The 119,290-nt window shown below is 45.2% G+C and overlaps 25 protein-coding genes and 1 pseudogene across 32 annotated transcripts; 14 read left to right on the top strand and 12 right to left on the bottom strand.

Moving 5' to 3' along the window:
• The first annotated feature begins 7,529 nt into the window (after nucleotides 1-7,529).
• LOC133627704 (histone H4) lies at nucleotides 7,530-8,926 on the top strand. The gene has a single exon (XM_062014480.1). The coding sequence runs from the start codon at nucleotides 7,545-7,547 to the stop codon at nucleotides 7,854-7,856; it is 312 nt and encodes a 103-aa protein (XP_061870464.1). The 5' UTR covers nucleotides 7,530-7,544; the 3' UTR covers nucleotides 7,857-8,926.
• A 257-nt stretch (nucleotides 8,927-9,183) lies between these two features.
• Nucleotides 9,184-13,138, top strand: LOC133627646 (histone H3). Of its 3 annotated transcripts, none has more exons than XR_009820331.1 (2): nucleotides 9,184-11,135; nucleotides 11,616-13,138. XR_009820331.1 is itself a non-coding variant. In XM_062014187.1 (2 exons), exon 1 carries the CDS (start codon nucleotides 9,299-9,301, stop codon nucleotides 9,707-9,709), a length of 411 nt encoding a protein of 136 aa, XP_061870171.1. In that variant the 5' UTR covers nucleotides 9,184-9,298; the 3' UTR covers nucleotides 9,710-9,723; nucleotides 10,231-11,341. The 3 variants fall into 3 exon arrangements, 1 of the variants encoding a protein (XP_061870171.1); XR_009820332.1 differs by lacking the exon at nucleotides 11,616-13,138 and having other exon boundaries at nucleotides 9,184-10,312; nucleotides 10,954-11,341; XM_062014187.1 differs by lacking the exon at nucleotides 11,616-13,138 and having other exon boundaries at nucleotides 9,184-9,723; nucleotides 10,231-11,341.
• A 1,814-nt stretch (nucleotides 13,139-14,952) lies between these two features.
• Nucleotides 14,953-15,527, bottom strand: LOC133627652 (histone H3). The gene has a single exon (XM_062014215.1). The coding sequence runs from the start codon at nucleotides 15,525-15,527 to the stop codon at nucleotides 15,117-15,119; it is 411 nt and encodes a 136-aa protein (XP_061870199.1). The 3' UTR covers nucleotides 14,953-15,116.
• A 1,318-nt stretch (nucleotides 15,528-16,845) lies between these two features.
• On the bottom strand, nucleotides 16,846-17,476 carry LOC133627706 (histone H4). The gene has a single exon (XM_062014492.1). It carries the CDS (start codon nucleotides 17,435-17,437, stop codon nucleotides 17,126-17,128), a length of 312 nt encoding a protein of 103 aa, XP_061870476.1. The 5' UTR covers nucleotides 17,438-17,476; the 3' UTR covers nucleotides 16,846-17,125.
• Nucleotides 17,477-23,532: 6,056 nt separating this feature from the next.
• LOC133627637 (histone H1.03) lies at nucleotides 23,533-24,284 on the bottom strand. Its single transcript, XM_062014125.1, has one exon. It carries the CDS (start codon nucleotides 24,271-24,273, stop codon nucleotides 23,599-23,601), a length of 675 nt encoding a protein of 224 aa, XP_061870109.1. The 5' UTR covers nucleotides 24,274-24,284; the 3' UTR covers nucleotides 23,533-23,598.
• A 6,338-nt stretch (nucleotides 24,285-30,622) lies between these two features.
• Nucleotides 30,623-31,075, top strand: LOC133627700 (histone H4). The gene has a single exon (XM_062014460.1). The coding sequence runs from the start codon at nucleotides 30,637-30,639 to the stop codon at nucleotides 30,946-30,948; it is 312 nt and encodes a 103-aa protein (XP_061870444.1). The 5' UTR covers nucleotides 30,623-30,636; the 3' UTR covers nucleotides 30,949-31,075.
• Nucleotides 31,076-31,723: 648 nt separating this feature from the next.
• Nucleotides 31,724-32,386, bottom strand: LOC133627682 (histone H2A). The gene has a single exon (XM_062014338.1). It carries the CDS (start codon nucleotides 32,337-32,339, stop codon nucleotides 31,950-31,952), a length of 390 nt encoding a protein of 129 aa, XP_061870322.1. The 5' UTR covers nucleotides 32,340-32,386; the 3' UTR covers nucleotides 31,724-31,949.
• Nucleotides 32,387-33,653: 1,267 nt separating this feature from the next.
• On the top strand, nucleotides 33,654-34,301 carry LOC133627649 (histone H3). Its single transcript, XM_062014204.1, has one exon. It carries the CDS (start codon nucleotides 33,673-33,675, stop codon nucleotides 34,081-34,083), a length of 411 nt encoding a protein of 136 aa, XP_061870188.1. The 5' UTR covers nucleotides 33,654-33,672; the 3' UTR covers nucleotides 34,084-34,301.
• An 860-nt stretch (nucleotides 34,302-35,161) lies between these two features.
• Nucleotides 35,162-35,699, top strand: LOC133627684 (histone H2A). Its single transcript, XM_062014361.1, has one exon. It carries the CDS (start codon nucleotides 35,182-35,184, stop codon nucleotides 35,569-35,571), a length of 390 nt encoding a protein of 129 aa, XP_061870345.1. The 5' UTR covers nucleotides 35,162-35,181; the 3' UTR covers nucleotides 35,572-35,699.
• Nucleotides 35,700-36,430: 731 nt separating this feature from the next.
• LOC133627698 (histone H4) lies at nucleotides 36,431-36,921 on the bottom strand. The gene has a single exon (XM_062014446.1). It carries the CDS (start codon nucleotides 36,867-36,869, stop codon nucleotides 36,558-36,560), a length of 312 nt encoding a protein of 103 aa, XP_061870430.1. The 5' UTR covers nucleotides 36,870-36,921; the 3' UTR covers nucleotides 36,431-36,557.
• Nucleotides 36,922-45,494: 8,573 nt separating this feature from the next.
• Nucleotides 45,495-47,088, top strand: LOC104550039 (histone H1.01). The gene has a single exon (XM_062014150.1). It carries the CDS (start codon nucleotides 45,524-45,526, stop codon nucleotides 46,181-46,183), a length of 660 nt encoding a protein of 219 aa, XP_061870134.1. The 5' UTR covers nucleotides 45,495-45,523; the 3' UTR covers nucleotides 46,184-47,088.
• Nucleotides 47,063-47,707, bottom strand: LOC133627679 (histone H2A-IV). The gene has a single exon (XM_062014311.1). The coding sequence runs from the start codon at nucleotides 47,614-47,616 to the stop codon at nucleotides 47,227-47,229; it is 390 nt and encodes a 129-aa protein (XP_061870295.1). The 5' UTR covers nucleotides 47,617-47,707; the 3' UTR covers nucleotides 47,063-47,226.
• LOC104549873 (histone H2B 1/2/3/4/6) lies at nucleotides 47,175-48,463 on the top strand. The gene has a single exon (XM_010197305.2). It carries the CDS (start codon nucleotides 47,962-47,964, stop codon nucleotides 48,340-48,342), a length of 381 nt encoding a protein of 126 aa, XP_010195607.2. The 5' UTR covers nucleotides 47,175-47,961; the 3' UTR covers nucleotides 48,343-48,463.
• A 358-nt stretch (nucleotides 48,464-48,821) lies between these two features.
• On the bottom strand, nucleotides 48,822-57,662 carry LOC133627661 (histone H2A-IV-like). Of its 4 annotated transcripts, XR_009820337.1 has the most exons (4): nucleotides 57,209-57,662; nucleotides 54,564-54,777; nucleotides 54,088-54,473; nucleotides 48,822-49,436 (listed from the first exon to the last, which is right to left on the bottom strand). XR_009820337.1 is itself a non-coding variant. In XM_062014262.1 (2 exons), the coding sequence occupies exons 1-2, from the start codon at nucleotides 57,581-57,583 to the stop codon at nucleotides 54,760-54,762; spliced, it is 393 nt and encodes a 130-aa protein (XP_061870246.1). In that variant the 5' UTR covers nucleotides 57,584-57,662; the 3' UTR covers nucleotides 54,549-54,759. The 4 variants fall into 4 exon arrangements, 1 of the variants encoding a protein (XP_061870246.1); XR_009820335.1 differs by lacking the exon at nucleotides 48,822-49,436 and having other exon boundaries at nucleotides 49,895-54,473; XR_009820341.1 differs by lacking the exon at nucleotides 48,822-49,436 and having other exon boundaries at nucleotides 49,895-54,473; nucleotides 54,564-54,774.
• Nucleotides 57,663-57,782: 120 nt separating this feature from the next.
• On the top strand, nucleotides 57,783-58,338 carry LOC104551761 (histone H2B 1/2/3/4/6). Its single transcript, XM_010206291.2, has one exon. The coding sequence runs from the start codon at nucleotides 57,921-57,923 to the stop codon at nucleotides 58,299-58,301; it is 381 nt and encodes a 126-aa protein (XP_010204593.1). The 5' UTR covers nucleotides 57,783-57,920; the 3' UTR covers nucleotides 58,302-58,338.
• Nucleotides 58,339-59,220: 882 nt separating this feature from the next.
• LOC104549181 (histone H2B type 1-M-like) lies at nucleotides 59,221-59,603 on the bottom strand (annotated as a pseudogene).
• A 9,417-nt stretch (nucleotides 59,604-69,020) lies between these two features.
• On the top strand, nucleotides 69,021-69,780 carry LOC133627633 (histone H1.11L). Its single transcript, XM_062014114.1, has one exon. It carries the CDS (start codon nucleotides 69,037-69,039, stop codon nucleotides 69,718-69,720), a length of 684 nt encoding a protein of 227 aa, XP_061870098.1. The 5' UTR covers nucleotides 69,021-69,036; the 3' UTR covers nucleotides 69,721-69,780.
• A 298-nt stretch (nucleotides 69,781-70,078) lies between these two features.
• On the bottom strand, nucleotides 70,079-70,958 carry LOC133627668 (histone H2A-like). 2 transcript variants are annotated; one of them, XM_062014286.1, is made up of 2 exons: nucleotides 70,853-70,958; nucleotides 70,079-70,616 (listed from the first exon to the last, which is right to left on the bottom strand). In XM_062014286.1, exon 2 carries the CDS (start codon nucleotides 70,599-70,601, stop codon nucleotides 70,212-70,214), a length of 390 nt encoding a protein of 129 aa, XP_061870270.1. In that variant the 5' UTR covers nucleotides 70,602-70,616; nucleotides 70,853-70,958; the 3' UTR covers nucleotides 70,079-70,211. The 2 variants fall into 2 exon arrangements, with proteins under 2 accessions (XP_061870270.1, XP_061870264.1); XM_062014280.1 differs by lacking the exon at nucleotides 70,853-70,958 and adding an exon at nucleotides 70,764-70,779.
• LOC133627693 (histone H2B 1/2/3/4/6) lies at nucleotides 70,881-71,407 on the top strand. Its single transcript, XM_062014424.1, has one exon. It carries the CDS (start codon nucleotides 70,941-70,943, stop codon nucleotides 71,319-71,321), a length of 381 nt encoding a protein of 126 aa, XP_061870408.1. The 5' UTR covers nucleotides 70,881-70,940; the 3' UTR covers nucleotides 71,322-71,407.
• A 1,426-nt stretch (nucleotides 71,408-72,833) lies between these two features.
• Nucleotides 72,834-73,447, top strand: LOC133627657 (histone H3). The gene has a single exon (XM_062014241.1). The coding sequence runs from the start codon at nucleotides 72,834-72,836 to the stop codon at nucleotides 73,242-73,244; it is 411 nt and encodes a 136-aa protein (XP_061870225.1). The 3' UTR covers nucleotides 73,245-73,447.
• A 100-nt stretch (nucleotides 73,448-73,547) lies between these two features.
• LOC104549754 (histone H3) lies at nucleotides 73,548-73,958 on the bottom strand. Its single transcript, XM_010208940.2, has one exon. The coding sequence runs from the start codon at nucleotides 73,956-73,958 to the stop codon at nucleotides 73,548-73,550; it is 411 nt and encodes a 136-aa protein (XP_010207242.2).
• A 1,390-nt stretch (nucleotides 73,959-75,348) lies between these two features.
• LOC133627686 (histone H2B 5) lies at nucleotides 75,349-75,828 on the bottom strand. The gene has a single exon (XM_062014374.1). The coding sequence runs from the start codon at nucleotides 75,808-75,810 to the stop codon at nucleotides 75,430-75,432; it is 381 nt and encodes a 126-aa protein (XP_061870358.1). The 5' UTR covers nucleotides 75,811-75,828; the 3' UTR covers nucleotides 75,349-75,429.
• Nucleotides 75,744-76,749, top strand: LOC104549890 (histone H2A). The gene has a single exon (XM_010208931.2). It carries the CDS (start codon nucleotides 76,148-76,150, stop codon nucleotides 76,535-76,537), a length of 390 nt encoding a protein of 129 aa, XP_010207233.2. The 5' UTR covers nucleotides 75,744-76,147; the 3' UTR covers nucleotides 76,538-76,749.
• Nucleotides 76,750-76,928: 179 nt separating this feature from the next.
• LOC133627631 (histone H1.10-like) lies at nucleotides 76,929-77,791 on the bottom strand. The gene is made up of 2 exons (XM_062014102.1): nucleotides 77,124-77,791; nucleotides 76,929-77,013 (listed from the first exon to the last, which is right to left on the bottom strand). The coding sequence occupies exons 1-2, from the start codon at nucleotides 77,789-77,791 to the stop codon at nucleotides 76,992-76,994; spliced, it is 690 nt and encodes a 229-aa protein (XP_061870086.1). The 3' UTR covers nucleotides 76,929-76,991.
• A 17,547-nt stretch (nucleotides 77,792-95,338) lies between these two features.
• Nucleotides 95,339-100,137, top strand: APOLD1 (apolipoprotein L domain containing 1). The gene is made up of 2 exons (XM_062014092.1): nucleotides 95,339-95,446; nucleotides 97,534-100,137. The coding sequence occupies exon 2, from the start codon at nucleotides 97,539-97,541 to the stop codon at nucleotides 98,277-98,279; it is 741 nt and encodes a 246-aa protein (XP_061870076.1). The 5' UTR covers nucleotides 95,339-95,446; nucleotides 97,534-97,538; the 3' UTR covers nucleotides 98,280-100,137.
• A 4,716-nt stretch (nucleotides 100,138-104,853) lies between these two features.
• On the top strand, nucleotides 104,854-113,501 carry DDX47 (DEAD-box helicase 47). Of its 2 annotated transcripts, XM_062014068.1 has the most exons (12): nucleotides 104,854-104,961; nucleotides 106,391-106,484; nucleotides 107,067-107,255; nucleotides 108,179-108,250; nucleotides 108,687-108,805; nucleotides 109,230-109,301; nucleotides 109,426-109,542; nucleotides 109,714-109,860; nucleotides 110,159-110,296; nucleotides 111,687-111,757; nucleotides 112,700-112,829; nucleotides 112,918-113,501. In XM_062014068.1, the coding sequence occupies exons 1-12, from the start codon at nucleotides 104,863-104,865 to the stop codon at nucleotides 113,035-113,037; spliced, it is 1,368 nt and encodes a 455-aa protein (XP_061870052.1). In that variant the 5' UTR covers nucleotides 104,854-104,862; the 3' UTR covers nucleotides 113,038-113,501. The 2 variants fall into 2 exon arrangements, with proteins under 2 accessions (XP_061870052.1, XP_061870061.1); XM_062014077.1 differs by lacking the exons at nucleotides 112,700-112,829; nucleotides 112,918-113,501 and adding an exon at nucleotides 110,404-110,544 and having other exon boundaries at nucleotides 111,687-111,760.
• The last annotated feature ends 5,789 nt before the right edge of the window (nucleotides 113,502-119,290 follow it).

Here is a 119,290-nt window from a genome sequence, read left to right as displayed (position 1 = left end):
AATGAGTCAGCCTCAAAATCTGCTTATGTCTCCAGAAAATGACAATTTAAACTATCAGTATATTCCCTCCACTTTTCGAAAAGTTTTTGGTCAGAGATTTTCTTGTAACCAAATTTTACCTCTCTCCACTCATTCCTGGAACTGAGAATCACTGTTATTTATAATTATCATTATATTATCATTATTATTGTCATTATTATTGCTTATCAGCAAGATTCGGTTCTGCTTTTTTGATGTAGACTAATTAATTTTGTGTTATTTTCAGTTGAAGCAAAAGAGGAAGAAAATAAACGCAGAAAGGTAAGAAAAATATAGGGATTGACGTATAAAAGTGTGGAAATGTAACCCTATCTGTAACCCTCACTGAGTGCCTAGAAAAAAAGATGATTTTTTGTTATCTGAGCCTATTCTACATGGTGTCTTTTCACCCAGGTGCACAGCACAGTCAGGTAACAATTCTATTTTTATTGTGAGTCAGATGGCAAATACTGATATAGAGTTGGAAATTGAAACTAGGCCATCAATATAGAAAGTCTACATCTTGCTCTATGGTTTACCTGTTCAGCAGCACTCAGGATGCATTTGTTATTAGATGCCACTTACTAAGCTATCAAAGGTTGTTCTGCTGAGTGAAGTGATAGAGGATGCTGAGTGCTTATCTGTGGCAATATACAGTAGACCAAGCTATGTACCCAGCCTATGCAGCCACTTTGTTACTCTTAAGGCATCTGAAGTATACGGGCAAGAACTAAGCACATAATAAGGCATTCTGGCTTATAGATTTATGCATTGCTCAGATTTACATACTCAGTACACCCCAGGGAAGGAACACTTCATTGATATTGAGTAGTGCTAATTACCACATCAGCCGAATTCCAGGAAGATATGAATAAAACCAAGAATTTGAAGTAATTAAAACAGACATCAGTTTGTGAGACATAAGGGAACCATATTTAACTGGCTTGCTCCCAAATTAACTTTAGAAAGCCTCTCAGTAGAGGATGCAGTGTTTCCCTGTAGCTGCCTGATACACTGCAGAGTTTACCTATGTTTCATTTTCTATTGTTATAGAAAAAATATTAACAATGAAAACAATGGTCAGGGAAATTTGATCTAGCACGCAACAATGTGCTGCTGCCCCATCTCCAACCCTCCCCAGGGTTAGAAAGTGATGTTAAAATATTTACAATTGCCAAGTATAACATTGAAATGCGGTGTCAAGCAGAGGTTTGCAAGGATCAGTTCTAGGCTTTATGTACTTGTATCTGAATTATGGTCTACAGGCCATGTACAGGAATCTTATGGGTAACAACAAGAAAAAAAAATACTAGAATTACAGAAGATACTTTGCATATCAAAAAATGCCAGAAAAATGTCAAACTCTATGGACTCTGTCTTCAAAAATACCTAAGATAATTCAAGTGGAAAGAAAGAAATCAGTATTACAAATATTGGACGGTAACAGTTGACTAGCAGCATCTCATTTGGGATTAGAGAGAGTACATGGGCAGGATCATCAGGCCGTAAAGATATTTGAAAATTGACTGTAGAGTCAAAGGGCTGTAATTAAAACCTGTAACTAATAACTCAGTAAAGAAAATAATGTCCCAAGGCTGAAAGAATACTTCATTAGTTGGTGTTTTCAGTAAGGAGCTGGATGATAAGAGAGAATGTATCCTTAGGATACGTGGATGATACGAAGTTAAGGAGGGTAGACAGATTGAAAAGTAAAACATGCAATAAAAAATGTCTTTGAAAAACCTGAGGTATGTAAGGGCCAAAAGAAATATCATGTGGTTTGTCAGAGAAGTGCAAAATTCTGCACATGGAGCTACTTGCATCAGCATGGTCTGGAAAATGACTGGTCTGACCTAGACAGGACTTGGGGGTTGCGGTCACCTTTCTCAGCTGTTGGATCCTTCAAGGGAAGCCTGCTGCTGGGTCTAAAGCCTAAGAAGCAGCAAAATCCTGTAAGCAGCTGGGATTTCCAACAAAAGTATTTAGTTTTCCAACCAAAGTATTACTAAAACAAAGACAAAGCACAGCAGTAGTGTCTGGAGACACTGACACAATGCACGTCACCATTTTCCAGACTTGGCTTCTTTCAGAAACACACATCCCAAGATAAAATTCAATACACTCCTACTGGGGTGCCCACAGTAGATTCATTTCTTGGCAAACTACGCCCCAGAGAGACTGTTTGGACAGTGCAGTACCTCCGCTGCTGTTAAGTACTTACAACTGTGTAAGAGTTGTCAGAATTCAAGAGGAAAACATACTGCCCACTGCAACTCTGCAGGAGTCCAGGCAAGAAGAATGGCTGATCAGTCTCATCTGTGCAGGAAACATTGGGTTTACAAAGTTTTCATTATATGTTTTTTTTTTGTCTAGCTTAATCGGTGGTCAATGTTTCACAAGACCTGGGCCGTTTCAAATGCTAGTTTAGAGAGCAGAGTGAGGATCAAAGAGGAGTCAATTGTCAGTTGCTGTTTGCTGTTACCTGAATGCAGGAACAGATTTGCACGGTGTGCTACAGAGCTCTGAGCTCCGTGGGCCATCCTATTTTGTGAAATCACTTGGAGTATCTGTTGGAGGGGTTTGACTGGGCTTTGTTGTGTTCATAGGAGAAGGCCAGAGCCCAGGGAGCAAAACAGCACGGGCAAAAGGGTGCCCTTCTCCCAGTTGCAGGTTATTGACCCTGTTGCTTCTCTCCCAAACGGTTTCTCACGAGGAGCTGGTGTGTTACTATCTTCCCAACACCTCAAACCTAGTCTAGCAGTTCCTCCCAGCTTTCTTCATAGACCTATTCAACTATATCAGCTTTTCAGCAAAGCTGCAAGGCTGCAACTTGTACGTGACATGGTGGAGGTGAGTCTCATGCAAACCTTCTCCTTCCTGGGTAGAGTGGAACACACCACACTCGGTCTTCCAGTCACACTAGGCTGGTTGTGAACTGCTGTCCTGACAGCTGGCACATTGTTGTGTGAGAGAAACCCCTGAGAAAGTGTGTTTTTTGCAATTCTAGGAGAAACATCACTGCTTTGAAAGGAACCCTGAAATGTCTGGCCCAGTGAGGAGGAGGTGAGAGTGGTGGCAGGGCCATGTGAGCACTTGGGTGTTGGTGCCTGCCAAGTACAACATTCCTTCGGAAGTGCGTGTGCAGTGTCCCTTCCTGCAATCCACTGCTGGAGACTAATCCTGTGATGTCGTTTTCCATGAGGCAATGGCATCCAGCTCCTGCTGCTTTACAGAGCAACACAGCAGTGTCTCAGACAACGTATATTTGCCCTTGGCTGCAGCTGGCATGGCTCAGGAGAAGTGAGACGACTTCTGGAAGATTTTTGCCTCTATGTGAATCATCTTCTGATGTGTAAGATGCCATTCTCTCTGCATGGCAAACTGTGTCAGACCAGGCTGCTGGGATATGACAGAGGTGTTTTCTTGATTTATCAGTTACTGTTTAGTTTTTGGTCTTGGCAGCGAAAATGAAGTTGGAAACAGTCCAGACGAGGGCTGCAACCCAATCTCTTGGCTCTCTGTCTGAGAGAAGCTTTTAAAATAAAAAGATGGATGGGGTCTCTCCAGCTCTGAGTGTCTCAGCTGGAGCTGTCTCAGTTGGGAAAGGGGGAGAGGAGAGAGGAAATTAGTTATCAAAATACCAATCATTAAAGTAATGACCGCAATCTCCTAAAATCTCTTGTCATACCTATTGAATAGATAGATATGATCAAGACACCAGGAAGCCGATAACTGTAACATTCAAACATAAGACAGCATTGTTTGCTAGTTTTACATGAGCAACTTCTGCAACTACACTACTGCCAGGAGATTCCTTCCAAATGGCAAATCCACACAGGGAAATATTGACTTGGGCCTCAGTCTCAAGAGAAAAGCTTTCTGTGCTTAAAATATTTCTTACCAAAATCATGTGGGTTGCTTGATCTCAGCAAGCACAGCTTTGTAATGCAACTTATATGCTATACTGAAGACAGGGTATGTGAGCATGGGGATGCAGAGAATGAGGACAATTGGGGTAGATTTAGAAGCCTGAAGAGTACTGAAGTGGTGAGACTGTGCAGTTTATGGTCCTACACACGTGCAGTGACAGGTCCCAGTCGACCACATCTCTGTGCTGTCAGAGTTGAATGCTCTCTAATCTCAGTTTCTTTTAGATATTATGCATGAGGGGAACTGAATATCAAATTTCCTTATTGAGCATATTTGGCATTATATAGGATTTTGATGTAAGGTATTGAAATCACATCACATGCATAATATAGTGTTTGAAATGTATAGTTGAATCATGGTGCCAACAGAACCCTAATTTCTGGTATCTATGCTCATTGTCACAATGCTGGGCTACACCAGTTGCTGAGAAGGAATATGTTGGTTCAAACTATCTCAAGCCCATTACCCTCTTCAAATGTTATTTATTGTCCAGTTTTTGTACTTTATGTTGGGTTGAGCCACATGTACATGGCTTCACACCCCTCCACCCTGCTGCTCTGGCTGACTCAGGAAGATATTATTCTCTGTTAGTTGTCTGAGGGAACGTGATGATTCACTGGTGCTGCTATCTTTTCTAAAACCATGGTAACTCTCTTGTCTCTCTGGTGTCAAGATGAGTGCAGCTTTCCTTATAGTACATTATTCCTCAAGCTCATTGTCTTTATGCCCTTCTTTTTTGAGCTCTTCTCCACTGTGTGGGTGTGCTGGTCCTGTCAAAAGCACTCAGATTTTCAGTACAAAGGAACAATTTGTTTCTTTCCCCTAGACAATCCAGATGAGATCTATGATGTTTTCAGCATAGCAGATCACAGGAGCATGATGACAGCACAAAGCAGGGGTCTGTACCACCTGTGCCATTCAGAAAGGACAGATTGCAAGTCCGTTTTTTACTTTCAAAGTGACTGAGAATATTTTGAATACAGAATGAAGTACCAGCTGCCAGTGAGAGGAAAGCACAAGAAATATGAAAACCTGTCCAATAGTAATACAAAATTCAGAAGTACTGATCTGAGAAATAGGAATACCTTTCCAGAAGTTTATTGGTATATATTCTTACAATATAATGTCTGATAGTATTTTTTTTTCCAATAGTGATCTAAATGGGAAGACTGGAGTCCTATTAGCATCTCATTAATCATGCCTTTTAAATCAGGACTAAATTAAGAACTGTATATTCTAATCACTCATCCTGAGGTTGTTGATAGAAATACATAGCCATATCTTATCGTTTTAGACTATAAACACATATGAACAAACCATCACCATAATTGCCTAGAGGATGCAAGGCCAGGATATAAGCAAGACATATGAAGACTTTACAGTGGAAATCAAAAGCTGCATGTAAAACTCCTGGGGATAGACAGTAAGTGTTCTCAGTTCACTAGAGACTTAGTAACTTGCCTCTGTCACACATAATTAAATCTAACTTGATTCCATTTTGTTGTGAATCTGTCCTTAGTCTACATATGTGCTAAATGAACAAAATTTTAAGTACTCTGGCTTGAACACTGTCACTAGTAAGTACAGGCAACAAATGGGGGAGCAAAAAAGGAAGAACATTGAAATTTGATGTTCTTCTGATAATGAAGCATTAGTAAGTGAAGAAATTAAACAAACTAAATTATTTTTTAAAGCCACTGAAACTATTCAGGAATCTTTCTTTAGGCTAGTTACCACAGAAGAGGCCTGAATTTGTTTACTGCTTTGTGACCTGTCAGTTCTGTATAAACAAAAACTGTATTAAGCACAATATGTTTTTTTAAGCTGTGGTACCACACTCACCTCGTGTCTTCATTACTTCCAGGAAGAGAGGGGATGTATACATGCTTAGGACTACACCAAAACTAAGGAGACTCTCTACTACATCTACTCACTCCTCTGCACCTCTGCAGCAGGCAGCCCGGTCGCTACAGCCTGGGCAAAAGCTGCCAATGCCCATGCTAGGTGAATTATAGTAATGTATTAGAAGAGCTCAGTGAGCGTTGCTTCATGTTGGAAGAGAGGAAAATCAAAGATAATTTCCATTTCTCTTAACATACTCCTTTTCTCAAGTGATGCAGATTAGCTAGGGAAAAGGAAATTTTTATCTAAGTAGTACTTCTTAAGTTCTTTTGAAAGTACCCTCCCAAAAAAAAAAACACCACAAAACAAACAAACAAAACCAAACAAATCCCAACACTCAAAAACACATAGATTTGATACTGATCATGAAAATACCAAGAGATAGTATTAGAAACAATATTTGAGATGTCAGGATAATGGGCTCCTCTTTTAAGCTTTTAATATGACCACAGAGGACAAAACCCACCTTTTAAAAATTGGTTTATTATAATTTTATTTTATTATTAAATAGACTAAGGGAAGCTACTCCTTCCCAAAAAAGTGCCACAACAGAGATAAACTACTTACCATATGTTCTAGTATGGCACAGTTTAAAAGTGTGTGTAGAAATTATATTTGCATTTCCTACAAAAAAATGAAAGAAGGAAATAAAATCATAACCTTTTCTTTTTCTTTCCAGAGAAAACGGAACCATTTGTTGTGTGTTAGTCTAGTAGTTATTCCACCCCAGAATGTTCTTAGGCTGTGACATTTCTAATGCCCTTAGACAAGGATTGCTGCTTGCTTTCATAAATAATAATAAATACTATCTTGTCTGTTTTCAGCATAAATTTAATAGCAGTAAAAACAACTAGAGATTGAAAAACCTGCTGTGAAGTACAAGAGAAAGGTAATGTTTTTACTAATTAAGGCAGCAGAAAGCTAAATCTAGAGTTATACTAAAGGAATTTCTTTAAGGAAAAAAAAAAAGAAAAACAATCCCCACAAAAGTATCTCCAAATGAGCAAAATTAGGAAAAGCCATAGTGTAATGGAAAGGTTATAAATGTATATATATAATATATATTAAATAAATATTCTATTGCACCTTCTGCTTACAGCCTCAGATTTGCTTATGTTTAAATTGAAGGAGAGTATCAGTTTTCCCATGTAAGAAATGGGAGTTGGAAAGCAAAGTACAAACCAGTTATATTAGAAAACCTGCCAGCACAGATATTATGGAAAATTCCCTAAAGCCAGTAAGATATTTTGAACCATTAAAACTTCAGAAGGAAACTTTACATAATTTTTAATAAAATACACCGAAACGGTTAATGATTAATAGCATGAAAATAATTAGAACTTAATGTAACTCAAACAAATGTGAGTCACAGCATGAAAACAAAATACACACACACACGCATAGGAGATGAGTTTATACAAATCCAAGTAGGGGGAAAAAAAGCTTTCCAATTGTTACGAACATATATAGGTCGTCGGCATTCTTTTGGGGGAAGTGGATATTTTTTCTGTTTGTTTTATAGGTTTCACAGCACCGCCTGTCATCACGCTCTTCATGGAGACAGAAAAAACTGGCGGGAACTCCGCCCCCTCCGCGCCCCGCCGCAGTCCCCAACCAGGTCCGCTCCTTGCAGACAAAAGCCGCCGCGCAGATACAGTCACCCCCACAGTGTCTTGAGCGGGTACAGCAGCATCATGTCTGGCAGAGGCAAGGGCGGGAAGGGGCTCGGCAAGGGCGGCGCCAAGCGCCACCGCAAGGTGCTGCGCGACAACATCCAGGGCATCACCAAGCCGGCCATCCGCCGCCTGGCTCGGCGCGGCGGCGTCAAGCGCATCTCGGGGCTCATCTACGAGGAGACGCGCGGCGTGCTCAAGGTCTTCCTGGAGAACGTGATCCGCGACGCCGTCACCTACACGGAGCACGCCAAGAGGAAGACGGTCACGGCCATGGACGTAGTCTATGCCCTCAAGCGCCAGGGACGCACCCTCTACGGCTTCGGCGGCTAAAACCTTATGTTCCCGCATAGTCTTCAGAACCCAAAGGCTCTTTTAAGAGCCACCCACTTGTGCTTTTGAAAGAGCTGCATCGCTTTAAAGCTGGTAAATAACCTTACACCATTTCCATTAATTGCTGTCTTTTTTTTAGTAAATTACTGTACAAACAAGTTTAAGAGATGGTTTAATATTCAATAACTTAACCTGCTCGTGTCGCCCTAACAAACTGGTTAGGTAGGTTAGGGAACAAATAAAGCTGGTGATTTCAGTTGTGTCAGTATTGCAGGAACTGAGGGGGTTAAGGAACTTCAGAAAACTCGAGCTCATGGTGAAACTGAGCTTTGGCTCCCACTTCAAGCCAGGGAGCTGGCCTGGCTCAAAGGCAAGCTGCCCATGGCCCTGCCAGAGTCTCATGTTTTTTGGTTTTTTTTTTTGGTTGAGCAAACAGCAGAAGTAGATACGTGTTTATATTTACAGTATGTTTGCTGGTATGCTCAATAAATGAAAATTATAGACTGTCTGTCCCCTAAGGCCCTTCTTTTCAAAGCTGTATAAAGCTTTAAAAAACACAAATTAAGCCTGTCCTGACAGTATTTTTTTAAGGGGAGGGGAGTCCATTATTCTATGTGCTTCCTGTGTGTCTAAGCTCCTGTAGATGGTCTGATTCAAATCTGGGCTGCTGAAGCTGGAGCTGTTCACCAGGAGGGAACCGGGGTCGCCTTTTACCCACAGCCCTTCTCGTGGAATGTGAAGTTTGTATTTCAAGCATCCACAATGTGGTACTAGTTCACTTGCTGAGAGAAGTGTTTGGTAAGACTTGAATTAAGGCATTTTCACTTGCAATTCATCTCGATCTAAAAGTATTTATTGTATCAGCTACAGTGTATATTTCTACCGTTTCCAGATTAATCTGTTAAAAAACAACTAGCAACAGAAACACCACCAAAAAAGCAACAGAAACACCACCAAAAAACAATCATCCCCTCCCCAACTAAACATCTCCCTCCCCCTCAAAAACAGATCAAAAAAACACCCCTCATCCCAAATGGTTTTTAGGAAAACATGTACAATGTTTACTTTTTAAAGCTCATGTCTCAGTGAATTAATAAACTAACTCTCCTGTACGTTCAGGGCTCTATATTTTACTGTTACCCTCTGATCACGGATTTAGCAAACCTTTGAAAACTGCAGTAAGAAATACACACTGCGGATAACAGAGCAGCGGGTGGAAAATTGGGGATGGGGGGGGAGATATGCGGATGCGGGCAGGGGGCAGTTGAGAAATGGCGCGTAATCTTAAGGCGGGCTTTTCGAATTTGAAAGCATCCAATAGAAACGGCGTGTTGAATCCGGCCAATCGGAGAGCGGAAAAGGGCTATAAATACCGGCGCCGCAACAGAGCTGCTTCATTCCACGGCGCAGCTTACGAGAGCCTCTTGTTGTGTCTCTGAGCCATGGCCCGCACGAAGCAGACGGCGCGTAAGTCGACGGGCGGGAAGGCGCCCCGCAAGCAGTTGGCCACCAAGGCGGCCCGCAAGAGCGCGCCGGCCACGGGCGGCGTGAAGAAGCCGCACCGCTACCGGCCCGGCACGGTGGCGCTGCGCGAGATCCGGCGCTACCAGAAGTCCACGGAGCTGCTGATCCGCAAGCTGCCCTTCCAGCGCCTGGTGCGCGAGATCGCGCAGGACTTCAAGACCGACCTGCGCTTCCAGAGCTCGGCCGTGATGGCGCTGCAGGAGGCGAGCGAGGCCTACCTGGTGGGGCTCTTCGAGGACACCAACCTCTGTGCCATCCACGCCAAGCGCGTCACCATCATGCCCAAGGACATCCAGCTGGCCCGTCGCATCCGCGGCGAGCGCGCCTGAGCCTCCTGTCTAAGGTCTGTTGTGATCCTTCATCTGCACACCCTAAAGGCTCTTTTAAGAGCCACCACTTAACACAAAAGAGCTGTCACACAGTCTCAATTTCTGAAGTGGGTTTAAGGTAGTGTAGTTTTTCTGTAAGTCATTTTCAAGTACCTATACTCAGTATTTAGCTTGCAGTCACACCCTCCCTAGCTCTGCTCAGCTGTTTTCTTGGGATGCAGACTGTTGCCATCAGATAACTGCAGTTCCAGAGAAAACACATTTATAAACTTAACCTAATTGAGTTGTCTGAAACTGCTTGATAATTTTTAATAGGCTTTTTCAACAACTATGTAGGGAGGGGCAGAGAAAATGTAACTGCATAAATTAGAAAAATAATTGCTCAGAGAACACTAATGAGGAATAGTTTTTATTTAGTACTGCCAAGAGCTACAGTGTTTTAAAAGAATAAACCCAAAATGTATTATGTAGAGTCCTAGAATAATCCTGTACCCTTGACATTTCACCACTGTTTTTTCCAGTTAAAGATTTTTTTTTAATGGAGCAGTCCAGATTTTTCATTTGAAGCCATGTGGAAGGCACAACCTGAGTTGGTATTGGAAGGTAAGCATCAAAGTATACTCAATAAAATCAATTTCTTACTAGGATATAGTCTAAAAATGTACACACTTAAGATGGCTGAGAGCCCTTAAACAAAAAAATGCTGACAAGCATGATGCAAGGGCCAAATGGGAAATAAATTAGTAATAATTAGTATTAGTTACTGGAACCTTGTATTTCATTTTCCTTTGCTTTATGACTTGAAGGAAAGGCTAGAATAGATGACAAAGGAGAACATGGAAAAAGGAAAGATAATCTGCTTGATGTTTCTGGGACATCTCACCTCAAATTTTTAAAAATTGATAGAGAGCAATGCCACAGGGAAATGTTTTGTGGCTTTTTAGGGGGGGAAAGAAGCAGTGGTCAGACCTCAGCAGCTTTGTAAATAATGAGAGGCCTATAGGAAAGGGGCTTAGGTTTGAGAACCAAGGCAACCATTTTGTTTTTGTTGATAAAAAGGTGGAGGGATCAGAAAATTAGCATTTACTGGAATTTAGTTGCTTCAATAAAATTATTTGGTCAGGAAATTACAGTGTTTTGATTAGTTGTGTCAGGTCTTTCAGACTCTATTGGTTGGAATATTTAAGAGAAATCACCTTTCAATTCACTACTAAAAAGACTCAGATTCTTCTGGATTTTTTTAGGTCTTTTGTTATCACAACAGCTTTTCCTCTGCCCTTGATAACAGTGCCTGGCCTGTCTCACACACTTCTGTAAATGTTACCAAATTGTTCTGAAATTAAAAGTCAGGTATTGGAGGATGACACCTGTGGAACCCTACAAGTTAAAACATGGTAGATACAAGTAACAGCCATACCATAATGATGTGAGTATGAATGTATGCACACATATATGTATATATTCTATATGTATATACATATATATATGCTTTTGTTTCATTCAGAAATGATAATTATTCTCAGTATTCATCCACCTCTGTCTCTTTCCTGGTCCCCTCTGTCCCAGCACCACGCAGCTTTCTTTTTGCCAATAACATCATATGATAGATCAAATGAAAAAGTTACTCTCTGATTGGACTAGATGTTCACTGCATGTGAACCTAAACATAAATAATTATATTATATTATATAATATAAATAATTATAATATATATTAAACATGTTATATAACATTATGATAATGCTACATTAATATATTAATAATATTATTATAATGTAATTATATCTCAAACATATATAATATGTATTCTGTATATTATCTTTAGGTATCTAAACTGAGTATTCTATTCTGTTATGTCCTATTCTAATCTATTCATCTCTTTGTACATCATCACTTGGTGCACAAGTCGTGACATTTCTATAAAGTTGGAAGTGCTCCCACTGGAATAGCACCGATACCGTCTATTAGCTGAGTTTGAATGGATTTTTACAATTCTAAAATTAACAATACGGCTGAGTTCAGTAGGCTCCATCCAGTCGTTAATTGTTGTTCCACATCGGCGGTGTATTATTGACTGAAATGTGCCCCCGTGGCCAAGAAGGCCAATGGTATCCTGCGATGCATCATGAAGAGTGTTACCAGCAGGTCAAGGGAGGTTCTTCTCACCCCCTACTCTGCTCTGGTGAGGCCTCATCTGGAGTACTGTGTCCAGTTCTGGGCTCCCCAGCTCAAGAGGGACAGGGAAGTGCTGGAGGGAGTCCAGTGCAGGGCCATCAAGGTGATCAGGGGACTGGAACATCTTTCACACAAGGAAAGGTTTCAGGAACTGGGGCTGTTCAGTCTGTAGAAGAGGAGACTGAGAGGGAATCTTATTAACATTTACAAATATCTAAATGATTGGATGTTAGAAGATTGAGGCATCCTTTTTTTCTACAGTAGCTAGCGACAGGACAAGGGGTAATGCGATGAAGCTGGAGCACAAAAAGTTCCACTTAAATATAAGGAAAAACTATTTCACTGTTCAGGTGAGGGAGCCCTGGCACAGGCTGCCCAGAGGGTTTGTGGAGTCTCCTTCCTTGGAGGTCTTCGAGACCCTCCTGGACATGTTCCTATGCAACCTGATCTAGGTGAACCTGCTTCTGCAGGGAGGCTGGACTAGATAATCTCTAAAGGTCCCTTCTAACCCCTACCATTCTGTGATTCTATTAAATGCCTTAGCTTTGTATCTAGATACCACTTTGAGGTTAGGGAAGGTTGATATGGCTAAAACCTCAGACTTGTTTCACTTGTAAATAAATAGTGAGGTCTAGAGGTGAAAATGACTTCACTGAAACAGAAACTAGTGCCTGCTTAGAGTGCGCTCCCAGGCTCTGTAAGGAGCCCTCACTGACCCTGTACTGGAATCTGCTCCCAAAAGCACATGAGAAAATCATCATGACCAAGAAATTGTTAATATCTTTCCTGTATTCCCAGGTCTTGCATCACTGATGTCTAGTAAAATTTCTAAATACAACTGGGTAGGATCTTACAACTTTAAGAAAGTGATACTCATTTCAAGAGAGTTATCTTTCTTTTGATTATTTTTAATTCTTATTTTTCTAGCTAATATTAAATATACTCTAAGACAAATGAAGCAGTAGTAACAATAACTGAAGTTATGCTTTTGTCATCTGAATCTGAAGAGAACACAAAACTTTTATTCTCTATTGGAAGATTTCCTTCACCCCTCAGGCTCTGAGTGCAAAGGCTCGTCTCACATTATGCTGCCTTTCAATACAATGAGAAATCTCATTTATCTTTGATTCCAAAACTTGACAACCTAACATTTTTATTCTCCTTTGGTTTGCCTTCATTCTGATTCACTAGTAACTTGGAAAAGTTTTTAATTTACATGCAAATAAACAGAGGTATAACCTCTCTCTAAAATAAATGCACATTCTGTTTCATAGACATGCTCTCTGCAGAGTCGTTTCATTCATGGTTTGGTGACATTGCAGCTCTCTGCTTATTGCAACTTTGTTTCAAAATACAATCGTGAAGATCAATGAACTCCTTTGAAGTCCTTATGTGAGAAGAAGAAAATAATAATAATTAAGTGGAAGAGAGTGTGTATGTGTGTGTGTGAAACCACCAAATGAACCTTAATCTTGGCTGCTGGCTGCATTCAGCAAGACTTTCCACCTTGTTTCCCCACCCATCCAAGTGCTGACTCTGTCTATACTGTGGCAAATATCTCTAAGAGAAAGCATGCACATGGTGTAGAGAAGCCTCTAATGACAACAGCAGAACTTTCTGCCTTCTAATAGCTTTCTCCAGTGCCACACAGCACTCAGACTGTTACACCACTGGGTACCATTCAGGAGATGACAAGATATTTCACAAAATTATGAGAGAAACAACTACTTTCTCATGAATCTGAGACTTTAAACTTCCTACTTTAATGCTCAAGTTCTTGTTAGACTGGTCACTCCCTGGTCACTATGTGCAGGTCACATAGTAATGTGCATCCTTATAAGGAGAGTTGAAAGCTGCATACACATACCTATGCACTGCTAGCATCTGCCATGGAAATGCAGGAACCTGACAACTCATTTTAATAAAACTCTTATTAAAAATACCCCCTTCCTTTTACCCCAAAGCCAAATTGAAAAAAAAACAAAACAAAACCCCACAACCCAAACCCTCAGGAAATACATAACCTTTTTTTTTCCCCCCACATTTTTGTGTTGTCAGTGATAACAAATCCATACAAACTTCACAGTCATTCCTACGTGCAATGCTTTTCAATCCTAGTTTCTCAGTCTTTTTGGGCAAGTTTCTGTGCTGTGAGAAAGGAGCCTCACACTCTCTTGTGTCTTCAGCGTGGTGATCCATAATTTTGAAAACTAGTCCTATACAAGCATATATGTTCTTGCACCTGGTGTTACCAAATTCTGAAGCAAGGTTGTGGCACCCTTCAAAATAGATTGCTTTTGCCAGGTTCAACAGTAACAGACTTCCAGTGAGCTGCAGGAAATTTCAGCTCTTTCCTAGTCCCAACTAGACTGGTGTGTTTCAGGTGCCTCAGCTCAGGCCCATCTCACCCAGAGACGAGCTCCCTATACTTTCCTCAAAACCCATTTCTTTCTCAAAGCCATTTCAAGTCTGGTGCAGCTGTGGGAATAAAGAACTGGTAAATGGCAAAAAAAAAAGTAAACCGACCTTCAGAGTATGAGGCTGTTTGCTGGCGAATGAGATGTTACAGAATGCCCAGTTGTGAGTGTGAGAAGCAACAGGTGAGAGTGGAAAACAAAGCCTGAAGGTCAGTAGGATGTAAAAGCAAAACCAGATATTATATAACTTTGACACTAAAAGGAGAGCTTCCATACAGCAGAGCAGCAATTGCTCATAGCAATGCTCCCCATTTAGCAATCCCGGGTGGTTTTAGTGTGTTTCAGCATATCGCCATGATCACAGCTGGCTCAAGACCTGCAGCAGCTATAAAGGTTTTACACCTCCTCTCTGCCTAATGCTTTCTGCTTATCAGCCAAACTAATGTATTGACCTCACACCCCACCCCTCCAATGTTGTCTCTACTCCCCAGCATTGTTTACAATGTGTTTCTTACCCCCATTTAGGGTTTGTAAAACACTCGTGAATTGCAGAGCAAAAAAAAAGAAACCTTGTGAAGTTTATAAGACGATATTTAAACAGACCTTGTAAAATATTGCAAAAGCCTCAAAAAGTTTGGGTTTTAAGTGCTACAGTCCAGGAAAAACAAAATGGAAGGGCTATTTCTAAAACTCATCTGTTTAAATAGTGCTACAGCTCCTTTCACTGTGCATGGAGTGGCTCTTAAAAGAGCCTTTGGGTCTGTGTTGGATGCCTCCGGATGTGCCGAAACCGGGGTAAAGCCGTGGCAGGAGGTTCAGGCGCGCTCGCCGCGGATGCGACGGGCCAGCTGGATGTCCTTGGGCATGATGGTGACGCGCTTGGCGTGGATGGCACAGAGGTTGGTGTCCTCGAAGAGCCCCACCAGGTAGGCCTCGCTCGCCTCCTGCAGCGCCATCACGGCCGAGCTCTGGAAGCGCAGGTCGGTCTTGAAGTCCTGCGCGATCTCGCGCACCAGGCGCTGGAAGGGCAGCTTGCGGATCAGCAGCTCCGTGGACTTCTGGTAGCGCCGGATCTCGCGCAGCGCCACCGTGCCGGGCCGGTAGCGGTGCGGCTTCTTCACGCCGCCCGTGGCCGGCGCGCTCTTGCGGGCCGCCTTGGTGGCCAACTGCTTGCGGGGCGCCTTCCCGCCCGTCGACTTACGCGCCGTCTGCTTCGTGCGGGCCATGGCTCAGAGACACAAGAACAGGCTCTCGTAAGCAGCTGCTGCAGCCCCCCGAAGAACCAGAAGTGAGTACACTTCGCTGCCGAGCGCCGGTATTTATAGAGCCAGCTCGTCTCTGATTGGTCGACAGGATGCGCGACCTCATTGGCTGTTCTGCAAATCCCATCCTGGGCTCAAGGAAGCTCGTTTCGTCCTTCCTCGCTGTCCCCCGGCCACACTCTCTCCCACCCCCCTCGCGACCGGTGCGAGCCCAAAACCCGGAGGGAGGGTTAGGGGACCTAGCCATGGGAAAAGCTTTTGTGTGGTACTACAGACTCAGCGCTCACATCCTTTACACTTTCCCTATCCGACTGATTATGAATTCTATGGAGGCTTAAATTCACGGGGTTTTTGTGTGTATATCCTTATTATAAAAGAACAACAAAGTTCCTTCAGTGACGCAGAGCTTCCTCTTGAAGTAAAAGGCACATTATGCAAAGAAACAGCACATTATCGCAAAGGAAAGTTTGCCTCCTACCACAAAACAGAGGCAGACTCTTGGGGAACCCTAAACGCTTCTAGCTGTAAAGTGCGTAACAAGCTTGTAACAATGAAAATGCATCTTTTAGACTATTTTCCTCATGTTTTAGCTAGGAAATTCAGCATGAGAGATCTTAAGTATCGTCAAGAAAAATAAAGTGACTGTTATAAAAATTGTATTCCTGAAATACGGAGCTTTACAAGGAATAAGAGAATTATTCTATTGTTTAACCTGCACCTGCCCTTTAAGGCTGTGATTAAACCAGAACTATCTGCAAGTGTCGTTGATCAGTTTTTCCTAGTGGTGAGACACTATAGACAATTTTAGATAAACCTGAAAAACTGCCCTTACCCTTTTTTTTTCCCTCTGGTGATAAAGGAAATGGAATAGCAGCATTTCAGCAGCCCACCCAGATAAGAGCATTCTCTGTGTGTGAGGAGAAAGGCCTTCTAATGTTTTGCTCAATGCATTCCCTTGGAATGTGTTGCCCCCCTCCCTCCCTCTGGAAAACACTATTGGATTTACTTCCAAAATAGCTTTTAAATAGAAAAACAAAAAAAAGGAGAGAAGTTATGGCAACAACAACTCAAAACCCAAACAATCCACAACTCAGAAATACCAAAAAGTGACTGTTCACCTCAGAGCAACTTCTATACCCTAGGTGATGAGATTTCCTTTTTTTCCTTATAGTAAGTTACATATTCTGAGTTAAACGAAAAGTTTTAAGTACAGGGCCATTGAACACTACGGGAAACCGTGCTCTAACAAATCTGTATTTCTGAAAAACAAAAACCTACTCAGTTTTGATTACAAAGAAGATTTGAAGTTATTTATTGGGCTACAAAACTGTAAAACAGAAGCTTTTTTTTCCCACACTGCTAAAAACAATGCCAACAGCAAGATTAGAATGCCAGGTCACATATATCTAATAAAGCTTTTGAAAAAGATAGATTATGCTTTACGAGTCACCGAAAAATCTTTCACTGTCCTTTCAAAATAACAATGTTGCAGCTCTTCATAGGAACGAGTGGGTGGCTCTTAAAAGAGCCTTTGGGTTCTGAAACGATGCAGGAATAAGACTTTAACCGCCGAAGCCGTAGAGGGTGCGTCCCTGGCGCTTGAGGGCATAGACCACGTCCATGGCCGTGACCGTCTTCCTCTTGGCGTGCTCCGTGTAGGTGACGGCGTCGCGGATCACGTTCTCCAGGAAGACCTTGAGCACGCCGCGCGTCTCCTCGTAGATGAGCCCTGAGATGCGCTTGACGCCGCCGCGCCGAGCCAGGCGGCGGATGGCCGGCTTGGTGATGCCCTGGATGTTGTCGCGCAGCACCTTGCGGTGGCGCTTGGCGCCGCCCTTGCCGAGCCCCTTCCCGCCCTTGCCTCTGCCAGACATGACGCTGCTATTGTGCCGCTGCCGAGCTGTGAGCCGCAGCAGCGGCGCGGCGGTATTTGTGTGCTGGGATCCGACCTGGTTGGGGACTGCAGCAGCGCGGAGGGGGCGGGGCTCCCGCTCCCGCCGAACCTCCCCGCTTTCCCTGCCGCGCGCACCGCGAGCACAATAGAGACGGATTTCGCGCGCGTTCTCCTTCCCGCAGCACATACCATTAGCTGTTGCCGCCTTTCTCGCCTTATTCTTTTTTTTCCAGATAACAAAGACATTGAGTTTGTGTCTATAATAGTTTATATATATATATATATATATATATATTTTAAATGTTGTTTACATCTCAAGTATTTGGAAATAAATGCTCGATCATGGAAAGGTGTCTCAGTTATGAGAAACTTAAACAAATGTTTGACTTTTTAGTATAGTTACAATTTTAAAATGCAGGTAGGTGTTACTTATCGCAAATTTCACCTGATTGTGTTAATTCTCATGTAATGCTTCCACATTTTAAAAGGCTGCTCCTCGTGTTTTTTTAACAGCACCTCACGCCGCAAAATCCAAGTGTGTTTCTGTGAAACACTCCTTTTCCTTGAATTTATTTTTCATGTCTATTTTCTCCCTTTTCTGAACGTTTTTTCGAGGGGAGTTTAGTGCAAAAGTTATGCTAATAGCGAGTTTAAATCTAACATGCTCCCCTTCAAATTTCCTTGTGGTAATTCTGTTCTTTAGGACAAATATTTTTTTTGTACTTTTCATTCTTCTGGTGACATAGACAAGAACATGGCTGGTTTTTAGACAGATTGAAAAATTTAATACAGAAAAAGAAGAAAGGATTTGTCCTTTGGATGAAGATACTCAAGTATGGTATTGCTTTCATTTGGGAAGGTACATCTTCTGAGGTTTTACTGTTGAAAACAAGAAAAAAGTATTTAACAAAACTTATTTGGTAGCTGCCTTTCGACCTGAAAATGATCAAGAATGACGAAGAAATTTTCCAGTATTGAGCGTCTGCTGCCCTCCCATGGACATTAGTTGGTTGGTCGTTGGGTTTTTATGCTTACGAGCTGAGCAGCTTCATACAATGTATCCTTTCATAAGGATACAACATAAGACAGCTACTGATTGTTGATTGATTTTCTCACTGGCCACAAATGCAGATCTTGCATTTGATATCAGAGAAGTCACTGTTTTAGTGGCCACTCACTAGCAGATGAAAATAATGCAGTTTTCAATGTTGTTCATGCACAACCTTTTCAGCATAGGCCCATTGGAAATTCAAATGAGACAAGACAAACATCAAGAATCCAAAGGAGATGTCCTAAAGGCTCAAACCAGTAACAAAAGTCCTCTTCTAGAATAAATTTCCATGTATCCTGGGTTAGGCTATGGAGATATTTCTGGAGTCCACTGGGGATGCTGTAACTAAGTTAATAGTGTTTTGTTTCCTAAAGCAGGGGGGGGAAGTTCAGCAAAGAGGATTGGACTGCTGTTGGAGACCAGGCCACCATGAGAAACTGGGTGCTCTGTAATTAGGTTCTATGTCATTCCCAGGAGATTTTGAGACTAACGTAAGGACTTACTTCACTGATAAGGAAAGACACTTAGTGCAGCGTCTGCTGCAGGCTTTATCATCTGAGTACACAGACAAGTCCTCAGTGTGTCCCTGAACCCACTCTGCCATGAAAATCAAGCTCTTTAATCTGCTCAGCCCTTGTCAAGCTGGAATGGGCTGCCCAGATGGGTTGTGAAGTCTCCTTCTCTGGAGACATTCAGAACCCACCTGGATGAGTTCCTGTGTGACCTGCTCTAGGTGGCCCTGCTCTGGCAGGGGCAGTGGACTAGATGATCTTTCAAGATCTCTTCCAACCCTTAAGATTCTGTGATTCTGAAATAAAACTCCAGCTTTGATATTTTTCCAAAAGTGAGCCTCTGAGACCTTTTTGTTGTTTTTCAAAGATACACTAAGGCCCTGCACTGTATCTACTCTCACATGACAACTACAGTAAGAGAGAGATACACAAAAAGCAGAGGAGTATCAGAACTTCCTGACAGAGAACAAGGAGATAAAGAAATACATGTACAAAAATCACCAGGGTTTGTGGTAATCTGGCTTTGTGGTGGCTAATGCCAATTGAAAAAATGTGTAACTCCACATTATGAAAGTGTTCATTGATATGAAGTTATTATTCTGTGAGGGAGTAACTTGACTTCAACAGAATTTTTGACAAGTTCTTGAGAATCTATACCGCTATATTGAGAACCTTATCTAACTCATGAATTCTTTTGCCATTTCTACCTCCAGTGTTGGAACATCACAGACTTTTGATATCTTTATTTACTTAGTAAGTAAATCTGTGAAATAAAAAGCTGATTCCATGGAAGAGAAAACAAATAGAAGCAGATGTTCCTTGTAAGAATTTACAATTCTGAACCCAATTTTCTGACATTTCTCCTAATTTTGTAGTACCTTAGCATTTAAAATAAAGAAAAAAAGTGAATACCTGGGTTTTCTATCTCAGTATGGCTGCTCATTAAACACTGGCCTTTTTTTGCTCCTTAAGCCATCTCCTCTTTGGCCACTAGTACCTCGGTTCTCCACATTAAATAGTTGAACAGAACCACTGATCAATCTGATTCCAAAAGATTTCTCAAATGAGAACTATTCACAAGAGACAGAATGTGTTTCGTGCCTGAGTCCCTAAAGCTTTTCTTACCATATCATTTGTGTTTCAGGCAGTGATATTCACATTCCTTAGACTCTGTAGTGTAGGGAAATGTCTGTGCAGTGAAGGCAGTATAGAAATGCAAGAAATCTGATATTTAACCCAGAATATGCAGTAGTTTGAGAGTACTTTGCAAATGTGGAGCAGGACAGTGACACGGCATAGCCTATAAAAAAGATTTGATAAATAGATGCTTCACAGCCACAGAATGTCCGGTTATACAGTAAAAAAATCTTGTTGGAATCTTATTTTGGATATCAATACAACCCATGGATGTAGTGGGAACTATCTGGATAGGTTTCTGCTTGTTGGTTCTTAGAAAAAGACACTCAGCTAACAGAGATGTGAAGATAAAGGCATGATGGACAAGGAAGATGTTTCTTTCAACAGACATACCCAAGGTGTAGAAGCTGAACAGATCCTCTGCATTCCAAGGAGAAAAAACAAAACAATGTTAGGCCCTCTTAGTTGTTTTGTTATTTGACATTTAATTATGAGGACACATCCAAGTTTCTTCAAGCCAACCAGAGAAGTTTCATCTTAGCATATGACATATCTTAATAGATACTGAGCAGACTTCATTCATTTTTCTTCTTTTCCTACTTTTGTGAGGCATCATAACAATTTTGAGATAAGAAGTTAACACCCAGAAAGGATGTCATACAACAAAGTGAGATGTGTTCCCTCACCACTACAATCATAAATCACACACTTTAACCTCAAGTCAGCACGTTTCTTAGAAAATTGAACCACGAGTGCAGAACAGAATCCCCTAGTTTTTTTATTAGGATAACAACTTCTCTTTTAATCAGAATACAAAACTGTAGCCAAGGTGTGACCTATTGATGAGGATATCAGGGCCTGAGAGACACAGTGATCAGACACCATGGCAGCAGCTAAGTCATTTGAGATAACCTATCTCTGAGGGGGATCAGTCTGGAGTTTTGCACACCCACCCTCCTACCTGAGATGAGTGGGAATCCACAGGGCTAGCCGTGTGCAGGCTAAGAGGAAGCAGGGCAAAAGAATCGGGGGTTACCATCTGACAGGCCCGTGGTGCATTGGCATAAACATGACATTTTGCTTGTCCCTGCAACGTCATTCTCCTCAAGCTACTCTTGCTCTTTGTCACTGCATTCTGCTTTTCCAAGACGGAAAAAGGAATCTCCAGTAGGTACCTATGCTCTGCTGCACAGCTCAGCTTTACAAGTTTACAAGGATTTTTTGGTTTGATGTTAATTTTGTCCTTGTACTTGACAGTATATCCACTGGAGCCTATACAGCTTAGTCCCTTCAGTATTCCTACATGCACATACACTTCCTTTCTGCAGTGTGAAACAATCTGTTACATTACTGGCAGCTGAAGCCACAGCTGTATACCCTTTTCCTGTAAAGGTATTTTGGATGAGTAAATGGCTGCACACAGGCCAGTGCTTCTCATCACCACTTGTATTCAGTGTATAGAAATTTTCTAAATCTCAGCTACTGCGGGTAGGTAGGAAGCTGCTTCAATTGAATTTTCTTTAGAAAGAGTTAGTTAGAGAATACTTTGGGTTTCCCCTCTTACTTCTCAGAAAAGGGAAAGAGTCACTCTGGTGCCTTCCTCAAGTGAGCAGGGAGGATAAGTTGCAACAGGCCAAGAATGAACGGTCATTACCTTGACTCATTCCAGAGGCTGAAATGTTTATTCCAGGGCTGTCCCACCAAGGATGTCTGTGGTACAGTTTTCTCCATAGTTCTGTAACTCAGTTTGCCTTTTGGGCTCAGCTGCTAAAGAAATAAACCAAGAATGATATGTATCCATGTACTCTTTGACTACATATAGCCAAAATGGACTCTCCCCAGACTAACTGTAGCAGGACAGAAAACGGCAGTTGACCCACCCTCCTCGGGTCAGTGAAAACCTTTGAGAATTGAGTGTGACTCACCGAGCTCTTAGCTTTTGGTAACTACAAGTCTGATAGGCACATCTCCATCCCAAATAGGGGCACAGGTATGTGAGCTCAGGAATTCAAGCTGTTGGGTTGAAGAAAGATGGTCTTATAATTTCAGTGTGGGAAAAAAAAAAAGGGGTATGTGTGTGCAGATTTATAGGTTGTATAGAGGAAGAGGTCATAAACCCAAGGAAGCACTGAAAAGTCAGATGCACCTCAAGAGACAATGCAGAAGAAGTTTAAGTGTGGTGAATTGGGGTTAAAAAACAGAGGTTCTGTTTTGTATTTCTCTCCCTTTTACTAGTCGGATTTAGGACATGGACAGTCTCTATGAAAGTATAGATATGGGCGAAACCCAATCCCAAACACGATCCTACCACCTTCCCTCCAAACTGCAGAGTCCGTTCCCAAGTCATCCCTTCAGATACACAAGCATAAACAACTTAGGATAAACCATCTTTATTGAGAGCTGGTAGATTTATTCCACAAAACTCCCCGTTCTGCCTGTTAAGGAAGCAGTGGTACCAGCATCCTGAGACAGCCCCCTTGTCCCCGGCTGCTGCTCACTGCGGGAGCCCACGCGGAGTTAAGCGGAGCGAAGGGCGTCGCTTCGACGCGGTGAGGGTGGCGGCGGCGGTCGCAGGGAACCGGGGAGTCACCGGGAATAGGAGACGGCTGCAGGGTTTGGAGGCAGGCATAGCGGGGACGGGCGGGAGGCTTCCAGCTCCGCGGGTTCCTACCGCGCTCAGTGCCGCCTCCGATGCCAAAAGGAGCCCCTGACACTCGGCTAAGAACGGAGGCCGGCACTTCAAGGCGTAAGAGGTTCAGCACCTAAGCCAGGGACCGGCGGTCTGCAGCAAGGACCGCTCAAAAGGCGGTTCGGAACACCCGGGACTCTAACACCCTGGCCCGCCCTACGATTTCCAGGCAAGGGACGAGTTTGCATGTACCCAGGAAGTTCAGAAATGTCTTCCGCCGATGAAAAAAAAAAAAACCCCAACCAAAACAAACCATCAAAAGCTGCCAAACGTTTGTTTAACCTTAAAACTGCTGTGCACCAGAAAAGCCCCAGAATCGTGGCCAATCTCTGAACAGCGCGGGCTTTTCGAAATCAGCGGAGCGCCGGGAGGCGGGCGGGAGCGCTTTCGAGCGTGGCTTTGTGTCCCCTGCCTTGATCTGCGGGGAGCCGCAGCACCCTCCACCCCCAAGATCCGGGGTGCTGTGAGCGCTGACGAATTTCTCTGGGACTATGGGCTCCCACTGCTTTCTTGCGGCTTGTGGGGGTGCTCCGAAATGACCATTGCTGCGGTGCTGCCCGGCATCTTTGGCAAGAGCGTGGAAGCCTGTATTAGACTGACCCTAATTAAGTAAAAGTTTAATAAGAAGTTACAAACTACGTGCGCAAGAAACAGGCGTTAAGTGTTTCAGCCCCTTTCGAGAAAGCTTGGGAGGCTCTTAAAAGAGCCGTTTGATTTTTCTGCAAGGCAGACAGGATGGTTTTATGGCCCACTTATTTCTTTTTGGGCGCCGCCTTCTTTGCCTTGGCCGCTTTAGGCTTGGTCGCCTTGGGCTTGGCAGCTTTGGGCTTCACCGCCTTCGCCTTGGCCGGGCTCTTCGCTGCTGCCGCCACCTTTTTGGGCTTGGCAGCCTTGGTCACCTTCTTGGGGCTCTTGGCCGCTTTCTTGGCCGCGGCAGCCGCCGGCTTCTTGACTTTCTTGGGACTCTTCTTCGCTGTTACTGCCTTCTTGGGCTTCTTGGCGGCGCTGGCAGGCTTCTTGGCCGCCGGCTTCTTGGGCTTGGCCGCGGCCGCCCGCTTCTTGGGGGCTTTCTCCTTCACTTCGCCGGGCTTCTTGCTGAGCCGGAAAGAGCCGGAGGCGCCGGTGCCCTTGGTCTGCACCAGGGTGCCCTTGCTGACGAGGCTCTTGAGCCCCAGCTTGATGCGGCTGTTGCTCTTTTCAACATCATATCCGCCGGCGGCCAGCGCCTTCTTGAGGGCGGCGAGAGAGAGCCCCTTGCGCTCCTTGGAGGCGGACACGGCCTTGGTGATCAGCTCGGTGACGCTGGGGCCCGCTGGCTTGCGGGCTTTGGAGCCGCCCGCCGCCTTCTTCGGCTTCTTGGTGACTGGAGCTTTCGCCGGAGCCGCAGCAGCGACATCGGGCGCGGGCACTGGAGCAGTCTCGGCCATCGCGACTTCTACGAGGTCAAAGCGAACAATAGCGGCGGCGTCGCCGCCACCCCCTTATATAGCGGCGCCGAGCGCGCTGATTGGTGCGGCCGGACCCGCCCCGCCGCCCGCCGCCGCTCCCGGTGTGTTTCTTCCAGGTCCAAAAAGGGCTTTTTCCTCCCGAAATTTACTGGCCATGCACCCCGTTTCTTCCCGGAAGGGGAGAGGGGCGTCTGTCCTTCCATCTAACAGAGTTGCTAGTTGGAAGTAGCAAAAATGAGAGAAAAACAACCCCAGAAACTCCGCGGCGTGGAACCGCAGAGACCTTTGGAGAGAGAAACTTTCCGTTTATCTTTTAAATTAAAATTATCCTATCTACTAAATGAGAACAGACGGCATGATATATTGTGCTTTAGAAAGTCCTCTCTAGAACAGGGCAAAAACCAGATTGATTTGAGCTCTTGATCTCAGAGTAAATTGGTGTTAAAGCCGAAGAAGTAACACAGTTTCGCCCCGTGATGCTGGGCGCTGATGCAGAACTAGCTCCCCTGTCCGAGCCGCTTCCCTCCGAAATCACACAATCTCGCAGGGTTTAACGTCAGCTACCACGATGTCTTTGCTAATGCCTTTCGGAGAGACTCTTGTGCTTTAGCAACATACGTGAAAGGCAATACGACTGACTGTCCGATTAGGTTTTTCAGCAGAACAAAGCACCGATGTCACGCTCCAAAGGCTGATGCTGCTGTCATGACATTTTAAATGTCACCTTAGAGAAGGTCGCTTTCGTTTGTTGCATTCAGGAGCTAGGATAGTTGTAATTGCAATATGTCGAGTTTTACTTTTAAAAGGTAATAGAAGTACTCGTCTTTGTCTAGACAGCTGTTAAAATAGACTGGGAAATAGAAATGCGGTGTTTTGGAATTCGAACTGGACAGGGAGTTAAAAGGAAAAAAAATAGGCCCTTTGAAGGTGTGTTCGGCAAGCAGAATACTTTATTACCCAAAACTATTGTCTTTGTTCTAATGAATGAATGTTGATGCCATGTTTTGTGAATGCCGTGTTTTGATGCCGTGACAGTGTAAAATATACAAATACAAAATTACTTGAATCTACCTGTGATAGCCAAAAAATGTCCTGTTATTTTCTGATTACACATGATTAACTGGACATCTTAAAAATATTACAAGTAGAGTAAGGACTAGATTTATTCTGTTAATTTAACATATCAGATTTTTTTTTCTCTCTGCTTGAAGGTGAAATGTGGAAATAACTACAGCTTGGTGACATCTCCCAGTGAAAGCTTTTCAGCCTGTAAAACGGTGGTAAATTACATGGTTTGGTGATCTGACTGCAATAACGAGTATGACAGAACTGGAAACTGTGAGGCTGTAGGACTGTGTATTGCATATTGATTAATCACAGAGTCTGGAAGCTAATTCTGATGTCCATTTTATCTGATGTTTGTTTTCTGTAACATAGGAGGATCCTTGGGAATGTGACTGATTACAGTATTAAAACTGCTGAGAAAAAGATATTTTTCTAAACTAGCAGTAGTAACACCATACTAATCAACAATAGAGATTTCAGGTCCTACCAGAGGCTGTGGAGCTAATATTTCACAAGTCTCTAGTCTATTGATATCTATAGAAAAGTTTGTTTCAAATTGTTAACATTTAATGGCAGCTTTCTGACAATTCTCAAGACTTACTGCAGTAAGGAATATTGTCATCCTTAACAGTCTTTGAAAGGTTGCTAGTAATCTATGAATTTCTCCCAAGTCTTTTAAGACAGAAATAGACTCACAGATTCCTGGAAATAGGAACAAAATATTTTTTTTTTTGCTTTCATTTTCATGATTGTTTCTGGACTTGCTTGGAAACTAGAAAATGTTTAAAGACTTGATGTTGATCTCTTAAGCTCGTTCATGCAAGACATATCCCTATCTACTGTGCAAGAGATTTGTGACCAAGAGGACAGATTGGTGGTATCAGGCTGCAGGTTCTCATATGGAAAAAAAACCCACAAGCCATTATAATCTCCCCTATAATGTAGGTCAAATTAAAGATGGGCATAAAGAGAAGACAGAAAGTACAGACTTGAGTGTTGAAACAACTCACAGATATTTGCTTCCCACTGGCTCTACTATTCATTCAGTTCTATTTTGCTTTTACATGTTGAAGCATGATATCCTAGAACTATCCAAGTGTTTGGATTGTAATCCAGTAAGTGGATTTGAATTTCTCAGCTACTGCAGACTAATGTTAATATTTTCAGACACTATAGCATATAACCTGAAACAGAGTGCATGTGCACAACACAAGAACTTGGTGCAATTAAAAAGGTAGAGCAAGAAGGCTTCATGGACTTTGATATTCTATCATTTCTTCAGGCAGAAATTGTACCTGGGTATTGACACTCCATCCATCTTTTCTTAATTTTTGGACTCAGTGAGTGTCAATAAAAATACTACAATATTTTACTGAAATGTTACTTTTCTTCTAGGAAAAAAATCCACCTCTATCAACTAGCACATGCCTATGGAGGGAATCTACTATGAATTTCCTTAAGATATTACTAGGAAGAAAAAAATTAATTAGGAGATTGGGAGGTGTTTGGGCTCTGCATCAAAAACCCTACATGTGCTTTGGATCAATTCACCTTTATGCAGACTGCTTCTGGAGCTGGACATCAACCCTTACACCTATTTCAAGGAATAGCAGAGTAGGTAATACTAAATGAATGTTGTCTGGTGATTTAGCGCCCTCTCTCAAAGCTGACACCAAGCCTGGGCATCCTAGTGTTCAGTCAATGCTGAATTTCTGCTTTTTTCTAATTGAGTAAGGCACAGGCTCACATTGTTTTCTTCTGCACCTACTGACATTTATTTCCCTGAATTACTAGGACATTAGAAATGTCGTACAATAAATGTTGGTGCAGTATTTTCATTAACACCATGCACAAGTAAACAGCAGCCAGTTTCTTCACCACAAATTTTGGCTTCCACAATGATGAGGCTTTTAGCTTGGATGTAGGGCAATCTTATTTTATTCTTCTGATGAATTTCTGGATTACAGGCCATAACTCACTGTGACATACACACTGCATAATGTTCAGGAGAATCTGTATTCTACATTTGAAAGATGTTTCAGAATTTTATTTTGTATTTTTCATATGACACAACACGCTTCATTGTTGGGAAATTGAACCATTTTTTTAAACCACAGAAAAAAACATTTTAATACAAATGAAAGCTCCTTTTTTATCTTCCAGCCTTTATCCACTAGCATTCTTTAGATGATAGAAACCCTGATGCTCAGCGAGTAGAAGTTCAAACGGGCTGAAACTTTTCATTTCTCTCTCTCTCAGGTGGACCAAACACAGTATCTGAAAAAGCATAGGCCTAATGACTGCTGCTTGACCTGGCTCAGTGGCAAAAGGATGAGAATGATAAGAAAGAACAATTTCTGCTTAGTTGATAGCGTAGCTATAACACTAATTATGTATTAGAAAGAATAATTTTCTAGGTTGCAGATTCCCAAAGATGACTGAAGAATGATGTGACCTACAGTTTTTCTAAAAATCATATTAGAGCTCCTTCCAGAATTGCAGGGTTAGGATGTGAACGAGGCCTTCTTGTCCACAAGCAACTGACAGTTAATTCCCCTTTGAAAACTCAAATATGGCAAATAATGTTTTGGTGTAGGAGTGAGGAAAGTCGAGGATATTTGTGAAACTACTAAAGCACTTGAATTTTTTTTCCTTTTCCTTTATGTCACAAAATCAGCTCATGCAGTTCCCCAACTCCACTGATAGCAGTTAACCTGGTTCCTGTTACTATGTAACAGCCCATGTTCAGACGGCTACTTTAGACCAGTTTCTACAGTTACAGGAATGTCTCTCTGCCTGTTTCAAAGCCCAGTAAATCAATGCTGTAGTTTTAGCTTTAAAATAAATGAAATAATTTTATAACGTAACAGGCCATTTTTATTCTTTCCCTTTCTATGATGCTTACATAAAACAACGATTGCCCCTACTGCCAAGAGAGAGATACTTACATTTTTCTTTAAATTCTTGAAACTCCTCTTGTGTTTTAGTACCACGTGGATGAACCTTTTAAATGAACATTTATGTAACACAAGTAAATGATTTATCCATAACCTACTGGTTGCAAACTGACAGTGGGAAAAGGCAAAGCTGTCAAGAGTGCTTCCACCTAGTTTTTGCACTTGGAATTTATGATTAAATGTCCAGATTTCAGGGGATAACATGTCGCAGAAACCTAAGCATTGTCACATTGTTGTTTTGTGAAGGTTTTAGCACATATAAGGAGAGTATCAGGTGAAGTACTCATCATGTACTGAATTAGAGCTGGGGAATGTAATCAGAAGCTGTAAGCTGGGGAAGATAATCATGAGCCATAACCGAGTGAAAATGTAATTCAGAAAAGTACCAAATATGATGTACATGAAGTATTACAAAGGCACACATATTTGAAAGCATTTCAGGATGTATACAGGAACAAAGGCCAGGGTATTCCTTTGAAAGGGATTTCTAGTGTTTTCTGCAGTGGGAGTAGTTTTGTAATTCAGATAACAGCTAAAACTTTCATGTTTCACATCTTCAATGCTGGTCCACACTGATGAAATATAAAGAGGTCATCCTTGTGTTTTCAACATATAAATCAGAATTTCATCGTTTATAAAAATATTTTTGTTTCAATTTTCTCAAAAACAAAGACTTATCCTCCCAGAAAACAAACACAGACCACTGTCTCCAGGCTAATGTTTTAGGAAGATAAGAACTTAAGAAGAAAATTATAAGGACAATTAAAGTAGAGATAATCTAAAAGAATGAGGAACAGAATAAAGAAAAACTATAAGAAGTATTTTCATAACTTTCATGCATCCTCAAAACATATTTGCTATATTTGGCCTATTGCTTTATAAATAACTAGCAATTGTTCATTATTATCCATTATATTCTAGGCAATATGTGATTTCTTTTCATAATAAATACTACTTAAAGTAGTTTGGGATATACGTAGGTCCCAAATCCTTATCAAAAAAATACAAATGGGAGACAGAAAAATAAACTCTGCACATTGTTTCTGACACATGTATTCTCTGTAAACTCTGTTTCTGATAGTTTATAAGACAGTTATGTTCCTTCCCTATATGCAGTACTCTGCATTAGAAGATTAAGAGATGGCAGTAAAATTTGTAGTGCTATGCACAAAGGAAAACACCACCAAACCTGTGGAGAAAAAGTGAGGGAGCACGGACATGGATCCCAAGGTACAATGTTAGGCCCATTGGGGAAAGGAAGCCTGGGCTCTAGTTATATGGATTTGGTGCACAATCAAGACCAGAGTCAGAGACATGGTTAAAGCAGTTGCTGTCATGTAGACAGCAGGCCCCTTTCTATTTCCTCAAGGTCAGACTGTTCTTGGCTAAAGTTGGTAAACAACTTTGAGGAAAAACAAGATGTGAAAATATGAGGAAGCTTGTTTATCGCAGAAACCACAAGTAGGATGAGCGTGAAAATGTAACCTACCAGCTGCTGTTGCTGAGCTAGCTTGAAACCTGCTTTGTATATAAGTTAGAGCCTGCTTTCTATAAGGGGAAGATTTCTGCTATCACTCACACTGAGTGGGACTGGATTTCTTCCCACCCAGCTGAGAATCGGACTGTAGGCTGAGAGCTGCATGAAATAGATTTCAAGCTGGTTTTTTAGGCTTCGGGCTGGTTTATAGGCTTCGAGCTGTTTTTTAGGATTCGAGCTGGTTTATAGGCTTCGAGCTGGTTTTCAGGCTTCGAGCTGGTTAATAGGTTACGAGCTGGTTATTAGGTCAAGAGTTGGACTTCGTGGCACAAACCAAGCGATGTGTACCTATTTTTGAAAATAACTAGGTTTCACAAATGATTAGGTAATTTATACACAACTGTTGATATGCAAAATATTGTTGTTCTGGACATATTGCGATACACTAATATTCAAACTGTTAATGATAAAATGGTAGAAAAGAGAATTAAATAGATAATCATAACATGTTATCTTGTCGAATAAGTGGTGAGAAAATGTTTGAAAAAAAAAAAATTCCCAGCAGATGGCAGGAGAGAATATGAGCTGCAAAATCAGGGAAAGTGGCAGCGGGACTGGAAGTCTGCGGGCGGGAAGGAGACAAAGGATGAGGCAGAGAAAGGGCGCAGGGACCGGCGCTGGGAGGGCGGTGGGGGTGCGGGGAGGGGCCCGAGAGCAGCGAGGGACTCCAAACCCCGCCCTCTCCGTGCTGCTGCAGTCCCCAACCAGGTCGGATCCCAGCGCACAAATACCGCCGCGCCGCTGCTGCAGCTCACAGCTCGGCGGCGGCACGACAGTAGCATCATGTCTGGCAGAGGCAAGGGCGGGAAGGGGCTCGGCAAGGGCGGCGCCAAGCGCCACCGCAAGGTGCTGCGCGACAACATCCAGGGCATCACCAAGCCGGCCATCCGCCGCCTGGCTCGGCGCGGCGGCGTCAAGCGCATCTCGGGGCTCATCTACGAGGAGACGCGCGGCGTGCTCAAGGTCTTCCTGGAGAACGTGATCCGCGACGCCGTCACCTACACGGAGCACGCCAAGAGGAAGACGGTCACGGCCATGGACGTGGTCTATGCCCTCAAGCGCCAGGGACGCACCCTCTACGGCTTCGGCGGCTAAGGCTTCTCACTTTGGCACAATCTTCAGAACCCAAAGGCTCTTTTAAGAGCCACCCACTTTTTCCTTAAAAAGAGCTGTATCGTTTTATTATTTGCTAAATTGACTATTTCGATTTTTGTTTTCGTGATACGTGTTTCTCTCATTTCTGTGAAAGGTGCCTTCAAGAGATCTTACCGGGGAGGGGGGAGGGGGGAGGGGGGAGGGGGGGAGGCCCTAGTCAACCCTTGTAAAATAAAGTTGTGTCTGTGGTGCTCGCTGCTGACTCACCTGCTGAAGCCAGGGAGCCCCAAAAGCTACGGTTGCCTGAAGGTCCAGCTTAGTTCGTGGTTTCGGCAGCGTTGTTTGGAAAAATGGGTCATAGCAGCAATCCCCCTTTTCCCAACTTCATAAAAGACAAGGAAATACTAGGCCCAGGTTTTAGTCCCTTAGGTCCCTTCTGCCCTACTCTGTCAGATAGTTCGAATGCAGTGATGGCACAGAGTGCGTTAGTGCCGGCAGGAAATGGAAGGGGCCGTTAAGCCAGTGCGGGGGGTTGGGGTGCAGCTATCGTCGAGGGCCTGTGTCTCCGGCCGCGAACAGGTGAAGCAGCCTCCCTCAGCCGAACTGGGCCGGTGACTTAACGTCTGCTCCGGCCAGTTCCACCCCTGCACAAGCCGGCGCTCTCCCCGGCACAGGACACAGACCCTCTTCGGGCACCACGCGGCCCCGAGAGCACAAGGCTGCAGTCAGGAAAAAGCTGCTTGGCCCCCGACTTGTGATGCAACTTCCCCTCCCCGCATGAGCGCCTGGGCAAAGAAAATGGGACAGGGGGCTGCTGCAGCGAGGAGCAATCTAATCGGTCTCTTCCTTTGACAGAGACACCCTACGCTCCCCAAAACTAAAAAAGCACGGCTCTAGTTTCACAGAACCATAAACTCCAGCTCCTTATCGAGACTGTGGGTGGCTCTGAAAAGAGCCTTTGGGTTTGACTTTTATGCTCGGGACGATTCTCCGAGCCCGCTTTACTTGCTCTTCGCCTTGTGGCTGTCGGTCTTCTTCGGCAGCAGCACGGCCTGGATGTTGGGCAGCACGCCGCCCTGCGCGATCGTCACCTTGCCCAGCAGCTTGTTGAGCTCCTCGTCGTTGCGGATGGCCAGCTGCAGGTGGCGGGGGATGATGCGCGTCTTCTTGTTGTCGCGGGCCGCGTTGCCCGCCAGCTCCAGGATCTCGGCCGTCAGGTACTCCAGCACGGCAGCCAGGTACACCGGGGCGCCGGCGCCCACCCGCTCCGCGTAGTTGCCCTTGCGCAGCAGCCGGTGCACACGGCCCACGGGGAACTGCAGCCCGGCCCGCGACGAGCGCGACTTGGCCTTGGCCCGCGCCTTCCCGCCCTGCTTCCCGCGGCCGGACATCTTCGATCGGTCTCTCGTTCCCTCGCTCTAACGCCTCCCGCGCCACACAACACACAACTCAGCTGCCCGCGCCCTGACCACCGCCCTTATATCGCCGCCCTGCGCGCGGCCTTGCGCGGCCCGCCGCTCCTCATAGGTCGAGGCGCCTGGCGGAGAACGCGCATCCAATGGCGGAGCGAATCTCGCCCTGACCAATCGCGAGGGCGCAGCTCGAAACGGCCTCCGGCCCTGCTGGCGCGGAGCCAATGGGGAGGCGGGAGGGGCGGGCTTCGGCACACGGCTCCGCCCGGCTCTTCGCTGCGGCCGCCGCTGCCTGAGCCTGCGCCCGCCCCCGCCCCCGCTGCCGCCCCACTCTGGTCTCTGTTTTCTCTCCTTGTTTTGTTCGAAAGCAGCGGGGTCGGCAAAGCGAGAGCTGGGGGGATGGAGTAGACGAGCCAGAGAGAGGATTTGTGTCAGTGAGCAGCAAGTCAGGGAAGGGGGAACGGGAGCTCGAGAAGAGTAAGCCAACCTGCCCGCCTTAAGTTCATGCTGGGTCTCTTCCTCCCGGGAAGCGTTCACCCATTGACAACTTCGTGCTACCAGACAGCTTCTTGATCTTCCAAAATTACACCTCTACGTCCTTCTGCTCCTCGCGCCTCCCCCCACCCTAAATAACCATAGTACAATATCAACCAAAACAGACTTTGCAGCCCACTGCTTGTTTAAAAACTAAAACCTTGCTTTCAGCTCTTGGTTGCTATATTTGGCTCCCGTTAACGTAACAGTAACGCAGACACCATGAAGTGAATGTTTTCATTCTTTGATTAAGAATATGTTTTCTCTGATTCTGTCTTTCTTTATTCCACTTGATCTTCTTTTTAAAAAAGTCGATTTTTTCAACTCTCACATTCATATGCATATATATATCCGGTATGTGTCAACAAAGTTTTTAATATATAAAAAAAAAATCTTATGTCTACCAGACAAATACTGTTTATGTCTGCACTAAAATATCCATTTAAAAAAACATCAGTGAAAGTACAAATAAGGCCTAATAATTAGCTGTAACTATGCACAAGTAAATAATGTATAAAGAATCGGGTAATATTGATTAAGATAGTACGTTGAAAGGTTTATTTCTCTTCGGTAGCACTGAATACACAAGAAGAACAAAGAAATCAAGGGGTGGGCGGAACCTGCCAGTGGCGGGATTTTTTAAACTTTGAATCCACCAATGAGACTCGGCATGAGCCCGGTCGCCTATCAGAGGAGGCGCTGGCGCTATATATACAGCTGGCACAGAGTAACTTACTCAGTGCATTCTTGCAGGCACTGGTGGAAGTGTCCTGGGGTCATGGCCCGCACGAAGCAGACGGCGCGTAAGTCGACGGGCGGGAAGGCGCCCCGCAAGCAGTTGGCCACCAAGGCGGCCCGCAAGAGCGCGCCGGCCACGGGCGGCGTGAAGAAGCCGCACCGCTACCGGCCCGGCACGGTGGCGCTGCGCGAGATCCGGCGCTACCAGAAGTCCACGGAGCTGCTGATCCGCAAGCTGCCCTTCCAGCGCCTGGTGCGCGAGATCGCGCAGGACTTCAAGACCGACCTGCGCTTCCAGAGCTCGGCCGTGATGGCGCTGCAGGAGGCGAGCGAGGCCTACCTGGTGGGGCTCTTCGAGGACACCAACCTCTGTGCCATCCACGCCAAGCGCGTCACCATCATGCCCAAGGACATCCAGCTGGCCCGTCGCATCCGCGGCGAGCGTGCATAAAGTGGCTTAGAACACTAACCAATCCTGAGAGAAGCTTTTTATCAACACAAAGGCTCTTTTAAGAGCCACTCCATACACAAAGAAAGAGCTGTAATGCTGTGATATTGTATAAAACTTTAATGTAGAGGTAAATATTGTATCAAACGGGTTGATTAATTGTGGTGAAGCACCTCATTTTGTCCTACTTGATACTTGAACATTAAATATGCTGAGCACGAGGTGGGTGTAGCACTGAAAGTGCACCTCGTTTTGTTCCACTTTACCTAAACGTATGTAAAAGCTGAGTAAGAGGTGGGTATAGCACTGAAAAGGTAAAAGAATTTTAGATTGTAACTATGCACTGAATTGTAAAACCTGTCCCGTTATGCATTTTGTGGGAGGGAATAGAAGGGAGCGAGCTGCGATGGGTTTCCGATGCAAAGAACTTTGTATACTTTTGGACGGTCAGGAAATTCCCGGGTGGTACCGAGCTGTTAAGCGGCGAAATCGACCCGCGAGGAAGCTACCCAGCGTGAACTAACGGGGGGAATATGGCCTTTCCCCTGTCGCTCTACCGTTCACTATCATAGTCTCGAGCTCCTACACTCCGATGGGGACAGGTTGCCTTACTCTTCTGGAGCTCCCGTTCTCCCTCCCCTGCCTTTCCGCTCACTGACACAAAGGCTCTCTCTGGCTCGTCTGCTCCATCCCCCCAGCTCTCGCTTTGCCGACCCCGCTGCTTTCGAACATAATGGGGAAAAAGAAAACAAAGACCGGGAGCGCGGCGGTGGCGGTGCCGGCGGCATGGCGGCAGCGAAGAGCCGGGCGGAGCCGTGTGCCGAAGCCCGCCCCTCCCGCCTCCCCATTGGCTCCGCGCCAGCAGGGCCGGAGGCCGTTTCGAGCTGCGCCCTCGCGATTGGTCAGGGCGAGATTCGCTCCGCCATTGGATGCGCGTTCTCCGCCAGGCGCCTCGACCTATGAGGAGCGGCGGGCCGCGCAAGGCCGCGCGCAGGGCGGCGATATAAGGGCGGTGGTCAGGGCGCGAGCAGCTGAGCTGTGTGTTGTGTGGCGCGGGAGGCGTTAGAGCGAGGGAGCGAGAGATCGATCGACCGATCGAAGATGTCCGGCCGCGGGAAGCAGGGCGGGAAGGCGCGGGCCAAGGCCAAGTCGCGCTCGTCGCGGGCCGGGCTGCAGTTCCCCGTGGGCCGTGTGCACCGGCTGCTGCGCAAGGGCAACTACGCGGAGCGGGTGGGCGCCGGCGCCCCGGTGTACCTGGCTGCCGTGCTGGAGTACCTGACGGCCGAGATCCTGGAGCTGGCGGGTAACGCGGCCCGCGACAACAAGAAGACGCGCATCATCCCCCGCCACCTGCAGCTGGCCATCCGCAACGACGAGGAGCTCAACAAGCTGCTGGGCAAGGTGACGATCGCGCAGGGCGGCGTGCTGCCCAACATCCAGGCCGTGCTGCTGCCCAAGAAGACCGACAGCCACAAGGCGAAGAGCAAGTAAAGCGGGCTCGGAGGATCGTCCCGAGCATAAAAGTCAAACCCAAAGGCTCTTTTCAGAGCCACCCACAGTCTCGATAAGGAGCTGGAGTTTATGGTTCTGTGAAACTAGAGCCATGCTTTTTAGTTTTGGGGAGGGTAGGGTGTCTCTGTCAAAGGGAGAGACCGATTAGATTGCTTCTGGCTGCAGCAGCCCCCTGTCCCATTTTCTTTGCCCAGGCGCTCATGCGGGGAGGGGAAGTTGCATCACAAGTCGGGGGCCAAGCAGCTCCTTCCTGACTGCAGCCTTGTGCTCTCGGGGCCGCGTGGTGCCCGAAGAGGGTCTTGTGTCCTGTGCCGGGGAGAGCGCTGGCTTGTGCAGGGGTGGAACTGGCCGGAGCAGACGTTAAGTCACCAGCCCGGTTCGGCTGAGGGAGGCTGCTTCACCTGTTCGCGGCCGGAGACACAGCCCCTCGACGATAGCTGCACCCCAACCCCCCGCACTGGCTTAACGGCCCCTTCCATTTCCTGCCGGCAGTAACACACTCTGTGCCATCACTGCATTCGAACTATCTGACAGAGTAGGGCAGAAGGGACCTAAGGGACTAAAACCTGGGCCTAGTATTTCCTTGTCTTTTATGAAGTTGGGAAAAGGGGGATTGCTGCTATGACCCATTTTTCCAAACAACGCTGCCGAAACCACGAACTAAGCTGGACCTTCAGGCAACCGTAGCTTTTGGGGCTCCCTGGCTTCAGCAGGTGAGTCAGCAGCGAGCACCACAGACACAACTTTATTTTACAAGGGTTGACTAGGGCCTCCCCCCTCCCCTTTCCCCGGTAAGATCTCTTGAAGGCACCTTTCACAGAGATGAGAGAAACACGTATCACGAAAACAAAAATCGAAATAATCAATTTAGCAAATAATAAAACGATACAGCTCTTTTTAAGGAAAAAGTGGGTGGCTCTGAAAAGAGCCTTTGGGTTCTGAAGATTGTGCCAAAGTGAGAAGCCTTAGCCGCCGAAGCCGTAGAGGGTGCGTCCCTGGCGCTTGAGGGCATAGACCACGTCCATGGCCGTGACCGTCTTCCTCTTGGCGTGCTCCGTGTAGGTGACGGCGTCGCGGATCACGTTCTCCAGGAAGACCTTGAGCACGCCGCGCGTCTCCTCGTAGATGAGCCCCGAGATGCGCTTGACGCCGCCGCGCCGAGCCAGGCGGCGGATGGCCGGCTTGGTGATGCCCTGGATGTTGTCGCGCAGCACCTTGCGGTGGCGCTTGGCGCCGCCCTTGCCGAGCCCCTTCCCGCCCTTGCCTCTGCCAGACATGATGCTGCTGCTGCTGTGCCGCCGCCGAGCTGTGAGCTGCAGCAGCGGCGCGGCAGTATTTGTGCGCTGGGATCCGACCTGGTTGGGGACTGCAGCAGCGCGGAGGGGGCGGGGTTTAGAGTCCCTCGCTGCTCTCGGGCCCCGCCCCTCATCCCCACCGCCCTCCCAGCGCCGGTCCCTGCGCTGTCAGCCCCCGCCTGCCTCTCAGCCGCCTCCGTTTCATCCTCCTCCTGGCTTGCCGACTTCCAGTCTTTTTGTCGCTGAAGCGCCGTTTCCAGGCATCTTCCCCTCCGGGATGGGTGGCGGCGCACAGGCCTTCTTTTTACGAGCTGCTGAGCTCCACTCCTCGCATATATCCAGCGGCCTAGAGGCTCCTGCTCACCGTGTCTAATGTCATAATGTGCATGTCTCATTATTTCTAAGGTTGTAATATCATAAGGACTCAGTGAGATCAAACTGCTTTAAGGATGAACTGACATGTCATCTCTGTTGCCTTTTGCTAACATTCGTCTTATGTGCTGTGAAGCACCAGGAAAAGCACATCTATACTTTAGCTTCAGACCAGAAGGAAACATCATTTTTTTTTTTCTAGACACTGCTATGCCCAACTCGCAAACTACAGCACTGCTCGTGGGTCCACAAATTGGGGTTTTTTTCAGCATAGAACTGGCAGAGAAGCTTTATTTTCTAGTCTGTGTCTGCAATCTTGCTACACATAAAGTTTTAGACATTCTGTCACATTCAAAAAAGCATTTCATTTACATTTAGATCACTGCTACTAACTGGATAAAAATTAGGCATGTATGTCAAATGCTCAGCAAAAATGGCTGTGTCAGCTCTGTGCATGTGTTCCTCCCTGTTTTCAAAGGTCTGACATCATTCTAAGTCGATCCTCTTTCATGTAACATGTTTTTCTTTTTACCAGTGTATGTTGCCAGTAACAACATTTCTCTCTGATATTGTGATATGAGTTCACTCTGACTGTTAAATTCATATCTCATTTTTGCTGGCTATCCTTGCAGTCTGTTTCATAGCTCAGAGCCCACAGGATCTATGAAATTCACATAATTGCAATATGGAGAATTTGCCTGTGCTCATCATGGCTGAACAGGCGTCATTATCTACACAGAGACAGGAGAGCCCTTCAAGATGAAGGACTTGGAGAGACTTTTGTGAAGGCTGACAGTTCTTTATCTTGCTGACATTGGCATTTGGTTCTGCCTCAGTCACAGTGATTCCAAGAGAGAAGGTCTGTGTGGGTGATGGGATCTAAAAATATAATGGTGAGGTAATTCCCAGCATCTCTCATCTCAGATATTTTATATAAGTGTCTCTCTGGCCCTGACGACTCCCGAATTCTTTTTCTGTGTCCTTTCAAATGACTTGTCACTCCCTCTGTTTCAAATGTATTTTCTTCACCTCTCTTCAGCTACAGGAAAGGAGGTTCAATTTACTCCCTTTGCTGATTGCTACTTTGCTCTACTTTACATCATAGAAAGCATGTTTTGCAGAACTACTTTGCCTGTCTCTCTCACACACACAAAGACACTGAGAACACTGAACTGGATACAAATGCGATTCTCCTCTATGAAAAGGATATACTCCAAGGATATGTCTATCATTCACTGTACCTATTTCTCAACCTTTTATAATTTGTCATGCTAAAGCCATGTCCTAAATGACAAGGACAAAGAGGGAAAAAAAAAAAAAAAAGATGAGAGATGTTATGTCCAGACAAAGCAACCAGTAAACAGACAGGAGAAAAATCCAGTCAGAGCTCCTCAGTTAAAACACAATCCTTCTGACCTGGTGAGTCCCCTGCCTAGAAATCACTAGGACCTAAGGGATCATTTTGATGAGGTATACTTATTGTTCTGACACACTATTTTTAGTGGCCTGTGTCACAGATGGGATATTGGCCCATTTGGAAGATTCCTGTGAATTATTCTGTTGTTCCAGTCTTAGGATCACAAGTCTCCATTCAGAAAGCAATTCAAAGGGCAGCACAACCTCAAAGCTATCCCACTTGTATTCTCCATTCTCTTCACTCCACTCTGGACCTATGCTGATATTCCTAACTGCAGAAGCAAGTTCTACTTCCTCTGTCCTCTCCCAGCTTATGGCTTGCATGTCCCTGGTTCTACTGTCTCTTTTAACACTGAATAGAGCATAACTAATTGGCTCTCCTGTCCTAAGGAGAAGAACAAAAAACCCCATAACCCCAGAGCTAAGACCACTCAGCATTTTAGGAGAATAAACACGATGTTTTAATATGAAAAAAAGAGAAAAACTTAAAACCAAAAAGTTTTCAAGCCTAAGAACCTTTCTCTTTCATTGGTGTCAAATGATCTCATTCCTGTCCTCATCCAGTGTTGCAGATCACAGCAGTAACCCTTGAAAGCCTTTCCATGTACTCAAGCATGTCAAGACCTATTTTCTTTTAAAGAATGAACAGAACAAGCACGGAATATACCTTTACCACTGTTTAGGATTTGGTTTTTTTCTTGTTTATCTGTTTTTGGTTTTTTCTTTCTTCTTTTTTTCTTTCTTCTTTTTTTCTTTCTTCTTTTTTTTCCAGTCCCCACAAGCGTTTATATAATGAATGTGCATTAGATCTGTACAGTTATTTTCAGTGTTACTCATATATTTATCTTATTGATCAGCAGGCCCTTTTCTCAACAGCTTTGCGTAATTTTCACTATTGAGTTTTCCTTCTCGTAGGTGTCTCCTGTCACAGTTTTGGTAAACACCCACCTATTTTCTTTTTACTTACTACCACTTTACTTACCACCTTTACACAGCTGGACACAGGCTGATCCCCACTCCTAGCTGTTCAGTGATAGCCTTGTGTTCTGATCACAACTAGACAATTAAATATAAGATGTTACAAACTACTAACATCAAACAGCACATAAAAGTTAAACTTGTTATTCTACTCCTTATTTGATGTACAAATCAACCAAAACCTGATTGCATTTTCAGACCACAAAACAGAACACCCCCCCCCACCCCCACCACTTCATTAGGAAGATTGAGATTTAGACTAACGTGCTACTTACGGAAGGTAATCCTTTTTCTCTGGGACCAGATCATACAATGCAAGTTGCAGGCACAATAGGTGAAATCTATTCTTCTTTACTGTGTCTGCACTGTACTGTGTGCACATACTCTCATGAGCCTGTGAAGCCAGATTCCTCACTTCCTAACTGTCTGAGAGTAAGAAAGGTGAGTGAGAATCATTATGTATATATTGTGGAGATATTCTGGCACCAGCTGGTGCTTCCATTGCCCCTGGCAATCTAGATGACAGCCTAACTAGGGACAGTACCATTGTGGCACCAGCCTATGGACTGCACAGTTGCAAAGAATGTACTGTAAACAATCTAAGGTGCAGTACAGCACTCTAACATGCTCAACAACTCTTCAAAACCTTCTATGGGAAGACAGTCAGTCTATATTGCTGGCACTTAAACAGAATCATAGAATGGTAGGGGTTGGAAGGGACCTTTAGAGATCTAGTCCCACTCCCCCCAAATAGTACCTTACCCATGCTCTAGAAAGATGGCACAGCCAGCCTCATCTAGAGGCCGTATCTGCTGCACCTCCACATCTCTGAAAAAAACTGGCAAGGAAGCATCACTTAACGCAAATACCTTCACATGATGTATGACACAGTGCCTTGTCACTCAGTGATGCAAGAAGTCCAGCCCACGTTGTCTCTAGGTGCCACCATTACTGCCTGTCTGGTAAAAAAATACATTGCTTGCCAACCCAAATTTACCTGGAAGCCTATCACATCAGCACCTGGGGTGTCATCATCCAGGGAGATGGAAGATTGCAGACCAACAGCCTATGTACTATGTGCCCAAGGATGATTTGTCCCTCTATAGGTACCAAACATGGTTCTGGCTGGAGTGCCAGGGGATGAGTAGATTAATCACATTGCTCTCTCCCTTTTACCAGCAGTAACAGGGAGCACTGTCACATAAATAGGAAAGGGCAAAGGGTGAGTTGCTCACTGGTAGTCTGAGCAGCCAGGCCTCAGTGGTGATGAAGAGACTGCTCTAAAAGGACAGTGTGGTGGCAACCTGCCTTGTGGAACATACTATTAAGTATAGGTGAAAGAGAGCCAATTTTGAATCAAGAGAAGATGTATTTGGAGAGTTGATGGAGCTTCTGTTAATGTTGCTTACTTTTCACAGACAGTTTTGTCTCAAGGCCTGAGGTCCTCAGTCACTGGTGACTACATTCAAAGCATGCCAGACTGGTCTGTAAGGCCGTTTGTCAAGTGTCTTAGGTTAGTTTTAGAAGACTAAAGTACTTTAAGACATAAATAATTCTGTTCTTTGATATCTGACTGACACTGAGGACTTTTTCTTTGCCTGTGAGTGAGAAAAGTAAAAATGTGCTAACCTGGTAAACTCACTTAGAGTACAGAACAAACTGTTCTGAGAAGGATTTTGGCCCTCCTGATTTTTTTTTTTTGCTGTTTTGTTGGGATTTTTTTCCACTTTCCCAAGAAGGGCATCTTTCCCAGTAGCTCCTAACTATGAACATATCCAGGTTTCAGACTATAGGTTTTCAAGTACCAAATGACATGCCATGGCAATGATGGCGATTCCTGTTGGGCCACAATAGGTGCCCCAACCCTTAACTAGGAGTTCAGGGAGGAGTGTGCAACATTCCAGTAAACTGAGTCTATGGGGACAGTCATCCATTGCCATACCCTATTTGTCCTTCCCACTATAGATGCTCAGCCATACGCTAGATTTAAAAAGCCTTGTGTGGCCTTAGTGAGCTTAGGAGTCTTAATAACAGCAGTAGCAGTAAAATTAGCATTATGTAGGCAGAGACTTGTTTGTTGAGCTGCAACGAGTTTGTTGTTTGGTAGGTAACACTTTAAAATTGCTTAGCTAAGGGTTAAAAGTTGTTAAACTGTGCTGGCCGGTTTGAGCACAGAAGTTACTCCATTTGTAATGAAGTCACTGAGTGCAAATAAGGCATGGGTGTAACACTATAATAGGAGTATAATCACGGTTTCAGGGAGTATTTACATCTCTCCCTGCTGTGGAACACGTATGTAGGAGGGCATGGAACACGTATGTGAGAGTGCTGCACATAACATAAGGGCCGTCACCAAAATCTCTCTGGAAATCACCACTTGAACAAAGGAGAGGAGCTGTGGTGCTCAGGACTTTCACCTATGCTTCCTCCAGCTGTCTAAGAATGGCAGACCATGGCACCCACAGCAGGTACAGCAGCCCATTAGCTACATTTGTGTGGCCAGCTCTTATGCTAATGTCTCTTAATGAAACTGCTTGAGAAGAACAACTACTGTGCTACCTCTCATTATTACAAACATATCTAAATACAACCCAGAGCTCATTTTCTTAGGAACAAGTACTAGCAGGTCCTAAACTGGATATGGGAATATTTGATAGCTCTCAGGTGCAGTGCCAGCTCTTGGCTATGGTTCATGTACCTTCCTACTTATGCCATGGGGTCTTAATAACTGCAAAAGTTGGAGAGGCCTGAGTATCTGAGGGAAGTGACTTGCAGGGTTCAGACTCCAATCTTGTACAGGTTTGTGATGTAGTGTGGCCTGCTCGGGTGCCCATGAGGTGAGGAGGATTGAAGTCATTCAGATGTAGTAGACATTACAGTGATACTCTCTCAGACCGTATATCTGTAGATCCTGATATCACTGTCCTCGTCTTTCAGTGAATGATGAAGTCTTATCTCCCTCTAGTTTCATAGGAAAAGCCAAACTGCGTGTCACAGTAGCACCTTACTCATGAAGTGATTCTACAATATTCTATACCTAGACCAGGATTATTTCCCATTGCTCATTTGCTCATCTGGGGAAAAAATTGCCACTCCTGCCTTTTATATAATCCTTCACCACAATTTTTTCTTTGCCTGAGTACATCTGCCCATCCCATCTAAACTACTTGCTTTGACTGTGGAGCAAACTCTTTCTAAATATGCCAAATGCACACAAACTTTCAAAAAATGTGGTAGCTGTATGCATTTCTTTTGTGAAAAAAAATATGTGTTGAAAGCAGCAATTCTACATCACTACAATTATTTTGTGCCTTTCCTGCAAAGTCATTGAAAAAGAAAGATCAGAGCTTCTCTTTGTGTCCTGAAATTTCTGAAGTTACTTCCATTTTTTTAAAAAATAATGGAGCATAAATGTTGGATATCTGAAGCTACTACACATATTAATAGCTGCCTCTGTTGAGAACGGGGAGAGAGTAGCAAATGCTGGGAGAAAAGCCAGATGGACAACTGGGATGGTGCACATTTCAGCCACCTCAATTTCGGCCATCAATAAATGTGAATCAATGCTGTGAAGCCACAAGTGAGAGCTGGAGTATTTAAATCTCTTACAGTGATAGTTATTGAAGTAAACGTGTCTGAGCTCAAAATAACAAGAGTGGGCAATGCAAGTTTTCATTTTGTTTACATGTCACACATGGTCCATGCCTTTTCCTCTGCCTATGTGCTATCAACTGTCTTGGTAGCTACTAAATCTCCTTTGAGCATGGCAACTTTTGTTCTCTATGCAGTCAAGTAAACAAAGTCTCAATCACTGATTTACAAACACATATAGGATATAGGCTTCATATTTATTTATTTATTTTACTTCACTTTGATTCATTTGTGAAAGTATATCTACAGTACCCACATCCACTCAATTTTTTGTTCATTCCCATATCCTCCCATATCTTTATTTTATGTTACATAACTTTTACACACAAGACCTTGAAAGTCACAGTCAAAGTTCCCTTCTCTTGATTATCTTCCTGAAACATTACACAGCTCAGGTGCACTTTTCCTGTTTTTTTGGGGTTTTATTTAACTCTAGGGTACAAGTTGCAATTTTTTCCTTCATTGCACTTATTCATAGTTTCATATTCACTGAACCAAACTTTTACAGCAAACTAAAATGGTTTTGTGTTCCATACATATTTACTTCTTACAAAACAGCAATTGTACAAGAAATGATGAGGTTTTCTGGTGGAAATGGGGTTACAAAAATGAGGTGGAAATGGGATTACATTTACTCAAAACCATCTCTTCCTACCATCTGAAATTTTGGATGCTAGTATGTACTTAAACACTATATTCACATTAGAGGTTATATGTGTTAACATCAAAGGAAAGGGATGAAATGATTTTGTGATCCCTAAATAATTACAAAATGCAATGGATAGCACACTAGCTAATAATCAGGCACAAATTAATGAAATATTATTCCGGAGCTCTGATCTGTATATTACATCATCTACAACCAGATATCAGTACTGACTGAATTGAATTGATTGAATTCTTCCTTGTTCTTTAGGAACGACCTATGACCTCCCTCATCCCTTTTTAAAATGCAAAGGATATCACAAAGCGCTCTAGATTTTATCCCAAAAGGATTTCCTCATTTCAGTGATGGCACTAAAATGCATAAAGAAGAATTAGGTGGGTTTTATTTAGACTAGGAAGAGGATCCAGAACTGGTCTGAGATAAACCTTTGTGCAGACACATTGTGTAAGATGTGCAAAACAACCACCCGAACCCAAACCCAGTAAAACCCAGTTTAATCAGTAATAGAGTTTTAAATCATACTACTATTAGACAAAATATATAACAATATAATACTCTCTGGGCAGGAAGAGCATAACTACTATGCTAGTCTTTGCACCCCAAATTACTAGAGACAAAGATAATGTCGGTAAATATCACTAGAAGTTTAGGTGGTTCCTTTCTTTCACAAAGTTGCAGTTTTGTAACATAAGACATCAAACGACTGTCTACTTGAAATTGAAATGCAACGTGGAAAGTAAATGGTTTGATGTACTTAATAATTAGTAGAGAAAAATCATATGGAAAACAAACAAAAGAAAGAAAACACCCAGCACAAGGCAGCAGGTTAAGTTTGCCTCCCTTGTACTGAAATTCCAGGAAGACAAAATAAAACAACTGTACAATCATAAGTCTCCAGATATTAACAAATTGCTTCTGGCTCTATAAAAAGTGCAGTAGTAGGTTGTACGAGACACTATTTCACTAGACTTTAGCGTTTTAGGAGGTAAAACACATGGTCAAAGGAACTGGTTCTTAATCCATATTCAAACCTGAGAGAGGAGTTTGTGTTACTTCCTCCTCTTCAAAATCAATTTAAACTGTCAAAATAGCTTTAAATCGTCAACTTTCAACTTTGGCCCCAAGAAAACCCTCTAAAGAATCAAGCTGTGTCGTTGCCGTAACATTTATGTCAAAAGGAATTTTTTAATTTGCAAGGAAAAACAAAAGTTTCTCTCTTCAGAGCTCTCTCCAGAAGCAGCACACGGGCTTTATCGCCTCTCCTTTAACTCAACCCGCGTCTTTGCAGCTGGAAACTCTCCCGAACGCAAGTACCTGCTCCTCTTCTCCCTCATGGAGGAAATGGGGTGATTTGGTGGCAGAAATTCCGAAGAAAATACACTTTTGTTAGTCCAAAGAAACACAAATCGAGCACACCGAAGGGCTCCCCGGCCGTGCAGCGGGGCGGGCTCTGCAACGCACCAATCACCGCGCGGCTCCTCTCTAAAAATACGGGCATCTGACCCGCGCCAGCCCAATTGTGTTCGCCTGCTCCGCAGAGGACGCTGCTGCGATGTCCGAGACTGCTCCCGCCGCCGCCCCTGATGCGCCAGCCCCTGGTGCCAAGGCCGCCGCCAAGAAGCCGAAGAAGGCAGCGGGCGGCTCCAAAGCCCGCAAGCCGGCGGGCCCCAGCGTCACCGAGCTGATCACCAAGGCCGTGTCCGCCTCCAAGGAGCGCAAAGGACTTTCTCTCGCCGCCCTCAAGAAGGCGCTGGCCGCCGGCGGATACGATGTGGAGAAGAACAACAGCCGCATCAAGCTGGGGCTCAAGAGCCTCGTCAGCAAGGGCACCCTGGTGCAGACCAAGGGCACCGGCGCCTCCGGCTCTTTCCGGCTCAATAAGAAGCCCGGCGAAGTGAAGGAGAAAGCCCCCAAGAAGCGGGCGGCCGCGGCCAAGCCCAAGAAGCCGGCGGCCAAGAAGCCAGCCAGTGCTGCCAAGAAGCCCAAGAAAGCAGCGGCGGTGAAGAAGAGCCCCAAGAAAGCCAAAAAGCCGGCGGCCGCTGCGGCCAAGAAAACGGCCAAGAGCCCCAAGAAGGCAGCAAAGGCGGGTCGCCCCAAGAAAGCAGCGAAGAGCCCGGCCAAGGCAAAGGCGGTGAAGCCCAAAGCCGCCAAGCCCAAGGCGACCAAGCCCAAAGCAGCCAAGGCAAAGAAGGCGGCGCCTAAGAAGAAGTAAATTATTCCACAAGACTTCTGGTCTACATATTTTGTTATCCAACGGCTCTTTTAAGAGCCACCCACACTTTCCCTAAAGGAGCTGAGGCACCAAGATCGTCAGTAACCTGCAGCAAGGATCCAGTAATTCGTAAGTCCTCAGAAGAGAATTGTCTCCCCTCATCACCCTCTACGATTACCGAAAGAGACGTTAAAGAGCACGGTATAATGCAGCGGCTCTAGGGAAGTATAGACTTTTGTATCTTTTTTGCCGAGTAATTGGTTTGACTACCAAGAAGCAATGTTTTATATTTGATATGTCTTATGATTTGATAAAAATCGGGTGTCTGTTTTTTTAAAGTATATATTTTGTAACAAGAGTAATGCAATTGCCAGGCACGCTACTACTGAGCCATGTCTAATATATTGTATTATTTCTCTTAAAGTATCTCCTTAAATGGTTTTCTGTATTTGGGGGAGGGTGAGGGGTGATGTTTCATTTTAATAGCCCTGAGCTCTCCCACTTCTTTTGTTCCCGGGGAGAGGAGGGGAAAAAAGCCCAAGAGTTTTCAAGTGTTGAAAAAGCCCGCCCTGCCCCAGGATTGGCCTGCGGAGAGCCCGGCCCGCGGCCTCTTCCCCCTCCCCCCTCCCCCCTCCCCCCTCTCCGTAGTCGGTTGCGCCTCTTCATCGCTGGCACTGTTTCACTCTCGCGGAAGAAAAGCGCGGAAGAGAGGGATGGGAGCCTTCAGTGAAACACAAGTGTTCCAGTGTTCTCTAGCATAAAAAAAATACATGGAAATTAATATCCCTCACCATTTAGAACTTATTTTGAGAAGACGTTTTGGCACGACTCTGGGTTAACAGAAACATGGGAAGCATTGCTACCAAAAACACGTTGTTAATAAACATGCAGAAAATAAGACAAAACACGGGTTGAGTAATTCATATAACACGGCGTTAACTGTAGCATGGATAACTCAGCTCTTCTGTGATTTTGTGGGTGGCTCTGAAAAGAGCCTTTGGATTATTTTCTCCAAAAGGAGACACGTGCCTTTTTTCCCGTGTTCACTTGGCTTTTGCCTTGTGGCTGTCGGTCTTCTTGGGCAGCAGCACGGCCTGGATGTTGGGCAGCACGCCGCCCTGCGCGATCGTCACCTTGCCCAGCAGCTTGTTGAGCTCCTCGTCGTTGCGGATGGCCAGCTGCAGGTGGCGGGGGATGATGCGCGTCTTCTTGTTGTCGCGGGCCGCGTTGCCCGCCAGCTCCAGGATCTCGGCCGTCAGGTACTCCAGCACGGCAGCCAGGTACACCGGGGCGCCGGCGCCCACCCGCTCCGCGTAGTTGCCCTTGCGCAGCAGCCGGTGCACACGGCCCACGGGGAACTGCAGCCCGGCCCGCGACGAGCGCGACTTGGCCTTGGCCCGCGCCTTCCCGCCCTGCTTCCCGCGGCCGGACATCTTCGCTTGCCTGCTCGCTCCTAAGAATGACCAGCAGCTGAGAGCAGAGCCGACAGAGTCCAGCAGCTATACCCTTGCTTTTCCACCTCGCCCCTGCTCTGATAGGCTGAGAAGTAGGTCTCGTGTGGACAACCAATGAGAAGGTGAATCCAAATCTGACCTATTACAGTGGTCTATACGAGAATGGGACGTACTGTTGCTGTTGCCCAATGAGAGTGCGCAAAGGTAATGCTGCTTATTTGCATACCAGAGCTATAAGTACGAGGTACTCGGCTGTTTTCGTTCAGTTCGTCTATCGCCAGCTGCCTGAGTCGGAGCTGATTTTAGAGACGCGCGTTTGTTACGATGCCTGAGCCGGCCAAGTCCGCCCCAGCGCCCAAGAAGGGCTCCAAGAAAGCCGTCACTAAGACGCAGAAGAAGGGCGACAAGAAGCGCAAGAAGAGCCGCAAGGAGAGCTACTCCATCTACGTGTACAAGGTGCTGAAGCAGGTGCACCCCGACACCGGCATCTCGTCCAAGGCCATGGGCATCATGAACTCCTTCGTCAACGACATCTTCGAGCGCATCGCCGGCGAGGCCTCGCGCCTGGCGCACTACAACAAGCGCTCCACCATCACGTCGCGGGAGATCCAGACGGCCGTGCGGCTGCTGCTGCCCGGCGAGCTGGCCAAGCACGCCGTGTCCGAGGGCACCAAGGCTGTCACCAAGTACACCAGCTCCAAGTAGAATAACTGGCACCGTTAGTTTTAACCCAAAGGCTCTTTTAAGAGCCACTCACATTTTCAATAAAAGAGCTGCGCATTTAAAAATCGGCGGAAGAAAACCACGGGGTGGATTTTCAATGTAAGTTTTTATAGAAGCTTATGTTTAGTTGCAATATAGTTATGTTGTATCATTCTTTGTGGCAGGGAACAAACACTAAGCAAGTTTTGTCACTAGAGGTTGTTTTTCTTGAATTTAATTTCTAGTTGATTTTCTTGGAAGTTGAAAATTTTTACATAGTGTTGAAGGTTTTGATTTTTTTTTCCCTATATGGTACTTTCTGTATGTTCATGTTTTATGTAAATTAAAGGAGAAAAAGCTGTTCTAGTTGGGAATGTATCAAGACAAGTGTTAAAAACCAATACACCAGTGATTTATACAACACAACTAGCTAAACGTTATTTATATTAACCTTTTTTTAATGAAGAAATTTTACTGTGCAGATTAATTTTACAATAACTTGTATAGTCTCAGCCTAGCAACTGCTGTGTGTTTGCTAAAAAGCAAAATGAAGATTTATGCTGTTTTAAGCTTATCCAACCTTTCCTGTATTTACAGATCATTAATTGTATTAATACTATTAAGACCTAAGAAAATAGACTGGGCCCTTTTTTATAAACTTTGATAGTTTACATCTAGCTATTAATCAGCCCAAAAGTCTCAGCTTCAAGCTGATTGCTTTCTGAATCACTCCAACAGATTCTTGTGTCATTAGATACTGCTTTAAACACAGATAAGAGCCGTTGTCACCTTCTTAAACTGGTTCTGAATAAGACTGAATTCCAAGCATATTCTGTGAGTTTCTGAACATACCTAGTTCATATAAAGACCAGAGAATCAGAAAAGTCAATCTTGCTAGTACTGACTGCATTTTGTAGTGCACGTACAGAGATGGGCACCAGGTCTCTTTTAAATCTGTTACTAATTCACCGAAGTTAGTTTCAGCTTGAAGTCTGATGGGGGCTTCTCATATAGGATTTCTGATATTCATAGGCATCCTTCATACTGTCTTCTTCAGCAAGCTTCAAATGCAGTTCAGAGATCAGCTCTGCAAGTACCTTGGTGCAAATAGAAACACGGTTTGCATCCTCTGGGCATCTAGATATATTCCAGCATCTACAAAGATGACTAAACTATGTGGCATTCCAGTCTCCAGGCCATTGTGTAACAGGGGGCCAGAAAGGCACTCCAGAAATTATCACATACTTAAAGTGATCATATATTGACAGTGATGATGATTGTTGGAAGAATTTGTCAGTGGCTATTATTATCTATATATTATTCTCAGTCATGTAAAATTCTAATTCACTGCTGATGTCCTTATTTTGAAAAAGACTATAGGTAGCACATGGCAGCCTTGTTGCCTGAGCTTGTGCCTTTTGGTCTCCTAGTTCAGGAACCTATAAGCATTTTTTTGAACTTTTCTGTCTTCATACGCTCTGTGATCCACACTTTAACACTACTACTTCCACAGAAGTTTCAGGAGGGTTTTTAAAGACTATTTCAGTATGTGATTTTTTTTCCCTAGTCCTGAAACTCTTAATTCAATAGAAAAGAAAATGTTGATTACAATTGCTTCTTCCAATCTCAGTCTGCATGATAAGGCTATAATGTGAACACCCATCATAAGATCTTATTTTTTTGTATCAGTGCTGAGGCCAATGTCCCTAAAATTACAAAAGCCAGCTCTTGTGGAATATTTTCTGTACTTGTTCTTTTCACCAGAGGTAAAAGTTGTAGGATTTAGGCTCAGCAAGAATATGAAGCATGGCAATTGAATCCCACAGCAAGGTAAACAATTGAAATTAATAAAGCAATTTATGTTAATGTAAAATCATATGACAGTATATTTCTCAATCATTTTGTTCTTTAACATTTTTTCCTATTCAGTTAAAAACAGCATCCTTTGTGTTCTTAAAACCACTCTACTTGGATGGCATCACCTAGCAACCATAAGCTGGAATGGTGTTCAAGCACATTACCCTGGTGTAGCAGGAATTATGCAGACCATGGTAAGAATTATGTGGATGTTACCTCAACAAGGCTCAGCCCTAAGTTCCTGCTCAAAGAAAATGTCTCAAATCTGCTGAGTAAGTAGGTTTTTTTCACCTGACATTCAGAGTAGCTCGAGCTGGGTGCCTTCAAAGAGGGACTCTTACAACAGGTCACACTTCCCAGTTATACCCATATCACCCAATCCCCAAGTCCAATCACTTAGTTCTGATGGTTGATTTCTTACCAGGTCACTGGGCTGACCTGAAGTTATCTCATTCTCTTGGAATTATTTCCTAGGTCCTTCATTCTGTTTGCATCTGCCAGTTTCAGCTAGCTTTGTGTTTATGACATGAGTTTTATCAAAAAGTTTACTCTCAGTCAGTTGTTGTGACCTAAGGCTTCGACTATTTTCGCTATTAAGTGTAAAGCAAGGCTATTAATCCTAATAATTCTTGATACTGTGAATGTTAGAATATAGTCTTTAAACAATCACACAATTTTTATCTGCCCTCCATGTCTATCTTCAGAATATCTCTTTATTCCCAGCAACTGAAATACAGAATATATTTATTTTTTGTTATACAAGCATTTTTGTCAAAATACGGTTTTTTTAATATCAGTAACTACTTGCATGTCAAATTATTAGTTATATTACAGTTTAGTCCTGCAGTGAAAATCTATTAATAAAGGATGCTGAAGAACAATCCAAACAGTTACAGAAACCTCCCCTGTCTTATTTTTAATAGAATAATAAAGTTAGTGGCATGCTTAGAAAGATTTACATCTTCTGTAGGTCAGCATTTTACCTATGTAAAATTTGGGGGTTTTAGCCATCTTCTTTTTTTTAAATTGTGCTTTTATTTATGCAAATGTGAAATACATCATCTGGATAATCAAATATCTGTATTCTCTAGTTAATGGACTGAATAGTGACTCAAAAAATGGTAAACAGGTGCCATACACTTGATCAAAAACCTGAACAAATCACCTACTGTCTGTAGCAATTTTATGCTACTTCCTGCTCTTTTTTTTTTTTTTTAAAGGAGTAAATCAGTATCAACTCACCTACTTACAAAATGAAATTGTTTTTCTTAATGACTAGAGATATCCTTACTCAATACTCAGGAGTATTGAGTGTTGTTAGGTTAGTTTCCCAGACACTATCTTTTCCAGCTTTAATAGAAAACAATATATTTCAAAATAATTATCACCTAAGGAGAAAGTATTAACTACAGCAAAGGATTTTGTTTTATATGCCTTGATGTAATGCTTTGGGCCAGTAAAGGAAATATGCCTAGTTCTGATCATAAAGGGAAAAGCTGAGTCCTTGAGCTCTGAAAAACTGGTCATGGTATTATGCTGTATCAAAGCATAACACAGCTCAAGACGTGACACAAAACTCACTGGAGAAGAAGGCTGTAAGTAGAGTAGAATATAGCTGGGAACAGCCCTTCTCCCTTCCCAGCTCCATACCTGCAAAGAAGCAAGGAGTGTTGCAAATCTGCTGGGGAAGAAAAACTTATCTAAACTTAGATAAGCACGGGATTGTTCCCAAAGAATGTCCAATGAAGCATCAAAATTAACAGATATTTATACTCAACATTTTTTGTTCTTTATTGCTATGCATAAAAGACTGCTTATAATTGCTCATCAGATTTACCCTTTACTTTCATTCGTTGTTACTTTTACACATTACATCACTCTTATCTATTGGTCCTTTATTACACAAGTTAGACATATTCATATGTATTTCAAAATCACTTGGCCAACTAGCTGATTTAGGCTATTGGTTATTTGGTGTTCTGAACCAGAATGGTACTGATTATCTAGCACTCAGGACCAGAAAGTTATGGGGGTTCAGGATAGCAAACAGCCTAATGGTTAATACAACAAATTCTTTTCGTCTCTGAAGCAATCATTCCCAACAATGTTCTTAGACATTTTATTGCTTACAGGTGCATGGATTTAAAGAACCCCCCTTGTTACCACTCATTGTCCCTGATTTCTCATGCATGTTCTTCTCTTTGGGAGCAGCTTAGTTTTGCTTAGTTATGCTAACTCACCTATGAATTTTACTTAAAAATAACTATTTGATGAAATTACTTGAATTTTTATACTTTCTATAACAGGAGGGTTGCAATAACCAGGGGTAGCTTTTTCTTCACCGACTGGGATCACAGATCCCGGGTTTGGTTTGTTTGTTTTTCACTTTGGTTAGTTTTTCTTTAGTAGCTGCAAATAACTAAATTTTGTGTCCAAGAACTCAATCTTGGTCCAAAACCATTCCTTGTCAAAAATTGTGCTAAGCATGAACCACAAAGGTTCTTTCATTCATTAGTTACAGAGAGAGGCTCAAGAGGCAATTTGGAACCTATTTGCATTTTAAAACTTGAAAATAAGTATTTTGTGTGTGGAAGAAGTGTGAGAATATATTGAAATTCCCATTATCAGTAAAATCTACAATGTTTTTGCACTTGAAGTCCTGCTCACATTGCATGTAGATTCTGCACACAGGATTGTAGGAAAATTGAAGTAATAATTCCCAAAATAAGAAGAGATTGATGAAATTTGGATTTCAAACAGGATAAAGGATTTGCACTACCTTTGTGCAGTATCAGAGCTATGATTCTCCTTTTGCTTTAGTAGCAAGCAGCAGACACTCCAATGGGAAACAATCTGAGCACTCCATATTATTTTATTTTTAATTTTTGGGGTTTTTTTATCTTATGCACTGGGAACACAACAAGATTAGCATCTTTCATCATCCTGCTTAAAAAAAGAAGACAAGAATTCCCATAGGAACGAATTAGCCCAAATCTTTCTTTACATCAAAATACATATTCAAATGATGCTGCCTCCTCCTGTGCTCTAAGCACCACAGGCAAACCCAGGTGCCTAGGCTCAGCTGGGCTGGATTAAGGAGCCCAGACAATGTATTTGAGTCACTTCCTCTCCCTATATGCAAGGACTTCCAAATTCTGCCTTTTGAAATCGCTGGTACAAATCCCATAGAAGTTAAATGATCACAATAGTGTTAGGCATATTTAGCTCCTGGAGTTTTAGCCTTAACCAATATTTAAATGCCACATAAACACTCCTGAAATGGGCAGGCATTGTACTTCAGATTTGTAATCACACCTTCTAATGGTGTGTTTGGGACAAAAATCAAACAATGAGGGTTTCTAAAAGACAATCTGTGGGATTAACGCTTTTCATAAGACCATGATGGCAGTTAAATTTTGGTTTATTGGGATTTTATTTGTTTGATTTTGTGAGGGGTTTTTTACAGTATTTTCCACCTGAGAATATTTGCTTTGTGCAAATATGTGAGACCATATGTCGAAAAGTATAAACAGAGGACATTATAAGCTTCAGAACTAAGGTTATTAACAGCATTTATCTGAACTAAAGAATTTGTACTCTTCCACTTACCCTACAGTTTTATTTCTTAAGAATTTTAGAGTTTGAATTACTTTATTTGGTGAAAAGGTGAAAGGAAATAGCTTGTTTCTGGATTTAAAAATCCAAGGCCCTGCTCTGCCCCTCCCGGTGATTATCAGATCCTTTTTTTCCCCCTGTGGTTCTCAGGCGCCTCTTGCAGTGCTGGAGGGTGGAGAATGCCGCAGAGCGGGTACCTCCTCAGCCTCCCACCCCTGCAAGGAGTCGCTCATCTCATCCATCTGGTCCTCCGCCCAGCCCGGCCTTCCTACTTACTTCTTTCCTCGAACCAGTCCCGTGTCATACCACACGCCTTCGGTCCACTCGTTCGCAATAGGACATCAGCTCCCTGCTTCCCAGGAAGTGCATCAATCCTTTAGATCTGGCACTGGTGCGGGGAGTGCGAGTTTTTCATGACTGACAAACCCGGAGGGTTTCATCGTCGCTGGACAAACGAGGGGCCCTGGCAGGGACTGTCTGCTCGATCATCCACTACAGCGACGAGATAACTCACCTTCAGCCCGAACTTTTCTCCCTTAATGCGCCCAAATTAAACTCACGGGATTAAATGTCGCAGTAAAGCCAATGCTGTTTAGTTGATATTAAAAGCCCTTGTAGTGTTTTGATTCGTTTTCTTCTTCCCTCGGCTCAAAGAATAAAACCTAAACCGAAGAAAGAGGCAAATTAACACATATTTGAGCCTGCTCTTCGATCCGGATGCCAATTGTGCAGCGTCTCCGTCCGAAACCCACCCTTTCCACAAGCGCGACGGGCGAGGATGGATGTGCCGTGGCAGCTGCCCTGTCAGCGTGGGAGCTGGGCGGGCCGAGCTTTGGACGAGCCGGGATGGGCGCGGGGAATGTGATGCCTTTTACCGGCTCGTTAGAGTCCCTGAGGCGTCCCATTCACATGGGCCAGAGGTGGCAGATTGCTGTCGACAGGGCGTTTTCACATTCCTCTCTCCTTCTGCCGTTGGAAAATCAAGTTAATGTTAAAAATGTTACTGGGAATCCATTATATGCTAGTTGGAAGAGGCTAGGGCTCTTCAACACTCACTGGGTTAAGAACACTTATATTTCCAAAACCATTCTGCCCACCTAACCTAGTTTTGGTAAAAACACATCTTTGAAGCACCTTTACAGAAGTGTCTGGCTGTATGACATACATTTGAGGCCTTGTGGCCCTTCACAGCTTAGACTTCGCATTGTCCTATTGTTCTTTAAGGGCTTTGTTTCCCCAGATACCCAATTTGAAACTATAACTATATAATGCCTGAAAGAACGGTAGTAGAGAGAAAAAAAATGTATAGGAACAACAATGAGAAGTGTATCTTCTGTATTACAGCATTTGTACTGTTGATACCACAGCACTAATTTGTAAGAGGAAAAAAGGAATTAAAAATATCCCTTTTAAGTTCTATACAGTCTAGAAACTAGAATTTAAATCCTCTCCTGTGATGATATGATGCACATGTATCCGGATGTTTTCAAAGGACTTTGTCCCATCTTTGTTAAAATCCCCAATGTTTTCAATATGCAGACCACTATTTAAATATGTGGAAGAAAGAGAGACACAGCATGGAGCAGAGACTTACTTCCCCTGTAGATGGTTGAACATTCTTTTGTTCTTTGTTACTATGCATAAAAGCCCACTTATAATAGGTCATTAAATTTACCCTTTACCTTCATTAGATATTTGTTACTTCCATACATTACATTACTCTAATCAATTGGTTCCTTATTACACAAGTTATACATATTCATGTATATTTCAAAATCACCTTGCCAACTAACTGATTTTAGCCATTTGATGCTCTGGGCCAGAATGGTACTAATTATCTGACACTCAGGACCAGAATGTTACCTTGTGCTCTGGCCCAGAAAGTTACAGAGGTTCAGGACAGTGAACACCCTAATAGTTAATACAAGAAACTCTTCTCTTTCTCTGAAGCAATCATTCTCAACACAGTTGTTAGATTTGTATGGCTTACAGGTTAATGGATCTAAACAATCCCCCTCGTTATCACTCTTGTTTGCATTGTACCTGATTTCTCATGCATGTTCTTCTCTTTGGGAGGGGCTTCACAAAGGAGACCTAGTTTTGCTTAGTTATGCTAACTTGCTTATCAATTTTACTTAAACTACTTGATAAAATTACTGATAAAATACTTTTCATACCTTCTATAACAACATGTGTCTCACCCTGTACTGGGCAACAGAAATAGAAGAAAACTGATGAAAAAGACTCCTCTTGCTCCAGTTCCACTCGAGTTGATTACCCCAGAAAGTCAAGAACTTAGTGGCCTATGCAGCCAACAGCCTGCCCACTAAAGCCAGAAGGAAACCAGAAGCAAGCATGTCAGTCCTAAAGCAAAGAAAGAACTTTAAAGTGATGCTGTACCCTGCTCTTCCAAGAACCACTCATATTCTCCTAAAATGAAATCAGAGCTTGAAACTCTCTGTATCTTATAGAGAAGACAGAACACATCCAGCCAGCAACACCAGAAAAAAGTGAAACAAGAGACGATAGTGCTCTTTCCCGAGCTACACAGCTATCATTGCTATAGTGGCAGGTCACATCGGGAAGGCTCTATTGAGAGCAATGGTAAATCCATCCAAAACCCTTCTCCAGTTCTTTATAGTTAATTTGTCCAAGAAAAGTAATTTAAACTTTCACATTAATGTTAAAATGCATCAAAATAAAAGTTCAAAGTCCCAAGGCAGAAATCATCCACTTTTGCAAAAGAATTGGATCAGGGACACCCATCTGTACCCATCTCATTTCTTCACTGGTATTCCTTTGCCTGTACTCTGCTTTTCCTTCTCCATCCAGCTTTTGAGTTTAAACTCCTGCATTGTCCCAACTTGTAAAACAGATCAGCTAATATTCCCAATTTACCAGTATAACAAAAAAAAATCTAGATTGATACAAAGCCTTCAGTTCATACTGGCCTCTAATAAATATTGCACACACACAGTCTGGTTAATATATGAGGCAGAAAAGTCACATCAAAACTATACAAAAACATAGCTGCCACTACTGCCATGTTAAAAATACTCACTTTTAGAAGTTATTAAAAGTAACTATTTCTAAGATCAGAAATAATCAGCTACATTGAATACCTCAGTGGACAGGACTAAACTGTTAAAAGAAAAAATATTAGATACAGAAAAATGTCCTAAGGAAAAAAAGAAAAAAAACCCAAAACCCTTAGCACAACGAAAAGCAACCAAAAGAAATAAAAACAGCTTATAGCTTTTTGTTTGCCATGAAACAGAAAAAGAAACTATAGTGACTCCAACTTTTTTGTGATTTATTGGGTGGCTCTGAAAAGAGCCTTTTCATTTGCCTGTTTTCTTCTCTGATTAAATTTAAGATGCCTCTACTTTGTTTTCACCTTGTGGCTGTCGGTCTTCTTGGGCAGCAGCACGGCCTGGATGTTGGGCAGCACGCCGCCCTGCGCGATCGTCACCTTGCCCAGCAGCTTGTTGAGCTCCTCGTCGTTGCGGATGGCCAGCTGCAGGTGGCGGGGGATGATGCGCGTCTTCTTGTTGTCGCGGGCCGCGTTGCCCGCCAGCTCCAGGATCTCGGCCGTCAGGTACTCCAGCACGGCAGCCAGGTACACCGGGGCGCCGGCGCCCACCCGCTCCGCGTAGTTGCCCTTGCGCAGCAGCCGGTGCACACGGCCCACGGGGAACTGCAGCCCGGCCCGCGACGAGCGCGACTTGGCCTTGGCCCGCGCCTTCCCGCCCTGCTTCCCGCGGCCGGACATCTCAGCGATTCTCACAAGTAGCAACAGAAACAACTCCGCAACAGCGCGAAACTGCTCCGGGACGCGCCGTTTATATTCGGATCGGGTGGAGCGGCGGCGCCGTCTCCGATTGGCTGCCGGAGCCGCGTTGTTAGTGCGGCCAATGGGAACGCGGATCGAGAGACACCCAATAGCGAAGCTCGGCGTGCGGTGCCGCCTTCAGGCTGCGCTCGCAGCCAATGGCGATGCGGCGCTCTGGAGCCGCTGCCGGCACCGCGCTGCTATAAAAGCGCTGCCGCGAGCGGGGTGCTGGTACTGAGTGTTTTGTTTCTGGTGTGTGGGTCTTGTGTGTGCTACGATGCCTGAGCCGGCCAAGTCCGCCCCAGCGCCCAAGAAGGGCTCCAAGAAAGCCGTCACCAAGACCCAGAAGAAGGGCGACAAGAAGCGCAAGAAGAGCCGCAAGGAGAGCTACTCCATCTACGTGTACAAGGTGCTGAAGCAGGTGCACCCCGACACCGGCATCTCGTCCAAGGCCATGGGCATCATGAACTCCTTCGTCAACGACATCTTCGAGCGCATCGCCGGCGAGGCCTCGCGCCTGGCGCACTACAACAAGCGCTCCACCATCACGTCGCGGGAGATCCAGACGGCCGTGCGGCTGCTGCTGCCCGGCGAGCTGGCCAAGCACGCCGTGTCCGAGGGCACCAAGGCTGTCACCAAGTACACCAGCTCCAAGTAAAACTGTAAAAACAAAAAAGTAACTTAACCCAAAGGCTCTTTTAAGAGCCACCCACTTTTTCATTAAAAGAGCTGCAATTCCTCTTTTCTTTCCAGTTTAATGATGTAAATTGAATCTCGATGGTTAAGCAGCCCTTCTTTAGACACAACTCCCCACGTTTTCTCTAATACTTCAGTTATGGGTGACTTTGTCTACTTTCTTTGCTTTATTTTATTTTGTCATTACCTCACGTTTATCACTGTTCCTGGGGGTTGCCTTGATTGTCAGGTCCTTGGGCGTATTCTGTGTGTAATCAGTTTCCTGCATCAAATTGCTCAGCCAAAGATTGCTGTGTCCAAAATGAGAGAAAAGGCAAGTGGTTATGGTCTTTGCTTCTCTTGACTCAGACCGCTTTCATTCAGAGTCCCTTCCCATTTCTTACACTACAAGCTTATGTTATTGGTTATATGCTAATAAAGTTTAAAAGTTTCCTCGAGGGTTTTAGTAATAAGTTTTTTAGTGCTCTGTTTCACTGGTTTTCCGTGTCTGGAAAAATGTGACATTTAAAATTTAATCCTTAAAAGAGCAAATTAACTGTTTGCTAGTACATTTTTTACTAAGGTTCTTAATAGTTTCACCAACAACTAGAAGGCAAAAGAGCGAGTCACGAGTCTTCGCCTCTCCTGCCCCCTGATGGGAGTTTCCAGAATGTCTAGCGTCTGGGGGTTTAAAGCGTCAGATTAAAGACCTGAGACTGAGAAACGTAGGAGAATAACGCAACAACCTAAGAAAATTCTAATGGTACTGTTGAGATTTAGAAGACGGAGAAGTTAAATAACAGTAGGAAAAGATCAGTTACAAAACTCTTTTAATTAAAAAGTGTGTGTTTCTTAAAAGAGCCTTTAGGTTGCGTGGGTCTGGCATATGGTGCAGATGCAGCTTACCTGGAGCTGGTGTACTTGGTGACAGCCTTGGTGCCCTCGGACACGGCGTGCTTGGCCAGCTCGCCGGGCAGCAGCAGCCGCACGGCCGTCTGGATCTCCCGCGACGTGATGGTGGAGCGCTTGTTGTAGTGCGCCAGGCGCGAGGCCTCGCCGGCGATGCGCTCGAAGATGTCGTTGACGAAGGAGTTCATGATGCCCATGGCCTTGGACGAGATGCCGGTGTCGGGGTGCACCTGCTTCAGCACCTTGTACACGTAGATGGAGTAGCTCTCCTTGCGGCTCTTCTTGTTCTTCTTGCCATCCTTCTTCTGCGTCTTTCTGTGACAGTTTTCTTGGAGCCCTTCTTGGGCACGGGTTCGGATTTGACTGGCTCAGACATTGTAACAAATGCACATCTCTCAGACAGCAACGGGCAGTTCAAACAAAGCTCAGTCTAATCCTGTCACTGCCTGCAGGAGCGCTTTTATAGGAGCACTGTTGTTCTGTATTTACTCTAGTCAAGAAAGGGGTGGGAGCAGTTCTTGGCCCAGCCATTTTTCGCTTCACTTGGGGGTTTCTTGCTTCATTTGGGCATTTCTCACTCCCCTGGGGTGAAAACGGTGTGTGTTTTGACACGAAGAAGAGTGATACTTTTGTCATCCTTGCTAAGCAACATTCCCATTTCTTTACATGTTGTGGTAAGCAAAGGTATGTATGTATCTTGTGGTGCAGAGACTGGGGTTTTGCAGGGTGTGGTGCCATCTATATTTGTCCATTGATACAGAGCGATCTGTATGTCAGTGGAGAACAGATGCATGCACCTTGGGCTCTGAGCAACGTGTGTATTGGAGCGTAAGAGTAATGTGATTTTGAGGGAGGCAGGGTGATGTATTTTGAGGAGATGCACAGCGATGCGTTCTTCATGAAGAGCAGAGCTATAGCCATGTCACACGGTGCAGAGCGATATGTGTGGTCGTTTGTCATTGTTGCAGAACCATATGCGCTACGTCTTTTTGTGGGGAGCAGGGGTGATGTGGGTTTCATGGGGTACAGAGCGACTTGTGCATTGTGGTGTCACTGAAATCAAGAAATAATCTCCTTAAAGCCAACGTTGCATTAAGAAGCAGGCATTCCTATATTGCAGTGCTGGGTGCACAGGACATCACTCCAGCTAACTTGCACATCATGAAGTGAAATAATGCTCCTTATATACATTACAGAGGAGAATTATCTTATTTTTTAACACAGTGGCTTTGTTGAAACTGTTTTGAAGTTATTTTTCTGCTCAGTCCCACAACCAACAGCCAAAACACTTTTGACTTTTCTCAGGCTGATTCCTAAGGCTTCTGGCACAACAGATAAGTGAGTACTAACTCTTGTAAACATTTTAAACTTTTAACTCTTTGCTTGTTATTTCAGCTCAAATCATGCTTCTGTGTAAAACAGCAGGTGAGGACAGGGATTTAGGGTTAGAAAAGAATGAGATATCTCCGAGTTCTGGTATCGGTGGGGCACGCAGCAGTGTGTAGTCCGTCGGTGCAGGGCAATGTGTGTGTAAGGGAGGAGCAGCATGATCTGTACCCCATCAAGCGTGGAACGATGTTTGTGTTGAGTATTGAAGCACAGCAGTGGGCTGTTGAGATAAGCGGTCTCTAAGGTCACTGTAACAAGTGCTCTATGTTAGGACCTCCCAGCACTTTAATGGGGGCATCGAGTCTTCCTTCTGCTGTTGACGAAGAGAGTGTGAGGGTGTTGTGTACTTCATGTAGATCACCTTTTACCACCTTAAGTTCGTGTTTCTTCGATGAGTTGCACAAGCGGCGATAGCTCAGCCCCGGACTACCGCATGGATTTCCGTGTTCCTGTCGGCCAAGCACTGCGCTGCCCGCCGTGCCCGGTGCTCACTCGGCGCTGGGACCCGCCCCCGCTCAGCCTCGGTCCATTGCGATCGGGACATTGGTGCTTGCGCTCAGCGTCAAGCAGTGGCTCGGTCCTCTCTGGCCCCGGCGCCGCGAACCTCCGCGCTCCCGGCTGCTCCCCCGGCCCCGCCTTATGACCGTGTGTCGTTACACACACGTTTCTCTAGCGAATTTTTGTCTCATCTGGCTGTTCCTTTCTGGAAACATTTGCTTTACATTTACCTTCTGTTTCTTGCACTGTTGCCGGAAGCCCTTAAAACGGAGCCTTCGTACAGGAGCCCCAAATTAACCCTTACTGGGCTGCGGTGCTAAGTGCAAGTGGTGGTGGTGTGGGGCAGGCAGCAATCTATGCCCTGCTTCTCCTGTCGGAACTGAGGCCGTGTCTTGGCTGCTTGTTGAGAGAAAAGCAGAAGATTTTAAGTGTGGGAACTGCTGAAGTAAAATCTCTGGTTTATCCTGTGTAGCAAGATTAGACTTTTTCCCAGACCCTCCCATCTCTCGATTGACTGGCGCCTAGACTCCAGTCAGCACTACTTTCCCTAGGGCTCAGTAAAGGCGCTGCACACGGCTAAGATTTCATTTGCATTTCAAGATGGCAATAATGACATTTTAGGTTTGACTTCTGCCTGGCCCCTGCAACACTTTGGGCCTGGTTTCATCAGAGTGAGATAAACATGTAATGGTACACTATGTTGCAGAACTGAACTCTCTCATATGTTTACCTACAAAGCCACAGACAGTACAGGCAAAGATTGAGTGTCTGAGACACTTTGTAGCTGCCTGGGGCCTTGTCTCAGGAGACCTGTGATTGTTGTTGGAAAGCAACACTACAGAGACAGGAAGAATGCAAGCAGCTATGGTACTCAGCTTGTGGAAGACATCTAAGCTACCCACCCTCCTTATAGACTGTGATAAATAAGCAGTAGAGCATTACAGGTGAACAGAGAAGGAAGTTGAGACTCTGGAAATCTGATATCCATGGCTCCTTGCCAGACATTTTGAGGCTGGGAAGACCTATGAATTTCAGAAGGAGCTTGTTCTCCTCTCCTTCCAGGTAATACCCAGGAAGTCACAGGGGGCTTTTTGCTCCCAGGAGCCAGTTTGGTTGTTTACTTTGGTTGTCTCTAACTGCTGTTTCCTCCTTCACCCTGCTTAAATAAACAAAAAAACCCCCCAACCAAACAACAACAACAAACCCAAACCAAAACCAACCAACTTGTTACAGGTGTTGCAGATTATTCTGGAAGCTCCACTTACCAGATTGCTCTGCATGCAGCCCAATATGCAGAGAATAAGTGAATCTTATTCACTCATGATTTTATTTGCAGAATAAGATCAGAAAAACCAGGGGCTGTACCTGTGACACCCCTAATTTTTGATGATTCCTTCTCTTAATGTAGCTCATGATTACACTGGCTACTTCACCTGTCAGTAAGACCACTGCAGAGGAAAGTGTGAGGCCACTACGAGCATCCACTTACCTACAGGATGCTGCCAACTACCACTGGGGCATACAGGCACTTGAAGTGGTGAGTGTAGCTCAGCTTCTATTCACGGGTTCCCTGGGATGTCTTTCTCATCTCTGTTATGATGCATTGGCATCACTGTGTCACTTCTGCCACTAGCTCTCTCCTTTCGTCTATGTCTTTATTGCCTGACTGCGCATAGACAACTGAAGCAAAATAGTGAGGGTGGTAACTGTTCTCTGTTCAGTTGGACAAAGAAGTAGTCTGTCTCCTCTGATGCTTAGGAATACCACCACCATCAGCTTCTTCTGTCTGTCTAGGCTGCATAGTGATGTTCAGAACATCCCTTGCTTGAGTTCTTACAGCTCAAAAACCACAATTCAATGTCATGAGTCAGGAATCAGAACATTTAATGGGCTAGGGAAAAGATGGGTGCTACATGTTAGGAATGACAGTTAATTCAGTAATGGAATGGTAATTCAGTAATTAATTGCATCCACACTGTAAGGCAGAAATCATCTTTCCCTAGGAGAAGGGAGAGTGGAGATGGGAAAGTGCTGGTATGTAGCAACTTTGCAGGAACAAGACTAACAAAGAGGAGGCACCTTTGGATGATTGAGGTAGATAGGAAGAAGGACAGAGGGAAAGAGGAAGGAAATGGCCACAATTATTGACACTTATGCAACCCCACAGCCACTACTGGTTAAAGCAGATGCAATATTGAACTGTGTAATTTCAAGACAGTAATAGGTCATTTTTATGCAACTCATGGGCAGCCTGCACTGATATTATCCCAGCATTAGGTATTTGAGAAGGTGACAGCATATCAAGCTAGAAAAAGTGATCTGTATAGGATCAACAGTGAAGGCTGATGTCCAGGAGCTGCTTGAAAGTGGCTGAATTTTTACTTCACTCCTCACATCTACGCTACCATCACATCATATGTAAATGATGGCTACCTGAAAAGGGAGGAGATTCCATAATAAGTCAAATTTAACTTCAGTAAATACATTCCTAGTTGGACAAACAAGTCCAACAAACTTTGTGGGGGAGCAGCAGGAGGGAGCTGAGAGATGAGACAGTGGGGCAGGCAGGGCCATGCTGTCACCAAAGAACACAGCCCAGCAGCAGCCACACAGGAGGAGTGGGACATGGGTGGTGGTAGCCCTCAGGGACAGCCACAGTCCTGTATCACTGGGCACCAGTCTTCAGGGATAAGGTCAAGCTAGAAAAGTGCAGCCAGTGGAGTCAGAGATGCACAGGCATGGTATGCAATGTAAAGCCTTAGCCTGAATGCAACCCTGAAGCCAAGAGGTTAAAACCAGTGGGTGGAGAGCAAGACCTTGAGAAATCCTCAAGCGAGTCACCTTCAAGTCTGGCAAAGGGAGAGAGAAGGACTTAACAACATGTTTCTTCCTTTATAGGAGCAGAGACTGACTGGATGTAGAAGTACAAGTAGAACTGCAATGGAACCTGCCTGTACACGGTTAATGTGATGAATAAAGTAGTTCTTTTGCTCTGCATTGCTGTCTCAGGGTCGGATTTTCCAGCACGTGGAACTGGTACTCATAATTTCCCTTCCAAATATCAGTCTGTGTTCAGGGAATCAGTTCTTCCATAAAATCTGAAAGTACAGAAAAAGTTAGGAGAGGGGCAGGCTGACTGAACGACTCTCTGGGCCATTCCTCAGAGAAAGACAGTGCTTTGCAAGAAAAGTGTGCTAAACCCCCTGTCTTCAGATGTGCAATTTTTTTCTCTCTTAGATTTCCTTTGACATCGGGTTGGTAGATCCATCCGATTGACGAGCAAGTAGCTCAGTTTACTCATTTGTAGCTCTTTGTACTATGTAGTTCATATTTAGAAGGACATCAAACTAAACTTTATGCCTTGTCCATTTGGGTTTTTTTCCCCTTATGCTTGTGGCTGCCAGGTGAAGTTTGATATGCAGTTCCCTAATAAAAAATGATTTATCCTGCCTGTGATTTTTTTTCTCTCTTACCACACCTTCTGATGTTGATTCCAGCTGTTTCTCACCATCTCTTTCAGTGGCACTTCACTTTCTCTGCCAGATCACTGTGTATTAAGGAGAAGAGTGATAAGCAACAGATAACAGAGAGGTAATGAGTGTCTGCCAAAAAAAAAAATAATCCAATGAGAGGAGGGGTTTATTTTAGATTCTTTTCACATCAGAAAAAAAAATATATCATAGAACCATGCGACTTTCTAAGGGCACAAATCGTATGCAAGCCCAACTGTTAACTTGTTTGGTAAAATGTTTATGTTAGTGATGGTTGCCAATTTTGAAGAAAAAAAATCACTTTGTCCCACCACTGAGAAGAGGATTTTATCCCCATTTATGAATTATTATCCCCACAATAACTATTAAGCTGTTTGTCTGTTTATCGCGTCAAGATATTCAAACAGTTGTTATTAACAACTCCACTCTGAGCTGTATGAAGCTGTTCTTGGACAGTTAATGCTAATACAGAAAAACAGTCAGTGGTAACTACTGTGTGGCTCTTAAATTGATGGAAGTGTGGCTCCTCTGCCAAATCTGTGTACACAAATAAGCGCTACTGATGGAAGGTGGGTGGGAAAGGAAGTGCTCCTAATGGATAATCTGCCCTGCACGTAGGCTGGGAGGAGAGTTTGGACTGGTGAAGGGCACAGAGGGTTTCGCACAGTCTCCCCTGTGCCTGAAGGAGCAAAGGGACGCTAAAGGCTTTGTGCTGCCCCATCGCTGTGAGTTCGGTCAGAGTCTCCCTCCTGCCCCAACCTGAGATCCCTCCTCCCACAGCTCTGGGTGTGCACACAACTCTGAGCTGTTTGGCAGCTGCCGTGGAGAGGCGATGGAGTGGGCTGGCCTAAAGCTTCAAGACATCATGGAGGAATAAGTACTGGTAAAATGTAGGAGTGGAGCTGTTGTTGTGTAAGCAGCCTGCCAGACAGGGCCCTATCGTGACTCAGTCCTGGGTATTTCCAATATGAGTGGGCTCTGCCACTCTGCCTGTTCCTCCACGTAACCTGCAGTAGGAAGGAGCAGTTGTTTTCCAGTGCACAGAGCAGCCAACAGCAGTTCAGCCACGCTGCACCGGGAGATCCTAAATGACATATGCAAATCACGTAGCCACAAAGGAAACGTGTTCAACAATGTAGCATTGAAATTAATTATTTCACGTGTTCATTTTGCCCCCAAAAGATCTTAAACATTTTACTGAACAATTAGAAATACTCAGATTAGGGATACCCAGAGTTTTTGTTCTTTACATCCTTCTGGTGTCCAGCCTGTGCATGTTTTCCAGACAGACATCCTATTTTGGGCAATCTGTGGCCCTCTCAGCTTGTTAAAGGAATGGGTTAAGCCGAAAGGAAGAATAATGACTTACTATTTTCTCTCTACTTGAATTAACATTTCCTACTGGCAAAATTAGACTTTTTATTAAAATGTTAATATACATATACAGATTCATCCACTACAGTGACATTCTCATACATATTATATGAGTGGACAGTGAAGTGGATCGAGAGCTGGCTGAATGACAGAGCCCAGTGGGTGATGATCAATGGCACAGAATCGAGTTGGAGGCCTGTGGCCAGTGGAGTTCCACAGGGATCGGTTCTGGGGCCAGTCTTGTTCAACATCTTCATCAATAACCTGGATGAGGGGAGAGTGTACCCTGAGCAAGTTGGCTGATGACACCAAACTGGGAGGACTGGCTGATTCCCCAGAAGGCTGTGCTGCCATTCAGCGGGATCTCAACCGACTTGAACTGGGCAGAGAGGAACCTCATGAGGTTCAACAAGGACAAGCACAGAGTCCTGCATCTGGGAAGGAACAACCCCATGCACCAGTACAGGCTGGGGGTCAAACTGCTGGAGAGCAGCTCTGCAGAGAGAGACCTGGGAGTCCTGATTTATAATAAACTAAATATGAGCCAGCAATGTGCCCTCGTGGCCAAGAAGGCCAATGGCATCCTGGGATGCATCAAGAAGAGTGTGTCCAGCAGGTCAAGGGAGATTCTTCTCCCTCTCTCCTCTGCCCTGGTGAGGCCTCATCTGGAGTCCTGTGTCCAGTTCTGGGCTTCACAGCTCAAGAGGGACAGAGAACTTCTGGAGAGAGCCCAGTGCAGGGTCACCAAGATGATCAGGGGACTGGAACATCTTTCATATGAGGAAAGGCTGTGGGAACTGGGGCTGTTTAGTCTAGAGAAGAGGAGACTGAGGGGAAATCTTATTAACATTTACAAATATCTAAATAGTAGGTGTCAGGAGATTGGGACATCCCTTTTTCTATTGTAGCTAGTAACAGGAAAAAGGGTAATGGGATGAAGCTGGAAGACAAAAAGTCCCACTTAAATACAAGAAATTCAAGACTCGCCTGGACATGTTCCTATGTGACCTGATCTAGGTGACCCTGCTTCTGCAGGGGGTTTGGACTAGATGATCTCTAAAGGTCCCTTCCAAATCCTACCATTCTGTGATCGTATGTTGAAGAAGACTGGCCCCAGAACCAACCCCTGTGGAACTCCACTGGCCACAGGCCTCAACTCGATTCTGTGCCACTGATCATCACTCTCTGGGCTCTGTCACTCAGCCAGCTCTCAATCCACCTCACCATCCCTTCATCCAAGCCACACTGCCTGAGCTTTCCTATGTGCATCTTATGGGAGATAGTGTCAAAAGCCTTGCTGAAGTCAAGGTAGATGACATCCACCGCTCTACCCTCATCTAGCCAGCCGGTTATGCCCTCATAGAAGTCTATTGGGTTGATCAAAGAAGATCTCCTCTTGGTGAATCCATGTTGATCCCCCCTGATAACCACCTTTTCCTTCATTTTTTGTAACAACTGAGGATGAGTTGTTCCATCACCTTTCCAGGGATGGAGGTGAGGCTGACCGGCCTGTAGTATCCTGGGCCATCCTTCTTGCCCCTTTTGAAGACTGGAGTGACACTTGCCTTTCTCCAGTCCTCAGGCACCTCGCCTCTCCTCCATGAATGTTCAAAAACGATAGAGAGCAACTTAGTTATTATGTTATTCTGTTGTTTGTGCACTCTAGACAAAAGCCTCTCTGAAATGCTACTACATCTCTTGGTAGTTTATCATGCTTTAGGTGCACCCAAGTCATGGTAAACCAGCACCACTGACAAGCTCTTAAAACTACCCTCTCTCAAGATGCTGTGTGATATCATGTAATGAAAAGAAAGTGTGAAAGAAACCAGATGACTGCATTTTCAATCATTTGGAATAGTCACTGTGGTCTTCTATTCTTTCCCCCATTGTACTACATATTTCTGAACATGACACTCCTCTACACAATTCAGCCCCAAGCCCCCAGAATTCTATGTGTGTTCTGTTTATCCCACATCACAGAACTCGATAGTTGGTTGGAAAAAGCCATGCCCTAGTTTATACTGACAGTTCTGATGACATAATTCTTTGATTAAGTCACTTGTTTGATGTTATTTTTATTAAAGCATATACCTTGCCTTTGTTTTTCATAAAGAAAACACGTAGGCCTTTTTTGTTTGTTTTTGCAGAGGTGCTGGTTCTGGCTGAGAAGCTCCCTGAAGTAGTGTAAAAATAAGCACAAACATTAACTGTAACTTAAAATAAAAGTATACAAATGAATGTATCCATCTATTGTGCTTAATCAAAATAAGTATTTTGGAGGAAATATGGTACATGACAATATCAATACAAGGATGCAGAAAGCTGAGTGAAACAGTGAAAGAACTATCTTCTTATGAGATGTTGAATGTGCCTGTTGATTTGAGTGAGCTCCTTTTCACCCTAACATTGCTGGTGAAAACCATCTTTCTTTTACTTTTTGTTAGCTCCGAGTAGAGCTAAATGGAACACCATGTCCAAAGGTTTCACTGCTTTTAAGGGATGAAGCTGTGTTACGAGAAACAACTCAGAATGCAGACACAGAGTTGACAGGCTGCTTTGTGTTACTTGCTTCTTTTCAAAGCTAATTTACGCTAAGAAAGGTCTGAAGATTAACTCAATTGTTTACTATCTCGATGAAAAACCGTCACAAGAACACGAATCCGCTGCCGCTGTGATAACGTTGTCAGAAGCAAAGTTTTAATTCGAAAGGAAAAATAAAAATCTTGCCTTCTGGCTCTAAGCGCAATGCCCAAACTGAGAGAATCTTGACTTGCCCGAAATTCATTTTAACTCTTGACTCAAAGAAATGCCGAAAGACAAAAATATCTTCTGGTCGCAGCAAGAATGGTAAGAAACAGGGTGCCGCGGTCACCGTTTTTTGACGAAAAACACACTTTTTTGAGAAGGAAGAAACACAGAAGCCCAGCGGCAGGGCGCGCGGCGGCGGAGGCGGGGCTGGCTCGGAAACGCACCAATCACGGCGCGCCGCGCTGCTATAAATACGTGGAGCCGCGGCCGCAGGTTTACCCGCTGCGCTCGAGTCTGAGCAATAGCGACATGTCCGAGACAGCCCCGGCACCCGCTGTGGAGGCAGCCCCCGCCGCCGCCCCGGCCCCCGCCGCCAAGGCCGGCTCCAAGAAGCCGAAGAAGGCGGCGGGCGGCTCCAAAGCCCGCAAGCCGGCGGGCCCCAGCGTCACCGAGCTGATCACCAAGGCCGTGTCCGCCTCCAAGGAGCGCAAGGGGCTCTCTCTCGCCGCCCTCAAGAAGGCGCTGGCCGCCGGCGGATACGATGTGGAGAAGAACAACAGCCGCATCAAGCTGGGGCTCAAGAGCCTCGTCAGCAAGGGCACCCTGGTGCAGACCAAGGGCACCGGCGCCTCCGGCTCTTTCCGGCTCAGCAAGAAGCCCGGCGAAGTGAAGGAGAAAGCCCCCAAGAAGCGGGCGGCCGCGGCAAAGCCCAAGAAGCCGGTGGCCAGGAAGCCAGCCAGCGCCGCCAAGAAGCCCAAGAAGGCAGTAACAGCGAAGAAGAGTCCTAAGAAAGTCAAGAAGCCGGCGGCTGCCGCGGCCAAGAAAGCGGCCAAGAGCCCCAAGAAGGTGACCAAGGCTGCCAAGCCCAAGAAGGCGGCAGCAGCAGCGAAGAGCCCGGCCAAGGCGAAGGCGGTGAAGCCCAAAGCTGCCAAGCCCAAGGCGACCAAGCCTAAAGCGGCCAAGGCAAAGAAGGCGGCGCCCAAGAAGAAGTAAGCCCCTGGGGAAGAAAACTCTTGCTCCGCATTTAAACCCAACGGCTCTTTTAAGAGCCACCCACATTTTCTCAAAAAGAGCTGAAATAAAGGTGTGGGGTGTTTTTTTTTTTTTTTCAGAGAACAAAGGGTTTTAAAACGTTTTAGTTCCACACACGAGGAACTGTTTGCTGTAACTGGATGGAAGGTATACTGCTTCAGGAGCACCTAGTGATGCTGTTTTTAAATACATTCTGTGACTACGTGATGGGATGGGATAGTAGGATGGTCTCGATGGTCTCTGACTAATAATCACACATCGACACAAAAAAAAGTCTCCACTAAGCACCACCTTAAAATATGCTTTCTGTTTCTGTTTCAATATATTAGTGTATCTACACGTGCTTCCGAGTACACAAAGCAATATAGCTCTCTTGTGATTGTGTGGGTGGCTCTGAAAAGAGCCTTTGGGTTTTCTCTGGGAAAGTTTCCCGGCTGCTATTGTTCGGGTGTTCACTTAGTCTTCGCCTTGTGGCTGTCGGTCTTCTTGGGCAGCAGCACGGCCTGGATGTTGGGCAGCACGCCGCCCTGCGCGATCGTCACCTTGCCCAGCAGCTTGTTGAGCTCCTCGTCGTTGCGGATGGCCAGCTGCAGGTGGCGGGGGATGATGCGCGTCTTCTTGTTGTCGCGGGCCGCGTTGCCCGCCAGCTCCAGGATCTCGGCCGTCAGGTACTCCAGCACGGCAGCCAGGTACACCGGGGCGCCGGCGCCCACCCGCTCCGCGTAGTTGCCCTTGCGCAGCAGCCGGTGCACACGGCCCACGGGGAACTGCAGCCCGGCCCGCGACGAGCGCGACTTGGCCTTGGCCCGCGCCTTCCCGCCCTGCTTCCCGCGGCCGGACATCTCACCAACTCAGCACTAGAGAAAAAACAATAAACGTACGAAAAGTGGAGGCAGAGCTGCAAACTGCCCTTATATTCCCTCCCAGCAAAAGCAGCGAATTGCTATAGGCTGAAAAAGTGACATTGCGGTAACAGCCAATAGAAAGGCGGATCGAGTTCTAACCAATGGTGATGAACTACAGAGAGTCACGATTGGCTAAACTACCCTCAGCCAATAGTAACTACGTGTAGGAGAAGCCGTGATTTGCATACGGTTCCTATAAATGAGCGGCGCTCAGAACGGCTCGCAAGTTGCGGCAGTGCTTTTAGTCAGCGTAGCTGCTGAAGTCCGTTCGTTAAAATGCCTGAGCCGGCCAAGTCAGCTCCCGCGCCTAAGAAGGGCTCCAAGAAAGCCGTCACTAAGACCCAGAAGAAGGGCGACAAGAAGCGCAAGAAGAGCCGCAAGGAGAGCTACTCCATCTACGTGTACAAGGTGCTGAAGCAGGTGCACCCCGACACCGGCATCTCGTCCAAGGCCATGGGCATCATGAACTCCTTCGTCAACGACATCTTCGAGCGCATCGCCGGCGAGGCCTCGCGCCTGGCGCACTACAACAAGCGCTCCACCATCACGTCGCGGGAGATCCAGACGGCCGTGCGGCTGCTGCTGCCCGGCGAGCTGGCCAAGCACGCCGTGTCCGAGGGCACCAAGGCTGTCACCAAGTACACCAGCTCCAAGTAAGCTGTCTCTGCGCCCACTGTCAGACCTGCTCGACCCAAAGGCTCTTTTAAGAGCCACCCATATTTTCATTAAAAGAGCTGGGGTTGTGGCGATTTCATTTTTATATCTGTCCTAGGTACTTAGTGGGGTGGGGAGGTGGGGGACCCAAAAATGTAAAAATATTGTTAGTTGTACTCACCCCAAAAATTACGTGGGGTTTAGTGGCAAACAATGTGTTCTATACCTGCCAAAGAACGCTCACAATGCACTAAAAATAGTCTGGAAGCTTGCTTCACGTTCCTGTCTGGTTTGCAGGAAGATTTATCCATAAAAAATGCAAATATTCTGCAAATGTTCAAAACAGCGTGTTGTGGGGAGGCTGTACTTGCTCTAACTGCCTATGAGCCAGCAGTTAAATGGGGATACATGGAAAGCATAGACGGTTCCAAACCTGCCCGTATCCATTTCCCCCCCCCACCCTTTTCAGCAAAAAACTCCAATCTGCACCCAACCCCTCCCCTCCCGTTCACATCTCCCATTAGCCTTCTCGGAGGCGAGGAAGGGATGGGTGCGAACTGGAGCCCTTCACATCGTTCTCGCCTCCACGCGTGCAGTCCCAGAGCACTTTTTACCCCCTCCAGCATCGTGCTCAATTCTCGCCAGCTTCTCTCTTCGCCACCTTGTTCTCACGGTACCCCTCCTAGTCCAAGGCCGAGCGGCCGCGGGATGCGGCGGGAGGGAGCAGCGGCTGCTGGCCAGTGTCTGACCGGAGTAAGGACTGTGCAGCGCTCCCCAGCAGGCGGGACCGGCCAGGCCCGGGGCGGCTGCCGAGAGGGCGGGGATTTGGTCGCGGCTGCGAGCCCGACCTCCCTCCGCCCAGGAGCTTTCCTCCGGAGAGACTCGGGCGCTTTAAGACCGGCGCGGGGGAGCCGGCAGGAAATGGAGAAATGGCGGCTGCTATCCTGCGCCTACAGCATTCCTGCCGCGACCCTGAACAGGACGCGGTCGCTGAGCGTGAAGGAAACAGTGAGAACCCGGGAGGAGAAGGAGGCGGCCGTGTGACTGCGGCTGCTTTGCCACCAGTGTCGATGCCGGCAGCGGGGCAACTTTGAGAGGGACTGGGTTGGGATGAGGCAGTGGCCGGGGGACGACCGGCGGCGCCCTGCTGCACCAGGCAGCTTCAGCGCTTCCGGACGGCACACGCTCTTCTTATTAAACAGGCAGGGAGACAACGCTAAAGCGTTCTGGGGAGCTGGGAAACGGCAAGCCGCGGCGGGCGGGAGGGAAACGCGCGGGCCAGTTCGCCGGTTCTGGGGACAGAGAGGAGGGAGGGAGGAGGCGGGGCAAGCGCGGGCTGCCCCTGAGCGAGGCGCGGGCTTTTCGAATAGTCGCGGGGCCCAATGGCAGCGAGTCTCTTGCGGACGGCCAATCAGCAGAGCGATTTGGCTATAAATGCCGCCGCCGCGGAGCTGCCTCCGCAGCTCCTTGTGCCCTGAGCGAGAGAGCAGGTCGGTGGTTGTGTAGCTCTGAGCCATGGCCCGCACAAAGCAGACGGCGCGTAAGTCGACGGGCGGGAAGGCGCCCCGCAAGCAGTTGGCCACCAAGGCGGCCCGCAAGAGCGCGCCGGCCACGGGCGGCGTGAAGAAGCCGCACCGCTACCGGCCCGGCACGGTGGCGCTGCGCGAGATCCGGCGCTACCAGAAGTCCACGGAGCTGCTGATCCGCAAGCTGCCCTTCCAGCGCCTGGTGCGCGAGATCGCGCAGGACTTCAAGACCGACCTGCGCTTCCAGAGCTCGGCCGTGATGGCGCTGCAGGAGGCGAGCGAGGCCTACCTGGTGGGGCTCTTCGAGGACACCAACCTCTGTGCCATCCACGCCAAGCGCGTCACCATCATGCCCAAGGACATCCAGCTGGCCCGTCGCATCCGCGGCGAGCGCGCCTGAACCTTGTGCCCTGTCACTACCAAACCCAAAGGCTCTTTTAAGAGCCACTACCTGTACAATAAAAAGAGCTGTTAAAGCTTTTATATTATTACATATTTTTTCCACTTAAAAGAAACAGGACGGCGTGTTAAGGGGTATGTTGCACATACCAGAAAGTTTGGGCCTTAAGTGCTATATTATAGTCCAGAAAAACAAAATGGAAGTAGTGTCATCTTGCAATAGTGCTACAGCTCCTTTCACTGTACATGGAGTGGCTCTTAAAAGAGCCTTTGGGTCTGTATTAGATGCCTTGGGGTCTTTTGCTCAGGCGCGCTCGCCGCGGATGCGACGGGCCAGCTGGATGTCCTTGGGCATGATGGTGACGCGCTTGGCGTGGATGGCACAGAGGTTGGTGTCCTCGAAGAGCCCCACCAGGTAGGCCTCGCTCGCCTCCTGCAGCGCCATCACGGCCGAGCTCTGGAAGCGCAGGTCGGTCTTGAAGTCCTGCGCGATCTCGCGCACCAGGCGCTGGAAGGGCAGCTTGCGGATCAGCAGCTCCGTGGACTTCTGGTAGCGCCGGATCTCGCGCAGCGCCACCGTGCCGGGCCGGTAGCGGTGCGGCTTCTTCACGCCGCCCGTGGCCGGCGCGCTCTTGCGGGCCGCCTTGGTGGCCAACTGCTTGCGGGGCGCCTTCCCGCCCGTCGACTTACGCGCCGTCTGCTTTGTGCGGGCCATGGCTCAGAGCTACACAACCACCGACCGGCTCTCTCGCTCAGGGCACAAGGAGCTGCGGAGGCAGCCCCGCGGCGGCGGCATTTATAGCCAAATCGCTCTGCTGATTGGCCGTCCGCAAGAGACTCGCTGCCATTGGGCCCCGCGACTATTCGAAAAGCCCGCGCCTCGCTCAGGGGCAGCCCGCGCTTGCCCCGCCTCCTCCCTCCCTCTCAACTGTCCCCAGAACCGGCGAACTGGCCCGCGCGTTTCCCTCCCGCCCGCCGCGGCTTGCCGTTTCCCAGCTCCCCAGAACGCTTTAGCGTTGTCTCCCTGCCTGTTTAATAAGAAGAGCGTGTGCCGTCCGGAAGAGCTGAAGCTGCCTGGTGCAGCAGGGCGCCGCCGGTCGTCCCCGGCCACTGCCTCATCCCAACCCAGTCCCTCTCAAAGTTGCCCCGCTGCCGGCATCGACACTGGTGGCAAAGCAGCCGCAGTCACACGGCCGCCTCCTTCTCCTCCCGGGTTCTCACTGTTTCCTTCACGCTCAGCGACCGCGTCCTGTTCAGGGTCGCGGCAGGAATGCTGTAGGCGCAGGTTGGCAGCCGCCATTTCTCCATTTCCTGCCGGCTCCCCCGCGCCGGTCTTAAAGCGCCCGAGTCTCTCCGGAGGAAAGCTCCTGGGCGGAGGGAGGTCGGGCTCGCAGCCGCGACCAAATCCCCGCCCTCTCGGCAGCCGCCCCGGGCCTGGCCGGTCCCGCCTGCTGGGGAGCGCTGCACAGTCCTTACTCCGGTCAGACACTGGCCAGCAGCCGCTGCTCCCTCCCGCCGCATCCCGCGGCCGCTCGGCCTTGGACTAGGAGGGGTACCGTGAGAACAAGGTGGCGAAGAGAGAAGCTGGCGAGAATTGAGCACGATGCTGGAGGGGGTAAAAAGTGCTCTGGGCCACAGCTGGGGCTGCGCGCGTGGAGGCGAGAACGATGTGAAGGGCTCCAGTTCGCACCCATCCCTCCCTCGCCTCCGAGGTTAATAGATGTGTGCTGGGGGAGGTCAAGCCTGGAGCTTTTTTGTTTAAAAAAAAAAAAAAAAAAAAAAAGCACACGGGCATCTGTTTGGAACCGTTTTTGCATTCCATGTATCCCCATCTACCTGCTGCTTCACAATGGTGCAGGTACAGCCCCCCAAACATCGTTTTGAACATTTGCAGATTATCGATAAACTTCCTGCAAACCAGATAGGGCTTAAGTGGGCTTCCAAGCTACTTTCGCGAATTTTGAACATTTTTCACTCTCCAGGAGTGGGCATTAAACATCTCATTTCACCACAAAAAACATGTACTAGCTAGATTGATTGTAACTTTTTACTGTTCTTGGCTACCTCTCCTACAAAGTATCTTCCCTCGAGAGAGCAAAGGAACTTTAGCTCTTTTATTGAAAAAGTGGGTGGCTCTTAAAAGAGCCTTTGGGTTGAGCAGGTCTGGCACAGAGTGCAGAAACAGCTTACTTGGAGCTGGTGTACTTGGTGACAGCCTTGGTGCCCTCGGACACGGCGTGCTTGGCCAGCTCGCCGGGCAGCAGCAGCCGCACGGCCGTCTGGATCTCCCGCGACGTGATGGTGGAGCGCTTGTTGTAGTGCGCCAGGCGCGAGGCCTCGCCGGCGATGCGCTCGAAGATGTCGTTGACGAACGAGTTCATGATGCCCATAGCTTTAGACGAGATGCCGGTGTCGGGGTGCACCTGCTTCAGCACCTTATACACGTAGATGGAGTAGCTCTCCTTACGGCTCTTACGCCGTTTCTTGTCGCCCTTTTTCTGGGTCTTGGTGACGGCTTTCTTGGAGCCCTTCTTGGGCGCTGGGGCGGACTTGGCCGGCTCAGGCATCGTAGCACACGCAAGACTCACACACCAGAAACAAAACACTCAGTACCAGCGCCCCGCTCGCGGCAGCGCTTTTATAGCAGCGCGGTGCCGGCAGCGGCTCCAGAGCGCCGCATCGCCATTGGCTGCGAGCGCAGCCTGAGGGCGGCACCGCACGCCGAGCTTCGCTATTGGGTGTCTCTCGATCCGCGTTCCCATTGGCCGCACAAACAACGCGGCTCCGGCAGCCAATCGGAGACGGCGCCGCCGCTCCACCCGATCCGAATATAAACGGCGCGTCCCGGAGCAGTTTCGCGCTGTTGCGGAGTTGTTTCTGTTGCTACTTGTGAGAATCGCTGAGATGTCCGGCCGCGGGAAGCAGGGCGGGAAGGCGCGGGCCAAGGCCAAGTCGCGCTCGTCGCGGGCCGGGCTGCAGTTCCCCGTGGGCCGTGTGCACCGGCTGCTGCGCAAGGGCAACTACGCGGAGCGGGTGGGCGCCGGCGCCCCGGTGTACCTGGCTGCCGTGCTGGAGTACCTGACGGCCGAGATCCTGGAGCTGGCGGGCAACGCGGCCCGCGACAACAAGAAGACGCGCATCATCCCCCGCCACCTGCAGCTGGCCATCCGCAACGACGAGGAGCTCAACAAGCTGCTGGGCAAGGTGACGATCGCGCAGGGCGGCGTGCTGCCCAACATCCAGGCCGTGCTGCTGCCCAAGAAGACCGACAGCCACAAGGCAAAGACCAAGTGAACACCTAAAGAATACCACCCGGAAAGCTTTTCACCAGAGAAAACCCAAAGGCTCTTTTCAGAGCCACCAACAAATTCTGGAAAAAGAGTTTGATCTCATTAAATGGAAAAGCAGCCTGCGGTATATTTTACAATAGCCATGTGAGGCTGAGTCACACAGCCGCACTATGTGCGGTGATACAGTCCCGCGTACACAACCCTTCCGCGCCCGCCTCGCTTCCTTTTCCCGCTGGGGGGCGTGGAAGAGGACTGTTGACCGGGGCCTCCTGGGAAGCCGTTCGGCCCTTCGGCAGCCCCAGCCAATCCCTGCGCTGTGCGGGCTATCTGAAGCCACCACCCCCCTCCTCCCTTTACCCCGGCTGAGCATGTTTATTAGCAGCTGTGATGTTGTGATCCTTCTCTGCCTGCCCCCCGACTTTTAAATAAGCCATCTTGACGAGCGACTGCTGTTCACATTAGGACCCCGCTGTCTCTCCCCTGAAAGAATTTCCACAGTGTTTCAGCTCTTTTTGAGAAAACGTGGGTGGCTCTTAAAAGAGCCGTTGGGTTTAAATGCGGAGCAAGAGTTTTCTTCCCCAGGGGCTTACTTCTTCTTGGGCGCCGCCTTCTTTGCCTTGGCCGCTTTAGGCTTGGTCGCCTTGGGCTTGGCAGCTTTGGGCTTCACCGCCTTCGCCTTGGCCGGGCTCTTCGCTGTTGCTGCCGCCTTCTTGGGCTTGGCAGCCTTGGTCACCTTCTTGGGGCTCTTGGCCGCTTTCTTGGCCGCGGCAGCCGCCGGCTTCTTGACTTTCTTGGGACTCTTCTTCGCTGTTACTGCCTTCTTGGGCTTCTTGGCAGCACTGGCAGGCTTCTTGGCCGCCGGCTTCTTGGGCTTGGCCGCGGCCGCCCGCTTCTTAGGGACATTTTCTTTCACTTCGCCGGGCTTCTTGCTGAGACGAAAAGAACCAGATGCACCAATCCCTTTGGTCTGCACCAGGGTGCCCTTGCTGACGAGGCTCTTGAGCCCCAGCTTGATGCGGCTGTTGTTTTTCTCCACATCGTATCCGCCGGCGGCCAGCGCCTTCTTGAGGGCGGCGAGAGAAAGTCCTTTGCGCTCCTTGGAGGCGGACACGGCCTTGGTGATCAGCTCGGTGACGCTGGGGCCCGCCGGCTTGCGGGCTTTGGAGCCGCCCGCTGCCTTCTTCGGTTTCTTGGCGGCTGCCTTGGCGGCGGGGGCCGGCGCGGCGGCTGGCGCTGCAGCAGGAACGGTCTCGGCCATAGTAGCGCACAGACTGTACTGAAACGCGGTCGCCCCGGCGCCGGTATTTATAGAGGTGAGGCGCGCCCTGATTGGTGCGGCCCGCGCGCCCCGCCCCCCGCCGCCGCGCGCCCCGCGCTCACGACTGTGTTTCTTTAGGGAGAATAAAATGGTTTTTTTCTACTTTATCTGTCACAAAGCTGCCCCTTTTCCAGATCTGGGAACTCGTGGAAGTGCTTATTTTCGCCTTCCGTTGTCTTGTTGTGAAAAGAGTGGAGTTTCCGTGCAGAGGGGACAATAAATCCCGAGTCTGGAAGCAAACGGACCTTGAGAGACAGAAAGTTTTGTTTTTATTTGTAAATTAAGAATGCTCATTTAAAGTTAACGTGAGACAGGAGGGTCAGTGTTAATTTTCAGAGGGTCTTTTTCACATTAGAGAAGAAATGGAACAGTTAGAATCCCATTCTTTTAAATTAAACTGTTTCAAAGAGAATGAGGTAGCACAGACTCCCACAAGCAGTGCCATCTCTCCTCTTACCGAGGTTTATACCTCACGTCGCTTTAAAACATTCAATAAGGGATGTTTTTTTACCCTGTACTTCCAAAGGTAAGGTTTCTGGAGGCCACGGTGAAATAATAGACAGCATATACTTTATTTACCTCAGAATAGGCTACTTTCTCTGCAATTCTTTGCTGTTGTTAACAGCAAAAGGCTCTCTAATATTCGAGGAGTAAACTGGGATATGAAGGCCAAAGCTTCACATAAGTCTTTGGCATGCAGAAACAGAGCATACTGTAAATAAAGCACACAATGCTATTTCTGTAAAATCTTTTGTTATGATAGAGTAACGTGTATAAAAGGTGGCAGAGATCAAGTCTGCAAGAGATGTGAAAACACCATTTTATTTATATGCTAATGCCAAGCTACAAAGAAAAGCACTGTTTATGTTCGCTGCTCTTTTCACAGAACCATAGAATCTTAAGGGTTGGAAGGGACCTCGAAAGACCATCTAGTCCAACAACTCTGCCAGGGCAGGACCTGCACTCACAGCAGCTTCTTTGCATAAAACCTTTGGCTGTAGCACAAAGTAATGCAGAGCTGTTTATTCACAATGTGGTGTTTACTCTATGAGTACACACACCTCCTTCTCATCTGAAACACATTTTTTGTGTCTACGGCAGGAGTTCCTAATTAATTTACCTTGATGTTCACCAGCCAGTTTTATACTGTCATATTGACACATTTGTAGCTGATGTATAGAGACTGCACTTGCACTGTTTATCCATGTTGCCGACCAGATGATCAGCTTCACTATTTAAATTAAATACAGCGTCTATGAGCAGAAAGTTATCACCTTGCTTCTGTCTTTCATTCCACTACAGGGAAGGCAAATGAACTTCCTGAACATTTTAACATTTTGAGTGACCCTTAATCTTCAATTAGTTCACAAAATCTCATTCATTAAAATGTCATAATTTTCCACTCTAGATTTTCTTTCTAACTCTTCCTTATCATCGAGGTCTCCTACCTTAGGAATTATCCCTGAGACAGGAAAGGCAACTAAGATGTCAAATTCAGCAAACCTGGATCTGGGCTTTCAAAGCCATGTTGGAAGTGGGATGGCTTATGAAGCAATGTTTACTGGAAATTTTAAAAAGGTGGGAGAACCTGAGTGTAATAAATTTACTTTATGTAATAATAGGACACAAAACGAACTGAATGGTGAAAATTTTAACGTCTCCTAAAGTTTTCTGAAATCAGGTGGATAACTGTATGTCTGCTTCTTCCCATCTAGGTCTAGTAAAAACCCTAATGTTCTTTAGAAACTAAACTTGTTACAGTGACTGTAAGATGAATATTTTTATACTCACCAACTCTTCTCACATTAACAATGACAATACTGGAGTTGGGCCTTTCTACCTCATGATAAAACAAGTTCCCTCATTCTCTACAACTCTTATTTGGGAAGAGTAATAATGCAACACAATAGCACATTCTTCTCCTATCTGTAGTTGGATATTCTCAAGCCTGTTTTCCTTACCCACACACAATTAGATGGAACATAGCTGTATGTCTAAATCCTGTGTATCAGTGATAACTATGGTACCAAACATCTTCACAGGAAAAGCCTCTCAGTATGTGCCAGAGCAACACTGCAGCACATTGTTACAGTCCTTGTCTTCGTCCACTTTTGAGGCTGTCAGTCTCCATCAAATGTTTATTGGCCATTTTGGAAGGTGAAGCTATTTTTTATAATTATGTGGAGTGCTTCTACTGATTTGATTTTCCACTTGTCATTATTACATTACTCCCTTCCTTTGTGGTTAAAAAGATAATATATCCTCATGTCCATGTCACAAACAAGCAGTCAAGCTATGTGTATTAGTATGAGGATGTAGAAATAGAAAAATCAAGGCACACAATGAGAGCTGAATACAGTGTCACCTCATCCAGTATTGGATACACAAGGACAGTGGTTCACCCTCCTCCTGCAAACACTGCTATTTCTTATGTGACTAGCAGCATGAAAAGCCTGAGGTTATGTACCAGAGGTCATTAATCTATTCATGGTCAAGCTTAATTAGGATACGTGGAAGTAGCACACATTTCTCTGCAATGCAGACACACAAAAAAAGCAGCAGTTAGGGTGGATACATGCTGGGAGAGATTTTCCCTCCCTCTCGTGCATTTGCCATCACAATTACAGCAAGTTTCACTGCCTCACCTTCAAAGAGGTGACCATCAAGAACAATTGGTATTCCATGCTGTTGATATCTATATGCTGTTTCAGTAGACAGGGATACCTGGCAGAGTAACAAAAGTCTGCCAGCAAATACTACAGAAGGGTTTTTTTTTGCTGACGCTACCAACGTGAGCCAGCTCAGACTGCAAGACTAGATCTGAAAGCCTATTTAGAGGGCTTCCCAGCTAGCATGAAAATTATAGATTATTCTAACCAGTAACATACGTCTACTAAATTGAAAAACTATTTAGTTATCCAAACCAGAATTAAAGCCTGAAAGACAACAACAAATTTTTGAAAGGTGAGGGTAATTTTCCATTTATTGCATGACACTTTTGTGATACTTAACCTGGCACCAGGTGACAAAGCATAGCGGCCACTGTAGGTGACATTACAAGCCCTATGAAGAGCATCTTACAGAGGTTCAGTATTCATCTACTTGTACAGATTCTTTCTGAATTGTTTGGTCCTTTTTCTCCCCTTTCTTAAACTTTTCCACATGAGTGTCTAATCATATAACATTTATTAATTCCACATTGCCATGCCTTTCCAAAACATTTTGGAGATTGGAGAACTGAGAGTCACTCATCCACTTTTCTTAGAAATGCAGTTACTTGGATCCTTTGCTTTTTGTCTGGTTCAGGTTTTCCCTCTCCTACTGAAGCCCAGCTATACACATTAATTCTCACCATTTCCTGTCAGCAGAAAAATGGTTCAAGGGTGATTCATCTCACTTCATAGGGGAAAAAACAAAACCTGTTCAAAATGCAATGAGTTTGTCTGGTAATTTTAACTTTCAATTTCTCACAAGCCTCAGCACCATTTTGCATGCAGACAGGCCAGGCCACAACATCAGTTGGCAAGTGGGGTCAGGATCAGGCCCAGTGAAGGGCTCCATGGTCACACACAGCCCTGGGCATCTGGCGGTTCCCTGGTGCTGTGGGGCCATGGCTGGCCAGGACAGAGTTGTGGGAAGATGGAGACTAGCCCTGCTACAGCATTGCTGGGACAGGGTCTGATGGCCCTGGAAAGCTGAAATAGGGTCAGGAGACCTGGGCAGGGTTGAGGCAGCCCCAGGAGATGCTGGGCAAGGACAGACAGAGCTGGTGATGCCCTGACAGGACCTCTCCTTGGTGTAGCAGGGAAAACAAAACGCTTTCAAAGCTACTGCTTCAGCATCCCTCTACAAACAGATTGTAAAGAGCTGTTTTGGTTTGACTACAGTCTGAGTAGACAGAGAAGTAGATTTCAGTTATAACAAAACTCAACTGCCAGTTGCATTTATCATTGTCATTGGATGTAAACATAAACTTTAGGTTCAAGGTGGCTGAGAAGCTGCACCTCAGATTAGTAATTCCCATCTCTTTCATCAACAAACACATCAAATGTGACAATGACTTGGTTGACCTTGTATAGATCTCACAGCAGTAAGCTGCGTCTGAAGAACCCTTCCACCTCCATTTTACCAACCCTCACAGGGAAACATCTCAAGAGGTTTTGGACTAACAACAGCCAGAGCCAGTTGTCAAACTGTCCTAGATAACAGTATTTGCATCATCTCCAGCAGAGTCACAAAACCCAAGAGGGGCCAGAAGAAAGGGCTATTTGTTCCACCTTCTAGCTGCTTTCTGGAGAAAATGCTGACCCATCATTTTGGTCTGGATAGAAGTCTCCCTACTAACTGCTGGTAGGAACTCCCATCCTTTCCCATCCCACTATCCGTGACACTTATGTCACAGAGGTGCCTCAGCTAGTTTTGTTTTCTCTAAGACAGCTGGTCTAAAACTTCTGTCTGGCATTGCAGCCCTTGGAACTCACCTGCTCCACTTTGATTCCCACCCTGGCCACAAAGGCGCTTTTGCTTGCTATCAGTAGCTGAGTGTATTAGCTAATCTCTGATTAATCTAGACACTTAAGAGCTGCCTTTTGACCCGTTTCACCTATGGTTTGGGCAAAGACCTACTTGCAGAAGAGCACTGACTGCATTTGGGCACCTCTGCAGCTTCCATGGAAAGGTTCTGTATTACCAGCTTTCTTCCTTCTTTACGAACCAATAGCTTTGACTCTTCTCACTTCTCTTCTTCCACCATCAGTGACTCACAATGTCCAAATACAATCTGCAACCCCCTCCACTTCTGCAGAGAAGTCAGGGAAATGAGCTGTCACCTCACAAAAACAAGCTCTGAGTGGCTCAGCACAGATGGACAAATGTCCTTGGGAGAGAAGAGATTGGCCCTTCTCCCTATTTTGCTGGAAAGTAGAGCTTGAAGATGACATTCCCTGCACTTTTCCTGGAGGACGCTGGGTTGCAGAGTCTGCAAAGGAAAGTAGCTGTTTGACACAAATGTCCAGCAGCTGAAATGCTAGGTGCAAAAATAGCTGCTGGCATCATTGCACCTGTGAAAACAGGGGAGCTGCGTGGATGCTGGGCAAACAGACATCTTCAGAGAAGAGATGGAGGAGGAGGAGGAATACTTCTCGCGAGTTATTTTGCCACCTTCTTTTTGAGCATATGTAAGGTGTGTTATGTAAAGTGCTTAGTTTTGGGACCCTGAATACATTCATGTCTCTTGTTCCTTTTCCACTAGACACCTCTGGTAGTTTTGAACTGATGATAAGCTTCTAAGAGGTTGGGGTTTTTTTTAAATTATTTACATGAAGCAATATTCTCTCCTTATTACTGGCATGTACTCAAATGACAAACACTAAGACAGCTGTCCCATTGCTTTGGTATTCAGAAAAAAAGAAAAAGAAATGTTATCCCAGGGGGGTTTACAAGGGAAAGGTTTCTGTTGGTCTACTGATGCCTTTTCCAAGAAACATAAAGAAAAGAATGCTGTGGCCTTGAAGGCTGAATTCGTATTCCTCACACCAAGCTGTCTAGAATCAGAAATGTGATACACACTTAAAAATGGGAAAGCCTCACCCTCCAGTTTTGAGGGGGCTCAGAACAAGGGAATTTAAAATTATAGTCTGGTCAGTATTACAAAAGCTGTGCTAGATCAGGGGGTAGCTGACCTCAGAGACCAAACACTCATCTGAAACTGAGGCGACTGGCATTCACCATTTGGTTCTGCCCACAAGGCAATGAGCAAACCACCAGCTCCCTACTTCTGTCTCTCTGTACATCAGGTGATAACAGGCACATGCCAAGTTTGTTGAGATTGCCAGAGAAAAGCAAGAAAGTGTGAGTCGCTTGAAGCTTCATGTTGGCAATTAGAAGTCCTGGATCCAAACTGATGTGATTTTTGACTATACATAAGGAAATGCATAATTCACCATATGCTTCCTGAAATATAAAAGATGGTGAGAAGTAGGTGGCCTGATTACCAATGACTGCTTAGAGTCTGCTGTACTAAGGAGGAAAAGACTTCTACTGAGGAGGAGGAGAAAGAGACTGACTTTTGCTAGGCTACTTCATCACCATCCACTGTGGGAAAACCTGCCTCTGAATAGCTAAAGAAGAAAAAGTATTTCAAGTCCAATGCTTGGTCTGTACTAAAGCTGAAAGAAGGACAATATTCTTTTTGAGACACCTCTCTAAAGAAGCACAAAGTAGAACAACATACTTACTGTCTGAGACCAGATCCAGCTCCCTGACTTCACTGTGTTCAAACAAGGGCTGACAATAAGAGCTTGTACCCACTCTCTCTGCCCAGTTCTAATTCTCCAAGCCTGCAGAACTGCTTCAAGCATGAAACATTTTTATAGGGCTATACTAGTTAAGTACAAAATGTGGTCACCTGCTTTGTACAGTCACTCAGTCTCTGATGTGCTGCAAATACAAAATAACACACAGCCTATAGGAGAACCCTAGAATACTCCAAGAGATGTTAGTCTTGTGGATTTGGATTAAAGTCTTATCTAGGTATAGAGGATGCAATTTGTCCTTAAAGGTAGAGTCTATCACCAGTCTCCAAAGTAGGTTTGTCAAATTCAGCATCTGGATTCAAGATGGACATAAAGTATCCCAACAGCTAGATGCTATCCCAAATACTAGCCAAATACTATCCCAACAGCCAAATACTTCCTGCCAAATACTCAGTATGGATATGAGCAGCAGTACCGGTATGAACAATGTTTGGGAGCTACAGAAGGAAACCTTCCCTAAGATCACAGCCATTTGATGGCACTGCCACAGTGCACAGAACTGGTCCAGGGGTGTCTGGGGGGTCTGGAGGCAGGGATGCTCTGGGCAAAAGAATCTTTGCTTTTAGCAGCAGCAAATGGCAGACCACTGGCTGCCCTCCACACTGCAGCTCAACTGCCTTTTCCTGTTAAGCTGTTGCAAAGTTTCTCAGCTTGAATAACAACAATTAAAAGGATCCAGTTTGAGTTATGTGATTACAAATGGTCTTTTTGAATCATACTCCTAGGAGCTGTAAAAGTAAACATTGACTAAGATGACACTTAATGGACATCAGCATCACAGTGCATTTGTGTTGATGTTCACTGAAAAAAAAGTTTCTCAAAACAAATAACTACATTAGTGCTTTGGCCAGTCATATTGTCAGCAAACCCCATCAGCACAATGTTCACTCTTGTTTTAACATCATTTTGTAACATTGAAAAGCATGGATCCTAGTACAGACCTCTGCAGAACTCCCTAGTGACTTTCATCTACTTAGCCCTATGCTTTTTTCAACTTTCTATCAAATAACTGTTCGTGCTTATAGCTAGAAGCCCATTTCTCCCTTGATCCAAAGGACATCCATCCCTCCTGTACAAGTGTTCAGTAGTACAGAAGGGTTTCCAGCTCCTGCTGAAACATTCTTCTCAGTCAGGCTGTGAAACTGCCGTCCATGTTTGTCCCTGGTCCTGAGCAGCATACTTTAAGCTTTTCAGTAGCAGGTAAGCATAGATACTCTGGTTTTTATCTTCTTCCCTGGGAGCTTACACCATGCATCTAGAGCTTTTATCCTTCATTTCACTATGAAACAGGTACTGAAGCAGACCATGACAATGCATCCCTCTGGCTTATCCTAGGAGACACATAGAAACCCTGTGAAGTTAGTAATCTTCATGTCCTTCTCCACAGTAGTGGAAAACTCCAATGACCCTCAAACTCCAGTTCTGTGTCTCAAAACAGGGAGTTAGGCTGGAAAGTTGGATGCTGGCTCTACTATGGCATGTGTGTACAAAGACAGAACAGAATGAATGCTGAAAGGGCCCTGTTTTGGATACTGCAAGTAGCATGTGTGGTAGAACAGGGTTCTGTACATATGATACAGAGAAAGTATAAGTCACAAGACTCTGTATGCACATGGGAATGGTGTCATTCAGTCTGGCAGCTTACTCCAGCTTTGTTCTCTGGAGCAGTCCTTCCAAGCCGTGTAGATATGTCCTCTAATCAGGAATGGGATAGGGAGAGGGAATGGGAGAGCTCACTCTTGGGCTACAAAATACTCTGTGAAAAGCTATTTTAACTAAATAGCCACGTGCAGACTGTGAGGAAGTAAAGAAGAGATTGCCTTTTGCACAAGCACCTCTTCTGCATAGTACTTGTATAGACCATGATCCATGAGCCTGTAGAGTGGTTCTTGGTAGTCTAATTCTTCCTTTGTGCATCTTAGGCTTAAAATGTATTGTTAAGGTTTTTTTTTTTTCACATAATCTTCTTTGAAAATACTTTTTTTACTATTTCAGAGGAGAATCTTCTCATCTCACTCCAGCAATTTCCAGTTGCCAGCAGAGCATCTGCTGGTAGTGAGAAGCAAAGTTTAAGGTAGAACCTGTTCTGGGTTGCCCTCAGTGATGACAGGGTTTATCTTGGCTCCATCTAACTTAGGGAGATACAAACAACTTTACCATCCTCTATAAGCCTTGTTCTAGGCCCAGCTCAGCTAGACCCAAAGCCATGTCTCTCTACTATTTGTGTCTGAGGTAGTTTAGAAGATAGATAAGGCAACACTTGAGGGTTTTTTTCATTTATGTTTGTCTCCTACTTTGGTTTTGAGATGGGCTGAGTTTTTTGTTGTTGTTACTGGACTGTGAAAAAAGAGGCACTACCTGGTCTTTTTAAGGGATGCATTTGATCAGACATTACCAGAGAGGTTATTACCCCTCCAAGCCTTTGTTCCTCCCAGAATGATGCCATTTTTAGAAAGTATTTTTTAAAACTGCATGTATTTGCAAGCTGTGGGGTCACTCAGACGTGCCCTGCCCTTATGGTTTCTGCTAATTGTGTTGGGCGTATCTGCAGATGCAGGGAAGCACATTCTCTCCCAGGTTTCCTTTCCTACCTCCCATGTCCTGATCATTTGTTAAAGAGGGTGCAGAAAGCAAGATGAATCCTTCCGGGCCAAGAGCATCTGCTCACCAACCCTGTAGCCTCATGAAACTTCATCAGGGACACTGGGCAGTAGATAGCTGAACTAAGAGCCTGGTGGAAATGCTAAGCTCCCGTTCCCATTATGCCCTTGGTCTGCAGCTGACCAGCTTTCTCTCTTCTGGAATAGCAGGCTCAAAAGCCTCACCAGAGTGGTGGCTTTCTCTTGCTAGATCTCCCATTAACAGATTTGATACTGTGCTTGAAAGATGTCCTCAGCTCCTTCATGAAACTACCACTGACTCTTCAAAAATTTACCTTCAAAGAGGTCTATGTTACTGACAGATACTCTTTCTGATCAGGTCCGATGAAAGCCTAATAAGTAATTTCTGAGGCCTTCACACAAGATTATGCTTTAATGTTAATGCTAACAAAGGCACATAAAGGTCTACGTGGCCTTCAGTGAGGAAGCATTTCCCTTTCTCCCTCTTTTTAAGCACACTGTCAAATAGGACAAAATGTTTCTGATTATTTTTACCAGTTCTGGTGAGTTACCAAGAGGAATCAACTTGCAGCCATCATAGTTTGAGAACTGTGAGGAATAAAAGTCCTGGCTTGACAAAAGTAACAATGATTTGAATTGGGATTTTTTTTTCCCTTTTCAGTTCAGATTCAGACCTTTAAATTGAATCTGTGTCTCCTTAGATGTAGAATAAACCATTAGAACTGTGATGCAGTGATGTTATCCATCACATATGCTTTCTTTGCATTCCCAAATGCAGCTCTGCAAAGTCCTGTGTTCTTCTGTACATATCTGACTCACATATCCTCTGCTAATCCTGAGAAGATGACTGATAACTTACCACTCAGGAGCATGAGGGAGGGCCATGTACCATCCACCACGCAGTGCAGATCACCAAACTCATGAGCTTTTCTTTCCCTGCGGCCACAGAGCTAGCATAAGGGTCAATTTACGAAAAGTGTACATTAGCTGAAAACAGGCAAAAGAAAATACTTCTTTATATCATGAGTAACTGGGGACTTTTGGACTTTACTGTCCCAGGAGGAAGCGGAGGCAGCTGCCGTCAGTAGCATCAAAAGGTACCAGATAAATCCTTGGGCAAGAGGTGCCTGTCATTCAAGGGCACAGGTGGGGATGCACCACTGCCATCCATACTCTACCACAATAGGACCTCCTACTAGCACTACAGGACACCAAGTGCTGGGTTACAGGGACCATTTCTGTCCCAAAACAGTCTTCAGTGGAACAGGATATTTGAAACTGGAGCATAAACCTGACAAACCTGGCAGACATTGAACAGAGTAGGAGAGGGATAAAGATTTGCTGTCTGTAGTTATAAAGTCATATATTATAGGGTAGATACCTGAAAGAGATGGACTGAACCAATCTTTAAGCATGACTATTTCTTCTCCTGTCTCTAGAGGGAGTATTAGAAAGTGAATATATTGTCTGCATTTGAACCTCTGAAGTGGGCTGAAATTAGGTGAGATACATCCTTGTCTGAAGTTCAAGGTGACAGTTTTTAACTTCTCATGGACTTCTTTAGGCCCTTATTTGTCTGCCATATTTCTACAGTGCCAGATTGGAGGGTTCATCAGTGTAATGAATTTCATTATTTGGTTTTTATATTTTTTATATGGAATGTTTCCTGCTGAACCTTAATCCTGTTAGTAAAAGGTTAGCAACATGAAATTAATAATTTCTTGGGAAAAAAAAATCCCAAACTAAACCAAACCCTCTCCCTTGAAAAACACAAAAAAGAAAGAAAAAAAGAGAAGAATATTGCAGGTGTTTTTAAAAACTGAGGGAAGAACTGACAAATTTAGAGGAGTTCATCATTTGGTCTCCTATCACAGTCCAAACCTCTCAACTTTTGTCTTATCTTCAAATGCAGCACCAGTTTCTATAAGGACTGTGGATAAACTCTGTTGCTTGATGATGAAGAAATGCGACAGTGACACCTGACTGTGACCATTCCAGATCTTTTATAGAATTTGAGGTTTTTGAATTGAATATTCCCAACACAAAGTCTGCATCACTGGTGAAACTGATATGGAATTAACATGCAGGCCTGCATCACAGCCTCAATCTATCCAAATCACTCCAATACCTAAATTTGTTTACAAGTTCTCTTAAGTTACTTTCCAATGAAATGGCTGTGTATTGTTATGAATATTAAATATCTCTCTTGACCTACTTCAAATTATGTGCAATAGAACAGCTGGTTAATTTGAAGAAGCAAGAGAAGAATTAAGATTTAAAAAAGCACAAATTCTAAAAGCATGCTTTTTCTTTCATGTATCTAAAAAAGCAATGGTAGAGTTCATAAATATAGTAAAACAAGGGAAGCTTTCTTTATAAAGTTTAAGTCAGGCAAAGTCAATGCATGGACAGTCCATGCCATCTCACAGTTTTTTTGGTTTTATTTTTTTCAGATTCTTAGTCCAGTTATCAGAGCAGATGCTTTTTTAGCACATTTGAAATGGCACTGCCCAGACACTGCCTAGGCAGTGGGTAGGGAAACACACGTGGGCATAGGGGTGAACGCAGTCACCGCAGCTTTCCAGCCTTGGCCAGTGACAAGTACAAAGACAGGATCAGAAACTTTTCATTGTGCAAATACAGGATGATACCAAACCCAGTTTTCCTAGCCCTCCACTGTGACCAAATAGTGAATTATTCCTTGGTGTCCTCAAGCCTCTGAGTTCACAGTTTTCCTAGCTACTCTCAAAGCTGAGACTTGTTTCCTCACCAACAGCCATCTCAGAGCAATTGAGAGCAATAATTGAGGAGCAAAAGATAGGAATAGTGTCTCTGTTAGAGATCATTATCCCAGACAGCAGTCTGCTATGGGAAGGAGGCAAATAGAGGAGCAAGGTTAAAGGTCTGCCCTGTGCTGCCTAATAGAAACATATTCTCCTTTCACAGAATCACAGAATCTTAAGGGTTGGAAGGGACTTTGAAAGAGCATGTGTAACATCTACTCAGTAGATGGTACCTACTTGCTATGTCAAGACTCTCGAGACTAGTTGATTTACACCTGAGCCTTTCCAGCCCACTGGTTTTCTTGGTAAATATGTGTTGTTGTGCCACATTTCCCAGCTGAGTTACTTTTTCTTTCCATTCAAACTGTGGTCCTGAGGACACTGCCCAGTCCTGCTAGTATGAGGTACAGAAATGTCACTGAAGGCTCCTGCACCAGCAGCTCCTCCTCCTGCACTGGAAGACATGGATATCATTTTGCTAGGGTGAAGATCACAGAGCAGGACATGAAACACTGCAAGATTCACACTGGCAAAAGAGGAATAAGAAACCATAGACATCGGTCTCTTGTGTTTCAGTTGCAGGACACGGGAATTTGTTCCAGCCTTGATCCCTACAGAAATGAGGGTTATGGAGCAGGACTGTTGGCAGTTTGGTCAACCAGTAGATTTTGAGTTTCCTTGGCAATCTCAGAATTTGGCAAAGCAGATGAGGTTTCAAAGATACTGACTTCTTGCAAGGGAAAATAATTATTGTCCTGGTTTAACCCCAGCCAGCAACTAAGCGCCACACAGCCCCCTTCTCACTCCTTCCTCTCCCAGTGGGATGGGGAAGAGAATCAGAAGAAAAAACTAAAACTCCTGGGTTGAGATAAGAACAGTTTAACTACTAAATATAAGTAAAATATTATAATCACAACTGTAATGAAATATATAGTAATATTAATAGCAATAAAAATGAATATAACAAAAATATTAATAAAACCCAAGGAAAGACAAGTGATGCCCAACGCAGTCACTCACCATCAGCTGACTGATGCCTTAGTAGTGATTTGCCACTCCCCACCAACCCCCCTCCAGCTTACATACTAGACATGATGGTCCATGGAATGGAATAGCCCTTTGGCTAGTTTGAGTCAGCTGTCTTGGCCGTCCTCCCTCCCAGCTTCTTGTGCATTCCCTTGCTGGCAAAGCACAGGAAACTGAAAGGCCCTTCACTTAGCACCAACTAGAACACCAATGTGTTATCAACACTGTTCTCACACTAAATCCAAGCCCCAGCACTGTAACCAGTTACTAGGAAGAAAATTAGCTTTATCACAGATGAAACCAGAACAAGTAGTTTTGTAGATGAGAAGATTCCAGACTCTAGTTTCCTTTGAGAGAAGAATTGCAACATGATCTCAGCTGTCAAGAAGTCCACAGGAGAAGACCCTTAAGAAGCCAGGCTCCCTATTTTCTGCTTTCCAACAAGCTATTACTTTTCTTTACAATTCTGGAAATAGGGTAACGATTCCTTTTGTTGCCAGACTTGCTTATTGTGGTACTGCAAAGACATCAAACAGGTAAAAGCCCTCCAGTGACACTGGTCTCAGCAGAATCTGCACATGGCCACTCTCAGTCACATCAACGGTGCCAAAGGCAAGGACAGAGTCATATAGGCTATGTGGAGAGTAGGCTTTTTGTGTAGCTCAAAGTGAGCCTTGTGCCATGCAGTCCACACTGAAACAAAGCATGTAATTAAAGTTGGCAAATGGCAGCATGAGCTGCTCTGTCCATGTCCAAATAAATAATTGACACTGCTGGCAGTGTTTTGGCAAGGCAATTTAGGATTGTATTTTTGTTAGAGTGCTTGCTCACAAAGCAGGAACAGGAACAGACAATGCACTTGACTGATAACTTAACTGGAACTAACAAGAGATGTTTTCATCCCCCAGGCTGTCCTGTTTCCCCCACCCTGCTCTGCTCTCTGTAGCTTTCTCCTAACCTAGCAGAAGTCCCACACGCACTGGTTACCAGAGCTTCCCAGAGCAGCCTGTCTTGTTCTGCAATGCTTTCAAAAACATAATGTGGATCTAGTGGTAAGATTACTAAAAAGTTTGTTTAAATAGTTTTTGACTATTAAAGTTCCTACTGAATCTGAAGTAATGTGTTGCTGTGGAGACTTAAAATTTGTCACCAACTCAACTGACCACCAGAAAAACAAACACACAAACAAACAAAAAAGGACAACATTAAGCCTTGAAAACACCAAGCATGACAGAAATCTGCTGTTAAAAAGATATTTGGATTCATTCAAATGTACTCAATTATTCGATCAAAACAGTGTTAATAAATGAAATGATCTTTGGAATTTCAGCTTTGAGTGTTAGACATTTACATTAAAATGCTAAATTGTAGTAGTTCCAAACAGCTATACACTTCTGCTATATATCTCTTCTACTGGAGAGAACAGGAACAGAAAGATCAATCCTTTTCTGCCAAAATCCACTGGAAGGAAGAGAGCTGAGGCAATAAAACATCCTTCCTTCCCCTGGCTGGTCATCTGCTCCACAAAATGCCTTCAGGGCAGATTTCACGTGGGTCTGGCTTCTGCCCATTCCAAAAGGATGTGGCTATATGGGGAAAGGGTGGAGCAGAGGGACCATTTTGGCCAGGCTAGTTGTGAAATGCAGTGCCCCTTCCACTCTCAAGCCCACGCACTTCACAAGCCAAGAATGAAGAGACTGCAGCAGCAAATGGGTTGGGTGAAAACATAGGGCAGGCAGGATGGTGAGGCTCCGCTAGCTTGCAGGATAGCTCAGTGAAGGCCAGACCTACCCCAAAAGACTTGAGATCCCTCATAGCTAAGATACACTCCAGTCAGGCCCTTGGATCTACTAGGTGACTCAGCAGATGTGCTCACATCTGGGCAGGTGTGCTAATGGCACTGAAAGCCTTTCAATCCCTGTAAAGCACTCAGAGAAGATGCTCCTCTCTCACTCTGCTCACATTTACTGAAGAGAATCTCTGTAATTATTGGTGGGAGAGAAGACCAACACTTACCAAAGGGATTCTTGGTGACAAAACCAGAGGACTTGGGGACAAAATCAGGGGGACAAAACTTGGAGACAAAACCAGATCACAGCAATATTGCTGTAGGGAGCTCCCTACGAAATCATGTTTCTTCTAACATACATTTCTTTTCTAAAATCAAGTTGACATCTGTAGATCTTCATGGGAAGTCCTTGCTTTCTGGATATGCACCCCATTATTAGGGTGGGTTGTGGGGAAATGTTTTCTATAGATGGTGAAGGATCCCTGTGAGAAGTTATCCCAATCTGAGACCAACATCTCAACTAGTGTGAAGTCCAGGTCTTGCAGTGTACAGGAAACTGTGAGGGAATACTACGTATATGTGAAAAAAAGTTATTTTAAAATGAATGTTAATGCACTCTAATTCAAATTAATGCAGTGTAATCACATACTGAGCATTGCAGGGGTTTCTGATAATAAGCTGAGTATACTGAAAGAAGAGAACTGGGAAAGAATGAGCAACCAAAACTCTGTCATCTTCTCAGGTTCATTCCAGACCCTTTCCTTTCCTTTCCTTTCCTTTCCTTTCCTTTCCTTTCCTTTCCTTTCCTTTCCTTTCCTTTCCTTTCCTTTCCTTTCCTTTCCTTTCCTTTCCTTTCCTTTCCTTTCCTTTCCTTTCCTTTCCTTTCCTTTCCTTTCCTTTCCTTTCCTTTCCTTTCCTTTCCTTTCCTTTCCTTTCCTTTCCTTTCCTTTCCTTTCCTCTTCCTTTCTTTCCTTTCCTTTCTCCTCTCCTCTCCTCTCCTCTCCTCTCCTCTCCTCTCCTCTCCTCTCCTCTCCTCTCCTCTCCTCTCCTCTCCTCTCCTCTCCTCTCCTCTCCTCTCCTCTCCTCTCCTCTCCTCTCCTCTCCTCTCCTCCTCACTTCTTTTCTTTTCTTTTCTTTTCTTTTCTTTTCTTTTCTTTTCTTTTCTTTTCTTTTCTTTTCTTTTCTTTTCTTTTCTTTTCTTTTCTTTTCTTTTCTTTTCTTTTCTTTTCTTTTCTTTTCTTTTCTTTTCTTTTCTTTTCTTTTCTTTTCTTTTCTTTTCTTTTCTTTTCTTTTCTTTGTTATTTCATTCTTCCCAAAACCCCACTGTCCTAACAGGGACATCTCTGTTGGCACAAATCCTAACGCAGTTGGGTCTACATTAAAAAAAAAAAAAAGCCTTTTCTGTTTGGGAACTCTTGTGTCTATCAACTGCAAACCCTCGCCAAAGCAGATGGGCTCCAATTCAAGCATATTTTTGCTAAAACAAAGCAAAGACCTAAAGCACAATTTCCTTCACTGTCAAAACTCACCTTCCTGTTAACCTGCAATATGGACAAAATGTAACAAACCAAGAGTGCTTATTTAAACATCTTCAAAACAATGTTTTCTCTTTTCAGGTCTGTGACAGGTTGAAGTAGCTCTTCAACACTACTTATTTATTCGTCCATGTCCACAACTCATCCGGATCCACCCCTAGACAAAATACTTGACAAATTGTTTCATAGTCATTTAATATGGTTTAAAGCCAAACTGCCACTGAAATGAATAACCATAGCCTTCTCCTCTCCCTGTCTGCTTCCTCTCAGCCCTTGTCCTTTCCTAAGGTCAGCTCCAGCAATCACACATTAAACAGTAAAGCCTTGCTACTCAGTGACAGCTAGGTAGTTTCTAGATTAGCCAGGCCAGAGAGACACTACAGCACAGTCAGAGGTTCCCTGTCAACAAACAGCCCTGAAGGGTAAGAATCCACCGAACAAGAAAGTAGATGTCCCATCTTCAAGCACAACTGCTCAAAAGAGATGCCCCTGGGATCACAGGCCCTGTGTCGATAAGGACATGTGCCACTTTGGTCTAAGGTGGGCTGCGCCACTTAGTGCCACCAAAACCATGTTTTTTCCTGAATCCATGCACAGAGTCTGTCTTTAATAAAAGCTGGTCCTAGCTTAGTGTGAAAGGCAGTGCCAGGAGCATCACTTTGGCTGTTCTTCCCCCAACACCTTCATCACTTCCTCCCTCTGGCCACATCTGTATATGGGCACAACTGCCAGGCAATAGCAAGCTACAAAAGAGGAGATTCCAGTGACTCTGATCATTGATTGCTCGACAGGCACCTTAGAAAAATTACATACTTTATTTCTTAGCCATCCTGATGTTCATGGTTAAGAAACAAACACAGAAAGATCACTCCTTCAGCAGGATGATGCATGGTTTTCTCTCAGAGGAGAAGGGGAGGGGAATTCAGAGCAATCATCTTGCTGTGAAGCTGCTTCCCTTTTATGGAGCAGAGCACCATTTCAGCTCTCACACAGCACTGCTCTGCTCCAGTCAGCCACACACATGATTGTCCCAAAGAGCTGAGATTTTAAAAGTACACAGGTCTTGAATGAGGTAGCTGGCTGGCTGACACTCCAGTGACTCTAGGCATGTGTGGTGGGGGGAAACTTCAGTCATCAAGCAATTGGCAGCTCCAGCACAGAGTAAAGTCAGTTACTATTTCAGGGAAAGAAAAGGCAACTGTTCCCTAGGGGGAATGACTGCACCAGCTCAGCGCCAGGAATAGGCTGAGGTTTTTAAAAGTTTTTTTTTCCCCTACACTTCAGGAAAAGTGAACACACAATGTTCATTCGCAGGGATCGTTTCCTGAACATGATGTGTGCTCGCTGTCCCGCAGGTCACTTTCCAGTGTGTCACATCCTTCTGCACAAGGGAGAGCAGGAAATGGCAAACTCCCAGTATGAGGCAAAGCATTCCCATCGCTGCAATTGGTCAATGGGAGCTATAAATTGGTCTCCTCCAGAAACAGATCAAAATTTGTCTTTGAGACGGTCAACTGGAAACTAAAGGTAAGTTTGAACATGCATTTTTTTTAGTGTCTCAGAGTGCTATATTAGGAAAGTGTTTGCAGGTTTCTGACTAATGTACACCTTTCTCATTGGGGTGATTTTTCTCTAAGAGCAAAAGTTGGTTTTGGTTTCCTTTATGCTGCCATAAATCAGTGTATCCGAAACACATGCATCACTGTATGGCTTATGATAAACGTTGTTTGACTGTTCTACTAGCTGCGCTGAGATGGTTGCTATTATTACGTGAGACTGTTCTCAGCAACAAAATCTGCTTGACAACTTGTTAAGAGGCTACAGGAACTGTTATATTTAATGATTATCATATCGATATGTTGTTGGCTTGTTGATTTATGTATATGCTTGCTGTTCATTTCAATGCCAGTATCCATTTAGCTTAGTGTTAGTCCTTGTGCTTTCAGTTTCATGTCTCAGTATAGTGTAACAAATAACAGGACACTGTCTCCGACTAAGAAAAGCACAATGGACTAAGTGGCTCCAATGGCCTGATGATACCGAGAGAGACCGGAGTGGTTCTTCTGAAGGGCACAGTGGGAGTTCCTAAAGGATTCTGTGTGAGATGGATTAATGTATGTAATGAGAATTATATACTCACACACTTCAGCATGGAAAGACTTTATGGTAAGAGGCCTCCTCCTTCTGAAACACAGAAGGAAAGTCCCAAGGATCCTAACTACATAGTGTGCCTGTGTGAGGGACCAGGCAGCTCCAGGTGACTGCAGCAATAAATAGTTTTGCTTAGTTGGCTCTGGAACAGGGTCTCTCTGCTACAGAGACTTCTTTTGGCTATAAAGGCATTATAGACAACAAACAGCTTCTTAGTTATATGCTAGACCCTCTCAGGTGCAGAGGCAGCACAGGCGCATGTACAGTGCACCGCTGTGGGGCACAAAAGCTCTGCTTGCACCAGACAACTGGTGATGCTGCACCATTCCTGTTGCTTCCCTTGCCTCAGTTGCCCTATACATAAGTAAAGGATAACGGCTTCCTTCGTAAAGCACATTGCAGCCCTCAAGCAACCTGCAGATACTTACTGAAACATTTATTTCTACCCTTGTGAAAAGAACAAAGAGAGTGGGATAACCTATCACTAGACCCCTGAAGATTCACCCTCTAGAAGGGAAGATACTCTCCTGCTAACTGGCATGGAGAAGTTGCCATAACCAGTAGTTTTCAAGCCTTTTCTATGCATAGGCTCCTGTGTTTCCCCTATTCCACAACCCTCAAAGGAGTGCATAGCAAAAGTGGGCTCATTTTTCTGATGTGCCCTTCATGAACCTCTTAAACGAGGACCATAGCTTCCACTGCCACTGTCAATGGGGATCCACCATCACAGGTTGCACTAAGAACCACAGAACAATGGTCCTCATCTTTGTCCAGACCCTGGCGCCAGGTTACAATAGGAAAAAAAATGCTGCAGGACCTTGAGTTGTTTAAAGAAAGGAAGGATGTTCACAATACCCATCTGGGGCATCAATGAGTTTCTTACCTCCTAGATGGAAAAGACAGACTTTGATTCCCCTCAGCAGCTTCCCTCTGACCCCCTTTAATGGGAAATAGCCCCTAAATAGCAACCTGGATGGTAGATTTTACCTCCTCAGAGCCTGGCCTTTCTTGTGAAAGATGTCTTTGAGTATTGCAGATCCTCTGAATCTGTCATGGAGACAACATATTAGATTAACTTAATTTCAAGGGAATTCTCTGTCTTCAGGGATGAAAGAAGTACCTTAGGTCTTCACAGAGGTTATAACAACAGTACCTCTATACCTCTGACCCCAGCCTATAAGATATTTTAGTCTTCTCAGGGGACAAGAAAAAACCATTTAGAAGTTCCTCTGTCTGAAAGTTACAGTGGAATACGGCAATTAACTGTACACGTGTGTACGTGCATGTGTGTGCGAGTGTACGTGAGTGTGTACGTGTGTGCAGACAGTAAACCTTTCATGCAAGCAAAAAAAAATGAATTGGCTGGATGCCATCCCTGAAATGGTGGTCCAGGCTGAGCATGTCTCACACGAGGGGTTTTTTTTAACATAAATCCCAACCCAGCCTTTTCTGTTTCCGGACAGAGGCCATGGAGAGAAAAGGTGTTGCCCTTCCCCAGTCACCAGACCCAACGCACCACTTCCACACAGCATTGTTGGATCAGAGACGGAGGCTGCGGGGCCAAATTGCTCATCTTCACAAGGCAGCTCGTAAACTCAACCAGCTCCGCAGAAGGTCCTTGATTGCCAACGTCAGTGGGAGCACCCTGACCGCCGCTGGAGCGGTCACAGCCATCGTGGGGCTGTCCCTGAGCCCAGCGACACTGGGAGCCTCTCTCCTGGCATCGGCTGTGGGTCTGGGCCTGGCCACTGCGGGGGGGGCCGTCAGCATCACCTCCGATCTCTCCTTAGTGCTCTGCAATTCCCGGGAGGTGAGAAAGGTGCAGGAAATTGCAATGACTTGTCGGAAACAGATGAGGGAAATCCTCGGCTGCCTGGAGTTCCTCCGCCGTGGGCAGGGCCCGGGGGACCCCACACTGCGCCAGTCAGAGAAGAGAGCCTCCATCTCACTGTACAACTCCGTCTGCTTTATGGTCTTCTGCAGCAACCACAGCTTCCTTGTGCCAGAGTACACAAAGGAGGTCACAAAAGTGAGCCAGGCTGTGCTGAAGGCCAAAATCCAGAAGCTGGCTGCCAACCTTGAGACCTGCACCAGAGCGATGGATGAAGTCTGTGAACTTCTTGAGTCTAGGACAGAGCTTTCTCCATGCACGAGGAGACTCAACTTGGGTGCTAAAACCACTGCTGAGATCCCGAGACCATCCAGCTGAAACAGTGTTTGCCCTGTAATTAAAACTGAGCTTGGAGACATTACATTATTAATTGTCCCTATTAGCACCGCTACCAGTTGCTGTTGTAACATTGGTAGTGCTAACCCACACAGATGTGCACGTTTCTCGTGCCTTATCTATATCTGAACACAAACCCCTTCTTAATAGGAAGCTAAAGCTTCCACACACACCCTGACAACTGACAGTAGCCACCTGATTTATTTGGAGGTTATGATGAACATGTGGATTATCGTGTACACAGCAGCAGATCTCAGAGAGGTGGCTGTTCCTCAGACCTGTGTTTTCGCATCTATCTCCTCAGCTCTGCTTCCCCCAAGGTGGCAAAAAGCAGCAGATCAGGAGACTGATAAATTTCTGCAGTTCTGGTGCTGACCAAAATTAGTTTGCAAATAACTTATGAAACTTTGTGCAGTAAAATGTCTGGGATATGCCTAAAGTGCCAGGAGCTGCCAATTTCCAGTAGAGTACACAGTTGCCTGGTACCAAGGTACATCTAGAAAGGCTGTTGAAGGAAGCAGCTCCAGATATGAGAGACTGTATGGATGGCTCATCATCCCAAGGTGAAACAGCAAGGCCAGAAATTGTTATCCCTTTTGAAGAAACCTCTCCAGGCTGAGAAATGTGATATTTGTGTTCTATTTATTTAAACAGGATTATTTTGAGGTTTTGACATTGTATTTAAGTGTGTACATTATTTTATTTTTAAAAGGAGGCCTCTGCTCCAAAGGAAAGCAGCTGTTCTTAGAGGCAAAGCAAGTCTGTGGCATGTGAGAGCAAGTTATCTGTTCTTTTGTTGTGAGAGAAGGCAAGTCCCTGTAGGAAAAGGAAAGCATGACCTCAGTGGTGGTAGTTATAAAATAGGTGAAACATGGTCAATCAGGGATGGATCTTAGAAGCCAGAACAGAGAGAAGGACAGATCAATGACCTTGGGACCAGAGTCTGCCTCAGGGCCCTGGTGGAAGAAAGCAGTTGTATCTCTTGCAGCAGGGAGGGAAGTGTAGGTTAGTGTTACTGGTCTGAGCTGGAGCCCAGCTATGATGGGAGGACACCTGAGAGGTGGAGTGCCACACTCAGTGCAATTGAGCAGCCTGTGAGTCCCACAGTGGTTTGTCTGCGAGGGAGGAGGCAGCACAAATGGAGAGCTACACATACTCCTAGCAATGCTTCCCAGGGAAGGCTTCATGTTAGCAAAATATGTACTGGTACTAATACATTAGAAGGGTGCAGAGGAGTAGGATGATTCAGTGGCAGAGCACTTATGGAGCAGGAGCAAGGACTGGGTCCCTGTTTCAAGTGACAGTTCTGCTAAATATGTCCTTTGTGATTTTTGACCCCTCAGTGCCTCAGTTCTTTGTCTAAAGATTGGCAAACTAGCAGTTCCCTACCTCACAAGGAGATTTTTTTTCCCAAAAAGAAGTCAAGCACTGTGATGATGAGTATCATATCAATATCTGGAAAAGGTACAAGGAAGAGACATCAGAAACTAGCTTGAGATAACTAGAGGAGTTGATGCAGGGATAATTCCACCTCCACAAGTATGCCCCAGTGGATAAGAGAAAATTCCCTGCAGATGCATGAATCAAAATGATCAGAAAAAAACCCACTCTGTAATTCTGTAACACTGAGCAAATTCTCAGGAAGGGCAACACTCCATCTCACAAAGCTTGAATTCTCGTCCTTTTTGTTTCTTCCTCTCGTTACATCAACATTTGGTTTTATACGTACAAACAAAAGCTTTGGTCCCTCAGAGTGTGACCCAGATGCTTGTAATGCCCATATCTGTTTGCCAGAAATGAACAAGTACACTGCTGGTTCAATTAAATGAATATGAAGAACTTTTGTGTCAGCGTCTCTTTGCACACCTGCATGTCATCATGTTCCTGCCCCTGGCTCCCCCTGCTCAATTTCAATACGAACCCATACAAGCAGCTGGACATGAGGTCACCAGCTCTGTGCCACACAGCTGTCATTTGTGTATGAGTGCATGCATTTAGGTCTGTGTGAGTGCATATCCTGGTGTGCACACTAGCCCATTTACACTGTGCTTGTTGGTCTCTGACACGCTGTCATGGTTTCCCAGCCCATTCATTGTCAGGGCAGGGTGAGAAGTAGAAACAGCATTGACGCTGTGCAAGCACTGTTCAACAATAGCTAAAACATCCCTGTTTTTTCAACATTCTCTTCAGTGTAAACCCAAAATGTAGCCCTGTAGCAACTACTAGGAAGAAAATTAATTCCATCCTGGCCGAAATCAAGACACATTCAAACACTGAAGTGCATATGTGTGAGTGCCTAAGCATGGTTTTAGAGTACAAACTGCACACTGTGCAAATGGAGACAGAAAATTTTCCCTAGTGCTGCAGTACATCACCAGCTAACTCCACTAGATCAGTTGTGACTTTACCACACGTCTGAGATGTTTGGTTTTATCATCACAGAGAAAATTATGTAACATACACTTCTCTCACTGCCTTCCCAGTTTGCTGGCAACGCAGCTTTGTTCACATGTCCACACACAGGGAACAATATAGGAACAACAACAGCCTTTAAATGTGCAATCTGACTGACAGAAGGATCAGAATTTGATAGCTTAAGAGCTTCACAAGGGCTGGTTTGCTTTCCCCAGCACAGCCCTGTAGTGCAATCACAGTCACTGTTTCAGCAGCTAAAGACAAATCAGATTTTTTGCTTCCAGTCTCAATCATACAGGCAAAAAAAAACCCCAAAACAATCCCACTTCTGTCCTTTTTCTTTTCCCTTAGACTAACCTTTCACTTAAAGCCAGGATGTGAGTGATTGTACTGTGCTGATGTGTGAGTTTAACTCAGTCCAAGGTACCACACTTTCCTGGCCAGGTCTCAGCCATTCCCGTCTCTGGGTTTGTTTGCTAGAGCTCAGGCACAGTGTGGGGCCACCAGGCTGGAAGATCATAGGACCGGACAGAGGAGCCATGTGACTTAGTTTACTTCAAAACCCATGGAGTGTTCCTGGACAGCTTCTAAGCCAGGTAATGATGTGAATCTAAGTTTGTGCCTTCACACCTCAGCTAAATGACCTAGCAGCTAGCAGACAAGGCAGGATGTGGTTGGATCCTCCTCACCTAGCTCTGAGCATGCCATCCTGTCTTCTCCCATGCAGTCAACTTTAGATCCCATGTGATTCCCTGGGGAATCAGCTCGGGGAGCTGCACTGGCAAAAACCTATGGTATTTGGGGATAAGATTCATTTCTCACTCCTTTTTCTCCTTGAAACAACTTACTGCTCAGTCAGATGAGCACCAGAGCTGGTACCAGGAAAGTACCAGAAGCAAGAGACCTGGGCTGGGTCATGGGTGCACCTACTCCAGTGTTAGCATTGGCTTAGTTACAATATTGTGATTCCCTTTGAGTCACAAACAACTTTTGGTGGACTTGTCTTTGGTAAGCACCTTTTTAGCTAGTAGTTCAGTTATTTACCCTCAAAATAGTAGATGTACTGGTGGAACCCTTTCTTTGGTAGCTAGGCAGTGTGGGGAGAAGGGTACCTCTGTGCTCTGATGTTTAGCCTGGGTTGGCAGTTATGAAGCTTGGCCTCCTGATGCCATTTTTACTCCCATTTTATTGAAACTGCTGCAGGGAGGAATGACTAAATGGCAAAGCAGGAATGATGTATAGCCATCTCATGGCTTTTGAAACATATGGTCATAACTAGCATCTACACTGGGTGTTTCTTGTTGGGTTTGTTTCAGGGTTTTAAAATTTATTATTCTAAAAGGATTGCTCCTGAGCACAGTGGAATGCAGCAGTTTCATTTCCACTGCTGCTCAGCAAATTGTTTCAGGTTTCCTATCCTTTCCCTGTCACAAAGAGTTTGTTCGGATTTCCTCTCACTTTCCTCATTGTTCTGGGAGTGGAGGAAATGGCATGTTTGGAATCCTGTGACAGATGCTCAGGTATGTCAGCATTTCCACTGCAAACACACCCAGCCAGGCTTCCCAACTAGCAAGAGAGAGGGTGCTGTACTCAGACAGGCAGTCAAGAGTCCCACTTTGTAGTCAGCTCTGCTGTCCTTTTGAAGCCTGAGCTCTTGGATAGTTAACATCCTTTAGTCTAAAACAAAGAAGGTTTAGCTAGCTGCAAGGTTGCCCTCCTACAATCAGTGTTGAGCCTACAAAGCAAAGAGGCGACACTCGATGAGATGGAAACCAGTGAGCTCACGAACTACCATGGAGACATGATATTTTGATGCTGCTCTACATCAAAGAGCTTTAAATCTACCACTATTTTCACCTCCCCCCTGGGCACTTGCCAGCTCCTTGCCTGACTCACAGCAGCAGCAACCAAGAGAGCTGGGAGAGAGTTTGCATTTATTCCCATCCTCTGATCTCTTATGTCATGCTGTGAGTTGCCACAGTTCAGTTTATTTTATGTATTTGTGGCACTTCAAAGCTGTGCATTGTCAATTACCATTAACAGGAAAACAAAGTGGAACAATGACAATTCATGACTTTTTTTCCCTTAACTGGTACTTCAGAATGTTTCATACCAGCACTTCTGAAGAAGTTAATTTGTGTTTTATGTAATATATATATATGTTTATAATATTCTTGTAGTTTTGTGACTGGCTTGCTCATTTTGTCTTGTTCTTTCACAACAGTAGAATTTATGAATCATAGAATCATGGAAAGGTAGAGTCGAAAGGGACCTTTAGAGATTATCTCATCCAACCCCCCTGCAGAAGCAGGTCAACCTAGATCAGGTCGCATAGGAACATGTGCAGGCGAGTCTTGAAGATCTCCAAGGCAGGAGACTCCACAACCCCTCTGGGCAGCCTGTGCCACTGATCCATCACCTGAACAGTGAAATAGTTTTTTCTTATATTTAAATGGAACTTTTTGTGTTCCAGCTTCATCCCATTACCCCTTGTCCTGTTGCTAGATACAACAGAAAAAAGGGATGTCCCAACCTCCTGACACCCACCCTTTGGATATTTGTAAATATTATAGAGAAGACCATCACACATGCTGCCTAAGCAACGGAAACACAAAAGGCTAAGCCCTTTGTGGTAGTGCCAAGCAGGCAGGTTTTCTCACAGACAATTCAGCGTGCTCTTACTCCAATGCAGGTGGCTGTAGCTCCAGAACTCCCCCTTCCCTGGAGTAGCTCAGTGAAAACTCACCCATAGCACTTGTCATGGAAATCAAACTCCCTTGCAAAAGCATATGTTATTGTAAATTGGCAAATCAAAGACTCGCTAAAACTCATTTTGGAATTGTAGAAAGCAAGCATTCTTTATTTGCATCACTGGAGTGCACAGAGGTTCGCACCTCAAAGCATGAGCACCAAATTTGGAGTAATTCCTGCTTTTATTTCTAAGTTGCATACATATGCATTTCATTTCCCAGAATCAACATATATGTTCAAACTATTTCTTAGAACCAATGATCATATTTACATGATCAATATGCCTGCATATTTAGTCTCCCAGGGTCTTCTGTGGGACTTTGATAGTCTTTCTCAGGTGTGCTTTATTTGAACTCTGCTAAGAGCATTGGCATTACTTGAAAATATACACGGCAAACTTCTTCTTTCACAGTGGTTTATCTGTTAACTACTAGAATCCAGTTCAAGCTTGATTCTACAAAGGTCCCATTGTCTAAGTTCCCCTTGCTTGAACTTTGGTTTGAATCTTCTATTCGTATACAGTTACTCTAACTTTAGGTATTGCTAGAATACTAACTTGATTTTTCTTTAACTCCTAAGTATCATTAAACCCAATTAAGTTGAAACAAGCACAGAACAGGTTTAGAAAAAAGGCCTCCTCAAGGATGCTACCTGAGAACCTCAGGCAGAGCCAGTATGCTTCTGATGCCTTGCTGAAAGGTGGAAATCATCTGCTAGGTCTTCTGTGATGTTTTTGTTGTGCTTGCTTGAACAGTTTCAAGACTTTGTGTGTGCACAGGTGGATAAGAGACTCGAGACACCTTGAGCTTTGCTATCAGAAGCAACCAAAGCCAGTTAACTGTAAAGAAGAAACAAGCCATGTGGATTGAGTCGGAAATTGTCACAAGGGTCCTCAGATAAGATTGTACCTGTGTCTGAGCAAGTGTAGATAACCCAGCAAAACCAAGATAAGAAACCTGGGAACTCTACGGAGTACACGGGAAAAGGAACTGAGAGTTCAAGCAAAGGACTCAGCTTACAGCTAAGTGTTGGATGGTTCTTTAAATCACCGGCTTGTGCGGTAACACTCCCACAAACACGGCAACTCGGCCGGCGCCTTCACCCCAGGCGCGGAGACAGTGACTGCGCTGCTCGCCCCCACTCCCAGCACTGCACCCGCTCCGCAGAGGGCTGCGCCCCGAACAACTCCGGACGCAGCACGCACCTCCTGACCTCGAGGCAGTGCTGCCGCCGTGCTCATGCTCGGACGGGACGGGACGGGACGGGACGGCCCCCAGAGCCCGCGCCGTGCACGCCCCCATTGGCTCTTCCCTCCGAACTACAAGTCCCACGGCGCCCCGAAACCGGGGACTACAACTCCCAGAGTGCTCTGCGCTGCGTCCCAGCGGGACGGCCCAACATGGCGGCAGGAGGCGAGGAAGGGCCGGCGGCGGAGCCGGAGGCAGCCGTGGAAGAGACGGAGGCGGCGGTGGAAGAGTCGCGGAGCTTCAAGGACCTGGTGAGACCGGGCTGCTTTTGCCGCTTCTGCCCCCGCTGGTCCCTCCCCTGTCCCGAGGGGCACCCTCCTGCCGCCGTCCCGCACGCCAGGCCACGGCGAGGGGGAGCTCCTCGCCCAGCCTCGCGTGCTCGCCGTGCCCCACACGGCCTCGGCTGCGGCCTTCACGGGATGCCCGCGGGCACACGCCCGGCAGGCCGCTCCTCCACGGCGTGGCGGGGTGCCCGGGCGGGAGGTGTGAGGGGTTCGGGCCTCAGCTCCCGTGTGGCTGGCGTTGCTGCCGCGATCTGTGCTCCTCAGCCGGCTGAAAACCTGTAGTTTCGTTTGTGTAAATTTGCCCGGGCGTTTTCCTTTTTTTTTCAATGCCCATGGGATGCCCCTGGAGGGGAAAGGGACAGCTACGAGTGCGTGCAAATCTTGTGTAAACTCGGGGAGAACATTACTCGTTTCTTACTGATGGCAGTCACCTCTAAACCTATGAAGTTACTGATGGAGGTGGGGATCCCTGCAAGCAGCCTCCTCTTTCATAGAATCATAGAATGGTAGCGGTTGGAAGGGACCTTTAGAGATTGTCTAGTCCAGCCTCCCTGCAGAAACAGGTTCACTTAGATCAGGTCGCAGAGGAACATGTCCAGGTGGGTCTTGAAGACCTCCAAGGAAGGAAACTCCACAACTCCTCTGGGCAGCCTGTGCCACTGCTCCCTCACCCTCACAGTAAAATAGGTTTTTTTCTTATATTTAAGTGGAGCTTTTTGTGTTCCAGCTTCATCCCATTACCCCTTGTCCTGTTGCTAGCTACAATAGAGAAAAGGGATGTCCCAACCTCCTGACAGCCACCCTTTAGATATTTATAAATATTAATAAGATCTCCTCTCAGTCTCCTCCAGACTAAACAGTCCCAGTTCCCGCAGCCTTTCCTCATATGAAAGATGTTCCAGTCCCCTGATCGTCTTGGTGGCCCTGCACTGGACTCTCTCTAGCACTTCCCCATCCCTCTTGAGCTGAGGAGCCCAGAACTGGCCACAGTACTCCAGATGAGGCCTCACCAGGGCAGAGTAGAGGGGGAGCAGAACCTCCCTTGGTCTGCTGGCCACACTCTTCTTGATGCATCCCAGGATGCCATTGGCCTTCTTGGCCACGAGGGCACATTGCTGCCTCATATTTAGCTTATTAACAATCAGGACTCCCAGGTCTCTCTCTGCAGAGCTGCTCTTCAGCAGTTTGACCCCCAACCTGTACTGGTGCGTGGGGTTGTTACTTCCCAACTGCATGTTCCTTCATGCAGTTGCCTTTTAGGCCTGGCTGTTTCTCTGTGCTAGAGATGAACTTGACTATGTTGCAGCATGTGTTTAATGTTTAACTCAACTCTGTGACTTAATTTAGGTGTCTTTGGTGATGTCTTTTCTCTGATTCTGTTTTCCCTAATATTTAGGGAGTGACAGATGTCCTATGTGAAGCTTGTGACCAGTTAGGATGGAAGACGCCAACAAAGATCCAAGTTGAAGCTATTCCAGTGGCTCTCCAAGGTGAGCGATGTGCTTCTCTGATCTGAAATCTGGGGATGTCCCAGCAGCTCCATGTGAGTGAGTTTTGCTGAGTGAGAAATAAGTGGCAGGGATGAAAGTGTTTTCACCACTTCTTCATGGAACATGTATCTCTAGAAGCTGTCTTTGTGTTCATTCTTGTGTCCTTCTCAGGTGGAGTTTGGAATACTAATTTCTCCTATAGCACTGCCTGTAATTGCAAACTCTCAAGTGGGTACAAACATGGTGTTCACTTGAGTACAAACTTGAGTGAGCGTTCATCAAGGTCACCACGTAGTTCAAGCGCTGCATGTTAAACAGAGTTATTGTCAATCGTTTGAGCCACTAGTCCGCATCAGTCATTTTCTTTCACTCAAGGACACACAGGAAACTTCTGATGGATTTAGGGCAGTGTCTCTTCTGGTAGGGAATGACTATGTATGTCTGAAATTTGAGATGCCTTGACTGATAAATTAGTTTGTATAGTCTGCTCTGCTACGACAGGGAACTGCGTAGGGAATTCTTGTGCTTTATAGGGTTCTTTATCTGGTCTGGTTTTCTTAAGAGTTTTTTCCCTTCTTGCAGGCAGAGATATCATTGGTCTGGCAGAAACTGGCTCTGGAAAAACAGGAGCTTTTGCTTTACCAATTCTTCAAGCACTGCTGGAAACACCTCAGCGATTATTTGCTCTTGTCCTCACACCAACAAGGGAGCTGGCGTTCCAAATCTCAGAGCAGTTTGAAGCTCTTGGATCCTCCATTGGTGTCCAAAGTAGTAAGTAGCTTTGTGATATTGGAGAAGTTTTCCTGAGGACTGAAGTTTGTCAACTCTAAATTGCAAAGGAAAAAGTAGAGAGTTATTTGTATGGAGAGTTGAACAAAAGGTGAGAAAAGTTACTGCAGTGTCCAGTGACAGGACAAGGGGTAACAGGCACAAGCTGGAACACAGGAGGAGAAACTTCTTTGCTGTTCAGGTGAGGTAGCCTTGGCACAGGCTGCCCAGGGAAGGTGTGGAGTTTCCTGCTCTGGAGGTTTCCAAATCCACCTGGACATGTTCCTTTGTGACCTAATCTAGTTGAACATGCTTTAGCAGAGGGCTGGACTGAATGATCTCTAGAGATCTCTTCCAACTCCTACAGTCCTGTGATACTATGAAAAACTTGTGGTGCTGGAAGATGTAAACCTGGTATCAGGTTTGGGAAAAAAAGAAGACACTATGATCTTCACAGGGTAGTTTGCCGCTCTTTTGCATTTTATATCCCAGCAGTTAAGTATAGAAGTAGAGAATCTTCTCAATAGTAAGTTTGTGTCCTGTGAAATTGCATAGATCTCCACTCTATAATGTGATGTAGTTTAGTCTTTCCTTCAGAATTTCTGTATTGGTTTCTTAGATACTCTCTACAAACATAAAAGCTTTGTGGGTGTTTTTAGAATACCCATGTTTTTGCAGCTGAGTTAAGCTACAAGGAATAGATGCTGCTTGTAACTCTTCAGCTGTAAAAATAAAACACCCTGAGCCAGTAAGGACTTAATTGTATGGCTTAAGAGGTCTGGAAGGTAATTTGTGCTAAAATAAAGCAAATTCTCATAAAGATTAGTCTGTCATTTGTACAGTGTTGTTGTGGGTGGCAGGAAGTAGGAGGAAATGCCCTTCTGCCCAGACACTAAGAGATTCACTGTATCTCATTTGTCTTGCAGCGGTTATTGTGGGTGGAATTGACACAATGTCTCAATCTCTGGCCTTAGCCAAGAAGCCACATGTTATAATTGGTAAGTTAACCCTCTGGGTGTATAGGCTATGAATGTTACCCAACTGCAGTAGCCCAAAGAAAGAGTGCCAAAAGGTTTTGTCGGTTTCAAGAAGTGAGAGCACATTCCTGCTAGACTACCTTTGGATTGTTTTTTCATTCTGCTCAAGAATTCAAACTGCTGGCTTCATCCTCAGAATTGCTTGTCTGCAGTCTGTTTTGTGTGTTTTGGATTTTTTTTTTTAAGAGGGAGAGAGGGAAGGAGGGCATTTCTGACTCCAATAGTCTTACTTCAAAACACTCTCAAGATAGCCTATGAAAGAGTCCTTCCCACAAAGCAATCTGCCTTTAGCTCTCTCAGGCAAAGAATCCCATTTCTGTAACGAATGACTCTCTTGGCTCTTTGGATCTTTTCCTTTGCTTTCATTCTAAATTTGCTCTGATGACTTTGTTGGCAGCAACCCCTGGCCGACTAGTTGATCATCTAGAGAACACAAAGGGCTTCAACTTACGAGCTCTGAAGTTCCTGGTGATGGATGAGGCCGACCGGATCCTTAACATGGATTTTGAGACAGAGGTAGGAATCTGCTGAAAGAAGAGTTTGGAACAGCAGATGACTCTCTTTAAAATCAGCCTTCATACGGTCCATAGTAAATACTGATGTGTTCTGTAGAAAATAATAGCAAATTGTTAACAAGATATAATTGCACAAAAGCCTGTGGCGTGACTAAAACTTAGGAGAGTCCTGCAGAGCACTTGCAAGACATTAGGAGGCATTTTGTGTCTTGAAACCTATGGGCTTCTCTGGAGTGCCTGATGTTGATGCAGTTAGTGTAGAACAGTCATACACACATTCATGCAGGAACGTTGCCTGTCTAATTCTGAACAAGCTGTCAGCCAACACCTTCTCTTTAGAAGATGGGAAATCTGTTCCTACTGGGAGTCTTAACTTGCACACCTGCATTACAGTTGTATTCAACACTTCCTTTCTGTTTTTACAGGTGGATAAGATACTGAAAGTGATTCCTCGAGACAGGAAGACATTCCTATTTTCTGCTACCATGACCAAGAAGGTGAGGGCAGAGTACTTTGCTTTAGTTTTCCTTCCATTGGGATTTTCAGTTGACTAGACTGTGTAGTACAGGCTTCTGAGAAAATCTCTGTCCATCTGGTACTAACTTATATTGATCTTCCCAGGTTCAAAAACTCCAGCGTGCAGCTCTAAAGAATCCTGTTAAGTGTGCTGTTTCTTCCAAATATCAGACAGTTGAAAAACTTCAGCAATACTACATTTTCATCCCCTCCAAATTCAAGGTAATGCCACTTCCATTTCTTCCCTCTTATGATTATGTCATATCTTACTGTTCCTACACCTGCCTGATATCTTGTCATGTTCTCTGGCTTAGGCTTACTCTTCAGTGCAGTATATGTGATTTTGTCTTCCTTATGGGTTTTTATTTTTGTTTCATTTCTGTTTCCTTACAGGACACCTACCTGGTTTATATTTTGAATGAATTAGCTGGAAACTCTTTCATGGTATTCTGTAGTACGTGTAACAATACCCAGAGGACTGCTCTGCTACTCCGCAACCTGGGGTTCACTGCCATTCCTCTCCATGGGCAAATGAGTCAGGTAGGGGCAGAGCCCACAGCACGGAGGAGCCAGGAGACCAATCTCTTGGCAAATGGACTGCACCCATGGGTAGTCACAGCTGCCTTCACAGCTAGTGGACTGGACTGACCTCTAGAAATTTAATGTGAATGCTGCCACTGCTTCTGTAATAGTTCAAAAAGAAATCAGAGACGTGAGATTTTTAGTAGTTTCTCCCCTAGCTGTTCTCTATCAGTATTTCAACAAGAAGTTATTAACCAGAGTGAGTGTTATTCTTTCTTTCATTCATTCATTCCCTTTTTGTCCTCCTTTGTTCCAGAATAAACGCTTGGGCTCTCTAAACAAGTTCAAGGCAAAGGCACGTTCTATTCTACTGGCTACTGATGTTGCAAGCAGAGGTCTGGACATCCCACATGTAGATGTGGTGATAAACTTTGATATTCCTACACACTCTAAGGTAAGCAAGTCTGTGTGCCAGCTGAGAGCTTCTGGTCACCAGGAGCCACAGTGAAGCTAGACAAAGGAACAAAGACATTTTTTCTCTGTTCTGATGCACTTTTGTAGATTAGAAGGTGTAATTCAGCCTCTGCCAATTTGAGTTGGTGTCTCAGTTTGATTGGATGGCCTCACATGGATTGTAGAACTGATCCTCGAAGCAAAGAAGGGAAGTGAGGGATGTCCTGTGTCTTTGTACTTCTGCTCAGAGTATGTCTTTTGCCATGTTGCATTAAAGTGCTTCTAGACTTTGAAAATGGTGTTAACATATTACTGGTTCCAAGTAGTCATCTCTATTCCTAAGATCCAGGTCTGCCTTCACATTTCAAACTGCTTTTTTAAAAAAATAAGTAAAATTTCTCCCATTGTGTTCAGTGAAGATTTTATCAAGATGTCTTTTAATATGTTTCACCTTCATATTACAGAAGTAGAGCAAACTGGGGAAAAAAAACCCAAAAGAGTTCCTAGCTATCTTACAGAAAGTATAGTATTCTCTTGTAGTGTGGTTTTGTTCCTCAGCCTGGTTTCAGGAAGCATGCCATTAACATACATTTCAGGAATTGCTGTTGTTCTCCATAACAATCAAAAGATACCACACATTGCAAACAGAAGGAGGTATTGGTTGTGTTTTTTTGTTTTTAATTCACTGCTTTTGACAATTTTAAAGGACAAAAGTTTAAAAAAGTAAATAATGGTGAAGGCGGCAGCTTGAATGTCATTCTAGTTTTTGTGCCCCCCTCTTGTCTAATCATGCCACAGAACACATCCTGTCTCGTAGTGCTTCCCTTCTCCACAGGTCTTGCATGGAGAAGGGAGTGTTTCCATTCCCATAATGCAGAATAAACTTGGAAAACAGCCTAGAACCGTATAAACAGAAGATTCTCAATAGATCAGACGTTTCTAAGTTCTTCTTGTTATTTTCCCTTTCATTGTGCTTGCCAAATGCAAATCTACTTGCCAGAGAGCTTGTCTGGAAGTCAGGTTGTGCAGAGTACTAGATCTCAAGACTGGAAATGCAGGCACCAGCTTACTTTAAATATTAACTTTCCGAGGAAGTGATAGTTCATTAGCAAAGTCATGTATCACGACTTTTGTCCTGCCTTCTGTGAACAACTGGAGGTGGTCTTCTCCTTTTAGAAAGAGAAGAATTCAAATATTAAAACCAAAAATACGCCCCCACAAGCCAGCATGTTCTCAAATCCTAACACTCCACATGGTCTTGAGTATTTCATCCTGGCTATATCTTATCCCCATTTTTTTATTCTTCCTTAAAGAACAATTACATAGGCTGGTTTCCAATGACTTCTATGTTTTGGTGCAAATATTGCTTATTGAGGAAAATTTGTTTTCAGGATTACATTCATCGTGTGGGAAGAACAGCTCGAGCTGGAAGATCTGGCAAATCTATCACCTTTGTCACACAGTAAGTGTTAAAATGTGGCAGACTTATTCTTGTCAACTGTGTTTCAGAGCAAAAAAAACCATTCAACTGCATTCCGAGTGAGAAGAAAATAATACTTTTCACTTTGAGAGCCAGTTGGATTTGTGTAGTTAGAGGAGAGAATTCAAAGGCCAGGTGGGGAGGGAAAAAGGTCAAGGATACATTCTAGAAGCAGGCATGTAGTGAGCAGAACTGTTTATTACTTGGTTGTAAATACACGTACATTTTTATAGCATATATTGCAGGTCAAGAAAGTGTGGGATTTTTTTTGAGAAATACTGAAGTCTTCCTTATGAGGAAAGGCTGCAGGAACTGGGGCTGTTTAGTCTAGAGAAGAGGAGACTGAGGGGAGATCTTATTAACATTTAAAATATCTAAATAGTGGGTGTCAGGAGGTTGGGACATCCCTTTTTTCTATGGTATGTTAGCAACAGGGCAAGGGGTAATGGGATGAAGCTGGAACACAAAAAGTTCCATTTAAACATAAGAAAAAACTATTTCACCGTTGAGGAGAGGGAGCCCTGGCACAGGCTGCCCAGGGAGGGTGTGGAGGCTTCTTCCTTGGAGGTTTTCAAAACCCACCTGGATGCGTTTCTGTACGACCTAATCTAGATGGACCTGCTTTAGCAGGGGGGTTGGACTAGGTGATCTGTAAAGGTCCCTTCCAACCCCTGCCATTCTGTAATTCTGTGAAATGTCTAAAAAAGTCTTTGGCAAATACTCCTGAACAGAGATGAGCTGAATAAATCAGTGAAGCCATCCCAAGTTGTGGCATCATCTGGATGCAGTTAAGAGTTGCTTATGAGACCATCCCCACAAGCTAATGGGATCTATTGGCTGGAGTCAGGGAGTGACGGCCGTGGTTGGTGACAGCTGAAGCCCTCTCATGAGAGTGGCTCAAGCCGAAGCCTTGTCCTTTCTCAGGTACGACGTAGAGCTGTTCCAGCGCATTGAACACCTGATTGGTAAGAAGCTGCCAGCGTTCCCCATGCAAGAGGAAGAAGTTATGATGCTGACAGAGCGTGTGGCTGAGGCCCAAAGGTTTGCTCGAATGGTGAGTGCTGGCTTTTTGTCCCTCTGCTCATTGTGGTAGTCTTAACTTCCTCAGGTGTTACAACTCTTGGTCAATGACTGCATTGCAGGAGCTGAGGGAGCAGGGGGAGAAGAAGCGATCTCGGAATGATGATGATGACACGGAAGAAGCTCTTGGGGTCAGGAATAAGGTGGCAGGTGGGAAAAAGAAGAAGAGGAAAGCCTTCTAGTTCAGTATTTGGACAATTTAAAAAAGTTATATGGTTACATGAGTTTGGCAAAACTGGTCTACCAAGACATCTCCAGTGGATATTCTTCAGAACTGCTTCTGAACTTGGACAGTCCACCAGGAGGACAACTTCCTCTCCTCAGCTTCACCAGTTACAGATAGACTGAGCTTGGACCAGTCTTCCTGTCAGAGACACCAGACTATCACCTCTGTCCCTGAACGCAGCTGTGCTCTGGCCCTACTCATTCACAGAGGTGCAGTGTGGGTGCAGCTTTCCCACTGCTGCAGCCTGTCTCACTGCCCAAACTCACCAAGTTCATCTGAGGTTGGATCTGAGTGTCAGAAGAAAGAGAGGAAGAAGCTAAAAGAAGCAACTGAGTTTCCACAGCATAACTGTGACATCCTTACCTTAGTAAAGGGACGTTTGATGTGGAGAACTCCAAATATATTTTGCTGAATTTTAAAGCTACCCGCTTTTCTTTGTCTTGTCTCTGATCTGTTCTGTTCCTTGTGAATATTGGTTCTGCTAGAAGGTTTTCTTCTTGGGTCAATCTTAGTGATTCAGAGATGACATCAGTACCTTAGATGTGCTAGCCGAAGAGTGGCCCAGCACAGAGAGAACCTGTTCTGGCATGATTGGGCTATTCACTGCCTGAAATTCGATCCATAATCTAATTGGCAAGATCAGGAAGAGGCCTGGGGTTTTTTGGTTGGGTTGGGGTTATTTGTGGCTGAGTGCTGTAGTACTTAAAAGCCAACACAAGAGGGTAGTGCTTACATAGGAAAGCAGCTCATGAGCTGGGTGGAGAAGAAAAACGATCCTCGGAGGCTCTGTGTTTTCCTGTTTATTTTTCTGCCTCAGGCAGAGTTCAGTGCCACGTTATGTAGACACTTACAAGAACAGGATGAGTGTCTTTATCTTGATATCAAACCAGATGGTTAGTGCTAGTTCCCATTGGCAATGAAAATTTTCACACTGGACGTTTCTGCTACTGGGTATAGTTGTGTGAGAGGAGTTGCTTTGGGATCTCTCAACATGAACATTTAATGTGTGTTAGAACCACTCATAAACTGGATTTTCTGCTACATGAAATGCCGTGTCAAAAAGATTCAGATCTGAACACAAAGCAGAAAGCGTTGCAGTAGTCAAGAAGAGAGGCAGTGGTTACATCATGGGGTCAACACAAATCCATTATACACGTATCTGCTAGTCACAATGCTTTTATACTTTTGTTTGGGGCAGCATGTTTTGCAAAATTAGCAAAAGCACACAATATTTAAAACTAGGAGGAAAAGGCCTTTAAAACAACTCTGTTGTCTTCATGAGGAAGAAACATACTCTGGTGTGAGAAGAGTGCTGGCATTCTTACTTTGTCCTTATTTTTTTGACACAGTTTACCCTCAAGTTTGATAGTTCTAAAGCTGTCCAAAGTCAGTGATGGATAAGTAAGAGTACACGTCTTGGGTATGGTGACTAAGAGCATTCTTATAAAACAGGGAGGGACTGTGTCCTCTGTGGTTTCTAGTGCAGAGGAGCAGGGGTGGAAGCCTTGTAACAAGAATGTGTTAATTCTGCAGGCCCCTGTGGTAGGAATCCCCACAGGTGAGAGGGAACAGCCCTAGAATGCACCAGAGAGAGGAGTAAAATGAGTGAGCATATGGATGGAGATGTAAATACTCATTCCCTGTGAGGGAAAAAGGACTCTCCTGACTGGTCTTCTGTTGATAATTGAAAAAAATCCTTCACAAGCATGACAGGATTGGTCTTGCTATCAGCAAATGAAAGTGAAATCGATCTCAGGCTCCTGGATCTCTGGAATACTTCTTAGTGCATCTTCCCAGCTCTGTAATGGGTGGTGTGTGGAGTCAGTCCGGAACCAGTCCTGTGAAGTAACGTGAAGGGCGATTTTGCTGCTGGAGAGTGTAGTGCAAGGTCATTCCTTTTGGAAGCAGTACAAGGATGTCTTTAATAGATGGAAGGAATCTCTAGCATCTGTCTGTTCTTTTCTATGTGTGAGGCTGTAACAGCAAAGGGGATTTGCTCCATTATGGGATCAAAGATTCTCTATCCCTCTCAGTTGCAAGGATAATAGAAGTGGAGCTGCTCCTTGTAAAAGGGTACAGAGCCTCCTTGAGAGGAGTGACTCCTAGACAGCTGGCCACCTCCCTTGATTTGGAACTGTGAGCTGTAGAAACACTTAGCACTAGTAAAGCAAAGGTCTCACCACACCCACATTCTCACTGATGCCTCACCTGCCACTGGTATGTGCATTCAATTTCAACTAAAAATATCTCAGCTGATTGGAGGGGCAGGAAGTAGTTTCTTTCTGTGACTATTTGGTAAGGACTAGGTCACAGGGTGTTTGTGTAACTGAAGTGGAATAAGGAGTGTCCAAAGATGTATTTGCTCAAAACAGAATTTGCAGCCAGGCTAAAGTAAAATCCGTCTGATTAATGAAACGGGAGGGGAAAAGAATGGAGTGAGACCTGTCTCTCTATGAAAGACAGTTCAGAAAATACCAGCACTGGTATGTGCGTGGCTGCATACTTCTGTACAACTGCTGGCAATGTGTTTGTTCAGTCAGGGGGACTCATAAAGGGCAGTTCTGAAGCTGGAGAGTTAACCTCAGTGTGAGACAACGGAGGATCAGGCAAAAGCAACTTTTGTGGCTGAAACTGGAGCAGAGCTTTGGCAAAAGCTGTGTTCTCGAAAGATATTCAGTGGGATTGTTTGCAGTTTGAAACAATTCTGCACTTCTGAAGTCCATAAGGAGAAAGTTTATATACTCGTCGTACATATTTTAAGCTGTTTTATAGGTCAGATTTTCAATGCTGCCTCGGGCAGTAAAGAAGGAAGATACAGTGTCTTTCATGTAAATGTTCTAGAGCTAGCAGAAGAGGGACAAGCCTCTGAAGGGGAGGAGTAAAATAAAAACATTTATAAACAGACTTCAGGAGAAGTGAGGATACCTGCAACAAGCAGCAGCAGCCCCTGCAAACACAAGCTGGGCTGGAATAGAAGCGGAGCTGAATTGGCCTGACTGATTTGGCCATCTAGGCTCCCCAGTGCTGTGCACCTGCTGCCCTGGGGCTACGAGGGAAGGCATGGGCAGGGAGCAACAACTGGGAACCAAGATGGGAGATTTGGTGCTTTTTTCTGTGGTGGCAGCCTGAGTCTAAATCTTCTTAAGATAGTCATGAGGACACAGCCAGTTCAAGAACCTGGCAGCCCATCTTCCCCCCCTACTACTCCAAAAAGTGGGAGAGCCAAGTATGATAACTGTCTAACAACACCAGAGGCTCAGTTTAGCAGGGAACTCTGAGAGTAAGAAGTGATTGGGAATCTTCAGGGCCTCAGTTTACAAAGCAGGACTGAAATTAGCAAACATTCCCAGTTTAGCCAAGCGCTGGAGAAGAAAAATGTCCAACACAAAAGCCCTTGGAAGTACTTAAGAAGGAATGGAATTGATTGCATGGCCTGTGAAAGGCGCAGGCATGTACCAAGCAATTTGATGTTGTATAAATGTGAAGTTGTGGTTTGCCTGCAAGGGCATGTGAGGAGCTTCTGTAAACACTCAAGTGAGCAATTAATTCTTGTAAATGTTGCAGAGCAAATGCTGTAAAAATCCAGTTTTGGTGCCAGCCATCCATTCTGAATTTTTTACTACTCTTGTTTACACACTTGTGGGTAGGTTTGGTGAGGAGGGTGGGGCTGGAATGAGCAGACTATGACTGTGTGAACACAGAGGGTCAGAATGTGAGTTTGACAGAAACTTAAGCTTTGAGATTAACTCCCCATCTGACACTTAAGAAACTGGAACAGTCTCTTGCTTTCTGTCCTGGGGATGGATACAGCCATGCCTCCAGTGTAATATCTCTTCCTGAGGGCCTTTTGGATACAGAAACTTATGTTTATGACAATAGCACTTTCCTTCTGCTTCCAAATCCCTTCCCCTTGGAGAGAGGTACATGCATTCCTGGACACGATAACCATGTATACATTGTGTGGCATGGTAGGATGTGTACTGGAGTGTGCCAAGGTCATGCCTAGTTGTGCAACAGGAGACAGTGGTGCTGTGCAGTCTTCAGCTGTTGAGATTGTAGGTCCTCAGGGAGGGGTGGATGCCCTTGCAGCTTGTTCAGCACTTTTTCAGGGAAGCATCTAGAAGCCTGAAGCTTTGTCTGCTAGAGATTAACACAGATAATTTTGCAAGCTGGAAGGGAAGAAGACTACTTTTATCCTTACCTCCTCTGATGGAGTATCATCATTGTTGCAGAGATGTACATGCTGCTCTGTTGCCTCTCCCTAAAATAAAGTCTAGGGATAGGACTCTGTCAAAAGTTTCTGCTTTCCCTTGGGCTTGGTGCTTGCTAAAGGTTCCTGGGGAAAGGGAAATGCAGTGTGGGCTTTCTATACAAAAAGAGGGAAATGTTTTGTTTTTCATTCAAATTCTAGCAAAAGGAGAAAAAACCCTGTTGACAGACCTCTCACAGACACTATTCCTTCTCTCCAGCACACTCCCTCCTTCCTGATATTGGGGAAGGCAGGCTTTTCTGGCACATGTTTCCCATTTGGACTGATAACATCCCCTTTAATCCTCTTTGAGATTTTCAGCCACAAACACATCTCTGTGTAGAAAAAGGCAAATAGCAAAACTTGCTTTGCAAGTTGAGGTAGAGGGAGAGTTGTATGATAAGGTTGAATTGCTTTGGTTATGCTGGCTTTCCAGAAGAAAATGATTCTTTTGTGTGCTTTTGGTTGTACATCTGCTCTATTCCATGAACAGGGCTAGAACGTGAAATTTCTTGGCTTTGATGTAGGAAAAAGTCTCTTGCACGGTGAGAGTTGGTGTCACAAAGGTACATTGCTGGGGCAATGTAATGGGGCACAGGATCTGTGGAACAAGCCTGGGAGAGAAAGTGTGGAGGCTTGTTCAATTTTATTTAAAGCAAAAGAAATTAAGGTACCCTAGTCAAGCATGTAATTGGATATACTTGGCCCTTTACTGTCAAAGCTTTGTAGCTCAGTTGAGGAGAATTTGCAACAGGAGATGCCCAGCCTGATCTCTCCTTGGCAGCCTCTGTGCTTGATGTAACATCAGCAGGGAAGCAATACTTCTTTTCCCTCACTATGCATTCAGAATGATAAATTTGCACCTAGTGTATGATTTCCTGTTACTGCTGCTCATGTGTATGCTAACAGATGTGTTAAAACTATTTTGGTGCATGCCAGCAGCTCTCTGGTTTTTAAGGACTGGTTTTCTCCAAACACAATGAACAATATGAAGCACACAACCTAACAGATTCCTTTGGCAGAGCCTAGGCAGAATCAGCTTTCCATTCCTGCAACTGCAGACCTCAAGATGCCTCTTAGAGATTCTACAGAGCTATGGACTATTTTCTATCAGATACACCTAAGACATATATGTATCTTTGTTTAGGCTCTCTCCACCCAGTGGTGAGAATTGCTTTGGTATTAACTAGGAATCTTAAGGGTTGCCTTTCCAATTTTCAGTAGAAGTTTAAATAGATAAAAATACTCTGCTCTCCAAAATGGGTAACACAGGAACAGTTGTAAAAGATCTATGGAAGAAATGTCAGAAGTGGATTTGCTAGTCTGTTCTCTCCAAGATCAAATTAAGGGATAACTACACTTCTACCTTTGTTCAGGTGGCTGGTTGCAACCAGGCTTGCTGACTTTGTTAAAGAGCCCTTCCTTTAGAAGCTTGCTAACTCTCTTGTGACTCTTTGGTTCTACCAATGCTCACACTCAGATAGGACTTCTTTACTGTTAACTATTCTGCCTCCATCTAGTTCAGAGGATGACATTGTGAATATCCATCCTCTGAATGCCAGGCTACTTCCCCTCTTTAAAAATGCCAGTACTGCTTTCACAGTTGAGATGCTGCCACCTGATCTGGCTGTTGAACAACAATTTTGTGATTAATGAGGAATCTCCATTAGGTTTGTGTTAAACTGATGAAAGGGGAATTGCTGGAATTACTGTTACTGGTCGTCTTGGTCTTGTCTTTGCATGGACTGTTTGTGAATATGTGACTGCCACGTGCCTTTGAATATCCTGTAGCAGACAGTTGTGGCTCAGTTGAATTCAGCAGAAGCAGCAGATGTGGAGGAAGATGTGGCTAGTGCAGGGCTCTGTTAGCCTTCTGATGTTGATAAACCTATTGTACAAAAGGAGAGCAGGTTGCTGGAGGATGTAGCAACAATAAAATCTGAGCATCTTTATCTCTCTA

This window comes from Colius striatus, chromosome 1 (genome assembly GCF_028858725.1).
Source record: "Colius striatus isolate bColStr4 chromosome 1, bColStr4.1.hap1, whole genome shotgun sequence".
Classification (NCBI taxonomy): domain Eukaryota; kingdom Metazoa; phylum Chordata; class Aves; order Coliiformes; family Coliidae; genus Colius; species Colius striatus.
This window is presented reverse-complemented; position numbering and strand designations above follow the sequence as displayed.

What these genes read in the sequence shown, in the direction of transcription:
- LOC133627637 (XM_062014125.1), bottom strand. Translation starts at nt 24,273, where the DNA reads ATGGCCGAGACTGCTCCAGTGCCCGCGCCCGATGTCGCTGCTGCGGCT.
- LOC133627698 (XM_062014446.1), bottom strand. Translation starts at nt 36,869, where the DNA reads ATGTCTGGCAGAGGCAAGGGCGGGAAGGGGCTCGGCAAGGGCGGCGCC.
- LOC133627686 (XM_062014374.1), bottom strand. Translation starts at nt 75,810, where the DNA reads ATGCCTGAGCCGGCCAAGTCCGCCCCAGCGCCCAAGAAGGGCTCCAAG.
- LOC133627633 (XM_062014114.1), top strand. Translation starts at nt 69,037, where the DNA reads ATGTCCGAGACAGCCCCGGCACCCGCTGTGGAGGCAGCCCCCGCCGCC.
- LOC133627704 (XM_062014480.1), top strand. Translation starts at nt 7,545, where the DNA reads ATGTCTGGCAGAGGCAAGGGCGGGAAGGGGCTCGGCAAGGGCGGCGCC.
- LOC104549890 (XM_010208931.2), top strand. Translation starts at nt 76,148, where the DNA reads ATGTCCGGCCGCGGGAAGCAGGGCGGGAAGGCGCGGGCCAAGGCCAAG.
- LOC133627631 (XM_062014102.1), bottom strand. Translation starts at nt 77,791, where the DNA reads ATGGCCGAGACCGTTCCTGCTGCAGCGCCAGCCGCCGCGCCGGCCCCC. An exon ending in AAGGCGGCGCCCAAGAAGAA is followed by an intron (nt 77,014 to 77,123) that starts GTAAGCCCCTGG and finishes AAATTCTTTCAG; the next exon opens with GGGAGAGACAGCGGGGTCCT.
- LOC133627706 (XM_062014492.1), bottom strand. Translation starts at nt 17,437, where the DNA reads ATGTCTGGCAGAGGCAAGGGCGGGAAGGGGCTCGGCAAGGGCGGCGCC.
- LOC133627693 (XM_062014424.1), top strand. Translation starts at nt 70,941, where the DNA reads ATGCCTGAGCCGGCCAAGTCAGCTCCCGCGCCTAAGAAGGGCTCCAAG.
- LOC133627649 (XM_062014204.1), top strand. Translation starts at nt 33,673, where the DNA reads ATGGCCCGCACGAAGCAGACGGCGCGTAAGTCGACGGGCGGGAAGGCG.
- LOC133627657 (XM_062014241.1), top strand. Translation starts at nt 72,834, where the DNA reads ATGGCCCGCACAAAGCAGACGGCGCGTAAGTCGACGGGCGGGAAGGCG.
- LOC133627700 (XM_062014460.1), top strand. Translation starts at nt 30,637, where the DNA reads ATGTCTGGCAGAGGCAAGGGCGGGAAGGGGCTCGGCAAGGGCGGCGCC.
- LOC104550039 (XM_062014150.1), top strand. Translation starts at nt 45,524, where the DNA reads ATGTCCGAGACTGCTCCCGCCGCCGCCCCTGATGCGCCAGCCCCTGGT.
- APOLD1 (XM_062014092.1), top strand. Translation starts at nt 97,539, where the DNA reads ATGGAGAGAAAAGGTGTTGCCCTTCCCCAGTCACCAGACCCAACGCAC.
- LOC104549873 (XM_010197305.2), top strand. Translation starts at nt 47,962, where the DNA reads ATGCCTGAGCCGGCCAAGTCCGCCCCAGCGCCCAAGAAGGGCTCCAAG.
- LOC133627652 (XM_062014215.1), bottom strand. Translation starts at nt 15,527, where the DNA reads ATGGCCCGCACGAAGCAGACGGCGCGTAAGTCGACGGGCGGGAAGGCG.
- LOC133627682 (XM_062014338.1), bottom strand. Translation starts at nt 32,339, where the DNA reads ATGTCCGGCCGCGGGAAGCAGGGCGGGAAGGCGCGGGCCAAGGCCAAG.
- LOC104551761 (XM_010206291.2), top strand. Translation starts at nt 57,921, where the DNA reads ATGCCTGAGCCGGCCAAGTCCGCCCCAGCGCCCAAGAAGGGCTCCAAG.
- LOC133627661 (XM_062014262.1), bottom strand. Translation starts at nt 57,583, where the DNA reads ATGTCCGGCCGCGGGAAGCAGGGCGGGAAGGCGCGGGCCAAGGCCAAG.
- DDX47 (XM_062014068.1), top strand. Translation starts at nt 104,863, where the DNA reads ATGGCGGCAGGAGGCGAGGAAGGGCCGGCGGCGGAGCCGGAGGCAGCC. An exon ending in CGCGGAGCTTCAAGGACCTG is followed by an intron (nt 104,962 to 106,390) that starts GTGAGACCGGGC and finishes CCTAATATTTAG; the next exon opens with GGAGTGACAGATGTCCTATG. An exon ending in CTGCTACCATGACCAAGAAG is followed by an intron (nt 109,302 to 109,425) that starts GTGAGGGCAGAG and finishes TGATCTTCCCAG; the next exon opens with GTTCAAAAACTCCAGCGTGC.
- LOC133627646 (XM_062014187.1), top strand. Translation starts at nt 9,299, where the DNA reads ATGGCCCGCACGAAGCAGACGGCGCGTAAGTCGACGGGCGGGAAGGCG.
- LOC133627684 (XM_062014361.1), top strand. Translation starts at nt 35,182, where the DNA reads ATGTCCGGCCGCGGGAAGCAGGGCGGGAAGGCGCGGGCCAAGGCCAAG.
- LOC133627679 (XM_062014311.1), bottom strand. Translation starts at nt 47,616, where the DNA reads ATGTCCGGCCGCGGGAAGCAGGGCGGGAAGGCGCGGGCCAAGGCCAAG.
- LOC104549754 (XM_010208940.2), bottom strand. Translation starts at nt 73,958, where the DNA reads ATGGCCCGCACAAAGCAGACGGCGCGTAAGTCGACGGGCGGGAAGGCG.
- LOC133627668 (XM_062014286.1), bottom strand. Translation starts at nt 70,601, where the DNA reads ATGTCCGGCCGCGGGAAGCAGGGCGGGAAGGCGCGGGCCAAGGCCAAG.